Source organism: Chelmon rostratus, chromosome 10 (genome assembly GCF_017976325.1).
Source record: "Chelmon rostratus isolate fCheRos1 chromosome 10, fCheRos1.pri, whole genome shotgun sequence".
Taxonomy (NCBI): Eukaryota; Metazoa; Chordata; class Actinopteri; order Chaetodontiformes; family Chaetodontidae; genus Chelmon; species Chelmon rostratus.
This window is the reverse complement of record NC_055667.1, coordinates 27,412,430-27,555,510: the sequence shown is the minus strand read 5'-3', so window position 1 is coordinate 27,555,510 and position 143,081 is coordinate 27,412,430. Positions and strand designations below refer to the sequence as shown.

The following is a 143,081-nucleotide window of genomic DNA, read 5'->3' as shown; positions in this document are numbered from 1 at the left end:
GAGAGCCGATGACAGAGACAACACATGGTTTGTCTGTCTTCTTGTCTTTTAACAGCAAGAGTCAATGAGCTTCATGCTAACATTTAGCGTTGTGGCTCAGTCCTTCCTGTCTGCCTTTACCTTTAGATAAATGCCATCGTCAGGTGTGTCTGAAGCCTCGTTCACCAGGTAGATGCACACATGCTGTATGAACATTAAGATGCAGCTGTTTTGGTGTCATTCAGCTGTTTAACTGAATGACACCAAATAACTTGCTGTAGGACTCCAACTAAAAAAAAAATCCAGCCAATTACTTTTTTAATTGACATTATTATTATTATTATTATTATTATTATTATTATTATTATTATTGTCTATCAGATGTCAAAAGGTGGCCATTTGAATTTCCTAAGCCACATGTTGACAACTACAAATTGCTTGTTTTATCCAACAGTTGAAAATTAATACTTTGTGTCATTTTCTCTAAATAATCTCTCGACCTCTCTGTTTCATCTCGTGACCTCTTGGAGGGTCTTGAACCCAGATTAAGAACCACTGAGCTAAAACCTGCTGGGAGACAATAATCAGTCACAACAGAAAAATAATGTGTTCATAGTTCCACCTCATATGAAAGAAAAAGGAGCGGCTGCAGCTGCAGACTGAACATTAGGAGGCTGAGAGCAGATTTTAGGATCATTATCTCAACACGAAGACTTAATTATGTCATTACCTGAAGATATTTTCTGAAGGTGGTTTATCTCCTTTAGTGTAACTGTGATTACAGTTAATCTGTTCGAGCAGGGAGGAGATTTCTACTTTTCTCTACATACTCTATAACCAACGTTAGTCTGTGGTGAGTTAAAGGGATTTGAATATGTCTCGATACTGAAACATTAATTAAAACACCTCTAAGTTTGAAGTGTTTGTCTGTAACTTTAAATAATGAAACAAATAAGCAGCAATCAGAGGGAAGAAAACTGAATTTCTTATTTCCACTCATCTGTGTGGGTGTAGTTTAATTAAATTCACGTGTTTGCTCATGTTCATTATTGGTTAATCTTCCGATTATTTTCTTGTTTAAGTTGTAAAATGTCTGCGAAGGTATAATTTCCCAGAGCTCATGTCAAGCAGATTTCTTCAACCTGCTTGTTTTGTCCAACCAACAGTAAAAAAAACCCCCCAAATTTCATTTTACAGTGATGTGAAAGAGAGAAGAGCAGCCGGTCCTCTCATCTGAGCAGCTGCAGCCGAGAAATTTAGCTTGAAACCATCAATCAAACATCAAAATACATGCAAATTTAGTTTTAGTTTTATATTGGCAGTTTAACTGATTAATTGTTGTTTTAGCTTTAAAGTAAAATTTAAATTCGCAGGAAATTGAATGTTTCTTGTAGGACCGATCACTCCCAGGAAAAATCTGATTGATCCATCTAAAGCAGTTTTATTCATCAGAAAAGAAAAGCTACAGACTTTATGAAAACTTCGCCACATGTGATGACTTTACAGAATTACATCTTGACTTTAGTTCTTGAGTCGACCCTCTGACTGTTTCCCGCCTTCGTCAGAGTCTCGCTGGCTCCTGGCTCACAGGGTCGTTTACATGAATAGACTGAGGTGACGCCGTCTGACTTCCTGACAGAAACAGAGACAGCCCGCCTCCTGCGCCTCCACGTTTTTGGTAGATCAACATTGATTTTTTTTTCCCTCCTCAAGGACGCGGAGCAGGGAGACAAAACGCTGTGCACTTCCAATCATCGCCTCCAGGGAAACCATGGAAACGAATGGGTTTAAAGAGGAAGAGCCCATCACTTCTGTACCATCTCACCCACACTGCGTACTGGTCGCAGCCACCTGAAATGTTTTGGAAATAACTGAGAAGTGCATCTTAAAAACAGTCTGTGTCCAGTATGTCGGAGGGGAGCAGTCTCTGAGGTGCAGTGGACTTAAATCACCTTCAGTCCTGAAGGTGAAGCGGCATCACTAGATTTTTAGTTTAGTTTTTTAATTATACATTAAAATCCCTCCACAGTCACCTCACGACACTATATAAGTCATTTTTTTCACTCCAGCCGTGCATTTGTCTCACAGAAACAGCTTTTTTCTGTCACGCGTTCGTTCTTCTCCTGCCAGCGACTCTTTAAGGGAAGCTGATGTTAATTGTTGATGGCTGACAGCTGTGATGAGACATCGTACAACCTGACAAAGTGAAACTGGCTCAGTTCATTTGACAGGAAGTCTTTGAACTCAGAGTGTGTGGCGAGAGGCAGGTGTGTGCGTGTGTCACTAATTGCTGATGAAGAGACGACAGGGCAGTGATGTCATCGAACTGCGACCCTGCGGCTTCAGGGAAACAGGAAGAAGGTGAACCTGAGGATCGCCGGGATGTTCGGCTTGCCGGGCGTCTGTGATCTTTGCCCTGTGTTTTGTCTGCGCTCCTCTGGGACCTGGTCGCCTCTCCGCAGGTAGGCAGAGCACCTGGCTGAACTCTGAGGACTTTAACTTTGACCTGAGCCCCTGCTGTTCCTCCTGTGGTCCTCCCCTCTGTCTCCCTTTTCTTCAGTATTTCTTCCTTTCCTCCTCCACCTGGAGTGATGAATGTAGGAAAGGAGGGAGTGAGGGACGGTATATTTGTAACTCCAAAGGGTAGGAAAGAAGGAATCAAAGGAGGTGGAGGAGGAGAAGAGGTAGGAAAATAGAGTCAGAAATAAATGGCTGCAGAAAGTTGGAGGATGCACAGGAAAAGAGGAGATGATATCGAAATTAGGAGGTAAAAAAGGCACAGAAAGAAAGATCAAACAGAAATAAAACAACTATAATAACTTAACAACTATAAGGATTTGTGAAGGGAGAGAGGCTGGGGGAGAACAAGACAGGAGACAAGGAAATGGGCCTATAACAGGAAAGCAGGAGGGAATGAACTTACAGGAGTAAAAAGATGAGACTGGATGAAGCAGAGGATGAGGAGTAAAGGACACAAGGTAATGCTGGAGGAAATAGGTGGTAGAGGGGAAAATGGAGGCAGATCAATGAAGAGAAGGAAATGAGGTGGCAGGAAATAAGCAGATATATGAAGGAAAAGAGGACGATTGGAAGAAACAGGTGAGAACAGCAGGTAGAAAGGAATAAAAATACATGACAGAGAAGGGAAGGAAGTAGGTAAGGCACTGGTACTCAACAAGAGGGGGAAGCAGAGAAGTAAAGGAGGAGGTAGAGGAAAATGAGAGGAGATGAGGATAGGAAGTACAGAAGGAAATTATTCAGTAGAAAAAGGAAAATGGGAGGCACAAAACATCCAGGAAGGAAAAGATGAGACGGAATGAGGAAGCAGAGGGAAGGAGGAAGAAGAGGCACAAAGATAGACAAGAATGAGTGCAGGAAAAAAGAAAACAGGACAAACAGGTATAGGAGGAGGGAAGGAAGCAGAAAAGGACTGGAAGAAATAGAGAGAGCAGATAGAGAAGAGAAAAGGAAATGAGGGGGTGTGCAGAAACATACAGGAGAGAAAAGGTGAGGTAGCGACGAGAAAAAAAGACACCAGGTTATATCGGAGGAGGAAATAGGTGGAAGAGAAGATGGAGGTAGATTAAATGGGTAAGGCAGGAAGGAGAGAAGGAAAGGAGGTGGTAGACTAGAAAATGGGCAAATATATGAAAGAAAAGAGGAGGACAGCGAGAGATTCTGAAGAAACGGGAGAAAGAGCAGCCAAAAAGGAGATGGAGAAGAGGAAGAAGCAGAAAATTAAAGGAGGAGGTATGGGAAAGGGAGAGGAAGAAGATAGGAAGTACAGAATGAAAGGCACTCGAAGAAGAATAAGGAAAATGTGAAGTACATGAAGGAAAAGATGGAACAGAAACGAGGAAGTAGAAGAGGAAGCAATGAAATGAGCAAATGGAAAAACAGACAAAAAGGAAAAGAAAAGACAGAATGGTTAAGGAAGAAATAGAGAGAGCAGATCAGGAAGAAAAAGGAGACGGAGGAGTGATTTATTTCTTTATCTGTGTCTGCAGCAAACCGAGTTCTCCTGTGAGCAGGCCACAGCATTTCCAGTCTGCAGTCACATTACAGAGGCTTACAGTCCAAAACTCACAGCCACACCTGTCACCGTGTGTGTGTGTGTCACTGTGTGTGTGTGTGTAAGCATGCATGCTAATTCGCCTGCTGCGCTCATCTTCAGTGAGCATGTGACGACGATGCACGCATACATTACATTACGTACCCACCCATGCTGCTGAGTGTACGTGCAGCTGTACGTTCAGGGGTGTGTCGCTGCTACATATGAGGAATTGCGAAGCTGCTCCGCCGTGAGCTGCATGTGGAGGAAAAAAGAGAGTAAATAGAGATGGAGGTGTGTACAGAGAGGGAGGACGAGTTAATGAGAGGAAGATGTGAATGTGTGTGTGTGTGTGTGCAGGAAAGAGAGAAGATTGGACTAGTGCTGTCAGATGTGTGTCAAAGAAGATGAGTGCATGTACACCAGGAGCAGATGAATATTGCTTTGTGTGTGTGTGTGTGTGTGTGTGTGTGTGTGTGTGTGTGAATAGCTGAGTGCACATGAATGTGACTGACAGGCTGTGTGTGTGCACTGGAGAGTGAAAACACACACACATTCGCACACAAGTAGACACGTGGAGGAGAGGTTGTCAAGAAAGCAACCATGCATCTCCACAGAGAATACACCCAGAGAGAAGAGAGGGGGGGCGAGAGAGGCAGGAGTGAATGGAGCAAAGAAAGAGAGAGGGAGAGGGAGTCGTGAGGGAGGGGGGGGTTGGAGGATGGAAACGAAGAAAGAGAGGAAGGAAAGGAGGACAGAGGTTAAATTGAAAGAAAAGGCAGGGAGGGAGAGGAAGGGAGGGTGAGGGAGGAGGAGGAGGAGGAGTTGGGGGAGTGGCTGGGCGAGAGAGGTAGACAAAGCAAGGGAGGAGGTGAGAGAGAGAGAAGAGGGCGAAGGAGGAAAGGAGTAGGGAGGGCAGGCTCAGAGAGAGAAGCAGAAGAAGAAGGAGGAGGCGAAGGAGACAGGGCAAGTGACAGAGATAGTGAGAGAGGTGTGTGAAGGTGTGTGTGTGTGTGTGTGTGTGTTTTATTCTCTCCAGTGTAAATGAATGGAAGGCGTCTCCATTGTCTTCAGAACGGTAAGAAGCTCTGCTGCTGCACAGCATCTGGCTGCTAATAATAGGAGGCTGTACGTGTGTGTGTGTGTGTGTGTGTGTGTGTGTGTGTGTGTGTGTGTGTGTTAACTACAAGTTCATCATGTCTGTGATAACTGTACACTCAGTGTGTTTGGTGTGTGTGTGTGTGACGATACACACATTTTAAATCCAGGATGTAAACGTATAGAAGGTGTAATTATATGCAGTGTGTGTGCGGCATGGAGCTTAACTGTAGTAGTACGGGAGTGTGTGTGTCTTTGTGTGTGTGTGAGTTTCGCAGCAGACTGGAAGTGAGGGCATGTTTGCAAAGGGACGCGTCACTTTGGATTTTTGGACGGAGGTTTTTAGGCTCACGGTTGGAGTCAGGCTGAGTTTGTGGTTAATGACTGGGTGTTGTTCTCATCACTGTCGCTAACGGTGGCTCATGCTAACTTTGCACTCGCGGCCTCTGTAATAGAGATTTGGGATCTGTGATCAGCATCTATCAGGGGAAGCTGAGCCTGACCCCGAAAGCTTTCCACGCCAAGGAATAATGTATCTGGTAGAAACAGTTTTAGGATGAAGTTGGGATTAGTCAGACGATAGAACTGGGTTTATGTAATAGCTAAGATCAAAATTAATATGAGATTAAGGTTAGAATCAGGTTTATGTTTGAGGTTATACTGTACATTGTTTGACTCAGGTTTGAGTCGAGGCTACAGTCAGATTATGTTTAGGCTAGCTAAGGTTAGACTTTGATTTAGATTAAAGTTAAGGAAATGGGGTTAGGCAATGTTGGGATAGGTTAAAAATTAAGATTTAAATTTGGGTTAAGGTTAGGATAAGGTTTAAGATGAGGTTGGGCTCAGGTAAGGTTGTGGTTATAGTCAGGTTTAGGTTGTGCTTTAGGGTTAAATGGAGGCTATAATAAGGTTGAGGCTGATTTTAGAACTACATCAAAGTTACACTAAGAATATTGCTTGAGATTTGGTGTTCGTCTGAGATAAAACCAGAGTTTAGACTTGGATTTGGATAAGGTTTTATGGTTAAGGTCAATAAAGCGGAGTTTAGGGGTTAGGTTATGTTACAATCAGGTTTAGGCTGAGGAGAGGCTTTGTTTAAGGTTGATTTAAATTAGATTGAGGTTAGAAATACGTTTAGGTTGAGGTTTGGATTAAATTTAGATTTAGAATAGAATTAGGTTTAGGTCTATATAATGATAAAGTTTAAGGCTTATTTTGTGATTGTCTTTGGTTTAAATCATGATAGAACAAGGTTTAGGCTGAGGTTGGGATGAGATTTATTCCTGGAATAGAATTAGGTTTAGGTCAGTGTTAGATAGCTAGAATCATGTTTCAGTTGATTTTATAATTAATTTGAGGTTAGAATTAGGTTAATCTTGAGATTATCGTAGGTTTAAGTGACAGTCGAATAAGGTTTAAAATAAGGTTGGAGGTTAAGTACGTCCTGTGATGTTCAGAAGCTGAGGAGTTATTATTTTCTCAGAAATGGAGCAGTCCAGACCTGCGTGCTCCTCCTCTCTCCTCATCGAGCAGCCTCGTGTGAAGAAGCAGCTGAATAAATTTGCAAGTCGTTTTAAATCAAACATGAATTCATGTTAAATGCTGCAAACATACAACAGAGCAGCTCCGCTTCTTCTTCTTCGACTGAGGAAGGCTGGGCTGAGCTGCAGCTACTGGGAGCAGACCAGTAACACCAGTGCACTGGAGCAACTGGGGCATGAAAGAGCCTTTTTTCTGTTCCAGCATCTTGCATCATTTATGTTGTCTGAGGGTCTGTTGAGAGGGACTTCCTCAGACAAAGAGGTTCATGTGACAAAGGTCCTGGATTGGGATCATCTTTGGTGGTTTTGGGTCATTTGGCTTCTTTTTTGCAGAAAACTGCAAACAGAACTGTTCTGTTGATGATTCAGTGTTTCACACATGCAGCCACAGCAGATCCACAGAGGACACTTATCAGACCAAATACTGTGCAAAATATGAACCATCAGACCTGTTTCAACTGCTCCACGAATGGTTCTGGTCTTGTTAGAACAAGAAATGTTTTTCATAATAACAGCAAACGATTCTCATTATGAAATGATAACTTCATCGTTTAAACAGGAAGAAGGTCCAGTCAGTGTCGACGAGACGCTGCAGCAGCAAAGTTTCTTCCATCACAGCAAACATTAGGTCTTCACTTCACCTGGAGGCTCGATCCGAAACGTTTACCTTGTGATGCATTCACTTGCCTGTGGGAAATTTTGGACTTTTGAGACAGCTGTTGTTGAGTGTGCTCTGTGGCACAGTCTGATAACGCCATGTTGGTTTTGTCACTACAACATTATTTTGCTCCAGGACCATCGCTTTAACTGAGGAAACTGATCATTAAAAATAAGTAACTGAAAATAATAAATGAGCAATATAACAATGAGGTCATCACAGGACACAAAGCTTTGTCTCTGGGATGAAAGTCCTGTGACCTTCTCCCACGTGGACTTCGTCACTTTTTGGACAGTTGCAATGAAAGTCCTGCAGCAATAATAATTCTGATGTTGTAGGAACAACACCAACACTGTGATCTGCGTGTAATTAATTCATCCTTAGGTCTGCAGGCAGAGCTGGTTCAGGGTGTGAACTTGAGTTTGGGTTCTTACAGACAAAGTTCTGTTATTTTCTGCTGCAGAAAGTTGCTTTTTTTTAATTTCTTTACAAGTCCAAAGGCTCTTATTCTTAAAATCAATCACAATATTCTGCAGAAAGCAGAACTGGAGTTATCAGATCTTCCTTCTTTGTCATCAGTGTCGGGAAACCTAATCAGAAAATGTATTGAGCTCAGCGACCAGTGACTCCACGTTAGCTTAGCAACAGTTAAGGTCAAACAGTTTACTCCATGGAAGCTCTGGTGATGGCGTCACTTACTGATCCTTAGTAGCTTCATTGCAGCAGTCTGCAGCAGAAAATGTTGCGTGGACGCTGCCGTAAAAGAGCCGAGCTACTGAAGAGCTGTTTGATTCAGAAAACAGTGACGCTGCCACCACGAAAGAGTTCATGAACAGACAGTTAGCTAGCAGTTCACACAATCAAACACCAACAGAATGAAATGTCACACCTGGTTGACGCTCTACACTGTGACCCACGCAGAGAGAAACCCTGCAGACAGAAAGAGGTCTGCTTTGCTCTGGTTGTTCGAGCTGTGGGATAATGTGAATCAAGCGAACCTGAACTGGGTCAGATGAACTTCATCTGTATCCTGCAAATGAAGGAAGCTTTGGGGAATCCTCAGAACTCAGTTTCTGTTTGTTGAGGACATTTTTACTATGTTAAGCCAACAAGTGCAGCAGTGCTTTTCAAAGGCAACTGGACTTGCTTGAGGTTCAAGAAGACGTTTCTCCTCTCATCCAAGAGGCTTCTTTATTTGTAACTGACTGGTGGGAAGTCCAAGGCGTTGGTGTGAATGAGTGCTAAGCCGCCTGGGGAGGCCTAACACCCATTCACACCATGACCTATTTGACCCTATCAACTCACATGATGGCAGAGTGCGTCAATGACTGACATGTGGCTTCAGCGACACCCAGAGTGTGAACAATCCTGCAAGAAGATCAATAACTTGTTAAAAAACGAACAAGGACATTTGACACATGACTAAGATTAACACTAAATAAAAAAAAATAGCTGCCTTAATTAAAACTACATTAAATCTGGAAAAAAAACAACATCAAGTGGCTGTACAGTAACAAAACCATGATTGCTTCCTCCAGAGAAAGTCAATACAAAGCCAAAAAAATCAAACACCGACTGCTTCCTTAGACACAAACTGGAGGAAAACACTCGGAGCTGCCACTGATGACCAGACGACAAAGAAGGATATTTAATCACTAGTGCTGCTGTAGTAAAAAAATCCTGCTAATTGCTGAATTTGTATTTTCAACATACTGACAAACCTCTGACTGAACAACCACGCAGGACTGTGATTGGTAGGCTATAAAGTCCTAAATCAGTGCTGAGGACACTGCATACCCGGGTATATATATATTATAGTTCCCAAAGTTCAAATACAGTGGAAGCTGTACAAGTACAATCACAAAGACTGAGGAGAACGTGATACAGAAAGCAGTGGAAATGAGTGAAACCTTAATTTTCCATATTTAATATTTTTTTTAATGATGGTTTGTGTGATGATTCAACTCATCTCCCTGCTCAACCTTTCTTCACGCGTCTCCATCATCCCCCTGTGCTTATTCATCAGAGTAATTAGGTAAAGTTTCTACTGTGAGATGAATTTAAAGGTTTGAGAATAATACAACATTTGATCCATTTCATCAGCACTTCCTCTCCATTCATTTAGCAGCTGTCTATCCCAGCAGGTCTGGAGAAAAATGCAATCGCAATGAAAAATTCACAACTTGACCTATTTGTTCAGTAACTCACCTAGAAAAAACATAACAAGAAAGTTTTTCCAGCATAAATGACCACATATCCCACTTAAACCCCCCAATGAGAGCTAATTCACATCATTTCTCATCTGCTGTGTCTGACTCCATTTCCATTTGTTTCTTCAGTCCAGTTTCTGTCACGCTCATCATAATGTGATTTTTCTGCTCAGAGGCTAAATTAAAATCATTACATCTAAAATGCTGTTGATTCTCTCATCTTAGCGTAAAGCATAGCGAGTGTATTGTTTAGCATTTCATTACAGTGAATTTTGAGGGCAGAGCTTTGTGGAGAAGAGGCAGCAGCCCAAAATAAGCCGGTCCCGCTGGGGCCGCGGTGAAGTGAAGTGTTAAGACACTCAAGTGCACCAGCGCTCAATTATTTAGCGAGCAAGCCGAAGGGATGTTTGCTAGCCACTGCTAGCTAACAGGACAGACGGGAGGGGGTTTGGTGGTGACAGCAGAAAATGAAAAGAGCTTAAATTCTGGAAGAGCTGCACTGATGTTTGTCATTTCTCCCTCTTCTGTTCAGCCGTTTATTAGCTAACGCTATTTGCTTTGTAGCTACAGTAGCTCTGAGACTGCTTCCTACTGCAAACTTGTACTGCAGCCAAACTGCTGTTAACACTGTTAACTTCTGGTTTCCTGCTAAAACCCACTGATATTGCTAACCTCTTTTGGTACTGCTAACTACGACAGATGTCGCTAGCTTCTAATACAGCTGGCAACTGCTGTTATAGTGGTAGCTACTGCTAACTGCTTCGTACTGCTTGCTGTTGTTGTAATTGCTAACTACTGTTAATGCTAACTCATATTGGTCATGCCTAATACTGTTGATACGGCTAACTGCTGTTAATACTGCTAACTAGTGTTGATACTGCTAACTGCTGGTACTGTCCACTACTGCTGACACTTCTAACTGCTACTGCTACTTATGCTGCTGCTAACGGCTGTAGATACTGCTATAATTGCTGGTTATACTACTAAAACCTATTGATATTGCTAACTGTTTCTGATACTGCTAACTAGCGTTGATACTTCTAACTGCCACTGCTACTGCTACTTATGCTGCTGCTAACGGTTGTGATACTGCTATAATTGCTGGTTATACTACTAAAACCTATTGATACTGCTAACTGTGGTTGATACTGCTAACTGTGGTTGATACTGCTAACTGTGGTTGATACTGCTAGCTTCGACTACCGCTGGCTGCTTAATAGTGCTGTGATTGATACTGCTAAACACTGCTGACACTAACTTATACTGCTGCTCGCTACCTAAAGAACTGCGACTGAGATGTGCTGCTAACTGCTGCTTATGAGTGAAAACTGTTGCTAACCGCTAACTTAAAGACAGAGGGACCGAGCAGGTCATTTTACAGCTGAGAAAGAAACTTGTTAGTACTCTTTGTTACGACCCAGCCTCGGGGAGCAGGGATGCAACATAAAAGAGAACGAAAAAAAGACCAAACCTTGTCTCCAAATCAAAATCACTCTCAACGAGGTACCAAAAATCAACCACAAATTTATTATCTACTGAACAAAAAGAGGCCTGATGTACAGGTGAACAGCTACAATAAAGAAAAGAAAAAGAACCACAATAGTGCAAATATATATACAGTGCAACGAAGTTAATAAAGTAAAGTTCAAGTTAGTCTTTGCGAATAACACAACACCACAGAGCTATTTAACACACAAAGCTACAAAACGAGATGTGGGGACAAGGCTTGTAGTATTCAATGCCAGAATCAAACGCCACTGCTGCCAACTCGAGGTTCCAACCGCAACTGGGGAAGACTGGTTTAAAAGCTGGAGGCAGCTGCAGGGACCAATCAGATTACGCCATCAATCAGTGTTCGGAGGAGGCAGGACCAGCACAGCTGCTACAAAAAGAAAGAACACTCACTCTGACACAAAAACAGGGACCAAACAAAAAGGACAACACAGGGACAGCAACAAAGAACAGAACAATACGGCCAAGGCCGTAACACTCTTTGAAAAAACATGTAATGGTGATAAATGACCTCATGCACATATTTCTACGACACACCAAACTTTCAAAGTGCAGAAAATGTTTTCATTTTTAAGGTTTTATATACGATATTTATAGATAACACTGAACAACGTGCTGTCCACTCACCCTCATACGACCACAGGGGATGGATATATGAAAGCTTTTAAACTTCCCAGTATGAGGTAGCTTTTTCAGATTGGGTAGGACTGCCACTTTGAGCTGAGCCGTCATCAGTTTTCGTTTCCCTTAAAGATTAACTGTGACTTGAATGTTTCTTAATGAACTTATATTGTCAAACTCAGGCCTCGACACAGCCGGACGAAAGGCTGCTGTAACAGTATTAGTGAAGGCAGCTGAGGTTTGTAGTCCTGCATCTGTGTCCTCCGCTCAGCTGGCTGTACACAACACACACACACACACACACAAACACACACACACACACCGTCAAACTTTAACTATAAATGTAAAGCCTGACGCTGCACTACTGTCTGCTGTCTGGGCAATCATGGCAGAAAGAAAGACTGAGTGTCAGGAAGCAAGTGAGAGAGAAAAACAGTGACAGGAAGGAAGCGACAGAGACAGACTGATGAAGGGAGAACTCAAGAATCCACTTCAGTACATGAAAGTGCTGTGTTTTACATTTTAAACTCCACTATATCATTGACAAATAAAACGCTACCTTGGCATAATGAGTGAAGAAATGGGAGCATGATGGGAAAACGGTGTTGGTGCTTGTATTTCTCCAGACTCGTCAGCAGATCACATTTCCCGTCAACCCACTTAGCTTCTTTTGAAAGTGATTTTTGGTTTCTCATCTATTTTATGTCCTATTATTTTTACACAATAAACTTAATCCTCAGCAACGTTGGCCACTTTTTTAAAAAAAAAAAAAAACTTCACATGATGAAGGTGTAAAGCCCAAAACATCCTTAAGTGAGAACAAGTTATCGTCAGTGTGCAGTGTGCAGGAGTCTTCGGTTCCCCGGCAGTTAATTATCTAAATTACCCAGAAACACCAATCCCAGACATTCCCAAAGTAAGCTGTTCTTGAGGCATTTGCAGTACGTTCAGGGTTTTGGTCTCTTTTCGCTCTCATAATCACGGTAAGTGCTGCTGGCATTGAGTAATAGAAGTTTGAACACACTGAAGTAGAAAGGTTTTTTTTTTCTGCCTGAATATTGTTTCACAAATAGATGCTTGCAGATGATTTTATCTGGGCCTAATTATCTGGAAAACACAATGGAGCGCAGCATGAAGCCTTACTCTAGCTGTCGAATGTTTTCTCTAATGGTATCTCCAAGCATTCTCAAAAAAAAGGCAATTTACTATATATTTATCCACAAATATATCTACATTTATTTCATGAAATCTAAATTTTGGCCATCTATATTCATATTTAAGTAATCTATAGCTATATTTTGGCTATATATCTTTATATTTAGGCCAGTTACTATGTTTATCACCTCAAATTGTCTGTAATATCGCTATTATCACTGAACTGTTAGTGGCTTATCAGCCTGTTGAGAATTTCATTGGCTATTCAAAGGATCACTCACCTGCAAACTCGGCTGTGATTGGCTTGGTCTATAGTATGAGTATATACATGAAAGTAGCGTTTGTGTCTAATAGATGGGAAGACAAATAATAAGAAATGCTCCTACAGCCAGCAGATATCTATATTTAGTTAGTCTATATTTAATTTAGTTGTGTCCCTCATTGTTTATATTTCTAATCTCTTATTACTTTTACATGCTCGTCACCTGGGAAGACCTCTGAACTGCACTAACCTGTGAAAGGTTTTTGCTTGAAATATTGAGTAACGTTAAACTGCTCTGTGCAAATGTTTGCAAATGTAAATGAAAAATACTTAATTTAAACAGTTTGCATTTTGGGAAATGTGTTTACAGTATATACTTTCTGTCTGTGTGCAGAGCTGCCTAGCATAAAGACAGTAAACAAGGCCAAACAGCTAGCCTCGCAGCATCTAACATTCAAAACAAAGAGCAGCAGTTCATCCGTCCACCCTGTAGATACTCACAGTGTCTCTGGCTGCAGCACCAGTTCACAAACACTGTGGACACATGTATTGATTTTGGTCTCTGTACAGGCAACCTGGCAAACTCCCTGTGACGATGACGGGAAGCTGATAAGATAAGATAAAATGATAAAATAATCAACTATGTACATTATATCCAGAAGATATAATGAAAGGTGCAATTCAAACATAAAGATTTGAATGTAAAGTGTTTTTGCACTATTGCACAGTCGAAAATATACAACACAGTAAAAAATATATAAGCACACTTATGACAGTTAATAGAACTCTAATATTGCACAAGATAGTTGCACAAATGTAATGTAATGGATAAGAGCAAATCTTAATATGAATAATGCAATAGTGCTCTCAGAGCCTCCACAGCCCCAGCAGACCACTGCGTAAAAGATGCTACACACTGTCAAAAATGTCCTTTACAGTGTCCTGCACGCTCCAAAGGACCTCAGTCTTCAGCAGACGGAGACATCTTTGGCCCTTCTTGTACAGATCCTCAGTCTGTGGTTGAGGTGAACACCCGGGTATTTTTAGTCCTCTACGATCTCAATGTCCAAACCCTGCATGTTCACTGCTGTAGTCTGTGGCACCTCCCTGCAGAAGTCTGTCACCATCTCCTTTGTCTTGCTGGTGTTTGGACACAGTCTCTTGACCCTGTAAAAACCCACAAATTGTGTTTTTTACATTTACATTTGTCTGAAACACAGACAGGTAGCTGATCCACCTGAACAGATCAACGAGCGTATTACTTAACATTTAGAAATTTGAATATACCGGTAGCTTTTAAGCTCTCAGCTAAGTGCCATATTTGTTGCTGTCTTCTTTTTTACCTTTTAGGCTTTGTCACACTGTGGGACTGTGAGAAACGACATTTCGATCTTGTAAACGGGACTTTGACTTTGACATATTACAGAAGTTTGACGACTGACAGATTCCCACCAGTGTTTGGAACTCTGGTCCCAAGTCTGCTATTTCCAGCAAGACCTGAACATAACACAGAGCATTTCATTACAGTGACACTGTAACACAAACTTTCCTGAGTAAACTGTCTGTGATAGCAGTGATTCAGCTGATCTGATTATTGTACATACCTTTGTAACATGTTCCCTCCAACAAGCCACGTTTTCATTTTTCTTTATTTAAAAGAGGATACTTTGGAAAAAAAAGATGGAGAAGCAGGAAACAAGATCGCGAACAACAGCAGCCACGAGTGAGACGTAAACAAGGTTTCATGTGTATAAAGTTGTAACTCAGGCAGAGTTTGTTCTGGGAGGAACAGGGAAACGAAGAGGAGGAGAAGGAAAGGAAACGAGTTGGAAAAAAGAGGAGAACAGGAAGATAAAAGAGCAGCAAACGGGGGCGAGACGAGTCTCCCGTCGCTTCGAATCCTCTCAGGTTTTATACGAAGGAGGTAATTACAGAGGAAGGTTGGGGGAGAGAGGAAGACAGGGAGATGGATGAAGAGAGAGAGACAGGTGGTGAGGAGGGAGAAAGGAGAGAGTGGGAGGAAAGGAAAGAGAAAGATAAATAGGCTATATATATGTAATTGGTTGGGTGGGAAGTGAAGAGAGGGAGAAAAGATGGAGAGAGAACTGGAAAAGTGGTGAGAAGAGAGGTGGAGGATAAAAGAGATGGACTGAGAGACAGTGAGAGAGATGAGGTAAACAGAAGTAGTGGGAGGTGAAGAGTGATAGAGAGACATAGAGAGTGAATGGGGTGAAAGAGAAAGGAAGAGATGGATGAGGGAGGAGAAAAGCTGGATGGAAACATTTGACTGTTGGGAAAATGGAAAAGAAAGGAAGGAGAAAAGAATGGACAACAGAAGGAAGGAAGGGAGAGAGACAGGAGGGATGGGACAAGGAAAGGCAGGACGGAAGGAGGATATAAAGAGGGAAGGAAGGAGGACAGGAAAGGATGATAGAAAGAAGGGATGAGAAGAAGGAAGGGAGGAGGAAATACAGGAAGGTGTTCATCAGATGAACATTGCCTGGTTTAACATGACACAAAGCTGGAAGAACAACATGTCTGACCTGTCTCTGGACTAAAAGATCAGATCTGCCCCCAGTCAGCAGCAGGAGAGGAGCTGTCCACTTACTTTTGGCCTTGTAGCGTAGAAAGCAAGAGATGAGGACAACTTATGAACTTAGCAACAGGGAGCGAGAGATAGAAGATAATAAGCTAGAGTAAGAGAAACAGAGAAAAGAGGAGACAGACATAAAGAAAGAAAGGAGGACAGAAGAGGAGGAAAAGACAGAAAGACTCACGAGAGACGGAGAGATGAAGGAGAGGTGTGGATTCAGTGAAATACAATCTGACCGCCCTTCAACACCGACGGATGTCATGACAACAGATTCAGCACTGTGTGTGTGTGTGTGTGTGTGTGCTGGAAGCTGAGTCATGTTGCTGCCTCAGTCTGGCAGGAGGGGGCGCTGTTTCACACTCAGTTCATGCGACTGATCTCAGTTCAGCTGCTTTTCGTCTTTCTGTTCTGATGATGTTTCTTCAGATGTTTGCTGGAGGTTTCAGTAAATGAGTCCGTTTATCTCTGCGACCGACACTCGGTGGATCTTTTCACTGCTCGCTGCTCGACACAGCCGGCAGAGAGATGTGACGCCCCGCAGCCACGGCGACCTCCACCTCCATGTACAACTGTAAAAAAAACAACAAGCCTCTAAATTTCAGATTCTTTCATTGAATAAAAAGTGGATGAGTTGGTTCTTCATTAGTATTATTAACAGCTCTTATCATTTAAAGTATAAAAATAGTTTTATTGAAGTATTTTCCCTCACATCTGAGCAGAGGCTGATGGATGGAGCTATAAGTGAACAGAACAAAGTGAACGATCTAAAACTAAAACACTTTGCTCTTTGATCGACGGAGAAACAGAAATAAAGGCCGACTTCATTATGAGCCTAAAACTTTCTCCATCTGGACTAAAAGCTGGGACTCCTGCTGACCGGCGGCACCAAATGAGCCAAATATGGATCATAATCTGTGGTTTGTTAACAGTGTTGTGGAGCGAGTAATGAGAAGGGAGGGGTTTACCTGATGTGTGCTGCAGCAAGGACGACGGTCGGAAACTGTCCTGAGTCTGACTGATGAAGCCACGACCTCTCAGCTCTGCTTTATGAGTGATTTATCCTTGACTGAGTCCAAAATCATTCCCTATTTACTATATACAGTTAATTTAAACACAAGATCCTTGTGCTCAAAAAGAGGATTCATTCTCAGTGAAGAACCTTGGAGCTCTAATCTGCCTCTATACCTGCCAAAGAGCAGTGATTCCTAACACGTCTCTGGGAGTCATCAGGTGGATACCTCCCTTCAACGGTGTTTCGCCTACTTAGTCCCACGACACCTCCAGGAGGCTAGGCGGTGAACTCCGGCGTCCCAGAGTCACCCCCCCTAGTGCCAGTTCACACTGCTCCTACACAATCCAAACAGCACCGCCACGTTCAACTGACCCAGGCCTGTTTAGGAGATGCTCCAGGTAGTGGCCAGTGCCGATGCTACCATTTAGCTAATGCTAATGTTAATGCTAATGCTAAGAAGAACAGAAGAAGACAATACAGTTCCGATGCTACCATTCAGCTAATGCTAATGCTAACCGCTACCTGCTAAGAGGAACAGAAGAAGACAATAAAGCTAGATTCACCTATACTGTTAATGTTAACTGCTAGCTGCCAATGCTAACTGCTAAGATACTATCATACTACCACCGCTTTAGCTATTGTTAGCTGCTACCATGGTACCACAGGACTAGATGCCACATGCAACTGCCGATTGCCACACTACCGTCATCTACCCCTGCCTCTCATCAACTGCACCAATAAAAGCGGGGTGGGAATACAAACCCTGGTTCGGGTAGGGGGTAAGGAAAGTTTAGAGGGTGCTGAAGGTGGAGGCCTAAACCACAGGCTAGATTTAACAGCCTAAACTGTGTGTATATCACACTTTTCTAAGCAATTTTACAACGTGCTTTACAAATTAAAAATAAAAATAAAACCAGATGAGATGACAAAAGGCCCTGGACATGAGTAAATAAAGACATAAAATGAAGAGAATAAGATCAGATATATAGGGCAGTGCATGTAAAATGTAGTGACATGCATACTGCTCTCTGATAACAATCCCATAATGCAACGCTCTGCATCTTATAGATGTGTACAGCTGCATGACTCTAAAGCTGATACAACGATGCACAGTGATGATTGAAGGAATCTGAATGTGCTGCTGTCTGTTAGAGAAGTGAATGAGTGCATGTCGGCTGCTCGGTCAGCCATGTTTTTTTAGTTAGAAAAAGTCTTAAATTACCCAGAATTCATGGTTAACAGCTTCCAGAGCTGCACCGCTCTGTGTAATGAATGTATGAAGTCTGACATATTCAGTCTGTCTCAGTGTGGGCTGATTCATATGTAGATACCAGACTGTCCATCTTGAGACACGCTGACCACGACTGTCCTGCACATGCACACACACACACACACACACACAGCTCTGAAGCAGTGACCTTGAAGAACAGGACGGAGCTTTGTTTTTTTTTGCCTTTTTAAATCCGACCAAACGCAGCAGGACTTGTTCTGCGTCTGCGTTCCTGCTGCGTTCGAAGCCTCTCGGATCAGTCGGTCTTTTCAGACACGAGTTCATCCTCTGCCGTCCTGCAGGAGGTCGAACAGACCCCGGTCTCAGGCCGTGAATCTCGGCTGCTCTTCAGGCTTAAATGAGCTGAAAGCGATAGCTGACGTGCGTCGTTGGACGTTTCCACAGAGACGCTGCAGGAAACAAACCCGACCAGGCTGAGTGTTCAGGGGGGTCACATCACTAAATCACATCCTCTGCTCTACAGGACGTGTTACCGCCGAACGCGCTGTGGGCTCTGTGTTTGTTGTGCTGGTGGAGATGCCGGAGGCCACAGTGTAGACACATAGTTCTCATGTTGTGTTCAAATACAGCAGAAGCCTCTGTTTGTTTCATGTTAGTCCTGAAAATTTGACCGCTCGAGTGCTTCTCTAGTTCATGTTTAATTAGTTAGTTAATGAATTAGTTAAACAGTCAGTTTTCAGACAGATGGTTGTGACATTTCACTTCTGTCTCTGTTTTTTACATAAAAATCACATAAAATCACGCAACATTTGCTGGGAACTTTAATATTTCTGCATCACTTCACATCTTCCCTTAGACTTTGTCCGCGTTTGTCTCCAAAGCTCTGTTCACATTTGTGTTTGTGAATGCAGCGTTTGGATAACAGGTTGAATGGATATAGCGTGCAGTTCAGGGGAACTCAGAATTGTCTGAAGCCTGATCATCACACAGCTGTGAATGTATTGATTCCTCGTATTGATTCCTCATTACTGCAAACAGTATCTCTGTTTCCATGTGGAAACTTGAGCTGAGAGGAAGAAAGGATCAGATACTGAAACATAGAGGCCGGCGATATGCCTAAAATCATCTATCAGTGTAAATCTAATTAAACATAATGCTGCTAATACTTTTGTACCTGTACTTCGCCACTGGGAATACTGGTTATACTGCAGTATATAGTGATCTAGTACATTGGCTATAACACTGGAGAATGTCTCTCTGGCCAATCCAGTGAAGTAAATACCTGAGTGAAGGCGTTCTTACAGTAATGGGCTTTGTTTGTTCAGTGTGTTTCTGACTTCCTGTCTGTGGCTCTCAGCTCCAAGCCCATTGGTTCCTACTGATGACATAATTCTTTAAACTCACAAGTTTATAGTTTCATTTTTTAAAAAAGGTTCTGCAGTTTCCTAAAACAGCTGCTCGCTGCAGGAGGAAAGAGGAAGTAGATCATTTGTTGTGGACTATTTTCAGCGGCGGATGAATCCACATTTGGTGCTGCAGTGCAGTGGCCTGCACAGGGGGGGCTAGGGGGGCCCTGTGCCCCCCCGTGGCCCAGTTTTTGAAAAACGCCTGCTAAAGTGCCCCCTTGGACGCCAAAACGCGTGCTAAAGTGCCCTCTTGGACGCCAAAACGCGCACTAAAGTGCCCTCTTGGAGGCCAAAACGCACGCTAAAGTGCCCTCTTAGGAGCCAAAATGCGCGCTAAAGTGCCCTCTTGGATGCCAAAACGCGCACTAAAGTGCCCTCTTGGAGGCCAAAACGCACGCTAAAGTGCCCTCTTAGGAGCCAAAATGCGCGCTAAAGTGCCCTCTTAGGAGCCAAAACGCGTGCTAAAGTGCCCTCTTAGGAGCCAAAATGCACGCTAAAGTGCCCCCTGGGAGCCAAAACACGTGCTAAAGTGCCCTCTTCAGTGGCGAGGACACGCTATATGTGCCCTTTTTTTCCTTTTCGCCCCTGCCCTTCAAAAATTCTGTGCACACCAGTGCTGCAGTGAGTGCTTGTGGCACCAGGACGGTGTGTGTGTGTGTGTGTGTGTGTTATGTGTGTATATCTGATCAGTCAGGCTGTGATACACACACGATTCGTTCACTGCTGGTTTGAAAGTGTCGTGTTGAACAACGTGGAGTCAAACTGATACAGGTAATGTTCCCCGGGCCGTCCATACTTGTCATAATTCACCTTAAAATGTCGAGACATTGATCTGCAGAGTTAATTTGAACGTTTGATGGATTGTGTGTGTGTTTTACCTGAGGGGTCAAAGGTCAGAGGTCATCTGAGAGCAGGCTGGAGGCTCCCCTGAGAGAACAGACTCTGTTTGTTCAGCACATCCACTGATTTCACTCTGCTGCTTTCTTTTAGTTTGGGTTCCTAAAAGGCGGATTTTCTTTCTAACATTCTGTCCCTTTAATGAAAACAACTATTTCCACAGCTGAATGAAGATCCGTTTTCCCGGCTGAACGTGCTGCTCCCCGCGGGCGCTGCTGCTTTCTATTTTTAAAATCCACATCGTCTCCTGTTGTTTGAATTAACACAATAAAGACGCCCTAAACACGGAGGCGGCACCTCACCGAGCGCAAAGACTTCTGGGAAACAGATGATATCCTTGGCTTTGAGAAGTCAGAGGTTTAAATCCCTGTCCGTGCTCTCGACGTGCCCTTGAGCAACACGCCGAGTTCATCGGGGAACACTTAGCTGAGATAATTGGGTGCAGAACTGAGCGCCATCCTCAGTGTAAGCTGGGACAGTTTAAATGGTTTTTAATGAGTTTGGCTTCAGGACAAAACAACTAACTGGCAAATGGGACCAAATTAAAGGAAAAATCCAGCCCAGCACAGAATTCACATGTTTAATTTGTGTTAACTGGAACAAGAGAATCTAAACGAATCTAAACGAATCGCTCGTTAAACAGAGAGCCGCTCAGCTCAGAGTTTCAGCCACGTCCACTGACACAGACCACACTCAGAGAGTAGATCTACAGCCTTCAGGCATCAACATGCATGCTGGGTAAAGAGGGTAATGATATTCTGATAAACCTGATTAAACCTGCAGGTCTCTCCTCACTCAGCGTTCGTTTCGGCTCCTGAGCTTCAAGATTTCATCCCATAAAATATGTTAGAGACGAAACCTTCCAGTAACTGAGAGGAATTTTCTTTATTTACCAGCAACCACACCACGTTCACAGCGATAATAACACAGGAACACAATGGTCAAACTGCAGCTTATTGGCCAGTTTTTACTTATAAACACACAAGTGAGGTTCAAAGTAATTTCACCTCAAAGCAGTGTGAAAGTGTGTTTTCCAAAATATTGCTCTCGACGCTGTTAACAAACCATGTGATGCACGTCTATGTGCACACCTGCTCCGTATGAGTTCTCATGCCAGTCGTTGGATTCTTGGGATTGGATTGGTGCAAACCTTTTCAGGAAAGAAACACAACAGCGAGTACAATCAACGCCAACAACAAACCATCTCAAAGAGAGGCAGCTCACCTCTGAAGTCTCCAACGATCAATAACACTCCGACCAAAATGATCTGGGTAACTTACAGCCACATCAAGGAATCAGTGCGCAAAGCATGATTAATATAGTAAATGGTCTCAATATAGAGATTTCAAGCCTAAATATATCTAAAGGTTTAATGAAAGAAGCCTAAACAAACCAAACATGAACTGTCTGTGCTTTTCAGTTTTTATTGAACTTGGTCTTTGGCGAAGGTCTCTTTGTGTTCTCCAGATTTTCTTCTTTCTGCTTCAATGTGTTCAAACTTGTGATGTTCAATGCCAGCAGCAGTGATTCTGACTGAAGGGGATAAAAAGTTCGGAGTGCTACATTTCAAAAGAGACCAGAACCGAGCAGGTACTGCGACTGGTTCAGGAACACAGGAGGTCAAACAGCTGTTTGGAGGCTGGACTGAGACAACGCTGGGTTATCTTTGTCATCCTTTAAAGGAACTTTATGAGCTAATTACTGCAGTATACCCACTGAACTTTTGCAGCATGCGTCATAAGTTTAAAAGAACAACTTAATTTGGGGGGAAATATGAAACTGATTTGTGTGCACCAGTTTTCCAAAGTTTTCCTCCTGATACCTGCCAGGCAGTAAGTGACAGGCACTTTTTATCTGAATGGGTGTTGCTTTCTGTGTCAGTGTCAAATTAGTTCCTGATTCTGTTTCTGGTCGCGTCTCCTCCAGTCGTGTCTCCTCTAATCTCCTCCTGCAGGGAAACACTGATCCGACTCTGCACAGGAGCTCAGCGGTTTGAATTTTAAGTCTGAGATCAACTGAGAAAATGTACAAATTTAATCAACTTGCAAAGGTGAACGCTGCAGAGACGACTGACTGTCGTGAGGTGACCCTGGCTGCTGCACACGCACACATGCACACACGCACACACACACGCACAAACACCTGAGGTGTCAGGTGTGCTGACAACATATGCACCAGTCACATACACACACCTGCAGATTCACAAAACAGTCTTATCTATACACACATTTACTCTCTGGCTGCAGCAACTCAGGCTGTGTGTGTGTGTGTGTGTGTGTGTGTGTGTGTGTGTGTGTGCAGTACAGTGCTGCAGTGCATCTCCAGCAGATTGCATTTTGTTCTGTTGTCCTCAGCAGAAAAACGATAGCATCTGTTGTTTGTTCAGACACTTAAAATGTCTGACAGCATTTTTATGTTTCCTGTCAGGCGCCCTCTTGTGGTCATATGAGTAATGGAATCAAACCTCTTGTGCTCAGTTCAGACCTGATGACGGTCCACCCCAACAGATGTGGGCCTCTTGTTGAATCATAGCTGAGTAACTGTAACTAGGTTTTTCTGTACATGTTGATGTTGTGTGCATGAGGCACAAAGAAAAACCAATATTCAGTATCTCAGGAGTTTGTAGGGTGGCTCTTTTATGTGAGGAATGGATTAAAGCAAAGTTTTATCTGCTGTAACATAAGATGCAAATGTTAGCATGTCTGGCCAAGTAGCTCAATACCCACAGTAGTTACATCCAAAGACAGTGTGCATGTTATTAGCATTCAGTGGACCCAGTGGACTCACACAGTTTAAGTGTTAGCATTAGCTTACATTAGCTGGCTACACTTATATAATCTGTTCTTTCACTTCACCTGTAAACAAGGTGAAGTGAAAGAAGAACAGTGTTACTGGTGCTGTGAGGTGGAGCTGTGAAACAGAAGATAGGTCACAGTCTTCCTCCTCCTCCTCCTCCTCCTCCTCCTTCTTCTTCTTCTTCTTCTTCTTGCTTAAGCTTTTCCAAACACAACACAGCCAACATCACACACACGACGTCAGACGACGCTGTTTGTTTACCTTCATGTTCCTGGAAGACGGTCTCCTTCATGAGCACCTCCATGAGACTCGAGCCGTGCAGCTGGTGTAGACGTTAAAACGAAAGTTATTATCTAATTAAGGTCCCATGAATTCTGCATGACTGCAAGATCTGCATGCATGTATTGTCTAGAAATCAATGGCCGACAGCAGCTGAAACACAATGGTGTAGAAAGTCAAGATGTGACGGTGCTGTGAGGAGAGGGACGCTCAGCGGTCGTGGGGTAACTGTGGGGGCAGCGCTGCCTGGATTTTAATGCTCTTTTAGAATTTGTGGAGGAGGTGTGTGTGGAAGCTAAAATGGGTGTTAGGTTCTGTAGTGGGGCACTGCACTAAATTCACACATTCTTTTAACTCGAGCGCTGTGTCGTCAAAGACATCTTCCTGTTCCTTTTCCTGTCTCAGCCACGCCAGTCGGTCGGTCAGTTAAGCACTTTGTTCCAGACCAAAATATCCCAACAACTATTGGACAGATGAAATGAAATGTTTGTACAGACGTTCTTGTTTTGAGAGGACAAATCTTAATGATTTGAACGTCCTCTAACACGTGAGGTTTGTGGTTTCCAGTGAAATGCTGATGGATGCTGGCATGCTAATATGGCTAACATTATACCTGCTAAATATCAACATGTTAGCTTTTTCGCTGTGTGCATGTTAGCAGGTTTCCATTAGCATTTAGCTCAAAGCGTTGTGTCGAAGTACCGACTCACAGAGCTGCTAACATGTTCTCCTGTAAGTGATCCTTTAACCACAGACGTGACAGTTCAGGACTGTAATTTGTTGCCAGTGCTGTGTGTGTGTGTGTGTGTGCGTGTGCGTGTATTTGTGTGCTGCATTTAATTTACCTTCTTTGCTCTGCACTGCCAGAATTATTTTACTTAACGTTGCATTTTTTCCCTGTGTGTATATGTGTGTGTTTGTGTGTGTGTGTGTGTGTGTGTGTTGCATTCCTCTCCATATGCTTCTGATCCCAGCCCCTCCCACTCTGTGCTGAAATCACTGACAGCGTGAAACCTGCGTCGTCATAGCAACGCCTCACTTGACTCCAGCTATCACTGCTCCTCCTCCCTCCCGCCCCTCCCCTCCTGTTACACGGCAACCGTCTCCAAGCAACATCCTGTTCCCGCCCCTCGCTCTCTCTCTCGCCTCTCTCTCTAACTCAGAGCAAAAGTTGATTATGAGAACCATGAACGAGGCAACGAAACAGAAGATGAATGGAGGGAAGGAAGAAGAGGGGAGGAGAGGAGCAGGGGGAGATTAAGCAGAAAAGACGGAGGATATTACAAAAAGATAACAAGGAAGATGGAGAGAAGAAAAGAAAGGAACAAGACAAGAAGGAGAGAAGAGAAGGAAAAGAGTAAAGGAAACAATGAGGAAAGGAGAGAAATTAGACAGGTTGGAGGAAAGAAGGGAAAGAGAGAAAGGAAGTGAGAGAAAGTTAAAAGGTAGGAAAGAAGGAGGGAAGGAGTACAAGGAAGACAAAACACGAGAGAAAGGAGAAAAATGAAGGAGGTGCAAACTGAAAATGAAGCAATGGAAAAGGGGGAGGAGGAGGAGGAGGAGGAGAGGAACAGACAGAGAGAAAGGAATGAGAGGAATAAAAAGAGGGAAAATGAATGTAAATAATGAATGTGTAGAAAGTGAGGGATAAATAAAAGCTGCTTCCTTTCATTATCTCATTTTTCATTGTTTTCCCTCCTCATCTCTTCTGCTTTCTTTCTCTCATCCTTCTCTTTCTTTTCCCATCTTAACTTTCACCCATTGTCCCTTTGACCCCTCTTTCACCTCATACTTTCTTCCTCTTTTCCTTCCCTTTATCCTCCTTTTCCTTCTGATTTTACAGAATTTCCTTCTTTTCTTCCTTATTCCCCTCATCATTCCTTCTTATTTGTATCCTCCCATTCCTTTCATCTTCTTTCATCTTTCTCTTCTCCTCCTTCCTTAGTCTTCTCATCTTTCCTTTTTCTCTCTTCCTATTCCTCCTTCTTTTGACTTTGCCTCCTTTTCCCTCCATACTTTCCTTCTCATTTTCCTTTCCATCCTTTATGTCTATGTTTTCATCTCTCCTGTCTTCTTTTTCCCTCTTAAGTTTTCTCTTCGTCCCTCCCGACTCTTTAATGGGACAGGAACTCCCATTAAAAAACAGCAGGTTTCAGAGTAGATTTATTACTGTTATAAGATATAAAGATAGAAATGAACTGCTGATCAGAAGGGAAAATATTTAAAACATCTTTGTAGTAACGTCTCAAGCTCAATACTGTATTTTAAGATTCTTTCTGAATACTAAAATACTTGGTGGAAGGATAAGACTGGAGTTATTCAATGTTTTTCTTACAGTCAACAAATAATTACATTTTTCCAATTTGGTTTGTTTATTGAATTCAATTTATTTATTGACTTGGGAAGCGTGTCTCAGGACTTTCTGACTTCCTGTCTGTGGCTCTCATCGGTCTTCAGTGTGTCATTTCTTAAAAAGGCTGTTATTTCCTAAAACAGTTGTTCAAACAGGAGGATTTGTTGGGTCTAATTCCAGCGACAGATTAATCCACATTTGTTGCTGTAGTGAGTTTTTGAGGCGGCAGGACGGTGTGTGTGTGTGTGTGTGCGTGAGTGTGTGTGTGTGTGTGTGTGTGTGTGTGTGTGTGTGTGTGTGTGATGTAAATTGTGAGGCGTAGAAACATCCTTTATGCTTATGTATTAACATGCTTTAATACAGAGACAACATGTTGATTAGCATATAAACTAATCTTTTCCGAACTTTTACCAAAGTACTTGTATATAAACTCAGCGTCAGACGGCACTGATGAGTCCTGCACCCGACCACCTCTGTGCAATAAATGCAGCTTCAGTCACTGGAAAACTGAACACTGATAACATTTGCTCTGTCTAACGTGATCAGGATGAGAAATTAATATGTAAATATCATTTTAAGGGATTATTATGAGGGATACCTGACTGGTCTGAATGAGGCTGCAGCCTGAGACTGACATGTGCTTTATTAATAAATGAGTGTTCACAGTGTTTCTCATTCATATTACATTTGTTTTTACATGTAAAGTTTTTCTACTTTCCTTCATTCATAAAATAAAATAAAAGTAGCCAGCCATGACCTTAGCATGTGCAAAAACTGGCAGTAACCAGGTAACGTCACGGTAGATCGCGTCACAGCCCCACGACGGAATGGAGCCATATTTCTATTTAACCTCGAATTATTATTATTATTGCAAAATCTAGAAAAGAGAGTCGGATGGTTTGATAGAGAGAGATGACAGACTGAAAGACAGGAAGAGAAACGAGTTCAGGATGGAGAGCTGGAAGGAATGAATGGAGGGACTCGAAGAGTGAGATAAAAAGAGAGGGAGGAGAAGGAGGAGGGCAGCTTATGAGAAGTAATGATGAATTATAGAAGCTTGTCCTCAGGCTGAAGAGTCACCATGGAGGGAGGAGGGGGGGGGGGGGTGGATGGATGGATGGATGGATGGATGATGGAGAGAAAGTAGAGAGACAAAGAAGGGATGGAAAGTGATAAAAAGAGGAAGTAGGCCGAAGCTAAATGAAAGAGGGAGAAACGAGAGCGAGAGGAAGAAAAAGGGAAAGAGAGAGTGATGAAGAACAGGTACAGAAGGATGACGGGGAGAGAAAGAGAAGGATGTGTGGGTCAATGCATTTTGTCACAGAGCAGAGCAGAAAATTATGGAATACCCTGGTTCCTGTTGCCGTGGAAACCGAGGGGAAGCTCTTTCATGTTTCACGCTTTGTTGCCCACGGTAACTGTCCTGAGATTGAAGGATGGATAAAGAGAAAAAGAGAGATAGAGATCAGTTCCAGAGAGAGAGCAGGATATCGAAAGAATGAGTGAGGATCAATAATCAATAACAGTGATACAGTTCATTCATATGTGCACGGTAATATTATATCGGACTGTTTCTGCCCCCCCGTCGGCGTCACTGGGGGAATATGAACAGAATCCAACAGAACAAATAATGTTGTTTTGGTGTTATTAGCCACATTAGCTAGCAGCGTTGCTCCAGCGACAGCAGCTTGGTCTACAGTTCATACTGAGGTCATGAATCCCCCCCACCAAACACCCCAAGACCCTCAGAAACCACAAAACGATGTCTCAGATTTGATTATATTGAGTCTAAAAACACTTGAACCTGAAGTTTTTCAACTCTAAACCTTCAGAAGTCACAGAAGAGATAAAACATCGAGGACGTGACCTCATCACCCTCGCTGGTAGTCATGGCGCTTGTTTCCTTTTATCCAGATTGAAATATCTCAACAGCTTCTGGACGGATTGCCAAAAAATGTTTAGCTGACACACAGCTGTGGTTTTTTTTTTTGCTCAGGTTGGGGCACCTGGGCCCCCCAGACAGCTGTCAGGTTATACGAAACCAAATGTTGTTACGAAACAGGACACCAACCACAGTCACGGGTGTCCATGGGCAGATTATGAGACAATGGGCCCCTTAGCACATGAGACATGCAAAAGACCCCCCCCCCCCCCCCCATGCACTGTAGGAACACCTCCAGACTACTCATAGTCATGTTGTGTCTCTTTGTACTCGTTTTGTGGCTGTTCCGCGTCTCTTTGTAGGTTTTTTGCATCTCTTTGCAACCACTTTGTGCGACCTTTTGTGATATTTTTTCAGGTTAGGTTCAAGGGCCCCCCTGACTTATTGGGCCCCCGAAGCTCATTCAGTCAAATTCAAGGACTAGATACATGAAACTGATTGATGACTAACAATCTGCATGCACAAACACAGAAATGTGTGCGTGCGTTCTTTGTATTAGATTCATAAAGCCGTGCACATGCATAGCTCTGATTAATAAATCGGACTCACTGTGGAGCTGGATGCACATGCACGAGCCTCGTTTCACCTGCCACAGGTCCACATACAGGAAGTGGATGCAGAATCACCTTCAGTGAGCTGTCTGGACAGTCACTCCGGTCTTTTCTCTGCAGTCTGCTGCTCGTCAGAATTGTTGCTGGTTGCATATTTCTGCTCTGCTGACAGTTATATGTATGAGTTTAAGTATAACTTCATGAGTAATGATAACATCCACTCCTTCATGTCAAAACCCCTCCATGCGCAGTCTGAACATGCTAACACACTTTGCTAAAATATATGTGTGTTTCATTCATTCAGCACATTCAGCCTGATCGTTCACTCAGAGGAGAATTTGCTTGAACATTTGGATCATGTGACGCTGGCGCTTCGCCCACTTTGCCCGCTGCCCCGAGGCTGCAGCCCGTCTGCACATCATCAACATGCTCAAACCAGTCAGCTGTGGCCCTCAGTGAAGCCGGGAAGCCCCTCTCTGCAGCCAATCAGCACCTCATCAGGGACATAAGAAGCACAACACTCTGGTTTCCGTTCTCATAGTGTGACAGTCTGTGAGATTCTCATTTCATGGTCATTAGATGCCAGCAAACACAACAAACTCTCAGAAGAAGTTTTCATGCTGTTTCCTTTGACTACCTGAAACAAATCAGTTTGAGCTGAACCTGAACGCTGCAGATCGTTTCACAAACGCAGCTTCTCTGCTGACAATCAGCAGCTCAGACACGTGTACTGCAGTTAATAAATGAGCAAAAATGTCCGCTCTCACCTTACAAAGCTTTGTGAGATATTAACTGTAAAGTGGAAGCTGCAGCTCTCGCCTCAGAAACACATGCTGAGTAAATCTGCCAGCTGAAGACGAAGAGCCGGTTTAGCTTCGACTGCTTCTCTCTGAAACAACAACGATGACCTGCTCGCACAGACGACCCGTGTGGTTGTTTTTCTGGTGAAGACGGCCTGAGAGCGTCGACATGTTTCTGAAACCAGAACATGTTCAGAGTGTTGTGAAGTGGGCCTGCGATGCTGGACTGCAGGCCTGGATGGATGAGGTGGAGGCCTGATGAAGAGTTAGTTGTGATATTTTATGAAGCTGATTGCTGGTTTATGATCACAGCCAATGGGAAGCTCAGATTTATATGAGGTCACAGAGAGAAAGAGATGGATCGACAAAGATTTATCTTTTCAAGTGTGGAACAATTAGCAGATCAATACTCTCTCTTCTGCTGAGAATTTTATGGCTTTCAGCTGATCTGAGAAAGAGACAGAGAGAGGTAGAGAGAGGTAGAGAGAGAGATAGAGAGAGAGAGGTAGAGAGACAGAGAGAGAGGGGGGGTGTTCAGAGAAGTGAAGGGGTCGAGCGACTATTAAAAAGAATGTAAATATCTGGACAAAGAGAGCGATAATGGAGGCAGGCAGAGCTCATTAGTGCTGTTCTTATCAGTATTGATTACTCCTGAAGATTTGGCAATACACAATGAAGCTGAGCTTTATCAATATATGCAGGGACACAGCGAGAGAGAGAGAGAGCAGCAGAGCTGGGGGAGGGGGGGGGGCAAACACTCTTCAATCTACACCAACATCCCTGAAAAATAATTGATATTTAAAGCTTTAATTGCTGAGGGAGCTTCTGCTCTGACTCTCAGAAGAATCAATACTGAGCTCTATCAGAGGGACTCGCTGCACAGGAAGGTCAGTTTATGTCACTGTTCTATTCCAGCTGTGAGAACAGCTGTACGAGGGAGGGGCTGAGTGTCATCAGCGCGCCCTCGTCGGCCTCAGAGACCACAAATGTCGAGCAGAAGATGGAGCCTGAAAGATGTTGACGGGCAGCACAACCACTAAAGTACACTGTGTCATGTCCTTGTACTTTACTTCAGTATTACACAACTACATTTATTTGGAAGCTTTAGTTACTTTGTAGATTCAGATTGAATGAGCTCGATGAGCTCCACATGTTCCAGCTGCAGCATTAAAGTGATGAACACATGAATGCATCAGTAATTGTAATCCAATGATATCATGTTTTAGTGTTTATTCTCCTGAAATGAGACATTCTGCGCAATGAGTACTTTCACTTTGTACTTTGGTACTTTTCCCAATACTTTGAATGCAGGACCGTTGAGAGTATTTGTGCACTGTGGTATCGTTACTTTTACTCGAGTAAAGGATCTGAGTACTTCTTCCACCGCTGGTGGTGTGTGAGATGCAGCTGATGAAGTCGGCTCTGAGTTTCTGTCAGATGGAGATGCAGACAGCCTCATCATCTGTCTGCATCTCCACAGATACTCTACAGAAACACCAGTCGCCGTGTACTCGTTTCTGATTGGTTGCTTTTTGGTTATGTGTCATCACAATGTGAGAATTTGCTCCTAAATCTGTGTTTCCGTCAGGATTTCATGTCATCCCGCTGTAGCTGACGCCCTCGTCATGTTTGATGATCTGTGTGTCAGCCAAACTAACCCTAACCCTCTGCCGACCAATCAGACAGGTGCAAGTTCACCTTCCTGGCAGGTTGCTATGATGTGAGCAGAGTGTTTCTACTGTTTACCTGGTGAGAGAGTCACATGCTCACTGTGATGTCACCTGGTTTCCTGCATCGTCTGGTCAGCGTCGGTCAGCTCGTTGGCTTTTTACATGACGTAGCGCCATTTTTGCTCTGGCTGTCTGCTAAATGTCAAACCATCACCGCCTCTGCTGCTCAGATTTGACCTTTTTTTAAAAAAAAAACAGAAGTGCAGCACTAAACTGCTGGAGTTACCTTTGAAAGGTAAAAAAACACCTTTTCTGATCACCTGGAAGCACGTTTTGTTGTATATATTTTCAGTATCATTACTCCTCATCTCAGGGTACAACTCAGCCTCCATCTTTAGACTCAGATCAGGACAAACTCCCTCAAACAAACCGCTCAGGAGGAGCAGCAGAGGAGGAGGAGGAGGAGGAGGTATCCCTCCCCTGGAGGCACAGACAGGAAACACAACAGACCAACAGTCAAATTACAGTTTGGACACCGAGTCTGAAAGTTTGACGGAGTTCAGGTGAAAAACCAGAGGAGAGAAGAGGAGAAGACAAACATAAATACAGTGGCTGTAAAGAGGGAGAGGAGGGGAGGAAGCGATGAAGGAGGGAAGATGATGCGCTTCTGACGAAGAGCGAGGGAAAGAGAGAGGGTGGAGAGAGCTGGACACAGAGCGGGAGAGAGAGGATGAGGCAGCTCTGGACGGTCGCTCGGTATCTCCCTCTCTCTCACCTGTCTCTCTCTCTCTCACCTGTCTCTCTCTGTCTCTCTCTCCGGCCGCTCTCCTCCCGCTTGTTGTTGCAGCGGCAGCAGCGTTGATCGGCAGCAGCAGCAACAATGTGGTGCATCAACTGCGCGTCGGACAAAACCCCCGCAATCCTGCACAACAAGCTGCTCTACTGGTAAGAAAACAAGAGGAAGAATCCGGAGCAAAGCCGCTGCTGAGCGGCGCGTCGCGGCGCGTCGCGTCGCGGTTCTCCTGCCGCCTCCGCGCTCACTGCGTGTTTTCCGCCGCTGATGCCGCACTGCTGCGCGGCTTTCTGTCCGCGTCGTGTTTTCCGAGCAGCTGATGGTTGTAAATCTTAATGAAATGCGACACGACAGCGCGGCGGCTGCCAGCTGTTTGTTGCAGTATGAGAAGTACTGATGTTGCTCTTATTAGTAGTATTATTGGCAATATTGGCAGAGTTGTTTGTAGTATTATTGGCAGTATTCTCAGAGTAATGAGTAGTATTATTGCTGTTGTGAGGGTCGGATCAGTTGGTTGGTGAGCTGTTGGTGTGCGCAGAGGAGGCGGTTTTGGCACTATTTACCTGTCGTTCGTGCGCGTGCAAGTGTGTGTTTGTGCGCGTGCCTGTCTCTCTACCTGTCTCTCCTCCTCCTCCTCCTCCTCTTCTTCTCTCTCCTGTCTCCTGTAACAGTACGTCTCTCTGCCTTTTTCTCTGTGATGCAACCACCTTAAACTTTTTAAATGATCTGCTTTTCAGTTCCACCTTAAAGATGAGCTGCTCCACCTGAAGCTTTGAGGATACTGTGGTCTTTAGTCTAAGTGAGCTTCAGTCATTAAACTAGCTATTTAAGGCCTCTTTATTGATATCGATGTGTGTATTGATGAAGCAGTGAGGAGATCTCGGTCGGTCTGCAGGACGATCTGCTGTCATATTGAACCGTAAGATAATACAGCTAACAGAGCAGCTTCACGCTGTCCGTGTGTCCTCATTTCAAGCTCAAATATGCTTTACTGGCATAGCAGTGATAAAAAGAAAATGCTGCCAGAGCCACGCAGCCTGTGGTGAAAGTGAAAGAGGACGGAGGTTTCTGTCAGGTTCAGGTGAGACACCTGCAGCGTTCACGAGTCCTCAAGTGTCTGCTGGTGTGTTTCTGTCTCCAGGAGCTGCAGCAGCATCCAACATTTGATTTTCATAAATAACAATAAGTAGGATAACTCTCCGGCGTTACACTCCCACTCTGTTGCTGGGAAGAGGTGCAATTAATGAGGCTATTAAAGAGGAAGAAGAATCATAAAAGAGACATAATCTGATGCGTTTTCAAAGGTTTCATGAGTGGATGGATGATTTTAATGTTAATGTTGACAGAAGGAGAGGTTTTGAACTGAGAACCATCTGTTCTCCGGGTTCTGGTTCTGTCATCATCACATGGTGTTTGGACGTTAGTGAATAATAAAGTCAGGTCAGTTTATTTACAGAGCACCTTTAACAACTGGGGAGTCAACAGAAGAACAATCCAATTAAAACACAATGGCATCAATGAGTGAATTAATAAAAGCATAGAGTAAATAATTTGGGATAAAATGCTAATCGCTCAGAGTAGAATGCATCAGAGTGTTCCTGTGTATTTATAATGACATGATGATGAATGAATACGATGTGTGAGAGTGAAACCTCAGCACTTTCATTTTTATTGATTATTGTTGCTCCTAAAATCAGCTTTAGGCAATTTGCCAACAGCTGCGCTGATGTTAGTGTGAACACTGATGGATTGTGGGATACATTTAGCTCTGCTGTGGTTTAAGTGAACTGCTTGTGTTCAGATGTTCCAACCCACAACGTTAGGAGTTGTGACTGTCTTTATCTAATTAGCAGACGTGCTCTCATCCAAAATATTAATATCACACTGTAGAAAAACTCCAAGTACAAGTGCTGTCTTTAGGTAAAAATATGTTAGTATAATTAGTTACAAGTAAAAGTACTCATTCTGCAGTAAAATGGTCCCTGTGACAGTTATATTATTACATAATTAAATCCATCAGCAATCCAAAAATCAAAATCATTGAAAAGTAGATGAAAATAATGAAGATGTTTTATGAAGGAAAGGCATCAAATCCTCACATTTGAGAAGCTGGAGCTGTGGAATATTTGTCATATTTACATGAAAAATGACTTCAGTGGTGATCAAAATAGCTGGCGATTCATTCATGTCGATTCAGCTCTGATTGTCTTTGTGGTTTGGTTTTAATCTCTAACTAAGATCTTAGTATGTTTTATAACAAAGATCTTAATCTGCAGATGAACTCCAGCTGTCAGATAAATGATGTGGAGGAAAAAGTATGAAATCTTTCCCTCTGTGGTATGAAGTAGCATAAAGTACTGCACTTAGTCTGCAGTTAGTCAGCCAGTCACATGAGCCGGATGTTTGGAAAAAGGTTCAACAAAATGAGACACGTTCTTACACCTCCATCTTCGCAGAGAGGAAGACGTCAGTGAGTGAAACCTTCAGGAGCCAGTTGACTCATTTTGGATGCAACTTGTTTGCACTTTGATTTTCTCTCTGTTACTTTAGACTCAGCAGAATTAACCGACCGTCAGAGACAGACTGAGTTTTCCAAACTGGCCAATGAGTTTGTGTTTCTGTCTCCTGGCGGCTGGACATATCTCCCTCTCTGTCTCTGTCTGTCTCTCTGTCTCTCTCTCTGTCTCACTGTCTCTCTCTCTCTCTCTGTCTCTCTCTCTCTCTCTGTCTCTCTCACTGTCTCTCTCTGTCTCTCTCTCTGTCTGTCTCTCTGTCTCTGTCTCTCTCTCTGTCTGTGAGGGGTGACGGGTTAATCTGCTTCAGTAATGAATCTGCCGTCACTGTGGACAGAATCAGACGGCAGAGAAGCTGATCGCTGTTTAACATTTTGCTCTGTGACCCGTGAGACCTGCTAACAGACAGACAGGCAGGCAGGCAGGCAGGCAGGCAGGCAGACAGACAGACAGGCAGACAGACAGACAGGCAGACAGGCAGACAGACAGGCAGGCAGGCAGACAGACAGACAGACAGACAGGCAGGCAGACAGACAGGCAGACAGGCAGACAGGCAGACAGACAGACAGGCAGACAGGCAGACAGACAGGCAGACAGGCAGGCAGACAGGCAGACAGACAGACAGGCAGGCAGGCAGACAGGCAGGCAGACAGGCAGACAGGCAGACAGGCAGGCAGGCAGGCAGACAGACAGACAGACAGGCAGACAGGCAGGCAGACAGGCAGACAGACAGACAGACAGACAGACAGGCAGGCAGGCAGGCAGGCAGGCAGACAGACAGACAGGCAGGCAGACAGGCAGACAGACAGACAGGCAGGCAGACAGGCAGACAGACAGACAGACAGACAGACAGGCAGGCAGGCAGACAGACAGGCAGGCAGACAGGCAGACAGGCAGACAGGCAGACAGGCAGGCAGGCAGACAGGCAGGCAGGCAGGCAGACAGGCAGGCAGACAGGCAGACAGGCAGACAGACAGACAGACAGGCAGGCAGGCAGACAGGCAGGCAGACAGGCAGAGAGGCAGACAGGCAGTGTGTCGGACACTTTCATCCAAAAACAGACAGTAAGATCACAGTTTGAATCATGTGACAGTCAGAGTGTAATCACAGATATCAGCTGTTTATAGCCTCACTGTCAGAGTGCAGCGTTTCATTTTTCAGTTTTGTATAAAAACAAACAGACGTTGTATGAAATAAATCAGGTGATGGAATAAGATGAAATAAGATAAACAAACCAGGAACATGGTCGGGTTCACAGCTGGTTTCATTTCGGTTTGAGTTTGATTGTAAAGCAGACTGAACTCCATCAGATGTTTTCAGCAGAAAAGAGCAGCGAACACATGAAGGCAGCAGGTTTGTTGCTTTCAGCCGACAGACTGTCACATTCAGTGATTAAAACGACAAACATCACCAGCGTCGTGTTGTATCGTCGTAGCTAATTAACATTATTGTTGTAGTAACTCGTCTTCGGGCCAAAATGAATCATCGTCTTTCCATCAGACGTCTCGTTTTCTCCCAGTGAAGCTTTCTTATCGTATCAACCTGTGAGGAACTTTGTAGTTCTGAACCAGGACCGCCAGTATTTGGAGCAAGTAGGCGACTTGTGCGTTAATCAGCATTTTATATCGTGCACTGCTCATCATAGTTACAGGCCGTTTCTGCCTCCTCAGACAAACAAATGTGATGAGCAGGAACTTCTCAACAAAGAAAAGGTTTGAACAGATTGTTACCACTTTTTACCTTTAAAAGCACCTGAAAAGCTTCTATAATCCATATTTTCATGTGTCAAATGACGACGTGAAAACAAGCTGAAAGGAGTCTGTGGTAGTGATGAACCTGTGACGATCACCGGCTGAACCTGCAGCTCCTCTCGGCTTCACGCAGCTTTAAAGTGACTTTCAGCTCGCTGTTTGTCCGTCAGACACGACTTCACTGTTCTGCTTCGCTCTGGTGGCGTCGTTTTCAGAGGAGAAGCTTAAAAAGCCTCTGAACAGCAGACAGACTCAGTCAGAGAGCCGGAGGAGACCAAACACAGAGCGAAAAGAGACAGAACACTGGGCCGACGTTCGTCAGGTGACACGATCTCGACGCCACGTGAACGATCGCATTATTCTGGAGCTGCCGGTTGCGAAAATAAAAAAATAAGCACATCAACGGAGAAGGTGATGATGTGTTGTGATGCAGAAAAATCTGTGACTGCAGGACTGAGTGAAACTGCACCCTGAAGATGTTGCCTGTGGAAAATAAACATATTATAGAAAACATTATTGATTATCTCCTCACAGTATTGAGAGAAACTGATGCTTCACTCCTACAGAAGGAAGGACGAAGTCAAACCGGATCGTCTGTGAACTTTCCAGCTGTTTCAGAGCAGAGCTGAGTTCAGTCACGGCTTTATTCTGCACTTTCATTCCTTCCAGGACTCTTTAGTATTTTTAGAATGAGTCTCTGTTCAGATACGCACCCATCACGTTGCTTCATGCTTTAGAGAAGTCGTCATCTCTACAGGTGCCCCCCAGCCCAGCAGTGTGGTGCTTCATTAGCTCTCTGCTCTGCCGGTGGGACTGCTGAGGAAGAGGAGACATAAACTGAGTCATGCAGGCTGTTCGGGAAGCGTCGCTGAAGGAGTTGACTCAGCAGCATTGTTGCGTTAATCCCAGAGGAGTGAGGCTGTTGCCTGGAAACCTCCGAGCTCGTTCTGACCCGTCTCGGCTTTCAGGCTTTCTGGGACGGATTCAGGCTGTGAGGTCTGTTAGTGATGCTGAGCAGGGCCGACGCTGCAGGCTGAAGGACGCTGATCGTTCCAGACCATTATTGTGACATAATGATGATTCAGCTATTCTTAGAGTCTTACGAGCGGAGGAGCTAAAGATGTGAAGTTATCCTGAGGATGGCGCTAGAGGACAGGTCACGGGGTCATTATAATGTGAAGGCTTCGTCCTCTGGGGAGCAGGAATGTGATCTGTGGATTTCATGACAGTCTTTCTTTCAGATTTGATCGTTTAAGTGTGACGTTTGTCTCGATGGAGTTTAATCTGCAGTGGACAGACAGACGTGTGCTTTGGTCATTTGTGTCTCTGAAACAGCGAGCTGGTGGAAACTGGAGATGTTTAAGTCCAGACTTGAAGGAAATTGTGTTCATTAACACTCACCAAGCAACAAAAAAAAGATTTCCTCCTCTGTCAAAAGATCTCATGAAAAGAGCAAAACCAACACGGTGTTATTCTGTCTCGCAGCACATTCTGACTTCCTGTCTGTGACCTTCAGCTCAGAGCTGATTGGTTCTCACAAATATAACCCTGATTCCAGAACAGCTAGGACGCTGCGTCAAACAAATAAAACAGGATGAGATCACCTGCTGATCCTTTCTGACAGAAACTGACCTGAAAACAGCACAAAGTCAATATATTTAATGTTTGAGCTCATCAGCTTCATTGATTTTTGTAAATATCTGCTGATTCTGGATCTGATGCAGCAACACGTTTCAACTAAAGACTGGGAAAGATGTGGAACGCTCCAAAAACACCTGTTTGGATCATTCCACAGGTGAACAGGCTGATTGGTAACAGGTGATAGCATCATGATTGAAAGGCTCAGTGGTTCACAGCGAGGATGGAGCGAGGTTCAACACTTTGTCAACACGTGATTGGATAAAGAGATTAATACCTGGACTCAGGAACACTGTTTTAAACAGGGTTCCATCTTTTTTGGACTCAGTGTTTTATATAATTTCATCTTTAAAAGGGGTTCAGTGATTTGCTGAAGCAGCTGCTCACTGTAGTTTTTATCAGCTGTCTTCAAACAGGAGGAAGGTCCAGAGCCATTAAAGGTCACGATGAGAGTGGGTTTTTTACTGACTGCTGCTCCTGGTCTCTGCTCTCTGGTCGGTAGGAACAGCGTGTTGGTTCAGTCCAGTCGCGATACAGTCTTCTGATTGGACGGACAGATGATGTGTGCAGCTGCTGGCTGTGAGCGCAGCTGCTCCGTCGGGCGGTGCTGGGTGAAGCTGTGGGTCTGGATCTGGATGTCGCTCGTGCAGTCCTGGCTGTATGGTTGATGAGATGAATAAGGCTGCAGTAGCTGCACTGTGACAACTCGTTTCTTACGTCGTTAAGCCGCAGAGGATTTGAGATGCTGATATCAGCTGTGGCAGACGTGGCTCTGATACACCTGCAGGACTCCAGAACGTCGCAGCTCCAGCCTGACTCAGGATAACATGCTGATGTTTCACATGTGGGAGGTCTGTGGCGTCATTTGTTTACTGAGATTTTAGTGAAGTTTCTTATTTTCTGATCACTTTTAACTGACTTTAGTTGTGTTCAGCTTGATGTCACTCTGCTGACACTCTTCATCACCTTCATAAGATCCAGCGCAACAGTGAGGCTGAGGATGTGTGTTAGATGGTTTTATTTTAACACACACAGACACTTCAGAGCAGAGATGATGGGATGACTTACATTTATCTCCACAATATGTAGTTCAATAACAACAAACTCCCAGTCTGGCTACGCCCCCCCCCAACCTCAACCTGAGCCTTTGAAAGCCAGTTTGTGCAGAAACTGTTTCTGCTGAAGATGAAGGGACGAGTTAAAGTATAACTTTCGTTTTTTACAACCTGGACCTTATTTGTAGTGAGGTATATAAACTTCAGTAGCATTAAGTACGACCATTTACTCACCCAGACAACTTTGGTGGCATTTGGTGGCATGTTATCAACATCCGGCGTCTCTAGGCAACTACCTCTGACGTGGATGATGTCATTACCGAACGCCGCGCGCTGCGAGCAGCCAGCCACAACACGGCTGACTCTGTGGCGGTCGGCTACGAATACGCAATAACGAACCACAGCTGTGCCAAACTACAGCTAAACTAGCCGACCGCCGGCTCAGAGGGGAATAGCACCAGCATATCAGAACTAAATATTGGAATATGAACGAGTTTCTGCAGATTATGTGTTATATAGAGGCTGCGCATGGATGCCCCGAGTACTCGCATTATACGGATATACGCGCCGCTCCTCTGGGGCTAATTTCTTCAAAACGACTCCAAATGCCACCAAAGTTGTCTGGGTGAGTAAATGGGCGTATTTAATGCTACAAATAAGGTCCAGGTTGTAAAAAACCAAAGTTATCCTTTAAGGTCCAGGTTTAGTTTCAGTAGAAAAGTATTTGCCATGATTCAGAGTTTAAGCAAACATTTCCTGTTTGAATATCAGACTGCTTCCTGTTTCTTCCTCCCTGCTGATGAAATCTTCATTCAAACAAGCAAACAATCTAATTATCTGCTTATTAATCGCCTCGATGGTCTGTAATGGAAAAAGCCACTGAGTCAGTTTGTCACTCACAGTGAAATTTAGTTTCCCATTCACGATACACCGTTTTCTTTTTTTTTTACCTTTCCGAAAACGAAGGCAGAGAACAAAAGATCGATTTAATGGTTTTTCATTTCACACCTCAAGGCGAAAGTCAGGAGGGTCTGTGAGGAGCTGTTTGGTAGTGATTCACACGGTGACGTCACATCCAGGAGAGCAGGTGACAGCAGAGCAAGCAGCAGCTTCAGAGCTCTGCTTTCTCAAGTCGCTGTGAAACAACCACCGTGCTGATAAAGCGACAGCAGCTCTTACAAAACGGCTTCGAGTTAAAACAGAAACCAAATGAACGAAGTCAGGATACGTTTTCTGGCCAGAAGTGAGCAGCTTTATTCTGGCTTTCATACTTGAGGAGTGTAATCCCATGTCAGACCAGTGTGAAGCAGAAAATAATTCATCCACGTGCCCGTCAAATCCCCAAAAGGCCCGTCAGGATCCATCAGGACTCACAAGACTCCCAGCTTTCTAGTTTCCGGCTGAAAAAGTCTGGCCAGCGTTCAGAAAAAGCCTCTCCGTCACCTTAACCTCAGACTCTGCTGACTGAGCACTGAAGTTATGATTTCTCTCCCTGAAGTTATTATTTTTCTCCCTGAACTCCTCCAGCAGTTCCTCTCTTATTATTTAATGGTCTTCCTCCTCAGATCAGACAGTTTCAGGTTTTTAGCCAGACCCTGAAACTTTTCCCACAGCTGGACTTTAGTTCACCAGCAGCTGTCGTACAAACACGTTATCTTGCTTCATCACGGAGCATTAATCTGGTTTCTCTTGGTGTTTTGAAGCTGGACCAGATGATCAGTAACAGTGAGGCGTCTTCCTGTGGTGGTGAGGAACATTGTTTGAGCGTCTCAGCTGGCACTTTTTGAGAAAGCCCATTAAAACTTTACTCAGGTCAGTTCAGACCAGTCAACAGCAAACTGATGCTTTAATACAGCCAGTCGACGCCTGCAGTCAGGTGAAGCTGTGCAGCTCTTTAATATTTAATAGAAGCGCATTTAATTTGTGTTGCTTTACGTGGCGATAAAACATAAAGTGCTAGTTTATGTGAACTGCACGCTGCTGCAGCCGCACATCCAGCTGCTGCACGCACAACTTTAACTGCACTGCATGCAACCTGCAACTTTACGTGCAGCTTTAAACGGCACCTGACAGCAGCAGTTACTGTACTCACCTTTCATCACTCTCACTTTCGATAGCAGCACTTTGAGAAATCCTGTCATGTTGCGTAGACAGACGAGGCGGACTCACTAAAGGCTAAATGCATCGAATGAATTATAGTCATTTTCTTGCTTTGGCAGCAAATTCAGCTGAAATATCAGTGTAATTCATCCTGGATGCAGTATTCTTTGTAGTGTGTAGAACAGCGAGTCCACACAGTCGGTCCTGAGAGCTCTTGTTTCTTTGTAACCTTGAAAAGCTGCTGAATCCTGAGCAAATAAAACAGGAGGTTTGAAGTGCTGTAGATGTTTTTGAGTATCTTTGTGTGTGGTTTTCGCTCGCTGTGATGTTCAATATGCAGCTTATCTTTATCCGGTTGTCACCAGAATCACTAGAAATCATGAATATCAGAGGCTATTTGAAGGAAACCCGATGCTGGCGTATCTGACTGTGGACCAAAGTGTTGGACAGTCACAGCATCACTGCTGGCAGAGCTAAAACTGGTGAGGACTGAGACATTTCCTATTAATAACCTTAGTGAAAGCAGTCCCTACAAACACAATAGAGACCGTAGAAGTGAGGACTCGTTATTGTCTGCTTGTGTTGGACAGGAGGTGTCCTTGGCAGAGTCGCTGTTCAGTCCTTCACTCTGCTTCTCCTGTTTCCTCAGACCGGCTGAGGCATGATGCAGCAAAATGCTAACTACCCTGCGCTATACAGTATCTGTGTGTGTGTGTGTGTGTGTGTGTGTGTGTGTGTGTGTGTGTGTGTGTGTGTGTGTGTACAGCGCTGTGGGTGGATGATCGGGGCTTATTATGTCTGCTCAGCTCAGATCCTATATACACAGCGACCAGCTTTACTGCAGCAGGGGAAGAAACAGGCTCATATAAACAGCCTGCACTGCTCCAACTGTGGCTTGTAATGTGTGTGTGTGTGTGTGTGTTTGTACGTGTGTGTGTGTGAGAGAGATTAATCAGAGTTTTGTGTTCTGCAGTATTTTGTGGGCTTCAAACACCCCCAGAAGAACAGAACTACCAGAAGGTGCTCAGATGTGTGTGTACTTGTGCGAGTAGGTTGGTGTGTGTGTGTGTGTGTGTGCGTGTGTTTGTGTGTGTGTATTTAAATGCGTTGAGAAAATAATTGGCTGAGCAGGACGGCAGCAGTCAGGCTTCCAGGGCTTGAAATTAACACCCGCCAACCCTCCAACTGCAGGTAAAAGTGAAGCGAGGAGTTTAACGTTGCTGCAGGACGACGAGGCTGAATCAGAGTCTAAATATTCCTCCAGTCTGTTCCTCCAGTCGCCATGAACACTGAGCTGTGACATGTTCAGCAGCCACGAGCTGCCGCTCCTCTGCAGCGCCTCCACTCAGTGTCAGTTCGAACCTGTGGGCGTCTGTCGATGCTGATTATTGATCTTAAATCGGCTGAATTGAAAAGGGACACTTGATCGAGGGACAAGGCTGAAGGACGGACAGAAGAGGAAGGACGCAGTTATCTGAGATGAAGCTGCAGCTGTCGAGTGTTCCGACAGTATTTGATTATTTTTATGGACGCGTGAAATGTGGAGTCTGTAGCTGTGCAGCAGAGCGATGCTCTCTGCAGTCTCTGGATTTACTGGTTCGCTTAAGGCCAGTTTGTTTGTGACTGCCCCCCCCCCCATTCTCTGCCTGAATCTTCTCACAGAATAAAGTTAATAATTAAAGAGTTTGTTATTATTTAACTTAATATTGATCTAAAATAATGTTATAGAGAATGATTAAGACAAACACCATTTTTAATCAAAGCACCAGTTTCATACCAGTGCATCATGAGAACAATAAATAAAAATGGTGATTTAGTTTTTGCAAAGTGGTCTAAAAATGTTAAGGTTTAGAGGCCGAGATACAGGTCGCACAGCCACTAATACACTAACAGTTTCAAGCACTTCAACATAACATTAAATCAGCAAAATCAGCCAAGCAGGTGCTCGGTCAGATGGATCGGTTATGAAATCGTCAGTCAGCAGTCAGAAATGAACCAGATCTGTACACAGCCACTGTTCATCGAGGGTGCAGGGCTTCCAGCATGGCCGCCCGGGGCTGTTACATCAGCTGGAAGCCCTTTAAAGAAATGACAAAGCATGATCGGCTGCAGATGGCCGCTGCTGCCCAAATGTTTTCACTCCTCCTCACTTTCTATTACCAGCAAACTGGTGTGAGTGCTGAGCAGCAAAGTGCTGCTTCTCTGTTTGCTGCTGACACTCAGTCAAATATTTAGCAGCATTTAGTCAGCTGAACTTATATATATGCTATATACATATGTGTGTGTGTGTGTGTGTGTGTGTGTGTGTCTCATAGTCCACATTATAACTCAAAGTGACAACAAAGAAATAACTCTCTTCATCTTTACTTCTCTCAGTGTTTTTGACATTTGCGATGAAATTAAAAGCACTTTAGCATCATTAAGCTGAACCAGTCCAGCACAAGTGATCATTATGTGACCCACCTTTCAGTTTGGTGTTGCTGTTCAGGATCTGCACCAGGATCAGTTGGCTGAACACTGACAGAAAAAAAAAAGATCAGAAACATCCGATCGAGTTCAGTTTGTCTTAGTGTGGATGTTGAACTTCAGACCCATAGATACACCGAGTCCTCTGGCTGTTTGGGGTCTTTAACGATCAGGATTCAAGGCGAGCAGCGATTCTTCGGATCGTTCGTATTTCGCACCAGAAACTTTATCTTTGTTTACACATCCATCAGATCTTTGTTCGACGCACTGACTCAGTGATTGTGTGTGTGTGATATCCTCATTTAAATCTGTGTGTCGTCTGCATACGTATGAATTATTTAGTTGTTTTCTAATTGGGAGACGGTAGACGAGGAACAGAAAAGACCCGAGAACGGAGCCTTGAGGAACTCCACGTCGTGTGTTCACGACTCAGTGTCGTCCGACTGATCTCTGCACATCATGCAGTGTCGACACATCACAGAAGAAGCAGCCATTTAATTCCAGTGTGTGGAATCAGAGTGAGGAGAGAGGACAGTGTGATTTCCTACATCAGTTCTGTTGTTGTTGACTGAAAAGACAAAAGCAGCAAGCAGAATGGATGCGTGGTGTTCAGAGAGAGGTAGGCGATGATGGTGGGGTGAGACAGAGCAGGGAGACCCGTCCTCTAACAGATGACTGTCCACAGCTGGTACAGCCACAGAGCTGCAGTGTGTGTTGGTTGACCGGCTTGTTTGCTCATGCTGAAGTTTGATGCTCCTCCTTGCTAACGTCGGTCTTATAGAATATGTCACATTTCTCTTGCAAAGCTGTCAAGTTAAAGCCAAAACTCACCAAAAAGCTGCCCTCAGCTCAAGTGCTTGGCCAGCGTCTGGTCCTGCTCTATGGCCTCATAATGCACGTTTTCCATCCCACCAATAGAATATCATTAACGACACACAAGAGTCCTGTGATAGATGGTGTGGTGAAGACATCAGTGACTCTGCAAAACGTCTAATTAAAGGGAGTGAAAGCTGAGAAAAAAGGCTGGAGTTGAAAGGGTTAATTGGTGTATTAGTGTAAGAGCACCAATTGAACATTGTCCCTATTTTTCCCTATAATTAGTGGCAGTTTCCTGTGGAAGCCGCTCTGGAAATTATAGTCAGTCCCTTTGTGGGGAAAATGACCCATAAAATGACGCATTAATAAAAAATCTAAAAGGTTGAATGTGATGTTACAGTTCTGTGATTCTTTTGTGAAAACAAGAATAAAATAATAATTGGAGATCAGAACATTTACGTTCCACAGTCTGGTCTGATGAGAGGAGCATTTCACTGAACGCCGGCTCTCGCTCACAGCGACCGGAGCGCTTACGAAGATAATTACTCGAGAGATCTGCGGTGATCAATCTGAATCTATTCTTTGTGACTCGTCGCTGTTAAAAACAGCCTCGCTTTCTCACCTGAGCTGTAACTGACTCCTCAGCTCCGAAATAAACCTGCGAGTCGCACACGTTCATCGTACGGTGTGACGCTTCCATTTAATGCACGAGTGTGTGTGTGTGTGTGTGTGTGTGTGTGTGTGTGTGTGTGTGTAGTTTAATTGAACTCGTAATTCCTGGTAGAGTTTTTATAGAAAAGTTCTCCTGCTGTTTTCTTAATAGCCACAATCTATTTTACACAGAACCAAATGGGAGCTGCTCACAAAAACAAGCTTTTTTAAGTAGAATCCAAAAGTTAAAAGAGGTTCGTCTTCCCGTGTGTTTCTTTTTTTCATGAATCAAACGCCGTCAGTTTTCACATCTGCTGCTGGACAGTTTTTACTTCCTTCATGTTGAAGACACGACCAACCAATCAGAGCGTCGCAGGTGGGACTGAAGGTGCTTTCAGGCTGTGAGCAGCTGGGGGTTCTGGATTCTCAGTGAGCACCAGTGAAACCTGCTGCTGTTGTTACTGGTTCCATTAGATCCAACCAGTGACCTCCAGTTTGGACACATACTGTGCTTAAATTGCTGATATATGGATCAATAAGTCCGTCAAATATTCTGATTCAGTGTCAGAGAGGAAGGTGGAGCGCCCCAACTGCTCGTGCTCCAAAAGAACCTTCGCAAAGGGGGCGCCATTTTCGTCCGTAGTTTGCTACGTCAGTAAAAATTAGCAGCAGAATAAAGGCCACAAAAACAGCCGGAGGCGACCGTGCACGCCGTCGGATCAGCATGAAAACCTGCTCTTAGCGACTGCCAGCGTCCGTCCTGCAGGTCAGATCGTTCAGTCGGCGGAGCGGAGGGGGTCGTGGCTAGGTGGGGTTGGACGTGTGACGCAGCCTGATGGAGGCTTTGACGGCATGAACCGACACGCTTGAAGCATCCCGAGGACTTTCATTCCAACATCTCTTCCTTTTCTAAATGATTCCTCCCCATCTGCCTCCTCATCACCACCAGCTACGTCCCCGCCCTCCTCCTCCTCCCCCTCCTCCTCCTGTGCTCTTCATCACCTGCTGTCCTTCAACCACATTCCTCTGCATTACCTTCGTCCACCTTCTCTTTCTTTTTGTCCTGCAGCCACGTCCCTCCACGCATTTCTTCTCCTTCTCCGCCTCCTTGTTTAACTTCCTGCCATCCTCCATCTTTTTTATTCTTGCCCTTGTGCCGTCTAGTTTGAGCGCTTTAGGGAACATCCTCATCCCTGCCGTACCTCTGTCCTTCTCCTTTTTCTCTGCTCCTCCACCCCCTCATCATCCCTGATTAACCTCCTGCCATACTCACTCCCCTTCTCCTCCTCTTCTCCTTTCATGTTGTCCTTGTAATCCCACCGTCCTCTCACCACATCCCTCCACTCCTCTTTTCTGTTTATCCTCCTGTCGTACCCTTGCTCTTCCTCCCCTCCCTTCTCTCTCCTCATTAAACCCGCTCTCTTGGTTTTCTCCCGTCCTCCCCCCTCTCCTCCGTGTTTTTCCTCATTAGTTCTTTTGCATGTTTATCCACCTCCCCCTACTCGACCTTTTCCCGGTTCTGGCCGACGCCCCTTCATCAGCACAAACAGAGACGTGTTTTGAGTCTCGTTCGCGGCCGTCTCTTGCGTTTCCTGCGGCGGGCGGCAGCAGTGCGTGCAGCCGGTGACCTGCAGCGACTCTGCTGGTAGCTTTTGGCGAGCCCGCAGCCTGCGACAGAAGACGGGGAGCGGATTTATTTATAGCAGCACCAGGATCAGTCGACGAAGCGGCCAATACTACATCAACAACACGGAGGGATGGGAAGCAAAAACAAGTCCCCACGAGAGAACAGAGACATGACAACCTGCCATCCTGCAGTGCTTTTGTTTTGAAGTAGCCTTTACTATCGCACAGTAGCCCGAATACCACTGAGGGAAACATTACAAACATTATACAGACGAATTACAGGAAAAAAGCTGAATTAATGAGTGTATAAACAGCAAATCCATACAGAGCTGCAGGCTCCGCTGGATGGTTTGATGAGTTTGGAAGTGATATGAATCATATGGCTTTTACATAACATTTCAGTTATCACAGCGTCAGCGTCTCACTGCAGCAGGAAGCTCTGAGCAGGAATGAGGACGCCGTCATGACTGAGCATTCAAACAGGAACTGTCCGTCACAGTCCTGGTGAACCTGAAGATGGCTGTGGGGGACTGGCTGCGCCTGTGGGCCCTTAGTCCCATAGCTGTACACTGTCCACCTACATTCACCTGATGCTGTTTGGCTGCTAGCTGGGTGTGATGCGGCACGAGCAGGTGAACCAGGTTTGTGTGTTGAGACGCTCTCTGTGTCAGATTATTGATTACAGCGTCAGTCCTCGACCAATCAGAACTTGTCATCTTTCATGGCCTGCATGATGTCATCAGGAAGGAGGTGTTGTGGTCCGACTCCCTGGGACAAGAATGTTTAAACAAACATGGCGTCTGAAGCAGCGTGTGTGATGTTAAAATTATCTCGATACGGAACATTTCTGTCGATACTATTCGACGAGCTTCAGGCACTTCTTACACAACATGGACAAATCTAACAGCCAATCACACGGCAGAAATAAACATCAAACATCAACAACAGCCAGTCTGCAGTTTGACTCGCACATCAACGTACACGCCCATTTCTTACCTCGCAGCACGGTTTGAGCCGGCGGCGAGGAGAGAGGATGTGACTGTGGATGTCGTCTGGAAACGATGAGAGAGATGAAAGAGACGAACTCGTGTCCAAAAAGATTTTATAGAAGCGGTTCGGATATTTTCAAAAGAGATTTTGGCGACCAAGACAAGAAGTTAAATGTTAATCAATATATTCTTTTACCATAAGATGTATTGAAATGTTTGCAGAATTAAATGTTTGCGTGATATTTTTCTGTTTTTATTAATAATCTATAATCTGAAGTTTAACGAATGAACCTTCTGCTTTCTTCAGTCATTATCAGGATCCTCCTGAAACTGCCAGAGATGATATATCCTGATAAATATCGATCATATGATACGATCAGAATTTTTCCTGTCTGACGTGAACAACTACTCTTTTTCTTCACCATGGTTACGGCCGCAGAGCGCTCTGTGCTCCTATTGGTCAACGTCACTAGCACGTTGATTATCGTGTAGTGTGAACCAGTCATAATGTTCTCTGTTGTGATTGGCTGGAACCGAATTAATTGTTCTAATAGCAGCAGTTCATCCGTGCAGCAGAGTTCCACACAGACAGAGGGCCAATGACAGGAAGCGCTGAAGGTTCCCAGCGGAACATCTAACTGAGACTAACTGAGACACTTCATTTCCTTCATTTGTCACTCAGATTTGTTCTTTAGCTGCTAGATGTTTGATTTCCTTCACCAGCTGCCCTCTAACTTCGTCCGTCTGTCCTTTCGTGCCGTCCAGGTAGCGCACGCTCACCTTCGCTGAGCTTGTTTGGCACACGGGAAGTGCTGTGGTTGCCATGGTCACACTGAGCGGTGAGCTGGAGAGTCTACCCAGATGGCGGCGGAGGACATCCCGCCACTCTCGCTTTTTACTTTGGCTTTTTTGTATGTTTTGTCAGGCATCCGTGACCTCTGACCTTTACCCTCGTCGCTGTTTGTTGCTCGCGATGGTTGTAATGAAAGAAGCGAGGCGTGCAGGACCCTCCGCGTTGACCTCAGCTCCCCCAGCTCTCCGCCTGCGTTCACGCTGCAGTTCTTTCCCTGTGGAGCAGCAGTGCGGCGGGACGCCGTTCTCACGTGATTACGTCCCGTCACGTATTTAATAAAACATGAAAGAGCCTAACAGGGGTTTGAAAATGGTGTCTGTTCTGGTTTGAGGGGTTGGCACGCTGCAGCAGGTCGAGAGTGGTGAATAATTACCAGAATCAAAGATGGTGAATGTTCAGCTGCCGTGAATTTCCAAAGAATCTGCTCGGAGGCTCATTTCACAGAAAACACCAACTGTTACTTTACTTTACTCGAGTATTTTCATTTATTTAGTTTTTTACTTTATTTCAACTCTAATCACTGATTACAGATTCAGATCATTAATACAAAATCTTATCAATAAATAAAATATGTTTATAAAATCGTATAGACTAAGCTACACAACAGTAACATCAAATAATTACATTGACCAGCTGCAGCATTAAAGTGATACGATCAATAATTAGAATTATTCTGCACAATGAGGACTTTTACTGTTTGTTTTAAATACACTTTGGTGAAGTTAAATGTTGAATGCAGGACTTTCACTGTGTTGTTGATACTTAAGGAGAAGATTTAAGATTTCTTCCACCTTGTTTTCACGTTCACACTCTTCAGCTGGAAATGACACCCCAGAATTTACTTTAACAGACCGACAATGCAGATAACGCAGAAGGGAGATGATTTGCACTTAAATATTGATGTTAACACTTAATGCAGTGACGTCAGCAGTTCCATGTTTCCCTCTGTAGGAGAAGTATAGAGTGGCATGAGAAGAACTTACTCAGGTAAAGGCGTAGTACCTTAAACGTGTACTTCAGAGGTGATGAATCATTTGTTTCCACTCCTGAATGATGTCTGAACACCTGAAGAACACCTGAACAGCTCTTTCATTGGAGCTCAGCTCACAGTTCTTCTTCTTCAGTGAACTCTGTGGTTTAATTCTGTGGACATGTGGCAGATATCACATTTCCAGTTTTGTCATTTGGACTGTTCCTCCTGCACACACACACACACACACACACACGCGCTCATTCACCTTCACAGCCATGATTCATCCTGTTTGAGGGGGAGCAGAGGGCATCGATGCTGGACCAAAGTGAGCCGGCCAAGTGATTTGAGCTGCCACACAACCTCCTGAAATAGACTTCAAGCTGCCTCTCTGCACAGATCCTCACGGCTGCCCTGAAGATTAATGATGGCGGACATAACAGTGTTATGATATTGATTTTTTTCTTTTACTATCTCCTAATGAATGAACGGACATAAATGAGATCAGTGTCATGTGATAAGACGAGATGAACTCCTGAGAGGAAATTTAATAACGGCAGCAGCAAAGAATAGAGAGCAGGTAGAGGATCAAAGACTGATGAGACCACGAGACAGAAAATATGATGATAAACACAGTCGAGGGTTTGATGGCGATGATGATACATGAGCGACCATCAGTGTCGCCATCATTTCTGCTGAGGTCTTCAGAGTAATCCGTCCCTCCTCTGTCCAGCTACGTTTTTATTATTCACCGTCAGTTTGGACAAAATGTGCTAGTAGCGTGTTAATGGTGTGTTAGTGGTGTGCTAGTAGCGTGTTAATGGTGTGTTAGTGGCGTGTTAGTGGTGTGTTAGTGGTGTGTTAGTGGTGTGTTAGTGGCGTGTTAGTGGTGTGTTAGTGGCGTGTTAGTGGTGTGTTAGTGGTGTGCTAGTGGTGTGTTAGTGGTGTGTTAGTGGCGTGTTAGTGGTGTGTTAGTGGCGTGTTAGTGGTGTGTTAGTGGCGTGTTAGTGGTGTGTTAGTGGTGTGCTAGTGGTGTGTTAGTGGTGTGCTAGTGGCGTGTTAGTGGTGTGTTAGTGGTGTGCTAGTGGCGTGTTAGTGGTGTGTTAGTGGTGTGTTAGTGGCGTGTTAGTGACATGTTAGTGACATGTTAGTGACGTGTTTTGCCGTGTTAGTGGCTTGTTAGTGGTGTGTTAGTGGCGTATTAGTGGTGTGTTAGTGGGGTGCTAGTAGCGTGTTAATGGTGTGTTAGTGGTGTGCTAGTGGCGTGTTAGTGGTGTGCTAGTGGCGTGTTAGTGGTGTGCTAGTGGTGTGCTAGTGGCGTATTAGTGGTGTGTTAGTGGGGTGCTAGTAGCGTGTTAGTGGTGTGTTAGTGGGGTGCTAGTAGCGTGTTTTGCCATGGCAGTGCTCCACCGCCTAGTCCAAACTGAAACATCTCAACAAGTATTGGACTGCCATGAATTTAAGATAAGATAAGATAAGATGTGATAAAACTTTATTTATCCCCAGCCGGGGAAATTTGGGTATTTCTGAAATTCTAAACAACCAACGATTATTTTTATGATGATTTACTCCAGCGATTTTGCTGTCAATTATAAAACATGCCCATAAAGCCAAAGGTGATGTCCTTAAATTAATAAAGAGAACGAGTTGCTGGAACTGGAGGATATTTGATGGTTTTGCTTCAAAAGTGGCCGTTGGCCTTGTTTACATGTAGTTCTGTGATATATAAAGTGTTGTCATTTGAAACGATGTTCTCATTAATACCGTGATGCTGATTTTAGCCACATTGCCAGTTACTCCATATTTTACTGTGGTAGATTTTGTGTTTGTGTTGTGATGTCAGTGAAATCCTCCATCCATTCACCCTCCAGCGCTCCTGCACATGCAGCAGGAAGCTGTTATGGAGAAGCTTCACCCTGCATCAGTCAGACGGTGCAGGAATCCATCATCGTGTCATGTTTCTGCTGGTAATCACTTCCACGGAGATGCTTTCTGACGCGTTTTCAGGCCGTAGCAGAAATCGCCCCCCTGCCTGCTGAGGAGAAGCATTAAGACTTTGGTTTCATCTGCTCTGTAAACAGAGCTGCAGATCTCGGAGAGCTTCATTAAACCAACAGGCAGTAATGGCGAACAGAATCTGGTGTGTTTGTTTTCTGAGCAGCTCTGCGACTGAATGTTAATGCTTTGAGATATAGATAAGAGCTTATTACATGAAGCTAAATATGATGTGTGAGTGTGTTGCACCAGGTTTCAATCACGTTGTTCAAACAAAGCAACGTCCACTTTCTCACTTGCTCTGGAGATTTCCACCTCATCTCACTATATGAGATTGCTGTGTCAGCGGTCTTATTTGTGTTTCAGGCAGCGGCCTGACGTCCAGTTAAAGTGTGTTTGAGACGCAGGTTCTCATCAACCTGAAGGCATCAGTACTTCGTATCCATGCTGCTGTTGTGGCTTTAAGTCTCTCAGTGTCAGCCATCATCAGGAGCAGCGTTTTGTTTGTCCAGTGCCGTGTTTTAGATCGAATAAACGCCTTCAGATGACCTTGAACATTTGATATGTTGTCATTGTGCGCTCGTTAGCATTTAGCTCATAGCAGGAATGGAGCCTATCAGAGGCGCTTGGCTTGTTTTATTGTGGGATTTCTGCAAGGCTAGCAGGTTCCTGTTTCCAGACCTGATGCTGTTTGGACTGAACACATCCTGGACTGGGCACTCTGAGATGAAAGTGATCCACCGTCTCATCTGACTCAGGGGGATTCTGGGAAACTCCAACGTTTTGTCAGCATTTTATTAAGAAGTGCACTGATCCCTCACAGGTCCGTGTATCTGAACTGAGGCTCGAGGACACCGTCTCAGCACATTCACTGCATCTCAGCAGATTTCCCAGTTTTGTTTTGAATGTTACAGAACTGGAATCACAGTTTTTGTGGCTCTTTTCTTTCTTTCTTTTGCTTAACGTTCACTTTTGACCTAGAAAAGCAGCCAACCAAACAACAGTTTGAACGTTTCCATGTCTGCATCTCAAGCTCCATCTGCTGAGGAAGATCACGCGATACAAACGAAAGCTCCAGAGCAGCTGCTAAATGCACCGTTTCAACCAGTTAAAGTCTGAGTCAGAACATCAAACCGTTCATTTTTTCTCTAGCAGCCTTACATTCATTCAGATGCTTAAATTCTGTGAAGTATCTTTTTATGGTTTTTAAATGACTCTTCTGAATTCATGGGAAAACGCTGAAGGTGCATCAACTCCGCGCTCTCCCTCAGGCTTCCTCTCGCTGTCTACGTTCACTCAGGTGGTTGTAGAAATAAATCTATAAACCCAGCCCCACGAAGCAGCGACATGCTGAAAGGCATTCCTTCATTTTTATCGTCTGCAGCGACTTCTAGTAAAACAGATCTCCGATCTCCGATCTCCGTCTCTCTGCTGCGTTGACTTTGATTCGCGGCGTGTCAGCTGACTCCCGGGGGAGCGGCAGAGCAGCGACTTTCAGCGCTGAGATATACAGTCCTCTGTGATCCGAGGGATTACAGCAGCGCTGCGAGGGAAATGTAGGATGTATGTAAAGCACAGACGCCTCTGAGGTGAGGGAATGTAAAAGATATCACCGCTGAAAAAGCACAAGTTATGTGCGATTACTTTGAGATACAAATACACCAGCGGTGGAAGGAGGAAGAGGAGCAATGCTGCTGTGTAAAAATACCCTACAGTCAAGATTTCATTTGAAGCAATAAGAGCAACATGTACTTTAAGTATTAAAGTAAAAGTAGCTGTTGGACTATGACCTTACTGTAATATTACTGATGTGACTGCTGGTGGAGGTGGAGCTCATTTCAACTCCTGTCTTTGCTGTTGGAGAGTAAATCTAGAGCACAGTACTGGATTACTCACAGTAACTGAGCTGTCAGATATTTCACTCTGAAATGTAGTGTAGTGAGTAAATTACTCCAGTAAAGTAAAAGTTGTACATAGGTACGTGAGTTCCTGATAGTATTTAATCCCTCTCATCGTTGCCTTCTTCAGTTTCCTCCAGGTAAGCGATGCAGAAGGCCGCGTGAGGTCAGGCTGAATTAGAGCCGACTGTCCATCCATCATGGCGAGGCTGAAAGAGACAACAGCTCGGAGAAGTGCTTGTTTTTAACACTTGATTGAGCGAGCGTTCGGCAGCCGTTACTCATAATGACGCGGCGGAGAGGTGGAGGCTCTGACAGGCTGATGGATGGACGGTTAAAGGTCAGCTGAAGAGCAAAGACTCGAGTTAAACTGCACGAAAAACATTTACAGCGCCGGATCCAGCGAGCTCAGTCTGATTGACTTTGTGTCGGGATAAACCGGAAAGCTAATCAGGTGAGCACAGACTGATGATGACTTCAATTACGTAACGTAGCAGTTTCATTTCTTTCCTTATGTTTAACTGAATTATAGCGTCTTTTTACCACCAATCAGATGTTGAGTAGAGGACAGGCCAGAGCAAGAACGGTTACAGTTTAACAGCTAAAGGTGATCTAAAGGAGCTTATCAGCATTTTCACTAAAGTTTTATGAACTCTGTAGCAGCTGGACGGCGACTCGTGACAAGTGGGAGCATTCAGAATATTTCATTCAGGACTTTAGGACATTTGGGCTAACGTTAGCAACGTCCTGCTCTTTATTGGCTTTCAGGAGTTTCACACGCTCAGCAACCCGAGCCAGTCTAACACTGCACACAGCGTTACGACTGTCAAAGTGATGTCCAAGTCCTCTTCACAGACGCCTTTCCCCTCGAACTGTGTGCAGTAAGGCTGCAAATCGACTCATTTGATTATCTGAGCTCTTCCTCACCAGAAAGTCGAGTGGGTCGACTTTGCAGGCAGGTTAGGGTTAGGGTTACGACTCATATTTCTGTTTATTGTGAAGTTAAAGGATAACTTTGGTTTTTTACAACCTGGACCTTATTTGTAGCTTTAAATACGACCATTTACTCCCCCAGACAACTTTGGTGGCATTTGGAGTCGTTTTGAAGAAATTAGCCCCAGAGGAGCGGCGCGTATATCCGTATAATGCGAGTACTCGGGGCATCCATGCGCAGCCTCTATATAACGCATAATCTGCAGAAACTCGTTCATATTCCAATATTTTGTTATGATATGCTGGTGCTATTCCCCTCTGAGCCGGTGGTCGGCTAGTTTAGCTGTAGTTTGGCACAGCTATGATTCGTTATTGCGTATTCGTAGCCGACCGCCGCAGAGTCAGCCGTGTTGTGGCCGGCTGCTCGCAGCGCGCGGCGTTCGGTAGTGACATCATCCACGTCAGAGGTAGTTGTCTAGAGACGCCGGATGTTGATAACATGCCACCACGGGCTCAGAGGGGAATAGCAGCAGCATATCAGAACAAAATATTGGAATATGAACGAGTTTCTGCAGATTATGCGTTATATAGAGGCTGCGCATGGATGCCCCGAGTACTCGCATTATACGGATATACGCGCCGCTCCTCTGGGGCTAATTTCTTCAGAACGACTCCAAATGCCACCAAAGTTGTCTGGGTGATTAAATGGGCGTATTTAATGCTAGAAATAAGGTCCAGGTTGTAAAACACGAAAGTTATCCTTTAAGTTACATCACACCTATCAGTAACGTACTGATTTTAACTAACCCTGATCTCTTCCTAAAGCTAACCAGCTAGTTTTGTTGATGATATTCACAATGTGACACCATGATGCCTGAAATCTGTGATATTTTCTCCGATAGTTTCATGAAATTCTCCTGCTGTTTGTAGGTCTTCACAGGTGTTCACAGGTGTAGCAACAGCAACTAACGATTTACAGTTTAATGAATCATACCTGTGATGGACAGTCAATCATACATCCTGGTCATACATTTTATTTATTCTGAGCTAAGCTTAAAGCTGATTCACCCATTGGTCGTCATCTCTCGTCCAATCTCCGCCACATCTCATCTGACCAATCACGGCCATCTGTCCCGTCTGATTAACTCCACCGCCTGACGGCGCAGGCGGGGATAAGAGCAGGTCTGACATGCGGCCAATCACATTCTTCGTCTAATCTCGTTTCATCGTGGACAGATTATTTTTTAGACGTGAGCGTTATGCTCCGTGATGAGATGCTGCCAAGCTTCATCACAGCTGATGAGGAGAAGGAAGCATGAGATGATGGGCTGGAACGGGGGGGGGGGCACATCTATCTGGCACAGATAGATAAACAGAGGCAGGAGGAGTTTCTGTTGGGAGGTGTTCTGGTGTCCAGAGGTGTTTGTTGCAGCTGCAGCTCAGGTGGAAACAAGACCAGAACAGGAAGCAGAAGGAATCCAGGATCAGCTGGCGTGTTTGGGGCCAAAATCAGTCAGGACCAATCAAATCACATCCTCCCATTTCAAAACAGAGCGCTGTGCCTCCGGCGCTCTGGCGGTTTACTGACGAGGCCGGAACAGGCGGGGGGGGGAGAGCAGGAGAACCACCGGGGAATAAAGCACACCTCCGATGAGATGAGCTGTTTGGTTAACCCGTGTTCTCGGCTCCGTGGACATCCATCAGCCTGCGCTGTGGCGGCAGCATCGACGTCTGGCTCGGCTCCCAAACTCACCCCCTCCGTTTCAGCTCAACATCATGACAAATCTATTGAAGCTGAAGCTGATAGCAGCTTTTATGCTATTTAAAATCTCTCTAATAAATCGGTTCTGTGATGTTGTTCCTTCGCATCATTTCTACATTTGAACTGGACAGTGATCGACTGAATGTCTTCCATAGTTAGACTCGTACGTGACTTTAACGTCCACCGCATTGATTGATATCGAGCAGATTTGCGTCACATTAAGGTTCTTCTTTTCATTGAAATATGACAGCGGAGCGTTGTTTCATCAGGTGTTTTCACAGGTTAGAGAGGACAGACCGTCTCTGAGACTCAGTCAGCTGCGTCCTTCGTCCACGCTGTCGTAACAGGAATCACTCAAAGAGGACAGTCTGGAGACCAGAGTCCTTCTGTCCAAGTGTTTGAATGTGAAAGGGGGTGCAGGTAATGAGAAACACGGTGCATCATGTGCTTCATCACTACACTGACATGTTCTACTTGTGTCACATGACTCGGAACCTAAGCTCAACTCTGACGTCCCGTCTGACTCATGCGTCACGTTGCACGCTGGCAGTGAAAATGTTGCGTGTGTTTCTGCTGGAGGGGGTCATGTCAGCGTCCATCTCGCCCGCACGCCATCCACCGAAACACTAAGCTCACAGGCTGCATCGGGTTCTGCAGCTCTGGAGAAGGCACAGAACAAGACGTGGTCTGAGGAGGAACCCAGATGAGCTCCCATCCCAAAACTGCACCTCTGAGGATGACGATGCAGGAAAAATGTAGCATGTCCTCTACGTCTGTCTCTACCCAGGGAACACTGATTTGGTCATTTCAGGTCAGAAGACGTCTGGGTGTTGAAATTTAGCTGAAAAGTAAAAGTTTTGAGGTTGTGTGGACAATATTCCAGAACCTCGTATTAGCCAGTTTCTGTTTTGGCAGCGGAGGCGTGGTTTTGTTTAGTTTTGCTCGAACCAATCAGCAGCGAGAGCATCAGTCCCACCTGGTCATTCTCAGCGGACACTGACGCTGTGGTGGCGGTCGCTAGGACTTAGCTTAATGTTTGTTATATCAATTCAAGAGTTATTTCTGTAACTTGATTTACAACAACCAGCAGATTATCATGGTAGAAATAATTTCATATACTAATCTTGAGGTGCTTTGCTGTGTCAGTTAATATTACCAAGAGGTTTATGTTAAAGGGATACTTTGACATTTTGGAAAAGGGCATTTATTTGGTCTCTTGCTGAGATTTAGACGATCAGCACCACTCTCATATCTGTTGTTGATACCCTACAGAGTTAAAATCACTCACTGAAGACAACACGGACGTTCAGCAAGTGGTTTGAGGTAAGAGACAGAGGACAAAATGTTGGGAGGGGGACATTAAAAAGGAGGGAAATACAGAGAAAGAGAGAGACAACAGAGAGAGAGAGGTAGGGTGACACACATGTATGAGCTGTGAGTAGCAGTCGAGGCCTCGGGGTTTGGTGCCATTTGGTGCCTGTTTGGACTCTCAGCAACAGAAAACACACACACATCAATACAGAAACACAAACCATTCACACACACACACACACTCTCTCTCTCTGGTAAAACGAGGCCTGGATAAGCTGTGCCTCACTAACACACATTTCCCAGAGTCCCTGTTGTGTCTTAATGTAGAGCGCTGCGAGCCTACGGGGCAGAGGAGCAGGGTGGTTGCTGGTTCCAGTCCCTGGGACGATCTGGCCTCAGAGACACGAACGGAAATATTCTGTCAGCATGAATCAGATTTTTAATCCCAGCATACTCCTGATGACTTAATGCTGTTCTGCAGGTCAGGGCGGAGGCAGCGGGCTCAGAGAGAAGAAACGTCTCCTCGTCGCTCCACACAGATGAGATGTTACCTTCTTCACATTAATACATGAGACAAACTCAAACGTCGTGTTTCTGTCATTTTCTGTACATTTTTTTACCATTTGAGGTTCGACTGGCGCTCTTTTAATGACATCATCTTGTTGCGCCTCACTGACGCCACCCGGCGCCGCCGACTGCTCATCACAATGAATCAACAATAATAATCGTATAACAGAACTGGACGAAAACAAGCATTCATTTCTGTTTTCTTTTGCTGATTTTCTCGAAAGTTTAACAACGATAATCATTTAAAAGAATATTAAAATTAAAAATAGTAACTTTAAATTTTAACAAAATTATATATTTCTTTTTTTAAATTGAACAAAATGCTAATATTCTCATTTTGTTTAAATTTGCATTTCATTTGGATGGAAACTCAATGAGTTTGAAATAAAGCTGTGAAACTGTGCAGACTGAGGTCAGAATGAACTATATGACCAGACCCAGACCGCTTCCTCCAAAGGGTCTGTGTGTGGTGGTTTTGGTCTGCACACCAATACAATGTCCAGACCTGCCTGAAGAATCACATGAAGGGAGGAATCGACAGTCTGATTCAGCTGTTAAAGTCCTGAACACCCTCATAGTTCTCGAGTCCCTGAGATCAGTTTTTATTCTGATCCTCCTCGATGTGTCCTGCCCCCCCCTGGAGCAGGAACATTTGTAGGCCTGTCAGTTAAACAGTGAGTCTGTGAGACGGTCATGTCAGTGAATCATCCGGTCATCCTCCCGCGCCCCCCCCCCCTCCTTCATGGACTGGTGTCAGACCGTGAGACCGGCCTCGTCTCGCTGGGAGTCGCTGCCCGTTCTGTCACGTTGCTGCGCCCTCACTTCCTGTTTGTCATGGCTGTTGTTTACGTGCAGCGCTGTCAGGTTCACGCAGCGCAGCACACATGCTCACAGCCGAGCGGGGAGCGTTCCAGAAACTTCATGTGACGAGAATATTTTGAGACTCCTCTTGTTGTGGGCAGCTGACTGACTAAGTGCCCGACTCCCTTTCTGCTCTGGGTCTGTTTGGCCCGTCGGTGGAGTCGACCAGCTGAAGTGGGAGGATTCAGGCAGTCTGAGTCCGTGTGGGTGCATCCGTGCTGCATCACTGTGTGTTCGCATTGTTTGTGCACAAACTGGCACCATTGCTTTGACACTGTAACCCATATAAATCAGATAGATTTCTAATCAGGGTCTGTGCCTCTGTGTGTGTGTGTGTGTGTGTGTGTGTGTGTGTGTGTGTGTTGCTCAGCAGTAGCCAGAGTAACTCAGCGGTTCATTTCCAATCAGCTTGCTGTGTGTGTGTGTGTGTGTGTGTGTGTTTGTGTTGCAGGATGTGTGTTGCTCAGCAGTGTGTGTGTGTTGTTAGTTACCGCCCCTGGCTATGGATGCAGAATGACAAACAGAAACAGGTGTGTGTTTTTCAGTGTGTGTGTGTGTGTGTGTGTCCTCCCTCTCGGACTCATGTGGTTTCACAGGAACAACAAGCCGCTGCAGAGCTGAGGTTTACATGTGAGTGTTGTCATGTGTGCATGCTGCTGTGTGTTTCTGTGTGCTGATGGCGTGACCGCGTGTTGCGCTGTGGTTGTGTTTTCGTGGTTGTGTGCACGTCTGCATCCAGTGTTTGGAGTAACGTGTTTAAATGGGCTCGTTCTGGTTACCTTTGTTACGCTGCCTATTCCCCTGATTTCCAGTGTGCCATCACTCGACCTCATGGTGGCGTTAGAGACTTCGGGTAATGCTAGCCTGCTTTTCATCGTCGTTGTTTGTTTTTTAATATGAACTGAAGAAACTGGTGTTCATCAAATATAATTTTGTTAACTGCGGTACAAAGCTTGGTTAACATGTACATCCAGCATCATGTGGTCTACTTCTACCAAATCCTATTGGCGAACCAAAACAACACAGGTGTTGCTTACAGGTAGGAATGTTAGTTGTTGCTGCCCTCTGGTGGTTGGGAGTATCATCGTCACTACAGGGCAGATGGCTGCACTGATGGATAAAATGACACTGAACCAATATAGCGTTGTGTGCATTCATAAGAGAATTGAAGCAGACATTTCTAAGTAGAGCAATAGCTATTTTCCACAGTAACTAATTACTTTTGTGCACTGATTGGTTAAGTTATTTGTTACTTTTAAGAGTAACTGGTAACTAATTACTATTTTTCACTTGCACAACACTGTCTGTATAACAGTGAGACAGATTGAATTCTTTGCACAATTTCATGAACTTATTTTTCTGTTTATTTTATATTTTGTGCACTACTTAACGTATTGTTCAGCCTTTTGTTTTCGGTCTATTCGTCCTCATTGAGCTGTATGTTTGTTTTCTTTTTCTATGCGAGTACATCGAGTGCAGTGTTTAAACTGGAGTCAAATTCCTTGTATGTGCTCACATCTGATTCTGAACCAGATTACCAGATTATGTTCAGATGAGGATGACATGACAGAAATCTATGTGTTGAGGTCTTTGCCCATTCAGCCTCCATGATTCCTCCATTTTGTCCGGATTGTTATGTTTCAATATTTGTATGCAGCTGTCAGTTCCTTGGTTTTCTTTCTGGCTGTTTTATCCAAATAATGAAAGTTTTTCCATCTGCTGCTCTAAACACTCGCTGCTCTGGAGGACTTTTATGTTGAAAAGTGAGTCTGAACATATTGAGGGAATGGGTTAGGGTTGCAATATTTTTGGCTTATTATTAAATGGAAGTCAAACAATTTCACCAGATATCGTATAAGCTGCTTCTAGCGTGTGCTGCACCATCTGGACAGAAAGACAGCGTTTCTTTAAAAACAAACCAGAAACAGTGATTTTTAAAGAACTTCTGCACTCGTGAAGTTAAAGCAAATACAATCTCTGGTTCTCTCTCCAATGTGAGGATTTGCTGCTGTACTATCTTCGATATTTGGACGGTTTGTCGGGCAGAATTTTAAGACATTACTTTGGGCTGTATCATGATGCTCTAATAGACTCATTAATCGATACAGACCTCAATCATTACTCGCAGCCCTAAGGCACAGCATGTGTGTGAATCCAAAGTTAACTAGATCTAACTGATGGAACTGATTTGTCCCTGAGATTATTTCAGCTCAGATGGAATAAATTATTCTGTGAATGTAGAATATGCATGGCAGAAACGGCAGCAGCGCTGACAGCGAAGCTTTCAGGTGAGTCATGTGGCAGCAGGCAGGAAAAGTGAGCAGATCACTGATGGCTTGAGTGCACAGCCAGAATTAAAAGGGTGCATTTGATTGATGTTTCAGTGAGATGAGTCTGCAGGGTGAGTGTAGCGGCAGCTGCCAATGCTCGATGCTGAGACAGTTGTTAATGAGTGTCAACAGTAAGTGATGTGTGCAGAATTTGGGCATCAAATATCAAGTCAAGTATGTAGATTTTGTTAGAGATGGATGGATGGGTGCCCTGTGCATTGTTATCTGTTTTTATATCTGATTTATGCAACCTGGAAAAACATAGAGTTTCCATTTCCATCCAGCCCTCAGTAGTGACTGCAGGTTTGCCAGCCTGTAGACAAAACCCAGGGCTTAAATGAAACTACAGATCACTTGTGGCATCGCTCTTGCTCTGAGCACAGAGTGATAAATGAATAGATCTTCTCTCATCTGGACTCTGTAGTGGCTGGAGAGTCAGAGAGCAACGTTCAGAGAGACTTCAGGAAGTAAATCCACCTGAAATTATATACAAATGACCGCTAGGAAGCGGGGAGCGCTGTGGGCTAACAACACCGGCGGAGACTTTCAGGAAGCAGAATCTGACCAATGTGATGGTTTTCTAACGTCAAGGTCACCTTAAGTTTGCTGTGTGACCTCAGTGTGCTGCACCATGGTGCTCAGTGCACAGCTGGGGTATAAATCAAACACACCTCACCTCAGTTCAACCCTGCAGAGGGCTCAGCCTCAGCTGGCCAGTGGAGGAGAGGAGAGGAGAGGAGAGGAGAGGAGAGGAGAGGAGAAAATGACAGCAAAGGAAATTGGAGAAGAGGAAGGAAAAAGGGAGGAAAAGATAGAAGAGAAGAGGAAAAGAAGGAAGGACAGAGTAGAGGAAAGACAGGGAGAGTAAGCAAAAAAAGTACATGAAAAAGGGGAGTGAGGAGGAGAGAAGAGGAGAGAAGATGAGGGGGAAGGATAAAAGAGTAGCTGGTAGGAAAGGATAGAAGGAATGAGAGGAGGAAGTTAGAGGAGGGAAAGAGGAGCGTATGCAAAAAAGAGAAGTGAAAGTTCAGGGTGTTAAGGAGAAGAGGAGAGCAGAGGAGATAATGATAGGAAATGAAGAGGAGAGGGTGGGAAGGAAAGGACAGGAGAGAGGACCAAACTAGAGGATGAAAACAAAGAAAAGGTAAGAGAGGAGGAAAGGCAAGAGGAGAGGTGAACAAATGATGAGGAGAGCAGAAAAGAGAAAGGAGATTAATTAAATGAACAAGGGAGAGGAAATAGGAGGGCAGACGCAAGGAGAGAAAAATGAGACGGGAGTGATGGATAGAAGGAGGGGAGAAAGTTAGGGGATGGGAGGAGATGAATGTAAAAGAGAGGAGAGAAAGGAGGGATGGAAAGAGAGGTGGAGAAGGAGGAGAGACAAAATGATGGAGTGATGGAGGAGGAGAGATGGGAAGAAAGAGAGGGAAGCAAAGGAAGACAGAGGAGAGAAGAGAGATGATGAGGAGGATGAGGAGAGAAGAGAGAGAGTTAGCAATTATCAAGAGTACCTTCCTCTCAGTTTTTACTGCAGAGCCTCGCTGGGATTTATGAGTGCAGTCTGTGTGTGTGTGTGTGTGTGTGTGTGTGTTTGTGTGTGTGTGTGTGTGTGTGTGTGAGAGAGAGAGAGAGAGAGAGAGAATTTAATACATCCACGTTTAGGGATGTAAACGCCACATCATTCCAGAATTAGCTTCTTCTTCTTCATCTGTCTCTCTCTCTCACACACACACACGCACACAAAAACACACATCCATTGTCTCCCACACACTCATGCTGGGTCTCTCACAAACGCAGCACTGTACACCCACACATACACTGTATTCACCCCCACACAGAAACACACACACTCCTGTTAGCCATGAGTCACCGTCATGTGACTGTGTGTGTGTGTGTGTGTGTGTGTTAGCTTGGCAGTGCCCACGTTAGCTTCAGTGCCAGCTTCACGGGTGTCTTAGATTAACACTGAAAAGGCCCTTTGATGACACACACACACACACACACACACACACACAAACTGATGTCCATCACACAGATTCCTTTTCTTTTCGTCTCATCCTTGATTGATTCATCAAATCTTTTTTTTTTTGATCGTCCATCAGTCGTTTTGTTTTTTCTGTTAGCAGTAATCTGAGTAATCACGAGTAATCGCTGACTGTAAAGTTCCTCTGGAAGATATTGAACCAGTGATCAGTGAGCTTATCGGTTGTCAAACTGTCACCTGACCAGAGTGAAGCAGACCTGGTCTGGTTTACTTTGATCCAGTTTAGTTTGGTTTGGTCCATTTGGTCGTCTGGTTCTTTGCAGATTATTTGTTTCAGTTCAATCTGGATTGCTCTGATTTATCTTAGTTTGGTTCAATTTAATCTGTTTTTTGTTTTTTTTACTCTTGTTTGGTCTGGTTGACTTTGGTTTGGTCTAGTTTAATCTGGTTTTATTTGAGTCTTGTTTGGTCTGGTTTACTTTGGTTTGGTCCAGTTGGTCTTTTATGGACCAAATGAATCTGTTTTTGGTGTTTCTGCTTGTGTTTATTCTGGTTTATTCCACTTTCGTTTGGTTTGTCCAAGGTTAGACTTGTCTGGTGGTCTGCCTCATCTGGTTTGGTCCAGTCCAGTCTGGTTTGTACGTATTTGTTCTGCTTTGGTTGAGCCTGTTTTGGTCCAGTTTGTCTGGTTTGATTTGACCTGATATGATGAACATCAGCAGATGGATGACCTCTCTCTCTCTCTCTCTCTTACAGTGTGGAGGGCGACCCTCAGTGTCCGGAGGCGCTCACTTTTTCTGACTCGTCCTTCGGCCATCCGCCTCCCTTCCATCGCTATAGCAACAGCCCCCTCTCCAGCCCCTGTGATCCCTACAGCTCCGCCTCCACCAGTGGCCCCCTTGGAGCCTCCCACACACACACACAGGTACTGACCCTGAAACACAGACACAATAAAACACAAACACACAAAAACCTTTAAAGTCACATGTGTGGAGCAGCATCATGTGACAGGAAGTACCACCATGTTGAATATTAGTGAAGCTTGAATCACGTTTCAGCTGCATTACTTTTATTTTAGCTGCTTACTGGATCTGCTTTGTTTGGTTTTATCATCGAGGACATTTGTGCTCTCAGCAAAACAACTCTGAACCCTGAATGAACACAACTAGTGACTCCCTGCCTCTCCTCTCCTCTCCTCTCCTCTCCTCTCCTCTCCTCTCCTCTCCTTTTCTCTCCTCTCTTCTCTTCTCTTCTCTCTTGTCTTCTCTCCTCTCCTCTTCTCCTCTCCTCTCCTCTCCTCCTCTTCTCTCCTCTCCTCTCCTCTCCTCCTCTCCTCTCTCCTCCTCTTCTCTTCTCTTCTCTTCTCTCTCCTCCTCTTGTCTCCTCTCCTTTCCTCTCTTCTCTCCTCTCTTCTTCTCTCCTCTCCTCTCTTCTCCTCTCCTCTCCTCTCCTCTCCTCTCCTCTTCTCTCTTCTCCTGTCGTCTCTTCTCCTCTCCTCTCCTCTCCTCTCCTCTCCTCTCTTCTCCTCCTCTATCCTCTCTTCTCTTCTCCTCTCCCCCCTCTCCTCTCCTCCCTCAGGGTAGCTCTCCCATCTCTCCACCCAGCCCGGCGAGCCTCGCCTGGGCTCAGCGCAGCCGCCACCAGCCGGCCAGCCTGGCGCTCCGCAAGCAAGAGGAGGAGGAGAGCAAACGCTGCAAGGCTCTATCTGACAGCTATGAGCTCTCTACAGACCTCCAGGACAAGAAGGTACGGCGACACAGCGAGTCAGCCTCCACAAACATCTCTGACCCTCCTGGAAGCAGGACGAGCTTTCACACAATCGTTTCTGTTACATTCAGAGTCGAATGCAGCTTTTTCAAACAAAGCGACACACACCGGCAGCGTACAATGCACGTCAAAACACCCACAGCTAATGTTTCACACACACATCACCGTGGGCTGATTCTCAGTGACGTGTCAGGATGCGGCTGTCCTATTTACCAGCATCGCCGCACTTCAACACAGTTTTATCACATTTGATTCCCTCATCAGTGCATCTCAGTTTCTGTAGTTTCATACTCCCTCTGTCTGTGTGTTGTGTCTTTTGTCTGCAGATTACGTGTCTCATAAGAAGCGATGCAGCTCATTGTGGTGTGTTTCTGTTTGCAAACAGTTACATAATTTGCCTCTCTGGTCTCTCTGGGCTGCACATGTGGTTTAGTAACTTTCCTCCACAGTTGTCATCTAATTTTGAACATTTGGCCATCATCTTGAACTTCTTTAGTGTGACATAATGTCAGTGTTATTTTTTTTTAATTGATTAGCGTGACTTACAAAGAGAAAGACGTAACAATGCAACTCCATTACTTCAATTTAATGCAGCTGAAAACAAAAACAAGCTGTATGATCAATCATTTAGCAAAGTTTTGTTTATGCTGGGATGCTGCCGGCAATGAGCAATGCAACACTGATTTCGGCCTGTAGGTGTGAAGCTTGTTGACTGTTAAACTGCTGCTGCAGCTCGATAAGCGTTATAGAATCAGTGCATTCAGGTTTACAGAAATGGATCCGCAAACATCACAGATAGAAATTATTAAGTTACAAATGTCCGAGTTTTACAAAGAAGGGCCCAAATAAAATCGATGTCTGTAAATGTGAAATGCACACATGATTAAATGACCACAAGATATGTAAAGAAATGACAAATTGGCTCAAACATATGAACTGTATTACATATAATGTGGTACATACGGTATTATTAGTTCTGGGCAACAGTATGAACTTTGCACAAGCTTTTAGGATTCAGAATTATTATTATTATTGTTATTTCTGGTTTTATGGTTTAATTTAGGTTACAAAGCCTGTTTTCTGTTCCATTATCAAACGTCTCTCTGCCCTCTGTTCCCTGATTGGTTGCCTGTGTGTGATGCTTTGCTGCCTGATAGGTGGAGATGCTGGAGAGGAAGTACGGGGGCCAGTTTGTGTCCCGAAGGGCAGCGAGAACCATCCAGACGGCGTTCAGGCAGTATCGCATGAACAAGAACTTCGAGAGGCTTCGCAGCTCCGCCTCCGAGAGCAGGATGACCCGTCGCATCATCCTGTCCAACATGAGGCTGCAGGTACACACACACCCACACACACACACACATATACACTCCGTATATACAACACATATGAACACACAACGGAAAGCACAAATGTGCATGTGTGTCTGTTCCTCTTTGGTCCAGTACTCGTTCGATGAGCGCCAGCCGCAGGGTCAGGGGTCAGCAGGTCAGCAGGGCTCAGACGACACAGGAGACGACTCCTTCTCGAAGCAGGTAAACACACGGTTGTCGCCTCGGGATTCAACGCCGACATGACGTATATGTGCATGTGTGGACATTTCAGCAGTAATAGTGTTTTACTGTCAACTGCATCTCACAGTCTTCCTCAGTGGGTGAAGATAGTTCAGTTGTTATGATGTTCCATACTGAGGCCATGTAGTTAGCAACTCCAGAACAAAGCTAGTAAGGGGACCCTGACCTTTCTTGTCAATCTTTGTGCAGACGGTTCCCATCAAAAGCCCACAAGGAACAAAGAGAGGGATTAAACCATTTGAGCCGCTGAAATCTTTTAATGTGAAACATCTGTGCAGCCAGAGTTGAGTTTCAGTGATGGACAAAAGAACAGCGAATAGAAGTGACAGGAATTAATTCCTGAATGGGAACAACATTCCTTTAGAGAAGCAGCAGAGTGCTGAGTGTGACATGACAGTGCTTTGGACTGATGGAATTCATGCTGTCAACATTTACATTTATCCTGCATAATCAAGATAACAGTTGAACATGGAGGAAGTGTTGAGTTTACAAATTAACAGCAGAGCAGATCAGAAAAGTGGGAAACTCCTAAATTAAAAAAGTATAAAAGCTATAAATAAGGCCTGTTTCAAATAAAGGCCTGGTTCTCTCTGCTGTGGAGGGAAACACAGCTGAGAATGATCACATGTCCACGTGTTTGTGTCTGTGATGGACTGCAGGTTAAATCTTTGGCCGACTCCATGGACGACTCCCTCACCTGCCAGTCTGGTCGTGAAGACTCACAGGAAGCGGGAGGAGAGGGAGAGGAGGACGACGAGGAGGATGAGGAGGGAGATGAAGAGGAAGAAGAGGAGGAGGAGGAAGGGGAGGAGGATGAGGAGGAAGACGAGGAGGATGATTACAGAGAGTGTGCGTGGCGCAATGCCAACCCAACCTCCCGGCGCTTGGCAGGCCGCGTGGGAGTTGGGGGGAGAGAAGGCGTGGGAGGAGGTGCCGCCATGCACGAGGACAGCACCGCCACCTCCTTCAGCGATGTCACCCTCTACATGGACGAAGGCTGCCTCCCCTCCTCGCCACTCTCCCGCCCGCCGTCCTCTCCGCTCTCCCGCCCCGCCTCCAGCTCTGACACAGAGTACTGGGGAGGAGGGGGAGGAGTTGGTCCAGGAGGGAGGGAGGACAGCAGAGAGACAGAGGGAGGCAGCATTGCCAGCCGAAGGAGCAGCACCCCCTGCACAGAGTGTCGAGGGGAGTACAGAGGGAGGGCAGGAGGAGGAGGAGGAGGACACCTCCCTGTCCTGACCATCGAACCACCCAGTGACAGCTCAGTGGACATGAGTGACAGGTTAGCACAGCCAATCACAGAGCTTCTATAGAGATCACAAACTTGCAATTCATAGATTACAGGATTTCCAGCGATGGAAGAGGTTCAGATCCTTCACTGAAGGAGGAGTAACAATAAAACGCAGTAGAAATATTCTGGTCCGAGTAAAATATCAACAGTATCAAAAGCAAAAGTACTCAATACGCAAAATGCCCCACCCCCCCAAGCCTAACCCCCCGTGTTAAATATGGAGCCATTATCTTATGAGTCCAAGATAATAATTGGTGCATTATTATTATTGTTTTGTGCAACTAGATATGATTTAATATTATTTCATGACTTTCGGGGCTGTCTTCTTCGTTTTGTTGTGAGAGAAGTTACCTCGTTATCAACCTTGTGCGTAAACAGTGACCTCATTTAAATCCCATCAGATTGTAGCTCTGCACAACTCTTTGATCAGCCACATTAACTCAAAACACCTGTGTGGGTGTGAACAGCCTTCAGTCTATGATAATGCATCAAGTTTATCTAATCATGTGAAAATCAAAGAAACTGTAGTTGTAAATGTCGTGCAGTTAAGAGTATAATGTTCCCCTAAAATTAGAAATACTAAAGCACAAGTACCTCAAAACTGTACTTAAGTTCAGTGCTTGAGTAATGTATTTCCACCGCGGCATTTTCGTAAGCATTTCATACATTTTTAGATTTATTTCCTTCCTTCCAGGCAGCCGTCTGTATCATTTCCTTTATGATAATCAGCTTGCAGACACCTGAAACCTGCTCGTTCCTCCACAGTGAGCAGTTCCATCATCTTATTTCATAGACGTGCTTCAGTGCTTTTTCCCCTCATTAAGTCAACTCAAAAAATATTACTCAGCATTCCACTATCATGCTGATACTCCTCTATTCTATATTTCCATCAAAACAAGCAAAGTCAAGGCATGTCAAACGAAAGACTTTGAGTACAAGGCCTGATTCGAATAAAGGCCTGGTTCTGGCTCCTGGTGTCTGTATTGGTCTCCACCTGTAAAACCGCACGAGTCCACGCTGTTTTACACACTTCACACCAGGAAGTGGCCCAGAGAAAATAATCTGCACGTTCTCACAAAGGAGCTTCTGCTGCAAGCTTGATGATGTAGCGACTATTCACACGGCTAGTTGCATGCTAGCCACATCGGGCACGTAGTCAGTCACAGTCACTCCCAGAGCTAGCTAGCTTGCTAGCTGTCGGCTTGCTAACAGGAACATTTTTGAAAAGTTCACACATTTTATTAATTGAAAAGACAAATTAGTGCCATCGACTCTTGTCTCTTTGTGACTATGGTAACAGGAAATGGTGGCGTCCTCTGTTCTCTAGCTTTACATCCCCTCAACGGTCAAGATGGTTCAGTATTAGTCAACAGCATGAATTAGCGTCAAAGTTGAGGAATGAACATGATTTACTTTAAACGTTTAAGTACCAAGTGCCATGGCTACTTCCTGGTTAACCTGTTAAGTGGATTTCCTTCACAAACTAGTTCCTGTGAGATTTTAAGTATATAAAGAGTGGAATTTTTCATTTTTGAACATGTAGGAGTCATCACGCTGTTAATTTTCACCTTTTGTGGAACCTTTAACTTAAACGTTGTTCTTTAAATCTTCAGATCAGAGCGAGGCTCCATCGGACGGCTGGTGTATGAACAGGAGCCGTCAGGAGTCGAGCGGGGGGGGGGAGAGAGGAGAGGAGGAGGGGAAGGAGAGAGTGGAGAGGATGAGCGAGGAGGAGGAGGCGGAGGAGGAAGCAGCGAAGTCGAATCTCCGCAGGGAACCATCAAACACAAACCAAACGGCCGCTCGGTCGCCACGGCGCAGGGACAGACTCGCAGTCCCGCCAACGTCCCCTTACCGATGCCCTCGGCCCGGACCCTGCCCTCACACCCGCTCCCTCACCCGCTCCAACACCCCCACTCACACCCCCACCCTCACCCATCAGCCATCCCCCACCTGCCCACCATCCTCCACCACCACCCGCAGTACAGCCAGCCGCACGTCATGCACATGCACCACGTGCACGGCGGCAGCCCCTACATCCAGCACTTCGCCCAACATCACTACCACCACCTGCACCACCAACACCACCTCCCCCACGCTTACCCAGAACCCCCCTCTTCCCCGCTGCCCTCGCCCGTCCCGCCACTCACACCTCTCTCACCCTTGCCGCCACCGCTCACGCCCTCACCGCTGTCCTCCTCCTCCTCCTCTGCGCTCCAAAACATGGAAGCCCAGCAGCAGCACCACGCCCACCACCCCCATCTCCACCACCACCATCTGCTCTGTTCAGACGGAGACAACGAGAGCGTCAACTCCACCACCACCAACTCCAACGATGACACAACAGTGAACAACTGCAGCTCCGGCTCCTCGTCGCGAGACAGCCTGCGGGAGCCAATCGGAGGAGCCACGCTGGGGAAACAGACCTATCAGAGAGAGAGCCGCCACAGCTGGGACTCACCCGCCTTTAACAATGATGTGGTGCAGCGGCGGCAGTACCGCATCGGACTCAACCTGTTCAACAAGTACGTGCTTATACACCTGAGCAATAATCAATAATTAAGAATCCACTGGAAGCAGGATGTTCAGAATCAAGCAACGTATATATGAATATTCTACATTTAGACTATAATGTGATTATTATCAATACTTTAAGATGTGTAACGATGTAATGCATCAGCCCGATAAAGGCCCAACCAGGCAGAGGCGGTTCGACCCGTTTTATCCCGTGTGTCGTGTTAAAGAGGAACAACCGTCGCCGCATCGCTTGTGCTGAGGTGTTTTTTTTTTTTACCAAGCCCACACTGTGCCCCCCCCAATGGGCGCAGTCTGAGATTAGTCTTTTTTTTTTCTCTCTCCTCTCCCTCCCCTCCTGTTTTCATTTGTTTTTCATCTAGTAAGCGAGGCGCCGCCCTGCTGGTTGCATCGTGGTTCTCCTGTCCCTGTCTTCCCATGTCAATTATTTGTACTGTCTTTTGTGCCATTGTGTCCTCTGGGACGGTGTAACTGAACAGAATTTCGTTGCACTTGGAAACTTGTGTGATGACAATAAATGATTCCTGATTCACAACCTCCTGACAAAAAGTTGAGAACGTCAAAATCTTTTTATCTTCTCTCACCGAGTTTTACGGCTTTGATGGCTGTGTGGTGACGATGACCAATGGAGACCAGGAAGAGGAGAGAGGAACAGATCCAGCTTTGCTTTCATTCACAAAACCCAGATCACACCAGGAAAACATGTCTTCCTGCCAGGTGGAGCCTTACCGGTCTGTTCTGATTGGTTGAAGTCCATCACGGCAAGAACTTGACTCCACGATCAATTAATCTGACACGGCGACCATCTCGAAAGACAAAAATATCACGCAGTCCGATGTCAGTGTTAGTGTCTGTTGTCCGTCACAGCTAAAATTAAAGCTAAAATATTTTCATGGTGCATTTCACTATGAAGCTTTGGTGCTTGTAATAATCTGATCACCAAACATTTTCGTTCATCAAGAAGCACAATTGAAAAGCACTTTGTACTCAACACATGAATTTAAACCGTCTTTTACCTCTTTCGTAATCATCACAGTCAACGTGATGCCCTATCTTATGTTTTCATATGTAGACGATGACAAAACCCCCCAAAAAAGTTTGAAATGACTCGACCGACTTTAACAGAGCCGAAGTCAAATCAAATGAATGAAACAAGCGAGGAAACAAACTGAAAAAACAAACAAGCTTTAAATAAACGGCGCGTGTCGTGTCATCCGCAGGAAGCCGGAGAAGGGGATCCAGTACCTGATCGAGAGAGGCTTTGTCTCGGACACGCCGGTGGGCATCGCCAGGTTCATCCTGGAGAGGAAAGGTCTGAGCAGGCAGATGATCGGGGAGTTCCTGGGCAGCCGGCAGCAGTTCAACAAGGACGTCCTCGAGTGAGTACAAGAGTCACATGACTTCAGCCGTTTGACAGCAGCTTTGTTCGCTTTTTGTCCTGATTGATGGTGCAAATACTTAAAACTGTTCAGTGCTGAGGCAGCATCTGTCTGTCCGCAGCTGTGTCCTGGACGAGATGGATTTCTCAGGGATGGACCTAGACGATGCCCTGAGGAAGTTCCAGGCTCAGATTAAAGTTCAGGGCGAAGCTCAGCGGGTGGAGCGACTGGTGGAGGCCTTCAGGTACAGGCATGGCAGGTTTGGATCCCGGAGAGGACCCGGTGACAGACCCGATGTGTCGGTGGAGCTCGTGATGGTTTGTGTCATGCCTTCTCTCTCTCTCCAGTCAGCGGTACTGTGTTTGTAACCCGGTGCTGATCCGGCAGTTCCAGAACCCAGACACCATCTTCATCCTGGCCTTCGCCATCATCCTCCTCAACACAGACATGTACAGCCCCAACGTCAAGCCGGAGAGGAAGATGAAGCTGGAGGACTTCATCAAGAACCTGCGGGGTCAGTCAGCCGACTGTCATCGTGTAAACCAGCAGTTAAAGGATAACTTTCATTTTTTTTACAACCTGGACCTTATTTGTAGCATTAAATACGACCATTTACTCACCCAGACAACTTTGGTGGCATTTGGAGTCGTTTTGAAGAAATTAGCCCCAGAGGAGCGGCGCGTATATCCGTATAATGCGAGTACTCGGGGCATCCATGCGCAGCCTCTATATAAAGCATAATCTGCAGAAACTCGTTCATATTCCAATATTTAGTTCTGATATGCTGGTGCTATTCCCCTCTGAGCCCGTGGTGGCATGTTATCAACATCCGGCGTCTCTAGACAACTACCTCTGACGTGGATGATGTCATTACCGAACGCCGGGCGCTGCGAGCAGCCGGCCACAACACGGCTGACTCTGCGGCGGTCGGCTACGAATACGCAATGACGAACCATAGCTGTGCCAAACTACAGCTAAACTAGCCGACCGCCGGCTCAGAGGGGAATAGCACCAGCATATCAGAACAAAATATTGGAATATGAACGAGTTTCTGCAGATTATGCGTTATATAGAGGCTGCATGGATGCCCCGAGTACTCGCATTATACGGATATACGCGCCGCTCCTCTGGGGCTAATTTCTTCAAAACGACTCCAAATGCCACCAAAGTTGTCTGGGGGAGTAAATGGTCGTATTTAATGCTACAAATAAGGTCCAGGTTGTAAAAAACCAAAGTTATCCTTTAAGGTCAGAGCACAGCAGAGCAGAAACGTTCAGGTCGTCTTCAGCTTATTTCATTTAACAAATCATCTGGAGCGACTCTGTTGAGTAATCAGCGCTGAAGTGAAGCTGTCAGTGAAAACTGTAGTGGAGGAAAATAAATCAGTGAATTTACTTTTACTTCACTCGAGTATTTTCATTTTACGTTACTTCTACTTTGCTACAGTTTAAAGGCAATTATTGTACTTCTTACTGCACTACATCTATTTGATAAGTTTAGTTACTTTAGTTGAAGATTCACATTAATAATGAAATCGATAAAAAATAAAATGTAATAAAAAAATAAATTATAATGTGTTATTATGGATAAAGGTTTCATTGATCTGAGCGGTATGCATCGTAAAAAATATTTCATCAGCTGCAACAACTGTTAATGCATCAAATAATTATAATCCAATCATATAAAATAATTATTCTGAAATTACTGAAAGTACTTTTACTTTTTGAGTTTAAGTGTCTTTTGATGCTAATATTTATATTATTGTAATTTTACTTCAGTTTTGAATGCAGGACTTTTCTTTCTTCTGCCATCAGCTGATTCTTGTTTGATTGGCAGATAACTAACTTTGAAACATAAAGAGAAATGATTCTGATTTCAGATCTAAAGGGAAAAGAAACCAGTTTAACCTGAAATGTTACCGACAGGAAGGACGTGTTTGTGGCGTTTACATCATCAAGTAACGCGACGCGGACGACATTGTATTAATAACGATGGTGTTTATTGAACACACTTAACATGACATCGTTGACTCGCACAGACTGCTAGGCTGACTGACATGAGTGTCTCGCGCGTAGTGCATCATGAGACTCAGGGCTGCGTCACACATGCGCAGTTGGCAATATTATGCACTTGAACTTTAACCATACATGACATCCCCCCCCCTTTTCAAGTATAGTAAACATACACTATACAAACATTCGCTGTTGGCATTAAACTTTAAACTATACGTTCTCTTGTATACTCACTTAACTCAGTCATTACTTAATAAACAAAATTCTTTTCTTTCTTCATTCTTTTTTTTTTCTTTTTTACAATCCTTTATCTTTTTTTTTTTTTTTTTTTTTTTTTTGCAATGTCCTGTTTTTTTTCTAAGGGTGTGGGTAGACTACCACGGACCCTTGAGATGAGAAGGGATTTATTCTGCCCTTTTGTTCATCATCTCAACTAAGTAGCATACCTTGGGTTTGGCTTAACAGTCCGACCAAACCTGGTGACGACCGGAGTTGGGTGTTCAGGAGAATCAGGGACGTCAGCAGGAGCGCTGGCGGCGGGTACGTCCAGCTCTGCTGGCTCATGCTGTCCATCTTGCTCCGTCGGCTGAGGAACATCCATCTTTCGAGGTGATGACAGCTCCTGGTTGACCAGCCGGATGTGGCGCCGGTTCCGTCGCGGTGTGTCTCCTCGCTCCGTCTCCAGTGTAAAGGAACGCGGCGCAGCCTCCTGGCGCTGCACAGTTGCTGGTGTTGTCCAAGCCTTTTCTCCGTCGATCTTCACTCTGACTTTGTCACCGATGGAGAGTGGTGGTAGGGGCTTGGCGGAGTACCTGCGGTTGTAGTACTTCTCGTAGGACTGCTTTGCTTTTGCGTCGTTTTTCTTTACAGTCTCTAGATTTGGCCACATTGGCCGCAGGCTCTCTTTGAGTACGGGAAGTGTTGTACGGATTTCTCGACCCATTAGCAACTTGGCGGGACTCTGCCTAGTTGGCTCTGTTGGTGTGGAGCGGTAGCTCAGGAGAGCAAGGTGAGGGTTGTCTTGCTTGAGAATCCACTTTGCCGTCTTCACAGCTCGTTCGGCCATTCCGTTGGATTGTGGGAAATGAGGGCTTGAAGTAACATGCTGGAAGTCATACTCAGCAGTAAAGTTTCTGAACTGTTCGGCTGAGAACTGAGGACCGTTATCTGTCATGAGCTCCTCTGGAATACCATAGCGTGTGAAGATGCTTTTCAGTTTCTGTATGACTGTTTCTGAGTTTGTCTTCGGTAGATCTAGGATCTCGAGCCATCTGGAGAAATAGTCTATCACGATTAAGTAGTGACGACCTTTGAACTCGCACAGGTCAGCTGCAAGCTTTTGCCATGGTAGATCAGGCAATGGTGTGGAGATCAACGGTTCTCTGTTCTGGCTCGGTCTATGAATGTTGCAATGCTTACATGACATCACAAGCTTCTTTACATCACTGGCGATGCCTGGCCACCACACAGCGCCATTGTACCGTTCACGGCACTTGGTAAGGCCTTGGTGACCCTCGTGAATCTTCTGCAACATGTAGTTTCTCATACTGCTGGGAATCAAGATCTGCTTGCCACGTCGCAGCAATCCATTGGCCTCACTGAGTGAGCCACGGTCTTTGAAGTAGGTGGTTGCTCTGACAGCTACACCCTTCATGTGTTCAGGCCACCCCTTATGGACATACTTGAGGACACTCTGGAGCTCGGCGTCTGTTCTTGTTTGGTCTTTTATTTGCTCGATAACCGGCTTCCTCACTCTCAGGTCTTCCTCCACCGAGTCCACGTATGCTTTCACCTCCGCTTCTAGGTCACCTGGATTGGTATCTGCCATGGGTTGCCTAGACAACGTGTCCGCGACAACTAGGTGTTTGCCTGGAACATATTCTGCGACTGGGTTAAACTTCATTAGCCTAATGAGCAGGCGTTGGCAACGAAGTGGTGCTGTATCAAGGTCTTTTGAGTTGATTAGAGTTACCAGTGGTTTGTGGTCTGTAAGTAATTTGTACCTCTCTAGGCCGCAGAGATACTGGTAGAAACGCTCAGAGGCCCACACTCCCGCAAGGCACTCCTTTTCGATCTGAGCGTATCTCTTCTCAGCATCACTCAGCGTACGCGAACAGAACGCAACAGGCTTCAGGGCCCCATCATGGCTCTGCAGGAGGACTCCCCCGAGCCCGTAACTGCTTGCGTCTGCACTGACGACGGTTGGCTTTGCCGGATCGAAGAACTCCAAGACTGGTGCTGATGAGATTAGCTGTTTCACTTCTGTGAACGCTCTGTCTTGCTGTGGACCCCAGCACCAATCTCTGTCGCTCTTGAGAAGCTCGTTGAGTGGCTGTAGCACGGTGGATAGATTTGGCAGGTAACGACCTAAGTAGTTCACCATGCCAAGAAGCCGTCTCAGCTCACTCACGTTCTGAGGTGGTTCCATTGCTGTTATGGCTTTGACCCTCTCTGGGTTAGGGGCTATGCCGTCCTTGGTCACGACCTGTCCCAGGAAGTCCAGCGCTGGTTGGCTAAGCTTGCATTTCTCCTTGTTGAGTCGTAGACCTGCGGCGGCGATGGTCTCCATGACTTGCTTTAGCCTCTGATCGTGTATTTCTTGTGTTTCTCCAAACACCAATATGTCGTCCATATACACGACTGTCCCCTCGTGCCCTTGCAGTAGGTCAAACATCTTTCGCTGAAATATTTCAGGCGCCGATGTGATCCCAAACGGTAGCCGCTTATAACAGTATCTGCCCCAGGGCGATATGAAGGTGGTCAGACGTGCACTGTTCTCTTCTAGGGGAATTTGCCAAAAACCGCTCTCAGCGTCTAAGCTGGAGAACACAGTACTGTTTGCTAACTTGGGCAGTATGTCATCCAAGGTAGGTAAGATGAACTTCTCACGTTTCACATTTTCGTTAAGCTTTTTCAGGTCGGCACAAATCCTTATTTTGCCACTCTTTTTCATGACCGGTACCATTGGAGCGCACCATTCAGTCGGGTCGGTTACTTTTTCTATTACGCCCATTGACTCCATTCTCTTTAACTCCTTTTCGACCCTAGGGAGTAGTGGAATCGGTACTCGCCGTGGCGCAGCGACGCTGTATGGCTCTGCGCCTTCTTTCAGTGTGATTTTCACTGGTTCACCTTTCAGGATGCCTGGGCCGCTGAATATGTTAATCTCTTCAATGCGCTTTATTAGGCCCAGCCTGGTTGCCACTGTCCTGCTTAGGAGATTTTCCCCATTAGTTTTGACAACTACTACACGAAAGCAGCAATTTTTCAGTTGCCCACTGACATTGGCTTTTAGTTTAGCCATAAACTGCCCCCTTGTGGCCACTGTGCCACCTGGGCTCTGCAGGGTGTTCTTTACTTCACTAAGTAGAGGCTTGCTTCGTAGTGTTTCGTATGTGGCTTCAGACATAATTGAAGTGTCTGCACCGGAATCTATTTTAAATGAGACTGGCGTATCTGCTACAGTTAGAGTGGTTCGCCATGGTGGCTCATCCTCTGCAATTGGTGCATCTTTTTGTTTTAGCTCTACTGAGCCCAAGAACACTAATTCCTCATCATCAGCTTCTGTTATTTCCTGCACAGCCTTTGAATAGCATACTGCTGCAAAGTGCCCAATTTTATTGCACTTCATGCATTTTTTTCCTTTTGCATGGCACTGCTCGGCCTCCATGTGATTACGCCCACATCTTGTGCACGCTCCTTTTTTCGACTTTTTATTTACCTTTGTCATGTGCCCATATTTCTTTTGTTCAGTTTTCCTCACCGACTTCACATTGTCCACGTGCTCAGCGCCGTGCCCCCTCTCAGTATTCTGAGACTTGATCAACTCACAGTGCCTTGCTGTTTCAATGGCAGTTTTCAGTGTTAAATCACTTTTCATTTGCAGTCTTTGTGACACTTGTTTATCACGAATTCCAATCACTATGCGATCTCGCATTTGCTCTTCCTTTAATGCTCCAAAATCACAGTTTTCAGCTAGCTCATACAGTTGCCTGACGAAGGCTTCCACACTTTCGCCTGGCTGTTGAACTCTTGAGTGAAACTTAGCACGCTCATAGATCACATTTCGTTTCGGAATGAAGTGTTCGTCGAATTTAGCCATTACCACGGCGTACACATCTGCATCTGCTGCATTAGTAAACGTGAAAGCCTTGAATATGTGCTCAGCCTCCGCTCCCATGGAATAAATCAATGCATTTACCTGCACATTTTCCTCTTCCTCCGTAAGCCGTGAAGCTATGCGATACCTGCCGAATCTTAGCTTCCAGTCAGGCCATGCTTCGGGCTTTGAGAAATCAAACTGCTCCGGTGGAGTAAACTTTGCCATGGCGATGCACAATTCGGCTTCTTTTTTTTCTCACGTCCGACGTGTCGCTTCCATCCAGTTTTCTTCTGACACCATGTGGCGTTTACATCATCAAGTAACGCGACGCGGACGACATTGTATTAATAACGATGGTGTTTATTGAACACACTTAACATGACATCGTTGACTCGCACAGACTGCTAGGCTGACTGACATGAGTGTCTCGCGCGTAGTGCATCATGAGACTCAGGGCTGCGTCACACATGCGCAGTTGGCAATATTATGCACTTGAACTTTAACCATACATGACAGTGTTATTATAATTTCACATCTGAAACCTGAGTGTGTCCTTCAGGTGTCGATAACGGTCAGGACATCCCCCGGGACCTGCTGGTGGCGATCTATGGAAGGATCCAGAAATGGGAGCTGAGGACCAACGATGACCACGTGTCTCAGGTCCAGGCAGTGGAGAGGATGGTGGTCGGCAAGAAGCCTGTAAGATCCTCCGACAGATAAAAGTTGTAAAAATCTTAAAATTTATGTTCAAAATCTAAATTTCCAAACACCTTTGCACACGAGGAATCTGAACCCCCACAGAAGAGCCAATCAGGTTTTCCCCCAGCATCCAAACCTTCGTCAAGGCGCCGTTTTCAGAGTGTAGTCGACCAATGGCAGGCTTATGCCAACAGCCAGCTTCCTGTGAGTCAAACTGCAGAATCATACGTACTGAATTATCACAAGAGAGAAAACAAGAGGCCAGACATTCTGCTGATGTCCATCAGGATGACCCCCCCTCGCTGGACTCGGCTGCTGTAAAAGGACTTCATTTACATATGTGGTCTTACTGACCGCTCAGAGTGCTTCACAACACAAGCCAGCGTTCATCTGTTCACACACACATTCATACACCGGTGGCAAAGGCTGCCACGCAGTGTGCCACCTGCTCATCAGCAGTGATAACCGTTCACACACACACACACACACACACACACTGATGACACAGCTGTCAGGAGCAATTTGAGGTTCAGAATCTTCTCCAAGGACACTTCAACATGTAGGCTGCAGGGGCCGGGGATCGAGCCCCCGACCCCCCTGCCTCCTGAACCCACTGTGACAGTGCTACACATCTTCTTCACTTTTTAGCTTGTAATTCCAGCCATGATCCATCGAAGGGCTTGTTGATGTGGTCCAGGTTAATGTCGCGATATCACAATATCAGACTTTCCTGTACTGAAAACTGTGTGAAAGGTTAGAAAAACTTTGTTTTTGAATTAAAGGAACAAAACTCAACAGAATAACACTGTGCGTGTGTGTGTGTGTGTGTGTTGCAGGTGCTGTCCCTGCCTCATCGCAGGTTGGTGTGCTGCTGTCAGCTGTTTGAGGTTCCAGACCCGAACAGAGCTCAGAGGAGCGGCGTCCACCAGAGAGAAGTCTTCCTGTTCAACGACCTGCTGATGGTAATCGATGCACTCGATGTGTGTGTGTGCGTGTTCGTGTGAAAGTGTAAGTGTGTGAGCATGTGCACGCTGCAGGTGGATGTAACTGGCATCAGTTTTGGGTTTGGAGTCTTTTAGCTTCGTTTTATGTGTGTGGGTGTTTGTGTTTCAGTGTTTAGGTTCCAGTTCTCAGAGGATTTTCTCTCATGGGAGATAAAGTGATTGTGCGTCACCAGAGAACCGGTTTATCCCATAATGCTCCGGACCTGCTTAGCGCGGCGCTCCAGAAATGTCTCAAAGTCTGACGTCGTATTAGAGGAGATGCAAATACACGGAGACTTAAGTAGGAAACCCAGGCAGGATTTGTCAGCAGGGTTTACCCGTCACGTCTCGTGTTTACCCGCAAAGAAGAACACGAAGTGGCGTCATGTGAAACACGAAGCGGCTTCACGTGACACACGAAGCAGCTTCACGTGACACAGGAATCGGCTTCACGTAATACACGAAGCGGCTTCACGTGAAACATGAAGCGGCGTCACGTGAAACATGAGGCGGCTTCACGTGAAACACGAAGCAGCTTCACGTGACACAGGAATCGGCTTCACGTAATACACGAAGCGGCGTCACGTAATACACGAAGTGGCATCACATGAAACACGAAGCGGCGTAACGTGACACAAGAAGCGGCGTCACGTGAAACACAAAGCGGCGTCACGTGAAACACGAAGCGGCGTCACATGAAACACGAAGTGGCATCACATGAAACACGAAGCGGCGTAACGTGACACAAGAAGCGGCGTCACGTGAAACACAAAGCGGCGTCACGTGAAACACGAAGCGGCGTTACGTAATACACGAAGCGGCGTCAGGTGAAACACGAAGCGGCTTCACGTGAAACACGAAGCAGCTTCACGTGACACAGGAATCGGCTTCACGTAATACACGAAGCGGCGTCACGTAATACACGAAGTGGCATCACATGAAACACGAAGCGGCGTAACGTGACACAAGAAGCGGCGTCACGTGAAACACAAAGCGGCGTCACGTGAAACACGAAGCGGCGTCACGTGAAACACGAAGCGGCGTCACATGAAACACGAAGTGGCATCACATGAAACACGAAGCGGCGTAACGTGACACAAGAAGCGGCGTCACGTGAAACACAAAGCGGCGTCACGTGAAACACGAAGCGGCGTTACGTAATACACGAAGCGGCGTCAGGTGAAACACGAAGCGGCGTCACGTGACACACGAAGCGGCTTCATGTGAAACAGGAAGCGGCGTCACGTGACACAGGAAGCAGCACAGTCGGCATCAGTATGTGACGTGACTCTAACTGTGATTCATCATTTTCATTTATTTACACGGTGTCAAAAAAAAGCGGTTTGACGATGAAGATTAGCGCAATCGAACGCTCCCTCCTCCTTCGTCTCCTCTGTTGTTTCTCCTCTTCTCCTCCCTTTTCTTTGTCTTTCTGTTCTGCCTCCTGCCATGACTTTTCTCTCTCCTCCTCTTCCTCCTCCTCAGGTGACAAAGATCTTCCAGAAGAAGAAGACCTCAGTGACGTACAACTTCAGACAATCATTTCCTCTGTTGGACATGCAGGTCCACACCTTCCAGAACACCTGTAAGTACCGCTCGCTCTCTCTCCACCCCCTCCCTCTCTCTCTCTCTCTCTCTCTCTCTCTCTCCACCTCTCTCGTTCTCTCTCGTCTCCTCTCGTCCATCTGCTCCCTCCATCTGTCTCAGCCTCCCTCCATTTTATTTTTTATATCTCTATTTCTTTCTTGCACTTGTTCAACTCTCTATTTTTACCCCACAGTCAGCAGGCCTGCTAAACAGGCACACATGCAGATATAACACACACACTCACACACACACACACACACAGCAACACACACACACAGAGAAACACACACACACACAGAAACACACACGCACAGAGAAACACACACGCACAGAAACACACACACGCACACGCACACAGCAACACACACACACAGAGAAACACACACACACACAGAAACACACACGCACAGAAACACACAAACACACACACACACACACACAGCAACACACACACACAGAGAAACACACACACACAGAAACACACACGCACAGAAACACACACACGCACACACACACACACACACACAGAAAAACACACACACACACACACAGAAACACACACACGCACACACACAGAAACACAGAAACACAGAAACACACACGAACACACACACAGAAACACACACGCACACACACGCACACAGAAACACACACGCACACACACACACACAGAAACACACACAGAAACACGCACACACACACGCACAGAAACACACACACACACACACACACAGAAACACACATGCACACGCACACACACACACACACACACAGAAGCACACAGAAGCACACACACGCGCGCACACAGAAACACACGCGTGCACACACACACACAGAGACACGCACAGAAACACACACACACAAACACGCACAGAAACACACACACACAAACACGCACAGAAACACACACACACTCTGACATAGATGCTAGGAGCATCTTACAGTGTGCGTCCGTCTCTGCTGGCGAGGACCCGACACGCCCTGTACGATCAGGTGTTTCCTCACTTTCTGCACGCCGTGTTAAACAACCCATGTGACCTGGGCGTTAAACCAGCTGCAGCAGCAGCCGTTTAGAGTAAACTCACTTCTGCACCAGCACGACCAACGTGAGGGACAGCACCTGCAGAGGGCGCTCATGTGGAGAACCTTTAGATCGAGGCGTTTCAGCAGCAGTCGGGTTCGTGTGCATCTGGGTCGCAGCAGGTTATTTTTTAATCCAGAAGCTGTGAATTTCTAACTAGTTCGCCGCAGCTCGTTCAAAGCGCCGCACGCGATCTTACTCTCGAAATATGCACCAAAAACTGGAGACTCTGTCCCACTTGGAAATGCTCTCAACAATCTGTTAATAATCACTTGGCAAAACATGACGTTACTTCCCTCTCCAATTACTGAAATTACAGTCTGTCTGCCAGCCTTTTCTTTAATGTAAGGCACCGTCAGTGTGCACAAGTGTAGTCGCTACTCCGCTGAAAACACCAACAGCACATTTCAAAGAGGCACAGTGGAAGCATATCACAGGATTTCCTAAATATATGACTGTCAATCTGAAAACAAGGCTGCTGCCGAGCTGAATTCCTCAAAACATGACTCATTTTTCGGTAATGATGTGAACACAATCGTACACAGAGTCGTGTGCGTGTCTAAGCGTGTGGGCGTGTGTGGTTTCCAAGCCTCTATTTCAGCGGAGAGGAGCTGGCTCTCGGTTCTGTGCGGCAGATTGGAGTTGGTGGCGTTTCAAATCTGCCTCAGCACCTGTTAACAGGACGCCTCACTCTGAAGAGTTCAGCTGCAAAATCACGTCTCCACCATTTCCAAAGAGGCCGTAGAAACAAACAAAACGATGGCTGGCCTGAGACTCAGGCGCTGTGGTTTAGCGTGTCGCCTGGCTGCACTGATCCAACCACAGCTGCCAGGATGCTGCTTCGCCTATTCAAAGACGGCTGGTTGGAGGAACGACTGGCAGAGTTTGTGGGTGGAAGATTGGTCTCAAATAAGCGCAGATGAGATTGATGTACAGGTTGATGCAAGTCGACTCTTAGACTCAGATCCCAAAGTTTCCATGGATACCAAGTCTATCAGACTGAATTGTGGTGGAAAAGTATTAAATGATGCAAAAGACATCCAGATTTTTTTACATCTGATGCATTGATGCAGCCAAAATAACTCTTTTAAGGTAATTAAATGTAAAGGCCTGTGATGACGTTAGAAAGTTTGGAATAAGATGAATTTAGCATCTTTATGTCAGGCCGGGACTCAGATCAGGACTCAGACGCAGAGATTTACTCACACAGATCTTTATTGAACAAAACCCAAGAACCACTTCACTGAGTGTTAAATAGGCTATGAAATTATTCTAGGCAAAAGGCTGTCACAATATATTTCTATAATATAGGAAAATAACAAAGAAACAGAAAACGCTCATTAAGAGAAAAACAATGAATCTCTATGACTATGAAAACTAAGAAACAAAAGACTCTCCCGAAGGAGGAAAACACAAAGGGCTATGAAATGAAAATGGTTTAGCGAAACTAGATAAGAAAAACTACAAACTCAAAATACACTCCTAAAAAACGGAGGAACTAGACTCTAAGTAACAAAATAAATCCAACAGAAAATCTCTCAATAAAGAGGAAAACAAATCGGCTAAGATATATTCTAGGAAAATAAACCAGAAACTAAATTATCAAAACTACAAATCAAAACACTCACGAAGAGGAAACAAGAGCTTACGGACAATGACTGTGGCTGTGGCTGTGGCAAGGACAAGGGGGTAGACGAGCTCGGGTTAATTGCTGACGGACAAAGACACTCTGGCACAAGACAAAAGAGAAGCAGACTATTTAATACGTGGAGGGTAAGCAGGAACAGGTGGAGACAACAGGTGATTGGGGCAGACACACGGGACACAGGAGGAAGGGCAAGTGCTCTGAAACGAGAGGAGAGTTAGACCTTCAAAATAAAACAGGAAATGACAAGACAAAAACCCCATGACGAGACAGACCTCACCGCGGTGTGACACTTTAGAGTTACTCCTTACCATTCCTGTAAAGCTAGCCGGAAACACCTGTCCCAGCCCCCCCACCCACAGCAAACTGAAAGCTGTTCCTGAACCATCTGGACTAGCTGCAGGGTTCTGGTCTGTTTTGAAAGGCGACGCTCTGAACTTTTACCCCCAGCAGTCAGAATCACTGTAAGCGCTGCTGGCATCGAGTGATAGACGTAGAAGGTTTTTATTCCGCCCTGAAAATATTTTTATGCAAATAGAAGCTTGCAGATGACTCACAGCATGAAGCCTCACCACCTCCAAGTTCAAGAAAAACTGAAAACAATACCACAGAAACTGAATATTTCACATGTGTTTCTAATGGTGTGTCTCCAGATAAATATCTATATTTATATTTATATTCTGGGTATCTATATGTCCTTATATTTAGACAATTTACTATATTTATCACTTCAAACCCTGTGCAATATCCATATATTCACTAAATTCCTTTATTTAGCTGTAAGTTACCCACTGAAGCAGCTTATCCTCATTTTTGGACTTTGATGGCGTTAACTGTTGATGTTGTTGTGATTATCAGTCCAATAGCAGCATCTTATCTTTCCAACGATGTAAAGCAGGCGTATAACAAAGCAGGTGATTACACAGACGTCATCGTAGGGTTTAGACTGAAGAGGGAAACTAGTAAAAACAATTAGAATAATTTAATAATAATAAAGAATAACTTGATGGGATCAGACACTTTATGAGCCCCCGCACAGATTCATGTGTTTCCGCTCCGATCTGTTGCATCACATCACAAGGTCGACAGTGTTCAGCTGCTGGTGAATATTTGCGGCGTCCTCGGTGTCGGAGCTGATGTGCGGTCGGCCTGTTTGCTGTTTAGTTTGTTAGTTGTTTTTGTTTAGTTGTTGTTGTCGACAGTTCTGCTTCTCCAGTTGGAGCTAAATGGGACTTGGCAGACTGCGGTGATGACTGTGACCGCGACAGATTGTCCCGTATGATTCATCAGCACAATCTTACATGGGCTGCTGGTGTGTGTGTATGTGTGTGTGTGTGTGTGTGTGTGTGTGTTTGCGCGTGTGTGTGTGGGGGTGGATGGGTGAGTACTGTGTGTGTGTTGTCTGTGGGTGGGTGGGCACATTTATCTATCTGTGTGTATTATGTGGGAGGAAGGTAAGAAGGTGTGTGTGTGTGGTGTGTGTGTGTGTGTGTGTGTGTGTGTGTGTGATCCTGGAATCAGGAAGTGCTGTTTGGATCAGACTCTGATGACATTTGTCCCGATGAAGCCGATCATGTGAGATGTCATGGAGCGTGGCAGTGTTTCTGGTCCCCAGAGGATGAATCTCGCTCACTTTGGTGACCTTTGACCTTCCCTCCAGCATCACTGTGAGGTTGGCGTGTGGTTTTGAGTGAAAAGACATTCGTGTGTCTCTCGTGATGAATTCCGCCATCAGGTCAAACTTTGTCCAACACTTTGATCTGTGACTAATTACCTGAAAGTGAATTGTATTCCCATGAGCCTCAGCGGCTAATTATTATTAAATGTTCGCACGAAAACACGCTAAACGAAGATGAGGACAATGTTAACGTTACCTAATGAATGTCAGCTTACACTTTCACTGGAAGGATGTTAGCATTAGCATTTAGCTCAGCAGCTAAGTCTCACGTTCTCTGATGAGCCACATTGTTTAAGATCACTGCAACTGCTGGATCAGAGGCCACAGTGTGTAACGTGTGTGTGTGTGTGTGTGTGTGTGTGTGTGTGTGTGTGTGTGTCTCACCCAGACTACCCTCATGGTATCAGACTGACGTCGGCGAATCCCGGGGGAGAGAGGAAGGTGCTGATCGTCTTCACGGCTCCGAGCCAGCAGGACCGAGCTCGCTTCACCTCCGACCTCCGAGAGAGCGTTGCAGAGGTCCAGGACATGGAGAAGTACCGGGTGGAGTGTAAGTGTTCCTGCCACGGTGGTGCTAGTGATGTGGTAGTAGTCACAACAGTTAAGTACCTGTAGTAGTATTAGCAGTTTGCAGCAGTGGGTAGTAGTAGTTCCAGTAGTTATAGGGGCAGAAACAGCTGTGCTAGTGTAGCAGTAACATTAATTAATTAGTAACTTTAGCAGTAACAGGAAACTTAACACAGAAGTATTTAATTAGTGGTATTCTAACACTAGCACAGTTGTAGAAGAAGTAGTCCTCGCAGTACTGTCAGTAATAGTAATGGCAGATGTAGCAGCACCGTTATTATTACGTTATTGCAGTAATAGTGTGACTGGTAGCAGCATTAGTATTACCAGTAGTAATAATAATAACATTCAGTAGTATTTAAGTGTAGTAGCAGTACTTGTACTGCACCAGAAATGCTTCTGTCATTCAGTAATTATTTTTAGTAACTTCTCTGTGGCAGTCGCTGTTAAGGTACTGTTAATGATACTGACCACTTCCTGCATGTGTTTCAAATTAAAAGCTTAGGAAGTGTTGGATTTCATTGATGGTGGCTGTTGATGGTAGATGGAAATACTCAAGTACAAGTACCTGAAGTTTGTACTGAAGTGCAGTACTTGAGAACATGTACTTAGTTACATTCCTCCACTGTGCCCTCGTAGCAGCAGCAGTGATATAAGCAGCAGTACGAGCATCAATAGTAGTTCTAGCAGTAGTATATTAGCAGTGGTAGTAGTAGCATTGCAGTATTAGTAGCAGTAACCACAGCAGACATACAAGTAGTATTTGTTGTTCATGGAAATTCAGGAGCAGTAACAGTAGAAGTAGTAGTAGTACTTGTAGGATATTAGTTGTAATGATATGCAGCAGTACAAGCGGCTGCTGTAGTATTAGTAGTAGTAGTAGTAGTCATAGTACTGATAGAGCTGCTGACGTTCACGTTACAGACGACAGTATTTCACTTCACCTTCTCTTCTCTTTGTTCTTTCCAGCTGAGCTCGAGAAGCAGAAAGGTGTGATGCGTCCTGGCGTGTTGACGGGGGGCGGACCGGGTGGAGGGGGCACACCGGGGTCCAACACCGGCGGTGGCCCCATAAAGAGCGAGGTGGTGAACGGCACTCTGGGTAGACCGAGCCTCGATGACACGTACGCCTCGGTGGATGGACTCAAACGCACGGCGCTCAGCTCCTCACTGAGAGACCTCTCTGAAACAGGTGAGGATGCTGAACACGCTGATCTCCACGACACAGGTGGTAGTACAAGTACACGTTCACACCCAGAGCCCTGTACTGAATGTTTTCCCTCTGTAAAAACGTGTTTTTTGGGAGCTTCTGAGACGTGAGTGAAAATCTGTAAATGGGATATTTTACTGTTTCTGTTGCAACGCTGCAGATTTTTATGACTCTGACTCAGAGCAAACCTACATCTGTGCTCTTATGCAACCGATGAAATAGTGATGAAATCAAAATGGTAATAGAATACGATAAGGTGGAAGTCTAATGTGGTGCTGTGATGCTCTGTCGCCACCTACTGGACAGCTTTAGGAAATACAACATGAAATATAAACGTGATTTTATGGATTACTGGCATTAAGTGGTGTACCTCTGATTTTTGATATTGATCACTAATATCCCATCAGTATTGATGGACATCATGTTTATGAATCAACATCAGTGTCAGTCTCATATTGTGTTACTGACATTTGGCCAATTTTAAATCTTAAACCAAGTAAATCACAAATAAAAGTCCTAAATTCAAGTAAAATTCAAGTAAAAGTGCAGACGTAATGTTGGTAAAATGCACTTAGATTATAAAAAGTATTAATAATGTCTCCTGTCAGTTATAATATTACATCGAATATTACTCTAATATTATATTATTACTACTGATGCACAATGTTGTAGCAAAATTTTGTCAAATCTAAAACTGTAAAGTAACTAAAGCAGTTGCAGTATAAGGAGCAGAAAAAAATGTATTTGAGTACAATATTTGAGTAAATGTACTTAGTTACATTCTACTACTGAAACTGCCCATCATTCAAGTTTCATCGTTTCAGGATCTCAGGAAGTATCTCACGTCTGTGACTGTGGAGCGACACCTCTAAAGCCACCAATTAACATGTTGAATCTTGTTTGTCACATGATACAACATGTTTGGTTTACGTGTCAGAACAAACTTTAACTCTGCCTCATTCTGATTGGGTGACAGGGAAGCGAGGTCGTAGGAACAGTGTGGGGTCATTGGACAGTACCATTGAAGTAAGTTTGGTGGGGCGGGGAGAAAGCATGCGTGATGTGACGTCCCGGCATGCCGCCGCATGAGTGTGTTGATCTCAGTGTGCTGTGACGTGTCTTCAGTGTGAAGGATGAAACACAGAGATTATTCCAAACAGAAACAGTTTGACAGCAGATACATACAGACATGCAGCAGCAGCAGTCGCACCTGAAGTAAACCAGCGATGTGTCAACCAGGGCGCCCCATGTTCTTCTAAATGCTGTCATTTGTGTCTGTCTGCTTCACTCTTATCATTTCCTGCATGTCTGTCCTGTCCTCGTCTAACTCACTGACAACAAACAAATCGACTTCAATGAAAACATGTTGAACTGATTTGGTCTGTTGATACGAGTATTCTGCAGCCATGATGGCAGCTCCGTGATGATCCAATGATGTTTGTAAGCTAACTGCTAAAATGCTCATAGCAACAAAGCTAACGAGCAGATGGTTCACCATTGTGTTTGCTAATTAGCTGAAAACTACAGCTGAGGCTGACAGGAATTAAAAAGCTGACCTGATGGTGGCGCTAGATGAAAATTTAAGGGGACACCAAAGTTACTTCTGACAAGGACATGAATGTCTGAACCAAATTTCATAGAAATCCGCCCAGTCAATGTAAAGACGTCTGAATCTGGACCTTGAAATCCCAAATTTCCCCAAGACTTCATAGCGTTAAATACCTAAATATGATACTGGAGACAGGTAGTTTGAACTCAAAGTAGAATCAAACAATCTCATTGGATCTTGCCGCAGGTGACACATGACCATAATGTATTGACAACATTGCTTTGACCACAAAAGACACTGAAATGAAGTAAAATCAGTGGCTGCTGGGAGGAAACCACTGATTTATTTCTAAATATTGTGAATTAAACAGTGGTCTGCTTCTGTTTTTCGTTCTCTTTCCATCCTCTGGTGTCAAACTCCTCTTCCTCCTCTCAGGGTTCCATTATTAGCAGCCCTCGGCCTCATCAGCAGCGCCCCCTGCCTGCTGGAGGTCTATCCTACAGCCCCATGATGGTCCCTTCGTCTCCAGCAGCCTACCGGCCACACCGCCCTACTCAGAGCCCCGGTACAGGGGTGGGGGGTGGGCCGGGGCTCTGTCACAACCAGGGGGGGCCCACCACCTCCCCACTCGCGAGCGGGGGAGGGGTTGGGGGCGGAGGAGGGATGGCGGGTGGGGGAGGCCCGACTGGCGGCGGCCTGCTGGGGAATTTCTTCGGCAGTCGCCGAGGCAAGGTTCCTGGTCCCCTGACGATGACCTCGCCGACTCCGCAGGGTCCACCGAGTCCCCTGATGATATCATCACCCCCCCACTACCCCGCCCCCGCGCCTCCCATCCCCCACCCATCCTCCCCTTCCCCATGCCCCTCCCCATCGCCCAACCTCGGCCAGGCGGACTCGGGAGGGGTTGGAGGGGCAGGAGGTACGGGAGGGGGGCCGTCCAAGCTGCAGGTTTTGCACGCCCAGTACTGCCACGGCAACAGTGGAGGAGGAGGAGTCAGTGTCACTGGGCACCAGCAGCAACAGACGCCACCCCCACCCTACCACCACCACCACCGCTACCACATGCAGAACGTCCCGCAGCACCACGCCCTCTCGCACAGGTTCTCTGCGCCACGGCGGCAGGGTCCGCCCGGCTGCGCTCCCTCTCATACCCAGCAGCATCAGAGGGTGCAGCAGGGCACCACCCAGCACCCGCGCTACAACATGGGCTTCATCACGCCCCCGCCGCTGTCCCCTCACTCCCCCGTCACCCCCACTACCCCGCACGGACTCTACCATTCGCACCCTGCGGTGGCACGGCCAGGTGGAGGCGGCAAGCTCCCGCTGACCATCTCGCACTCGCAGCCCCACCCCCACGCTCACACACACTCTCACAACCACGCCGCGCACACACACTCCCCGCTCAGCCCCTCCCCCTCCGCCTCCCCCTCCACCCACTTCATCTTCGCCACCCCGCCGCCCCAGACGCCTTCGGCACGCCTCGTCTCCCAGACGCCTCCGCAGCCCTACGGACCCCAGTACCCACCCCTCAGCTCCATCCCGCCTCCGCCTCCACACTCCCCCTTACCTCCCCCTTCGACCGGCCCGCTCTCCCTCCACCCAGGGGCGGGAGGAGGCCAAGGGGGAGGCCCCAAATCGAAACCTGTCAGCCGGATCAGCACGGTCGTGTGAGGAGGCAGAAGCCGAGGACGGTGGTCCGCCACCCCGCAGTGAGCCACCGGGGGGCGGTAGTGAGAGGGAGCAGGAAGGGGAGGAGGAGAGGAGGAGGACAAATGCAGGTGTATCGAAACGGTCGCCTCGTGAGGAGGAGAGCACTGAGAGCAGGGAAGAGGAAATTACTCAGTCTGTGTTACTTTCACATCCACTTCCCCCGCAAGTAGAGCCGAGAAACCTGCACCTGCACATGGAGGACATAAACCACTACTGATGAAAAGCTCCCATCGTGTCCTCCCGCCTTGACGAAAATCTCCTCCTCTTCCCTCCTCAGTGCCCTTCAGAGGTGGCCTGGGACTCGAGGACATGTGTGTAGGTCTTCATCGACAGAGGATGTCTTTGTGTCGTATTGTGAGTTGCTGTAGTGGACAAACGGTTCGGGGACCAGACGTGAAGGGAACAGTGCCTGAGAATCTAACACAAGAGTTAGCATTGTGCTAACGCTCTGTATGGTGACGGTTGATGGGACAGTTCAGGCTTCGGGAAGCCTAAGAACGCGACGAGTCCTTTGACTGTATTCCAAAAATCACACTAGTCTTGCACCACTTTGTTTTTCGCACAAAAACTTGTACCATTGTTTTGGTTGTTGACATGTTACAAGCCATGAGGTGTTAGTGAGAAGCAGAAGTGGTTAGCATTAATATGGTGCAGTTTGTGTCTTAGACAGGCGTGCATGACCTGTGCAATAGCTAATGAGTGTCAGTGTCTCTATGGTTAAAATCCTATATGCAGGGGAGGGATTTGTTGTAATTTAAAGCCCCAATCCAGCATTTATGACCATAAAAAGTGCATTAGTGAAGGTTACTGAAGACTTTACTTTCTACGTGGACAATAAACTTTCAATAAGCCATCATAATAACAAAAACTACAGGTGTCTTTTTACCTTTCGTGTTTTGCAAAAATGACTTAAAGCCTTTAGTGTTTGTGGATTACAGGGTTTCAGCAGGAGGCGCTGCGTTGTTGTTTTGGATTGGGACTTTAAAATGGGGGTGGCCTACATTCAACATGGTAATTTTCCCAAAAAATTCCCCAAATGATGATAAGTGTCAAATGTATTTCATGCTCTATCGTGTATGTGACCCTCTATGTTGCCAGGGAGGGAGATTATGCTGAACGGTGCCAAACAGGGTGCAGTCTGGGAAACAGAGTCTCGTGTTTCACCGGCTTGTCTGCCTTTGATGAAGCTGGGGAGCAGCAGTACCTGAATACACTCATCAAAGAGTTACGTCAGGTTACGTTAAACGAGATCTTCTTAAAATGTAACTCTGCACATTTCTAAACAGGTGTATAACTGGAAATGTTAGCTGAACTGGGTGGGAAATTAAAGAAAAAAAGGTTATATTCACGTCCAAACGAAGATTTCATAACCAGCGTGTGAGGGCGGTCAGCTGACGGATGTCTGCAGCGCTCCCTGTCCTCAGACCTCCATTCAGAGAGCGTTAAACTAACAATAAAACCACAAACCATCAGGAAAAAGGCAGGTGTGAAAGAGACACTTCACACTGCAGCGCTGGAGTCAGCTAATGTACATGAACAGGATTTATTGATTTGACGAAACGTCACATCTCCGAAACCAAAATGTAAAGAAAACAAAGAGCGCGTTTTCTATTGACGTCAAGACTGATTGTTGCTGTTATCATTTTTTTTATCAGTTATTTCAAATTCAATCGGTTAAAATAATAAATGATGTTTTTGTGGTACTTGGATTAATTATTTGAGGACTGTCAGTCAAAGAAAACGGTTAAATATCTTCCACCTCACGGTGTCATTACCTTTAGATAAGACATGTTGGTTATAACGGTCCACTAACATCATGTTTAGAACTACTTATTTTCCTCTGAGGTCACTTTGTTTGACTCCGTGCTGAAACTATGTGGATGTAGAACTTTTGAGAAAAGACGTGGGATTAATAGAGATAACGAGAAATGTTCGTCATTGTCAGGCCAGTGATCTTATAGAACTTCATAAAACTGCTGTAAACAGTTTTAGCAGTAATCACGCTACTCTTGGCTTCCGTGCTAAAATGTATTAGCGATGTTAGAGAAAGCATATTTCTTATTTCACAGCAGCAGCTGCAGACTGACCTCAACAAGCGTTTGGCTGATGAAACAAAACGGTTAAATTCCCACCCAGTCCAAACTGTGTTATTTTCTCTCAGCAGGATGTGAGATCTTCTGGTGACCTTAAAGGTGAACAAAGTTTGATCCCACTTTCACTACTTGTTTTGCAAAATGGAGACTAAGGTGCCTTCAGACGGAGGGGCGATCCCGTATGAAATGATCGTAACATAATGTTCATGAATGACCAGCTTGGAACATGAAAACAATTCAGCATCTACGCCAGTAAGATATTGATTGATTGTATCCATTCACCATAACAGATAAAGCCATTTACTGCATTTTTAAAGTCTGGCTCACGGACTGAGCCCTTCGTCTCCCTCGTCATCCGCAAAGGAACCTGAAAACTGGACCTAATGTCATCCTGAAGGACTTGCTAACATCTCACCGGACCGGAGTTCATCACACAGCGAAATATTCTTGGACAAACTAATTTTTACACATTATTTTTGCACTTTGAGTTAAACCTACCATACGTGTGTTTTCTCTTTCTCTCCATTCGATCGAGATCGGCAGATGTCAGGGCAGGAAGCCCATGATGGCTGGTCGAAAGCTCCTCCGCCGTTCGACTATTCTACCAGTCACAAGTACTTTTTGACTTGAAATAAAGCTCTCAGTGCTGGTTGCTTTCCTGTCAAAGCCGCTGGTTTAGTCAGCCTCATAGAGATATTTACCAGCGTTTAACTGGTGGATGATGGGAAATTCTGCTGATGTTCTGAATGCAAACATTAATGACAGATTTTCAGTTTCCTTGTGATTACGTGAATGCGCCGACTGTAGATATTAACTGTACAGTGTGTTCTGTTTTCAATGGGGCCAACAGCATTGATCTGTAACTAAGGTTCAGAATTGCTTGAATTAACAAAATGTATGTTCTAAAAACCAAAAGTTCTTCAGGCTATTTGAGCAACTTCGGGTTCCTCACTTGGAAAACAAAACAATAAAAATCCCATTAATGTTTTTTGTAAAAGCCTTTTGCGTTGGATGTTTGTGGAAACTCCGTCATGGATTATAATCAATTGATGGAGTTCCTCAGGGAACCATCTTGGGTCCCCTGTTGTTTTCAATCTGAAGAACCCCTTTGACTTTTTAGAGTGTGCTACTGATATTATTATCAATATTGTTGTGTGACAAGCTTCTACTAACCTAACGTACTCCTTGGGCTGTTTTGTATTTTTAGCATTTTTAATTTTGTTATGTGCTTACGAGTGTGAGATGATTTTTTTTTTCTTTTTTGATTTGAGCATTTTATGGAGATACTAAAACCTTTTTCATTTTTAATGTTTACAACAAACCAAGATTTTTCTGTGACTAACATGCAACTAATATGTTCTAATATTTTTAATACAGACTGTGATAATTACTTTGATTCATCCCTGCATGCTTGTGCAAACACACACCTCTGAATCATCAAACAGCCTCTCGCCAACCTTTTAATGGAATCACTTGTGCTACTAAACAACCTTTTAAAATCATACAAACAAACAACACATGCTGAGCTGCTAGGAATTCTGGACCGATGGGTCCCCATCATGTATCTGCAGTCCCCTACAGAAACACTTTGCCCCTTTGCAGGAGCCATACATTGAGACCAGGTCTAATCCAGACTACAACACTTAACAAAATAACAAAGTTCCCGAGGCGCACTGGATCAAACCTACCTCGTAAGGGATTACAAGAACATTTCACGCTGTTCTGCTGCGTGACCGAGTTCATTCAAGCGCATCCTCTCTGAAGTTCCCATTTTAAAGCTCCATGACCAAGCTTCTGCATGTTGTCAAGCACAAATTGTATCTACTTTACATTAGTGTCAAACCTTTTGTCAAATCATGCCTCGGTTTTTAAATTGGTTTCCTTCTTTAAGGCAGGCTTCGGTTTCAGTGTCATTCTCTGCAGAGATTTGACACTTGCTGCAGACAGATAATCCAACACAGCATTTGTTCGGGGTCCAAGCATCAACAGTGTTGGAAGGTAGGAAATCAATCTAAATGCATGGCATGGTTTGCAGACGTAATGTACTGTAAATGCACTTTAATAACATGCTAAAACCCAGGTATGGTCCTTTAAATGCTCTATTTAAGTTTTTTTTCTGCCCGGGTCTGCTCTCCACTATCGGTTTGCATGTGGTATTTATTACAGTATCTGCACTGAATGAAACTGTATTATAAACATGAATGTACATAACCATCGTTATATGAAAAATAATGCGAGTACTCACTTTGCTCCGCAGTGGGCAGTTTGTCTCTGGCTGAGTTTACACCAGGAACAGAAGATCTGCTTTTTGACGCCAGTAGAAACAGATCTGGTCTGACTGCTGCTGGCAAAACAGGGAACATTTTAAAAAATTAAAGCACATCAGATCTGGTTCAGATAAAGTTAAAAGTGGATTCTTCTGTTCCTGTGTGAAGACAGTCTGTATTGTGTGTATCTATACAAGGGCGATGGACCGGGGGTCTGAGTTGTACGTAACAACACAATGGACCGCTTTATGGAAAAAAAAAATCTTGTTTATAATGTAGAGCAAAGAGAGACTGCAATAGTCCTTGTAAAATTGTATGAGTACAGTGTCAAATATGTGTCAACAGAGACGACATTATTTTAAAAATTATGTATGGAAATTTTAGCTGTGTATATAAATATATATTACTTGTACTTTGTTTTTGAAATTGCAGAGATATGGAAAAGTGGAAATATTTATTGCTCTAAAGATATAAAAAAATCTGTTCATGTTGATGGAAAGATGTGTCCTGTTTTGTTTGAGTGATGCACACACACACAACTAGATTACAGAGGATGTAATTTAACTCCTATTACCAAGCACTCTCCTCTGCAGCCATTAGAGCTTGTTCATCAGGAGACCAGCAGATGTCACTCTATCACACCTGAAGCCATCTAAACTCCAACTAAGTACCTTTAATTTGAAAGGTGAGATTTGATAACAGCTGATTGGTTTTTATTCTAACGTTTACTTTTTATTCCACCACTTGCTGCATTTCTGTATAGTCTGTCCTTTTTTGCTTATTAGTTGACGATAACGTGTTAGGGCTGCTTTTATTAACGCGCTACAAAATACATTTTATTTTGTAGCATGTTATGTTACTTCTGTCACGTGTTTCCGCTTAGACAGGAAGTGTTTCGTCTTTTTTTAACTGCCGAACGTGTTCGTCTTGTAGCTAAGGCTCAAAGTTTATAAATGTGGTAAGATACGTGACTTATTTAAACACATATAATCGAATAGTCTCAGAAACTTGCAGCTTATTAACGTCTATAAAACAAACTGGGCTGTCACTGAAACAGACGGTTCGTAGAAACAGTAATTTAAAGGTGCAAGAGGAACTAGGTTAGCTAGCCCAGTTAGCCGGCTAGCGTCTTTAGCTAAGTTTCTATTCAGGGAAACGGGCTAATGCTAACGCTAGCCGGTTGATGTTAACTAATGCTTGGTCAGATAGTAGCGGGTTAGCTTTGCTACAGTTAAAAGTAGAGACCGCAGCTTCAGTTGTGTCCGGTTGTTGTGTTTTGGTTAGCTGCTCTTCAGGCCCGCTGCTGTCGTTAACAGGTCAGTCCATTATCAGAAGTTAATGTGTCACTGAGTCAAAGCTGGACCGAGTGAACAGCATCTATATAAATATGGAACCGCGTGTTGTTATCAAATGTCGTCCGTCTTTTAGGTTAGCAAAGTTTATTTGTGGAGCTTTGTGGAAACAGGTGTCCAAAACAGCTCATTAGACCTGAGCAGAGCCGTCTGCAGTGCTCAACATGCTCAGCGTCTTGTCTATTCTTAAATGTATTTTGGTTCTTCCTCATTTGTCTGTATGTGACCTGGCTGCTGTGACACTGCACTTTAATGTCTTTCATCCGAGTCGCAGAGCTGCATAAACACCAGGTGACCTTTGAAAAACCCAGAAGGTCCTTGAACAGCGCTCACTCCTGTTCTGAAGGTGTTTCCAGAATCCCTGAAGACTCTTTTGTCCATCTGGATATAAAAAATATTCTGTTGACTGTTTGATCAGAAGAAGATATGTTTTAACATATGTTTAAAATACTTGAATAATAATTTGTGTCTAAAAAGGTTTTTCCACAAAACAAAAGTTTAGTTGTCTTGTTAAAAAATTTAAAATGACATCTACTTCCTCTTCCTCATTTAAAATTCTAGAATCTAAGAGTATGTCGATATTTTCAGTTCGACACACGATGTCTCCCCCCGCACTGAAAAGACCGCTCTGAGTGTACATGAGCTGGAGGCTTCAGTTGTAAAAAGTTAATCTTGAACCAGGATCGGTTTCCAAACTAGCTCTGATGTCAAATCCTGCTCGTACGCCTGCCTCTGCCTTCAGTGAGTGAAGAGAAACCTTCAGCAGACGAGTGTGAAAACAGCCAACAGCCATTCAACTGTATGAACAAGAAGAAAAACACCTTTTTTTTTGCTGGAGGGAGAGATTCAATTTGTTTTTTCAACATGTTGCTCTAAAAATAATTGAAGGACATGTGTCATTGTAAGTTTCCTGCAGAGGAAAAGCCTTTTTTTAATGTGCAGTGGACAAATATTTCTTCATTTGGAAAATATCCGTTGAAGCAGCAGAAGGTGTTGTGAAACGACCAGCAGGGTTAATGGCTGCCAGTAGTGATTGTGGAAATAAAGCTTTTTGAAGTAAACATTAAGATGATGTTAATCACTGAGTCCTCGTGTCAGAATGATGGCAGTTTGTATATTTGTTGGGCTGAAGAGATGTTTCCTCTTTCAGATCGTCGCCCCGGCGCTTCTGTCTGTGTTGGCTGGTTGAACAGAGAGCAATGGCCGGTCCAGAGCTCCTGCTGGACTCCAGTATTCGGATGTGGGTGGTCCTGCCCATCGTCTTCATCACCTTCTTCGTCGGGATCATCCGTCATTATGTAACCCAGCTGCTCCACAGTGACAAGAAGGTGGACCTGGAGCAGGTTTCTGACAGGTGAGGTGGATTTTGACTTTTTGTGGTCCTCTGCATCGTTAAGTCCAGTTTGACCTGTAACGTTCAGTTTTTTTATGTCAGCTGCTTGTGGTGACGGTGCAGAATGTGCTCGCTCTCCTCTGTGTCTGTTGTGCTTCCTGTCTGAACGCAGTCTGTGTTTCTGATTGGCCGGCTGGTAGACCGGCCTGCGGTGTCACTAATCTGACGTTATGTTGGTGTCTCTGTTTAGCCAGGTGCTCCTGCGCAGCCGCATCCTCAGAGAGAATGGAAAGTACATTCCCCGACAGGTAAGATCGCGCTGTCGCTGACAGTCACAGTGTTGCTGCAGGTATTATTGAAGAAGGGCTGTGAGATATGACCAAAAACTCATATCCTGATGTAGATCATTTCATATCCGTTACAATACAAATCACGATGTAGCACGTTTTCTGTTTCTGTGAATAAATAGTTAAAATAAAATGACCACATACCCAAACCACCGCCCCCACTTTTAGGTACGAGCTCCTCGTTTTATCTCAGTTTCATTTATTATCCTTTGGAAATTCTCTTTGTCTTGGTCTCTAGTCCTAGTCCTTACTTACATCATTACTTACTTATGACAAACTTCCTGCCTGCATCTGTGCTGCATGGAGGAACACAGACGCTGCCCATGATTAATGTTTTAATCTCCACACGATATCAAATCACACAATGAAGCATGAAACAGGATCCAAGAAGTCCAGCTTGAGTAACAGACCCAAGAGTCTGAAGGTTTATCAGGCATCAGAATGGTGCACAGGAGTTTCTAGTGTTCTTACACTGGATTTTCCAACTCTGGGATAATCCCAGACTGTCAGAGTGAACAGTGGAAGTCTGCTGTTACAAAGCAGTGATCACCAATGGATAAATAAATGAAGCCTCGTTCTCTTTGTACCTTCACTGCGTCTAATTTAAACTGAGATTTCTGGTAGCTTAAAGAATGTAAAACATAAAAATGATCTTCATGTTATGACTTTGAAGGACTTTGTGACTGTGTGTGTTTGTGTGTGAGCTGCTGTGTGTCAACATGTTTCACTGTTTCAGTCTTTTGCTATGAGAAAACATTACTTCAATAACTCGGAGACCGGCTTCTTCAAGAAGGTCAAGAGGAAGGTCGTCCCCAAGAACCCCATGACAGGTGTGTGTGTGTGTGTGTGTGTGTGTGTGTGTGTGTGTGTGTGTTACCTACATTGAAATTCATTACTTTTTGATTTATTTTAATAAAATAATCATAAACAAGCTCAGCATAGCCAGGATTTCTTTCTGCTGCTGCTTCACTGAGCGGTGACACGATGGCAGTCATCAGCTCAGTGAGACGGTCCAGGTTTCCTCAGTTGAGCCATGATGGTGTTTAATCAAAAGAGACCATGTTTGCAGCATACGACCAGTCATAAAACTATAATATTAAACAAATATGAAGAAGTGAAACACAGACTCCTGGGTAAAAGCAGCACCGTCGCAGCCGTCAAATGCAGTAAAATGATGATGGCTGATGATGTCACAGCTCCATTATTAGGACCTGAGTGGATCTGACTAATTACGTTTGAGTGTTACATCAAGTTCATGTGTTGCTTTGATGTATTCTTACTTCAGCCTTATTCTTTCAGCTGTTCATTAACGTAAATATTGTGTGTGTGTGTGTGTGTGTGTGTGTGTGTGTGTGTGTGTGTGTGTGTGTGTGTGTGTGTGTGTGTGTGTGTGTGTGTGTGTGTGTGTGTGTGTGTGTGTGTGTGTGTGTGTGTTGCAGACACCAGCATGTTGACAGACATGATGAAGGGAAACCTGACTAACGTCCTGCCCATGATTATGATTGGTGGATGGATCAACTGGGCTTTCTCTGGATTCGTCATCAGTGAGTTCTTCATCATCGCACATCGTTTTGTTCTTCACCAGTAGAGTCACGCTGAGTCCTGCCCTGAACTCTACGTAACGAAAAGGCTCAGCGTGTGTTTGCATTAAAGTTTTGGACCTTTGAAGGAAACACTGCAGTGTAGTGACGAGGGAAACGACCTCCTGAAGCTCGTCATAGAGTCCAAAGTGGAAACATCTGGGGGCCAAATTCAGGGTGTGAGATCATAGAGAAACAGTCAGAAAAGATGTGTTTTTTCTAGATTCTCAGGAGTAAAAAGAATCTCCTGATCACATTCTGCTCAGCTCATATGAAGACAGTTCTGAACTGTCGCCTGTTGTTTATTACTGATTGTTTATCATGTCTTTGTTGTCGTCATGCAGCCAAGGTGCCGTTCCCTCTGACCCTGAGGTTCAAGCCGATGCTACAGAGAGGGATAGATCTGCTGTCACTGGACGCTTCCTGGTACAAATCAGCACTGAAACACCACAGTACTCACCAGACAGCGAATGCAACGCTCACCGGACAGCAAACGCAACACTCACCAGAGAGCGAACGCAACACACACCAGACAGTGAACGCAACACTCACCAGACAGTGAACGCAACACTCACCAGACAGTGAACACAACACTCACCAGACCACGAATGCAACACTCACCAGACAGGGTATTTTCCTTTCAACTGAAGCTCTGCTGTCTGAGACTCCTCTGGCCTGACAGCCCCGGGGGGGATTAGTTTAGCATTGAGAATTACACATGGCTGTTGAGTCAACACACTATCAACAACAGGTTACTTCACCATCGTGTTAAATGCTTCAGTGATGCTGAAGTGGAAGCTGTCACCAGCCTGGTCCTAATGGAGCGTCTCAGCATGTAAACCATACAAACTGCTGCAACTGAATGAAATTAAACTAATTTAATCAAGAATTATTTCACCCTTTGAGACTTCATCATTCATCTGCATTCATACGTAACGTCCTGTTTATTTCACGCTGTTCGATGCAGGGTGAGTTCAGCGTCCTGGTACTTCCTGAATGTGTTTGGACTGAGGAGCATGTACAGCCTCATTCTGGGCCAGGACAACGGTGAGTCAGCTTCTGGTCTGATTCCTGTTTGATTTCCTGTGTTTTGTTTGATGTTTTTGGATAATTAGAAGATCCAGAACTGCTTTGCATCATTTGTGATGTGGAAGAGTTGAGCCTCATTTCAGCTGTTTATTCATTTGATCTTGTGCACGAACAAAAAGTTGTGATTCATCAAATGTTTTATTTCCAAAATGTTTGAAGGTAAGAACATTTCTTAGTGATCCTCATCGCTACTAAACTGACATCCAATGAACAAACGGTGATGAAGATGAGCAGATTAATGTGAGGTGACTGACAGGCAGGGAGTTCCTGGTCTGACTGAATTGATTCAATTGATTCTGATTTAAACTGTGTTAACTAACAGCTGCGGACCAGTCGCGGATCATGCAGGACCAGATGACGGGTGCTGCCATGGCAATGCCCCCCGACCCCAACAAGGCCTTTAAGGTGAGACTGTCAGGTCGTCCTCCGGGACGTCTGAACTGGACTGCAGAGACGTGTGTGGAACGGGACTCACTCTTCGTTTGTCTCTGCAGAGTGAGTGGGAGGCGCTGGAGATCGTTGAACACAAGTGGGCGCTGGAGAACGTGGAGGAGGAGCTGATGTCCAAAGACCTGAACTTTGGAAACTTGTTCAGCCAGGACCTGAAGTCCACCATGTTCTAGAACAAGGAGGAGCCGCGAGCTCTGGAACGTCCGGGAAAGGTTGTAGAACTCTGAACGTCTGTGGGCGGAGCTGAGGAGTCGAGAACGTGCGGGTTCTACGTCGATTCTGATGCTTCTGGAACACAAACCCTCTAATTACATGACGCTGTCTGAAATCAGCCTGTTTCCTCAGACGCTTCTTTCACTTCCTGTCTTTTCATGAGACCCCAAATTCTAACGTGCTGCCTTCAGAAACGCTCACAGTGAAGTGTTTCAGCTTTACTCCGAGATGTGTTCATGACATTAATGCTTCAGTACAACTGAGTCGTTGTCTGAAACTTTAGTTTATTGCTCACCATTTACACAAAAGTAACTACATCTATAAATAGGACTTTCTCCAGAGCTTTCCAACCAGTCTCATGGTCTTCATCAGCAGATGGAAGCTGACGGCTCAGTCGTCATTGAAGGTCAGCGATCATTCAGATATTTGCAGTTTTTGTGGGTTCAGTGTTCCAGAAGACAGAAGACAGACTGAAAGCTGTGCAGTTGAAATCCTCTTGGCTCTGAAGCCCAAAGCAGACGAGTTCTAGAAAAGTTCTCGGACGTTCCAGAACACCGGCGTGTTTCAGAAACCAGCAGATTCTGCACCAGACGAATCCTCTCAGGAAGACGCTTCCCTCGGCGCGATGCAGGAATCAGACGTAGCGTTTAAAGACGACTGGGATGTTTCGGGAGGACAGAACGGTCGGAGGAGCTTTTTAAACGACGGCAGGCGGGACGGACACTTTCCTGCCCCGAGGCCGTCCAGCCGAGGCTGCTGGAAGTGAGAGCAACAGTTCAATAAAGGTGCCATCACAGCTAACTGAATTTCTCTCGTCTGTGTCGTGCAGCATTTCACACTCAGGTTTACGGTCCCCTCGTTAGCAACCGCTTTTCCACGAAACCCAGTAAGATGTTTTATTGGTGTTGGGAATTATTACCTGTACAGGCTCAGAGAACGGGGGGGTGTTTACGGTCCGTCATGTTTGTGGTTTTGGCCAGCGGTTCTGTCACTAAAAACATTTTAATAACTGGACTCACAGGAAACAGGAACATGACCAGCAGGTCAGAGACCAACCGATCCAGAGCGCTCACTGTAAGATCCAGATCCTCCTGCAGTCATGACTGTTTCCTGTTCGCTCAGGGGTTATTTCACACCCCAACGATGTTCTTTGGATAATCTGGTGTTTGTTTTCAACCCGCCTGACTGCTCGTGTTTGTTGACCTGTTTATTTTCGGTGTCGTCCATCATTCCCAGATGTTCTCAGTAACACTCGTGAGCACAGCGTCGATAGAACCGATGGCCGGACTCTGAGGGTAATTAGACGCCTGCCGCTGTAAAATCCTCACGCAGTTTTCTTTCCCTCAGTTCAGAGTTTACAGCAGATCTGTTCAGCCACAGTACTGAGACCTGATGCATGACGAGTGCAGTAAATGTACTGAAGACTGAAAACAGACTAAATACGTCTGTTTACAGGACATGACAGAAAAATTCAAAGCAACGAAATAGTAAAAACTCGCTCATCGTCGTGATAATAATCATCTTTTATTCATATCAAAAGCTTGAAAGTACAATAAAATATTTTCATCTGATATTTGACAGGGAAGATCAAAGAAAGAAATCACCTCAAGCTTCCCTCCTGCTCCCCCCAGGAATGATAATAATACAATTCTTACAATACAAAAATACTGTACACAGAGCCGCTTTAAAACCCAGCAGAGTCCGTCTCTGCACAAAGATCCAACAGTTAACCTGCCGCGCCATCCCATAGATTTATGCCTGAATACAAATGTAATCTATAAATATGAAAAATAAGCATTTCAACGTCCTGTCGATCATCAAAATCATTCAAGGAAACAACAAAAACAACCTGCGACATCTGAAATTAATCCATTAAAAAAATAAATACCAGCAAAAAAATAACCAAAATATACAAAGAGGTTCGTTCTCATCCCTGGCAGCTTTGTTCAGAATTAAATTACCTGCTTCTCTGCTACGAACACGACCGATTACCCACAATCCCCTTCACGCTGCACCTGGGCCCACTTTAATGTGTTTCTGCTGAATCCTGTTGAACACAAAAACCATGACAACTAACCTGCTTTCAAGCTTGTGTGCAGCATAACCTGTTTAACGTGGTCAGGATTTATTTTACGTGTTAAACTGTGTGTCAGTGTTTTAAAAAAGCTGGATTTTTAATTTCAGAATCAAACCAGCGCTGAAGTTTCGGGCTCACTTCCAGATGAATGTAGAAGCTGAATGTGGCCGCAGACCATCCGAGCTGGATTTCTATGTTCAACATCTGGTTCAGGCTCAACTCGGCGCTCTTAACCGAGCTGCTGCCGCGTCAAGCTACCTGAGTATCAAGCGTCCACGTTATCTACCGATTCTGACCAGGAGGAAATGAGCCGAGAGCTGAGCTGCAACATGCAGATGTGCTTCTGTTTTCAGTGAGTGGGGGACGAGAAGAAATCAGAATGTTCAAGTGCTGTTGGAAAACAAGAAAAATCCAAAACGTGAAAACAGAAAGACGTAAAAGAGGAGAAAAGGCCGCTTCCTCTGACGAAGAACCACAACACAAATAAATTACCGTCAAGTAGAATTAAAACCAAGTCTTGAGGGTTCATTTAGTCCGTTTCCATGGTGACATAAGAGGCGGTGCCCAGCTCTGCGTCGTCGTCTTTGCAGGAAGTGATGTCGCTGGCGGGGCTCGCGTTGGGGGCGGGCAGGGTGGGTTTTCGGATCTTGTCTTGTCGATGGTAGAACAAGACGTAGGCAGCGTTGGTCTGAACGACAGAAGACAAAGAATCAGTGAAGCAACGTCAGAACAGCGAGACTCCTGTGAGGACACTTTGATGTAGACCATCAGAGACCACATCAGGCCAGGCCAGGCCAGGCCAGACCAGACCAGCCTCTTCACCAGGCATCAGTAAGTTTTAGTTTACTGACCACCTTCAGACAGGCTCCTGAGTCCTGGATCAGGTCTAAAGGTGACCCAGCTTTGACAGTCAGAGGCCCTGAGACCAGGAACTCCCTGCCTGAAGATCTGAGGCTGCAGAATCAGTGACATCTTTAAAAACCACTTCTAACAACCCACAGATGTTCTTAAAAAGCTTTTCATCAAAGCTGCCACTCTGCTTTATTTCCAACACGTCGTCTACTTTGTTATTGCTGGTCTTTATTTGGAGTGTCTGGTTTTACCACCTCAGTCCTGAAATGTTCCAGTTCTGGTTCAACTGTGTAGAACACTCAGTTGGAAAAAGTGCTGTACAAATAATATGACTTATGTTATTATTTAACAAGTAGTAATGATTCTTGGCAAGTCATTTTGAGTTCAGCAGCTGACATCTTCATCAGTGTTAAACTGATGATGACTGAGAGGAGACGTTAACTACAGTGAAGGTGGAACTTCTCTCTGCAGGTTAAACTGCTGCTGTCGTCCAGTTCGGACGTGTTGAAAGTGATACAGAAACGCCATCAGGACGTTAGCGTGCACGTGACTCCGTGTTTGTTCACACATGAGACCAACATGTCATATGTCATGTCATACTGACCACGATCTGGTCCTCCCTGGCGTAGGTCACCTTGCTGTCATCGAAGTAATACCACTGACCGTTATCCTTGTTGCACGCATAGCTGGTGTCTGCAGGAACGAACGAACGAACGAACACACACACACACACACACACACAGACAGACTAATGAAACCCTGAACATTTCTGATTCAACATTAATTACTCAGCTGACAAAAAGCTGAAAAAATATGAAACACAGGGACCTACAGTGTCCGTCTCTGAGTCCTCCATAGTGATTGGACACTGCGATGAGGTCATAACGGCTCGGAGGCTCCCCATTGGACAGACTTTTCCTCAGGAGGCAGCCAGAGAAGTCCAGATCTCTGCAACCACCACACAAACGGTTCAGTGTTCACTGTGTGTGTTCATTTATCTTTGTGAGATCCAGTTTCAGACCTTGGGAGTGAGGACATTTTGGGTGTGTGGGTGTGTGTGTGTGTGTGTACCTGAGGGGAAAGTCCACGATGCTGTCCAGTTTCTCTCTGGTGAACTTGGTGTAGGAGAACCTCTTGAGGTGGATGATGAGAACCTCCGGCAGAGACCAGAGGTCCAGCTTCTTCGTGGCCAGCTGGTGTTTCTTACAGACTGGACAGTACCTGCAAACACACACACACACACACACACACACACATCATGTACTTTTCTCATGTCCACAGCTCACAGTCCATGACCAGGAGGCTGTGTGTGTGCGTGTGTGCGTGTGCGTGTGTTACCATGGGTTCTCCTCCTCCAGTGTTTCCACCGTGGTGAACAGCTCGATACACTCCTGCAGCTGAACGGTGGTCTGCTGCTGAGGAACATCCATGCTGGCATGTTTCACGTACTTCTACAGGCGAGGAGGAAGACGAGGCAGAGGGAGAAGGAACGTGAAGAATGCGTGTTTCACAGAAGTGTAGACAAACGTGAAACTCTGCCCGACGCCCAAAAGCTCAGATAGTGTCGGATCAATAAAAGCTCATCACAGAAATCAGTTTCAAGCACCAGAGAACGTCAGATGTTCCACTTCCTGCGATTCCTGATCAGTTCTTTAATAAAGATTCAAAAACATCAACATCTGCTGACTTTCTGTTTGTACCAGTTTGTTTGAATATTGATATCGTATCAGCAGGTCTGGTTATCAATCAGACGAGCCGGATGATGTGTGAACGGTCCCTGAAGCACCATCACTGTGAACACCTTCACACACGGCAGATAACGAGAACACACACGCCGACACTGACCTCGGCCTCGTTTTCATTGTAGAATCTCTTCTTCATGTCCGGGTCCCAGTCGATGGCCACGTACGGCTGAGCTGCAGACACAGAAGTCCTGAAGTCAGCAGAACGGCTCAGGTGTCATGTGACCTGCGGACTCGGCTACCTGCCGGTAACTGAATGACTGAACAAACTGTTCTCACGTGTAGACGATGAGGTCACACACGAGGTGACGTGTCATCACACCTTCAGCAGGTTTAATCTGTTTAATGGTGAAGTCTGTTTCAGCTCAGCAACAATAAAGTGAAAGCTGAAGAAATGATAACGAGACAGATACAAAATGTAGGTGTGTGTATGTGTGTGTGTGTGTGTATGTGTGTGTGTGTGTGTGTGCGTGTTCAGGCTCACAGGTGAAGGACACGGCGCTCCCTCCCTCTCCCGTCCCTCTCTCAGTCGTCCCGTTGGAGTTGACCGCCTGGATGGTGAACAGACTCTTCCTCCTCTTACGACACGCCCTCGTCTTAGCTGGCTGCTCATTGGCTGGCAGGCTGGGAGAACACGCCTCCTCCTGCTTGTCCTCTTCTTTTTCTTCTTCTGCGGTCTGGCGGGGCTGCTGCGGCGGCTCTGCTGCTGGTTCTGAGGTGAGGTCGCTGGGATCGTCGCTGCTGTCGGCGGTGCCGGCGCAGCAGGGGCTCTCAGTCTGGTCCTGGGACCCGTTGTTGGTCTCCTTGTCGTCATGGTCCAGTGAGGACTGCGTGTGGTTGAGATCGGGGTGGGGCTCTGCGGCGGCGGTGTCGTCTGATTGGCTGTTTGCAGATGCATCGCTGCAGGAGGGCTCTGTCTGAGAGGGACCGGCTTTCTCCCCGTCTTCCTGCTCCTCGTCTGAGGAAACAACAGAGGACCAATCAGAGAGGAGCTAGAGAACAGCCTGCAGGTACTGAACTGTCTGGGCTACAAAACAGCAGCCGTGGCCTAGAGGTTGGAGAAGCGGCTTGTGACTGGAGGGTCGCCGGTTTGATTCCCCCCCCACCCCCACTGGCAGAGAAAATTTGTGAGTAGTTTGCTGTCACACACTCAGCGCTGATGTGGTTAATGATGTCACGCCCGTGATGTTACCGTCACTGACGCCGTTGGTCTGAGTCTTGTACAGCTCCTCTTCATCATCATCATCTTCCTCCTCTTCCTCCAACTCTTCAGAGGGGTCGGGAGGTCGCACGTAGCGCCTACACGCATGCACACAATCAGTAAAAAAAAGTTTTATATAAAAAATACCTTCACTATAATTACTAAGAAACAGAAGTAAAAGTGCTGAAGTTGAAGTGTGTGACAGACTTTCTCTGTGTGTGTGTGTGTGTGTGTGTGTGTGTGTGTGTGTGTGTGTGTGTGCGTGTGCTCACGCCAGCCTCTGCAGGAACAGGTTGTAGAGCGCCTCGCGGCTGCAGCTGCTGCGCGGCACGCTGAGCAGCAGCGGGTGTCCGAACAGCGTGGTGCCGTACGAGCTGCTGCCCGAGCCGTAGTCTCTGTAGTGAGAGCGCTCCCTCAGGTAGAGCGCCAGCAGCACCCGCTCCTCCTGCTGCTCCTCCGGCACGCTCAGCTCGTACCTGCGCACGGGGAAAACGAAGCTCGTGACTCGTCACGCCGCGGGCAGCCCGGCGCTCTAACCCGCTCAGAACGAACGGCTGACAAAGACTCAACGTTTTCTTACACAAAGATGTCGTCTCGGTCCAGAATGCAGCTCAGAGATTCGTCGGTGTTGTAGATCTTATAGAAGCGATGGTTGAACACGTCAGCTACCACCATCTGAAACACACACACACACACACACGCACGCACACACACACGCACACGCACACACGCACGCACACGCACACACATCTTAGTGACCTTTGAGACCTTAACCAACAGTTTGAAGGTCTTCAACTATCTATCACACACACACACACACACACACACACACAAACCAACACACACACACACAAACCAACACACACACACAGACACACACACAAACCAACACAGACAGACAGACAGACAGACAGACAGACAGGCACACACACACACACACACACACACACACACACACAGAGACAGACAGACAGACAGACACACAGACACAGAGACACAGAGACACACACACACACACACCTGTGTGGCAGGTACGCCGGTCATCTCCGACAGGGCCGAGCAGAGCTCAGACACTTTTCCTGCTTTAGGAACCACGACGCGATGCTGCAGACACACACAGGAAGAGGTTTGACATCGTGGTCACATGACTGCACACTGACATCCTCATTCTGCTGCATATTTAACGGCAGGTAGAGACATCACCTGGGCAGGTTTGGCGTAGGGGTCCAGAGACACAAAGAAGACCTCCATGACGCGCTCCTTGCTGACGGGAAGTGGGACGCTCAGGTAGCAGAAGGGGTCGAAGGTCACGGAGACCTTGTGGCACTCGGGACAGACGAGCGTGGACTTGAAGAGGCCGTGAAACGTGTCGACGATCACCGAGTCATTCCGCCGGCGGTGGTTTCGCCACGCCTCCTCGGCCACTTCCTGCGGGACAGGAAGGAGAAACGTAAGACTGGAAGCCGAGCAGAACGGACGGAGCCCGGTGTGCCTCTCAGGTGTGGTCGGAGCAGCTCACCTGGTCCGGTCGTCCGTCGGCGTCCCGCAGCTCGATGTACTCTTTGTTTTTCACTCTGTTCAGGTCTTCATGCAGTCCGTCCAGCAGGAAGGACAGCAGCTCCTGACTGTCGTGCTGCTGGTAACCCAGAAACTGAGACGCAAAGTGACCCACCTTCGTCTGCGCGCACACACCCAGAGACACACAGACACACACAGGTGGGTCACACACACACACACACACACAAATGTTGATGTTGCCAGGCAACACACACCTGGTTTACAGGTATCATTTATACGTCACCATGAATTAAAATGTGTTTAACAGAGAGTGAGCAGAGTGACGCAGACTGTCACTGTGCGGTCAGCAGCTCATCCGTTCGTACCTTGAAGACGCGCGGCACCACAGAGTAATGCCTCCCAGACCACATCTGTTTGATGACGTCGGCGTAGGCCTCGGCGATCTCGCCCTTCATGCCCAGCGGGTTGGTGAAGTTCAGCTCCTCCAGGTAGGAGCTCAGCAGGAAGTACTCGGTCAGAGGAGGAGTGTTGCTCAGACACTGCGGAGACGGACGAGGAGACGGGAGGAGTTAGGATGGACGACGGGAGACAAAGCAGAGCGAGCTGCACATTAACGTGTGACATCACTCTGATTTTCACAGGTCTCAAACTGAACCAAAAAGAAGTGCAGGACATCCAACTGAAGAAATTCTCCTTATTTCACCATTTGACCAAAACGAATGTAAAAATATTTTGTTGTTTACGTCTGAGTTTGGTTTGATACGACGAATCAGCACCAGAAGAAAAAAGTTAAGCAATACACAGAACGCCTGCTCTTCAGCAGTCATGTTTTACTTCGGTTTTCCTCTGTGTGTGTGTCTGTGTGTGTGTGTGTGTGTGTGTGCGTGCGTATGCGTGTGTCTGTGTGTGCGTGCGTGTGTGCATGTGTGTATGTGTGTGTGTGCATGTGTGTGCACGTGTGTGTGTGCGTGAGTGTGTGTGTGCATATGCGTGTGTGTGCGTGACAGACCTGCAGGGCAGAGTTCATGAAGCAGGTGTTGCCCAGGTTGGTGAGGCCGCAGACTCCCGGCTGTCCTCGGTACGAGTCCTGCTCCTCCACAGAGTTCCTCCTGGCGGAGGGGGGGGACACAGAGTCAGATCAGACTGAATGTGACTGATGTCAGATCAGTTCAGGTTTACAGGATCACAAGACAGTTTCACAAAACCTCCAACATCCTCGGGATTCACTGATAAATCTGACCTGTACTTTATATTATATCTAACATTTTGTCTTTCTTTTGGGAGTAATCATTAGATTTCATCACAAATGCTGTAAAACTGAAGCACAAAGCTTTTTATTTTACATTTAGCAAAGCATGTTAAACACCAACACTAGACTGGACTGGATCTCTGAGGCTGATCCACAGTTCCAGGGGGGAGGATATCTGACAGCTAAACATGTGTTAGGAGGTGATTTCTGTCAGTGCGATGCTGTACGAGAAGAGCAGAGGGAGAGGTGGAGAGAGGGAGGGAAGGGGTGGAGAGAGGGAGGGAAGGGGTGGAGAGAGGGAGGGAAGGGGTGGAGAGAGGGAGGGAAGAGGTGGAGAGAGGGAGGGAAGAGGGAGGGAAGAGGTGGAGAGAGGGAGGGAAGAGGTGGAGAGAGGGAGGGAAGAGGTGGAGAGAGGTGGAGAGAGGGAGGGAAGAGGGGTTTCCGAAAAAATAAAACTGAAACTGAAGACAATAAAGGGCAGTGAGACAGGTAGAACAACAGACGTCCCCAAACAGGAAGAAATAAGGAAGGATGTGATGGAGTGAGAAAGAAAGAAAAGAAAGACGGACAGACAGACAGAGAGAGAGACAGAGAGAGAGAGACAGAAGAACAGAAAGAGAAAAGGAAAGCACTAAAGACCAATGAGAGAGCGGCAGAGGTGTGTTCTTACATGATCTGAGGTCTGGAGCTCGGCCAGGTGCCGTCAGCATTCCTCGTCTCCATGATCACCGTCTGACACACACACACACACACACACACACACACACACACACACGTTTCATCTTATCAGTGAGGTGGACACTATGAGGAAGTTCATGATTTTAAAGAGACGGGTGCTGAGTCACAGACACGTTCACGTGGAAAACATCAACCCGGCTCTAAACGTTACTGAGTGACGTCAAAGTGTCGGTGAGGGCGAGACGAGTCCGTCCTCACCATCCCGGAGCTCAAGCAGGCGTCCAACACGCTCACGTGGACGTTCCTGAGGCGCTCGCAGCTGTTGTCCGAACTCTTCATCCACAGACGACACTCTGAGCCCGCAGGCACCGAGAAGGCCTCGCACATGGCCCTCTGGATCGACTCTGCACACACAAGATGACAATCAACGAAGACTCACACAGAACAAAGGACGGACTCACAGATATAACACTCAACAATTCTGTCCATCATGAATGATGTCGGTCTGATCGTCTTTGAAGGGATTTCCTGCTTCAGTCTCCTGCTGCTGAGTTAATATTTTCTGATGGCAGGTCTCTGATCTAAAAAGCATTTCTACCTGACGCTCACCTGTGTGCCTCAGACGGCTCACACTGTCTCCAACAGCCGGAGGATTTGATCTGGAGCTGGACTTTTCTCACAGACTCTGATGAGATGTGCACTCACATTACACCAAATGTTTCGACCAGTGTTCAAACCCTGAGAAATCCGTATTTATACGCATGGTAACAGGTCTTTACGCCCCCTATCTGCAGACGCTCAGTACTACAGGACACGTCTGCTACATGAGACGCCCTCACCCTCACCCTCCATGCAGTCTGGTTAGGTTTAGGAAAAGTGTGTGTGTCATGTAGTCTGCCAGCCCGCACACCCTCTAGTTTTCACTCTAGTTGCGATAACTTCCAGGTGATTGTGTTCGATGATAAGGTCTTCAAAGTAGATCTTTAGAACCAGAGACTCCTGCAGCTGAAATGACACACTGAGTGTTTAATATCTGCTTGGTCTGTTTTTCCTGCTCTGGGCCTCTACGCTCCAGTGAAGGGAAATCTTCATGCTCCAGCCTACAGTGATATTCAACACACAGCACCTTTCCAACTCTGTGTCAACAGTTTGTGTTTGTTTCCTTCCTGTTTCAACACGACAATGCTCCTGTGCACAGAGCAGCACCAGAAAGAACCCGCTTTCCCAGTTTGGTGTGGAAGAACTAGACTGGAGCTCCAACAGAGCCAGAGTGAGCTGTGAGGCAGTTTAACACGTGCATGCGCATGCGCACGCACACACACACACATGCGCACACATGCGCACACACGCACACACACACACGCACACACACACACACACTCACGGATGTTGTCGGCGCGGCTGAACTGTGAGGTGATGATGCTCTCCATGTTGCTATGGAGACAGAGGAAGATCTCAACAGGGTAAACCTCCACCTTCAGAGTGCTGGGCAGGTCCACCACCTGAGACAGACAGACAGACAGACAGACAGACAGACAGACAGACAGACACACACACACAAACTTATTTTGGACTCCAAAAAGTAGCAGCAGTACACCAGTAGCTGATTGGTGTGTATCTGGCGAGTATCTGGGTTGTGATGATGTTACCTTGCGTTCTAGCGGCGGCTGGCCATCCACCATGCCGTACCAGGCCAGCAGCTTGTGCCAGGCCTCAGCCGGCACCAACATAAAGTCCTCGTTCTCCACCAGACGCTCCTTCAGGTGGTACGAGTCCAGATCTGAAAACAAGGGACAGAATGATGTCCTCATTTTATACGTCAAGCTGCAGAGCTGTCAGTACCTTTACACCTGTTCCAGGTGAAGCTTTGTTTTCATCATGGTGGAAAAAATATATGTACATATAAAAAGAACACAGGAGAATAAAACTTTGACAGGTCAAATCACTTGTGTTAGATTATGAGAACAAAGAAGAAGGTTTGTGTGATCCAGATTATCATCAAAGCAAAGCACACACACAACAGCCTGTTCAATAAACTTCCAATCAGAATCACAGGTAATGAAAGATTTCATGTGGTCTGGGGAGTCCCACATCATAAACCAGCAATTCAAGATTCAACCAACTTTCTGTCACAGAAACGCGATCGTTTCCTCAAAATTTTCTTTAAGGCAATTCTCAGGTTTTCATATTTATGGAAAATAATATTAAAAAACTAAAAACGTTTGTTTTAAGTGCTGTTTTCAGGTGTTTCTTGTTGCAGCAGAGGCTCAGAGATCACAGTAGACACAAAGTGCTGTCTGTGGAAAAGGTTTGGTTTTCAGGTGAGGTGGAGCGAGGCGTTCACTGACCCTCAAACAGCTCAGTGTTGTCAATCTGACCGGGGAAGGATGACGAGTTCTGGTCTCCGGTCTCCACAAACTCCTTCCACTGTTCATACCAGCGGCGCTCCACCACGTACCTGCAAGATGCACACGCACGCACACACGCACCACGCACGCGCGCGCACACACACGCACACACACACACACAGATGCGCGCACGCACACGCACACACACACACACACACACAGAATTCATATTGTGAGGAAATCGGCGTACAGCTCAACATCAACAGAACCATGTGGAATTTTAAACAGGGGTCTACATCAGTGGCGCTGAGGTGGAGCAGGTGAACAGCTTTCTGGGAATCAGCATCACAGAAAACCTGTCATGGTGATCTCACACCTCCACTCTGGTCAAGAAAGCTCAGAAACGACCGCATTTCATCAGGGAACTCCAGAAGGTAAAATCCCGGTGCCAAGTTCTGCTTAACCTCTACAGAGGACTGACAGGAAGTATCCTGACTGAAAACATGACAAACTGATGCGTGATGTTCACGGCCCGGGACAGGCCCAGGCCACGGAGCCGCCGGACCAGAAGGCCACGGAGCCGCTGGACCAGAAGGCCACGGAGCCGCCGGACCAGAAGGCCACGGAGCTCCTTCTGTCCTCAAGCTTCTCAAAACGTGAGGATGTGACCGTGTCCTTGTTGTACATTGTTTCATCAGTGTTTGGAAAACAGACAGAGGTTTTCTCCAGTTCATATATAATAATGACAGAAATTTAAAGTTGTTGCAGCACGACACAAAATGATGATGTTGACATCATTATAACTCAGCTTGAAATTAAACAAGAGTTTTACTGACATTACCTGCACTAACTCGGACAGACACAATCACAGATGTGGAACTAAAACTGAAACCACAACACAAAGACAGGAAATCTTCCAGGCAGTGAAAGCTCAGCAGCCTCTGTCTGTCTGTCTGTCTGTCTGTCTGTCTGCCTGTCTGCCTGTAAGAAAATAGTGCAACAACTTGTGGAGAAACTTGTCATGTGTGGAATAATTCAGTCTCACGCAGAAAGAAGTCTTAAAAGAATGTGTCAATGTCTTTGATACAGAAGGAAGTGTTAGTGAATGATATTAAAGCCAGACGGTTAAATCATCAGCGAGTATCAGCCAACGAGTAAAAACAAACTGCTGCACAAAAATTCTGAGCTCAGTTTGAAGTCATTTATTATCAATGGCTCCACTGTTTGTCCACCAGAGAGCACCAGCAAATTTACCTTTACATATTAAACGTTTGAAAGTAATTGGATTTATTAAACGCAGTTATCTTTGCCCTCAGAATATCAGTATCAGCCGGGCCATGACCAATATGGGTGTATCCCTTCTCGTTTATCTGGGAGGAAACACAGACTGCAACAACAGAATTATTCTATCATTAATCGATCGAACAACCATGTTGATAATAGCTAAATAGTCTTAGTTTTAAATTAACAAGCAGAAACTCCTACATTTCTTTGGCGTAAAGTTAATTTCTTTGGTTTTAGACTGTTGGTCGGAGAAAACAAGCAACCTGAAGACATCACATTGAGCTCTGGGACACTGTGACAGGAATTTTTCATTAAGTTTAAGTTTAACTTTATTTACTTTATTGATCCTAAACTGGGAAATTACTTCTCTGCATTTAACCCACCATCTGATTGAAACACACACATGCAACATTATTTTCTGTGGATGACCAAATTAAAATGGAAATATTCATTGTTTGCTTTCCTCTTCCTCAGTAGTCATTATTCTGAAAGCCTCAGGTGTGAAATGACTATTACGTGAGCGGAATGAACTGGGAGGTACATTTCTGGTAAAATTGAGGTAGAATTACGAGGCGACCCTGAACACATCCTTCCAGCTGGTTGACATGCTAGCGTTAAACGTTAGCAGCGTCGGCTAACGGTCATGCCTGGTTAGCATGAGCTAACCCAGCAACAACGGCTAACATCCAACACCGAGCCGTTAAAGTGTCCCAACAAACTCACACCGATACCAAAACGGTTTGACTCTGTCGTTAAACCCGTTAATAACCGACAGGCAACGTTAGCCGTGTGATGCTAACAGCTAGCCCTGTCACTGTGTGTTTATGTGTGTAGCCGAGCGGCAGGCGGGCGGACTCTCACCAACTGTCCCCAGCGCGGAGCTCACATTCCCGCAGCAGAGACTCGATCTCCCGTCGCTGGGTCTCCAGGCCCGGAGGCTCCGCGGCAGAACAGCGGCTGTTGGCCGTCATGATGTTTATTAATCACTCATAAATGTCGGAACTTTTGAAAAATATTTAACAGAGCCAGGAAACGAAAGTCAGAAGTCAACCGCCGCATTGATCAACCGATAAACGGGGAAGCTACACAGAACTGTGTTTGCGGAAGTAGGAAGTGGTTCAGACTTGACGATGACGACTTCCTGACCAAAGCCTCTGCACTTCATATCCACGCTAAATAATAATAAAATAATATTTAACCGTTACAAATACAAAGCAAAATAACAAACAATCATTACAGAACCACACAGGTAGCACTACCTGCTCAGCAGCAGACAGCAGACAAACACAATTAGAGACCAGCTGGTGAACATAGTGGAGTTTTTAGCAGCTAAAGAGTCAGAGATTTCCCTCATGAGCTGGTGGAGACCAAAAAAAGGGCGAGAGAGAGTGCTGGAATTACATTCATCAGGTGACACAAACACGACTCCAGTGCGACGATGTTGCTCTGTGTCTGCTGTATATGGAAGGAGACAAGTTTGTTAAAATGCTCATCATACAGTTATCAACTTCATAATGTGATAATATGTCAGTGACAGCTTGTTGCACAGCTTCTAAAAAAGCAGGTTTAAATCCTTACACAAATATAATGTAAAGTGGGTCACCTTAATCATTGAAAAAAGAGGGTATTTAAATACAAACACACATATACTTTATTGATAAATGGATGGTATTTACACTTCATACTACTACTAACTGGAACTGATTGCATATTCCACTGCACTGGTTCCACCTGCTTACTCTCTTGTTTACAACCTGTTGATTTCTCAGTATGTATATGCGTGTATATACATTTTCTACATTACTGCACAACCACCACTACCACAGTTGTCACCTGTCTAGCACAGCATAATATGTTATTTGATTTTTTGGTTTTACATTTTGTATTATATACCTCTATTTAGCTACTGCACTATTTTATGTCAGTTTCTAATTAGATTTTGCTCCAAGTACGTGACTTTTCTTTATACATTTTTTTATAAATATCTAACGCAGTTGGAGGGAGCCTTCTTCTTCAATTCCGAAAAACTGAACGATTTGTAATTCACAATATGTTCTCACTGTGTGTTTTTGATGGGTGCATTTGTTTTGTTTGTTTACAGCGTCTTTAATTTCAAGTCCTGTGGACGTAAATATCGCGATTTTTTAGCGCTAAACTCTCGGCCAATCAGCGTCATCACCAGTGAATGCTCGGCCAATCAGGCGTCAGTTTGTTATCGTGTGGTTGTCAGGGAGGGAAAAGTTCCGCCTGTGGTTCGCGGGCTGACAGGCAGCAGTGACAGAAACAGTGCTCACCATGGACGTGGAGATGGCGGACGCTGAATGTGAGAAGAAACCGACTGAAAGCGGACATAAGGCGGACACTGAAGCCGCAGAGACTTCGACCAAAAGCTCCGGTAGCACATACGAGCTGCCCTGGGTGGAAAAATACCGTCCGTTGAAGCTGAACGAGATCGTGGGGAACGAGGAGACCGTGAGCCGGCTGGAGGTGTTCGCCAGAGAGGGAAACGTCCCCAACATCATAATCGCAGGTCAGTGTGGACAAACACGGGGGGACAAAGGACCTTAAAGTCAGTCCGCTTTGACACTTATACATCTACTGCGTGGTGCTCAGGGAGGTCCATTAACAGGATGAATGAAAACTGCTTTGTAGCTCTGAGATTTGCAGTTTTCCATTGCTGAAGCAGTTTTGAGATTGAAAAGTCCTGAAAAATGTCAGAAGTAGCTCAAAAACACTCGAAAATGAAGAACTCGATCAGCCATCACTGTCCAGTATTTGCTTCATCATTGCTTTAGACCAGACAGTCAAATGTCAACATGCCTGTTGTTGTGTTTCTGTGTCTCATTAGTCTTTGAGACCGGTTCACAGGCCCCTGATAATAAAGTCTGCATGCATGGAGGGCTTCATCCAGAGGTGTGGGAACACCAACCATGTTATCAGTGCTGCTCCACCTCCTCCCATACAAATACAAACTATTGCTGTTTCCCTGAAAAATGACTGAAACGATGAACGACTGAAACATGAGCGCTTCACTGTCTGTCGATGGACGAATCAGTGAATCATTTCAGCTCTGCAGTTCTTACGTGTACACCAAAACTAGCTTTTTTTATAACAGGAAGCGAGGAAAAGAATCACACCTGTCTCTTGTGATCCAGGTCCTCCAGGCACAGGAAAGACCACCAGCATCTTGTGCCTGGCCCGAGCTCTGCTGGGAGCCTCCCTGAAGGACGCCGTGCTGGAACTCAACGCTTCAAACGAAAGGTGAGGTTCCTACCGGAAATCACTGCGAAGAATCTCAGCCCTGCCAGCCTGACAGAAGGTAGTAAGTGGACCGTGAGCGAAGGTTATTTTGTTAAACTACTTTTTCCAGCGTGGAGAATGAACGTTGACGCTCAAAGATCAACGCGGCGGCTTTGAGTCGTGTCGTGTGTACACGTGCGGGTACGTCGACAGTGACTGTGGCCGTTGTGTCCGCAGGGGAATCGATGTGGTGAGAAACAAGATCAAGATGTTTGCTCAGCAGAAAGTCACGCTGCCCAAAGGACGACACAAGATCATCATCCTGGACGAGGCCGACAGGTGAGACGACAGGTGTATCATCACAGGGACAAACTGTACGATCAAACCGTGCGACACTTCCTGACTTCGCCTGGAACACTTATAACAACATGAAATGATAAAGAAACATCGAGAGAAAAGCTCACAAGTCCTTAACGAACACGTAGACTTTGATTCATTTTAAGGGGCCAGAAATCAGTTTGAGCTTTAAGAAGCTACATCGAGTTTTGAGTTGTGGTCAAATTCAAGTTTTTTTTGTTTCTTTGTATTCTTCTACCTTTATTGAACCAGGAACACCCATCCATATATAGTGATGATTAGGATGTCAGGGGCTTAAAGAAGTTAAATTCTACATAAAACATGTTTTGAATGTGCTGTTTGAATGCCTGATATGATGTTATATCAGCGTTTTTATCAAGTGAAATTTGTCTTTTAATGATTGAAAGTCCAGACTGAGTGGTAGGAAAATTCTCTGAGGACACATGAAGATCTGATCTTGAAGCTGTCTGAAACAGGAAGTTACACCTGTGTCTCCTAATGTCTCCCCGCAGCATGACGGATGGAGCTCAGCAGGCGTTGAGGAGGATCATGGAGATCTACTCGAAGACGACGCGTTTCGCTCTCGCCTGTAACGCCTCGGATAAGATCATCGAGCCGATCCAGTCTCGCTGCGCGGTGCTGCGATACTCCAAACTGACGGACGGGCAGATCCTGGCCCGGCTGCAGGAGGTGGTGGAGATGGAACGTCTGTCGGTATCTGACGACGGGCTGGAGGCCGTCATCTTCACCGCCCAGGGAGACATGAGACAGGTGAGGGGACGGGCGAGACGAGAGCCTGGTGCTCGGCTCGAAGACGCGCGGTTGTCGTGCTGACTTCTGTCTCTGTGTTTCCAGGCGTTGAACAACCTGCAGTCCACCAACTCCGGCTTCGGCTACATCAACAGCGAGAACGTCTTCAAAGTGTGCGACGAGCCCCACCCTCTGCTGGTGAAAAGCATGCTGGGACACTGCGTGGACGGGAACATTGACGAGGCCTATAAGGTGGTGGAGCAGCTGTGGGCGCTGGGCTACTCTCCAGAGGACATCATCGGAAACATCTTCAGGGTCTGCAAGGCTTACCAGATGGCCGAGTACCTGAAACTGGAGTTCATCAAGGTGAGGTAGAGCTCCGCCCCCTGACGCACGCACGCACGCACGCACACACACACACACACACACAGAGGATTTGCTCTTTTTCTGTTTTATAATTATAAACTGATTATTTTGGGGTTTTGGACCATCGGGAACAAAAGCCTTTCCTTGAACTAAATTATTTTAAATTGTAAATTCAAAGATTATTTTGAATGACCTACATTTAGTTTTATTCGTTGTACTATTAACTTACATTTAAGTACTTAACAGGGTCCAACTTCATATAAAATGCAGTGAGACAAAGGATTGGCTGTTAAAGTGCAGAAATGAAAAAGCCTCAACAACAGAGCCGGGCTAGCTATTTCACCCTGGATCCAGTCTTTATGCTAAGCTAGGCTAACAATGTTCAACCCCAGGTCCATCCCCACCACAGACAGTAGACTGGAAACAATCTTATTTCACTCTGAAAGAAAGAGAATTAGGCCCAACGTGTTGAACTTCCTTGAGCCTGTTTTGGGATCATCAGACGACGGTGAAATCCAACAAACCGAACGTCTCACCTGATGTCTTTCTCTGCTTCTGTCCTCCAGGAGATCGGTTACACTCACATGCGGGTGGCCGAAGGCGTCAACTCTCTGCTGCAGATGGCCGGTTTGCTGGGCCGACTGTGCGACAAGACAGCGCCCCCTGCTGCCAGCTGAAGCCACTGTTTAACGCTGAGGTGTCGCACGTCGGCGAACAGCAGCTCTGAACTGATGAGGCTTTTTGATCCAAACACGTGATCAGTGGCCTGTTTTCAACCCGACATCACAGCAGACGCTTTGTGTCTGTCTGTGGAAATGAAATAATGTAAAAAAAAAAAAAAAAAAAACGGACAAAAAAAAGCTTTTCGACAATAAATCACCTTTTCATTGATTAATGTGAACATGTCTTATTTTCTATTCACTGATCATCCAGAAGTGGCACATTTTTAAGTTTCTGAAAGCAAACGTCCCAACTCTTATATTATTGTTGGGTATTTTATTCCATTTTACATTTTATTTGCCTCAATACCTCCTAAAATATTTTAATCCTGGTTGCACCATGTGAAGCACCTTCTAGCTTTGTTTTGTAAATTAAGTTTTTTATTATTTAAGTGAAATTCATCAGGTTTTATTTAGCCGTAGAATGAAAGAACCATTGAGTGCACAGACCGTAAGCCTTTAACAATTGTTTACTTACTGCAGGATATGTGTAACAGAGTATTTTTACACGGTAGTGGTACTTCTTCCACCTCTGCAGAATATTCAGGCCAAAGCAGCTTTTTTTTTTGATAATGAACTTTATTTCATTACAAACCTTGTTTACATTAAAAGTCAGGGAACAACAATCGTCAGAAAACAGAAGCGATGCTTCAGTACAAATGTCAAAGTAATAGTTGTAATAAATATTCAAAACAATAACACGCAGCAGGATTACAGTTAGTATATAGAGAATAACTAAATATTTGAGTTTGTGTGAACCAGAGTTAGTTCAGAAAACTACGGTTTTAGTACAGACCCTCTTTTTTTGTTTTCCAGAGAGGTTTTCAGGACAGCTTTGACTGCCTCTGGCGGCTGCTAACAGATACCAGAAGTCATTTCCTGCTCTGGCAGCTGTTCCTCAGTCCTCCAGCAGGGGCCAGAACCTTTGAACAAACATTATCATTCCAAACAAGCTCAGCATCACCGCCTGAAACTACAGAAACCATCAGCAGGGCGAGCAAGATCACATCGTCACTGTCCAGTGAAAACAACTTACATCCAAATTTAGTGATTTTTTTAACATTTCAGATTAACTGTTGGTTGAGAAAATGATCCCATTCTTCATCCAAATAAACCAATTAAAAAACAATCTGATAATCTGAAAAATGTTTACTCGTTTGGGAGGTACGTGGTTTTCACAGGACAGTGATGATGAATAGACCTCAGAGCAGAAAATGAAGTCAGCTGACGACCCTGCTGGCAGCCTTCAGTCCGGGGACGCCACGTGGAGGAGACTCGGTGTGGCTGTGGGGGTTTCTCTGTTTCTGAGGCAGGTTTACAGCTGAACGACATGTCAGTTATCACAGGACGGATACCACTGTACAGTTCGCATGCCAAGACTCCACATCGAGCATGCTGCGGACGGGCTTCATGAACACAGAGCAGCGCGCCTCCAGTAACTACAGCGCAGTAACAGGAAAGGAGCACCTGAGGTGACGGGTCACTTTCAGGATCTCCAACAAAGGAAGAGGGGGGAGGAGAAATTCACAATCAATTATATTTTCAATCAATGACTGACCGTCCACCGCCTGGAATACCAGAGAAAAATCAGCCAATTAAACACGAGCAGAACCATTTATCATGTTCTCAAAGGCTCACACTCTATCCTCAGTAATGTGTGTGTGCTGGGTGTGATAGACGAAAAGGAAAAGGAGCTGAAAGGAGCCGCAGAACGAAGCCTGTAGTTCTTCTGAGGAACACCAAGAAGGTAGTTTATCAGCTTCAAACAAATGTCTGTAATGTTACGACACCAGGAGCAGCAGGCGGGGCTGATACCCGTTACCTGAGGGCCAGTTTTTAGCTACAGTCTCTGCGTGTGAAGCCACAGGCTGACAGCTGAAGAGATGTTTGAGCTGTTTAAAGGCCAAAATCAGTAGAAGGTTTGTCATCTGAAGCAGAGTGACGGACTGTATTATTCTACACTTTGTTCCACTGTTTTGAACCCTGAGGTTTGGTTTCACTGAGCAGAAGTCAGATTGTTCAGGCTGTACAGTTTCATATTTAACTATTTAATATTTTAATGACTATTTTTAAAACTAACTTAAATTCCTCTGGTTACTCATAAATAGATGTTTTGTCAGGCATTCCAGGGTGGGAGCAGCAGGAAGTGCACCTACACCCTCAGTGAAATATGTCATCTTATGAGCAGGAAGAGAGTTCATCATGTCAGAAACGAGCTTCATAGCAACCAACACCAACACCAACGAGTCAAAACAAAATAATAAGCGTTATAATAAGAAGGGACCAAACTGAGGAGGAGAAACGATGATCTGCTCTGACCTGAACAGCAGAACAGTCCACGGTAGAAATACAACACAACTGTATAGAAATATGAACCAGCTGAACTCTGTGTACAGTTACATCACAGAACCACCTCCAGGGAGGGGGGAGTGAGAGTATGGACCATCATCAGCATCCTACAGAGTACAGGACAGCAAGAGCCAACATGGCTGCTTTCTGACAGCAGTAAAATGTGAAGATATTTAAGTTCTGACAGTCAACTCTACTGTACTCGATGTTAGATGTGACCTTTTTCAGTTTCCATGGTTTGCGCCGCTGTGTGTTCGGGGCTCGTGGAGTTGGCGCCCTCTGGCGGCGGGTTGGTGGTACTGCGGCTCCGGACGCCGTCCGCGGAGCCGACGCTGGAGGCCGAGTGAGTCCTGGAGCGAACCAGCCGGGTCATGCCAGCTGTGGGCACTGGGGGCGACAGAGACATGAACGTGTGGTTAGTCACAGAATCCGTCGCCGTGGAGCTGCCTCGCGTGTCCCGGCTGTCGGACAGCAGGTCACTCACAGATCTCGCTGCCCGACCAGCGCGTGCCGATTTGAATCGTCCACACTGTGACCGAGCGGCTGGATTCAAATCTGATGACGGTGAGTCTGAGGCTCCGTTCACACTGAAGCTCCAGATATTTCCTGTTCAGTGTGAACAGCAGAAAAGCTGCACTGAGTCACATTTTTTATTTTAGCAGGATCAGAAGAACAGAATGCTGCAAGCTGTCGATCTGAAGTGTCAAATGTGAATTGTGAGGAAACGAAGAATAATGAGGAAGCAGCAAACGGAGGTTTGACACTTCAGGATGATCAAAACTGATTTATTTTTTTCACTACAGGAATTCGACCCCCTGTAGCTCAAAATGTAGCCGCTGTTTCCACTCCTCTACTCTCACTGTGTCATCAAAGGAGATGATAGTAAAGTAAGCAAGTTCCAGTACTGTCATACGTTTAAATAAACTCTGCAAGGAGTTAAAAAATGTATGTTTTTGGATATTATATGACCAGATATTTGGTCATATCTGGATTGAGGTTGATCCTGCAGTCTGTTCACCGTCACCTGCTCGTCCTCTGGGGGAGGAAACGGAGCAGCAGGCTAGCTGACGGTCCGCAGCAGAGAGAGAGCGAGACCAGCAGCCGACCTGCCCTGGAGGTCAGCTGGGTCCGGCCTACGGGTTCTTATGACTTCATGCTGCGGGGGGGCTCCAGGTCATGGCGGGGAGGGCTAAAAACAGATCAGATGTGTCCTGTTCATATTACTGAGTTTGATCCGACGGCAGCAGCTGAGTGTGTGTCTGCAGTGTGAACGGAGCTGAGGTGTGGTGGCATGCAGCGCAGCCTGCTGGTCACTGTCACTGCAGGGGGGGAAAAAACACTGATCAGCTGATCGACAGCATGCAGGCACACACACACACACACACACACACACACACACACACACACACACACACACACACACACACACACACACACACACAAAGACAGACAGGCAAGGGGAAGGAGTAACAAAAACATAAAGATGGAAATGGACGTGAAGAGGTGGGTTTAATATTCTGGTTGAGATCCTGATACCTGATTGGCTGCTCAGGTGGTTTAATACAACATGAGGGACTGGAGGAACGAAGACGAAGAGAGAAAGAACGAGAGCAGAAAGGAAGAAGGACAGGTTGAGAAATAACTGTAGTTGTAATAAGACACAGTCTGTGCAAAACACACACACACACACGCACACACACACACACACACACACACACACACACACACACCTGTGTGTGTTGATGAAATCCAGCTGTTTCATACACTCCTATGAATTGTACAACACTGCAAACTGCTACTTACAGTTAGTGAGGCAGGCTGTAGACACACACGCAGACCCAGAACACACACACACACACACACACACACACACACTTTTTGAATGAGCAGCTGCTATAAAAAGGTTCACTTCATGTTTAAGAGTCATAAAAACAAGCAGCACTGTTGTATGTTGTTACTACACTAATTCTTTCTTCTTTCATTTAAATCACTTTTCATGAACACACACACACACACACACACACACACACACACACACACAAACACAAACACAAACACACACACACAAACACACACAAACACACAAAGACCAACAGGAAGTTTGAGACGCACTGGATCAAAATAACAGAACTCAAACTCAGTCTGAGTCACATGTTAGTTAAATAGTTGATAAAAAGGGATTTTAAGAAAGTCCAGCATCTCTTGTCTTGGATTTACATGTGTAAGAAATGTGTATAGAGGCTACAGAGGTGTGTGATCTTACAGTTCAGTTCCCATCGCATGTACAGAAACATTACAACATACTCTGATTACAGGGGTTTGTATGTGTGTGTTTTTTCATTCAAGAAATTATTAAAAAAACAAAAAGATACTCACTGTAACCCATCCCCTGGACAAAATACTTGAAGGCCTCTGCTAGTTTTCCAGGCTGAGGAAAGAACACACACACACACACACACACACACACACACACACTTCAGTTAGACTGATGAAGACTTCTTTGCTTCCCTGCGTTTCACTTTCACAGTGTGGACGTACAGAACACACAGGACAGATTCACCGTCCAAAAATACTCAATGACTGTTGTTCAGTATGCTGACGTGTGATTGGTCGCTGTAGTACGGACAAGTGGAGCAATTACAGCGACTCAAACTCAAAGCAAGTTTGGGCTTGTCACCGAGTTCAAACCTAACCTTTAAGGCCACAGTGTCTGGCTCAAACTCACCTGCACCACCTGAGGAAGTCCTCCACAGTCTGCCATCTAGTGTAGAGACGAAGAATAACAAAACATTTAAAACACAGCACACAACACGAGCCAAACACACATCGCTCCCAAACTCACTGACAAATGAGTCAGATAATCTAAGTCAGGAAGAGACATTCAGTTATTTCTCTCCATCTTCAGGTGTGAGTGATACTGCTGAACTTGGCCAGACTGCCAAACCTTCAGGTCAAGGTAGGACTGTACCATTTTGAAAGGCTCTGCTCAGTTGCTCCCCCCACCGAGGACCTAGTCTGACGTTTACGCATGAGTGTGTTTGTATGAGAAGACAGAAGAGGAGCAGCTGTGCAGAGTGTGGAGAGCCTCGTGGGAATCACAGAGAAATGTTCATTTTAAAATGAAGACTTGAAAAACAAAAAGAAAAGAAAAGGAAGGAGAGCAGCTGGAGTGATCCGTCAGTCAGTGAGGACAGAGGACGTTTGTCTGGTGTTGATGTTCGCAGCGACACAAACTGAAAGGAGCACTAAACTTTATCAGTTCAGTCCAATACGTCAACCCACAGCGTCCTCCAGATTACCACCAACCCACTGACTACACTGAAACACCGAAACAGGACACAAACCGATTTCACCTGAGAGTGAGGTTAAGAGCCAGACAGGTGAGAAGAAAGACGCAGACAGAAAGACAGACAGGTACCTTGAGCAAGGTGGTCTTTGTAGGGTTCAGCCTGGAGTTACACTCCACCTGCAGGGCAGAGGGGAGGGCAGACCACACACACACACTATGTCACTATGTAGTTAAAACAATGTGACTGTTGTCATGGAAACAGGGCAGACACTCACCACGACATCAACAGCAGGTGATGTGTCTCCAACCACCAGCAGAGCAGGACACCTGACACACACACACACGCACGCACGCACGCGTACACGCACACGCACACACGCACACAGAGTCAGAGTCAGACAAGATGCAACAGGATGTGTCGGTAGAAATTTTTACTAGTTAAATCAATGAAAGATCAAGAACAAATGATACCTGAGTGTGGTGACTGTGTTTTCATTCAGACCGGGGACGGGCCGCTCCATCTGCAACTCAGTACGACTAACACACACACACACACACACACACACACATACACACACACCACAGTTCTACTTAGGTTGAAAAATGTTGTTTCCTGTCTCTGCCTTTGTCCAATCCTACGTAACTCTTAATAACATGAGTGTTACATGTGGAGAACAGCCACATGAACCCAGTGAAGACACCTGTGTCCTACCTGTCGTAGCTGCTGTAGAACATGGCCAAGTTATCCTGTGGAATATCCTGAGAGATGTGGAGTCGGTACGTCTGGATGATCTCCGTATTCTCTGTTAGCTCATCCTGACACACACACACACACACACACACACAGTCAGCGGTTCAGTGGAGACTCACTGCTGGTTGCTATAAAGCTCTGCTTCCTGTTTGTGCTCACAGTGCTGAAGTGGTGTCCCATGATCATGTCGACCAGGTTGCTCGTCCAGCCGCTCAGCTGCAGGAAACAAAAACATCTCATTTTAATGTCATATCTCTGTACGTGTTTGACAACACACAACTTCAGCTACTTTCAGTTTCCACATGGCAACAGACACTTGAACTAAACCTGACTCCAGCCGACAGATCGACTATTTCAACTGACATTTCATCTGCTCTCACTACCTACATACTGACTACTACTCAACTTTTTACAGCGTGCAGCTTTGAAGTGTCAACATTCACTTCAACCTCTTCAAATGAAGTTCAACTACTTTCGTCTGTTACACTTAAACTGGAAGTTGAACTGCTATCAGCATTTAAAAGTCAACTGACATGTCAGCTGAATTCACGACTGAGGGTCTGTGCAAGCTCCAAACACTGATCACAGCTACAGTCACGGTTAGAAGCCCTGGAAAAACCTGGAAACCTGGTAAGTGGACCTTGAGTTTATTAAGTTCAAGGTCAATAATGAACCTGGATCTTCAAAGGAAACAAAACAATTGTTTTTTTCCAAAATCCCTTCAATACATTTGAATGTAGCAATGTTTCCATTGTGTTAAGCTGTGTAAGTGTGTGTGTGTGTGTGTGTGTGTGTGTGTGTGTGTGTGTGTGTGTGAGGGACAGAGAGAGTGAGACCTTAGAGGCAGCCCAGTCCATCCAGCCCTTGGCACAGGGATCAATGTTGATGAGAACTAAGCCCTCCACCAGACTGGGCTCATTCAGCTGAAACACAACAGCAAGCATCATCATCATCATCATCATCATCATCATCATCGCAATCGTCATCATCATCATCGACATTCAGCCAGCAGCAGGATGAAGTGATGTGACAGAGAGTAGAGGTTGAGGTATAGTTCTCTGTCTTATGTCAGATGGAGATCGAGGATTCGAGCGAGCAACCGCAGTCGACCATGTGACCTCTGACTGAGTTTCTACACTTTAACTGATCTGTTGGTAAATCAGTGAAGAGGAGGCACTCACAGCCAGTTTGGTAAGGATGTAGGCTCCAGCTCCAACGCCGATACCGATCACACTCTTCACCCTGATGGCAGCAAATACACACACACACACACACACACACACACACAGACACACACACAGACACACAAACATCGGGGTGGATTAGATCCCCTGTGTGTGTGGAAGTTCTACTAATACCAGGTTCAGACTACATGATCTTTCTGTCCTTGACGATGGTCGCCATGTCAGATCTAACGATCACAGTGTCTGAAACTCTCGCCGTGTCTTAGTCTGGTGACTGGCAAGACCACACGTATGACCCCGACCAATCACAGCACGTCTTATTCCACGATAAGAGTTCAGAGGTCACTGGGGAGGTGGGTGAAGCAGCTGTCAATCAAACTGACAGAACTGTTGTGTGTGATGGCAGTCTTGTGTAACGAAAGAAAAAAAAACAGAAGTCGATGTAAACTTCTGTCGTTACTTATACATCCACTGAGAAGCATCTGGAGAACATTCAGACAGATACGAGTTCAGATACAGTTATCATCATCGTCATCAAAGAGGCTACTTTAACGTTAGCAGCTAGCTAACCATCTGCTGCTGGAGTAATGATGAGCACGTTCCTGCAGGGAGGACCGGGGATAATGTTCTGACGGCACAGCGACTCGCCGAGCTTCAGCTGTCCCACCTGACAGCAGCAACCTCAGCATCCCTCCTCCTCCTCCTCCTCCTCCTCCTTGCTCTTTGCCATGGTTACCTGACTGCGCTTTGGAGAGAGCACCTGATTGGTCAACGGTCAGGAACATGTTGTGGCGTGTGAAGACGAAAAAAAAAAACCTGACATGCTAGACTTTTCATGGGGGTGTCGCGGGGCGTCCTGATTGTAATCGACGCTGGTAATTCGTCAGCCACAACAAAATCCTCTGAAAATCATGTCGTCTGATCCTGGAATAAAACAGCATCAAGTGCAAAGAAGACGGCAGACTTACTGAAGCTGTGTCAGGACAGACGGCAGCATCTCAGCCAGCTCATCCATGGTGGGGTACTGGTACCTACACACGCACACGCACACGCACACGCACGCACGCACGCACGCACGCACACGCACACACACACACACACACACACACACACACACACACACACACATACATTATTATTGTTTTAGTCCAGCATCACTGTTTTCTAAAACATTTTAATATTAACTATAATACATTTAATATAAAAGGCAAAGCTTCACCACAGTGAGTTCTCTGTTCTACTCACTGACCCACAGACCTGAAAGTCACTGATTGTTTGTTTCATTCACACAGGAGAGTCAGTCACCCCCTGAGGTTTTCATTTTCCATCCTCTCATCAGGTCGTTGTGCCAGCAGTTGTTTTGTTGGTCAGATGGGACTTAAGGGAAGATTTTATTTTCAAGTCTGTTTTCTGTCTGAAATACGAGCTGCTCTGTTGCAGATACACAGCAGGTATTTAACGGTGAGCTCTGCTTTTGAATTAACGTATACATACAGCTCATTTAAAGCGTGTGTGTGTGTGCGTGTGTGTGTGTGTGTGTTACCCAGTGGGGAATACTGGAGCATTCTCCTGCTGTCCTGGAGCATCAACATGCAGGACTGAGAAATGCTGCGTCACTTCCTGCATGTCCTCATAGTTAAACAGGCTGTTAAAACAAGACTTATCTACACACACACACACAGGCACGCACGCACACACACACACACGCACGCACGCACACACACGCACACACACAAAGAATTGATGTGTTAAATCCTTGTATGCTTTTGTACTGCACGATGACTGTAAACATGTGTGCGCACAATTACTCACGGTTGAGTCCGATGTCATGGTAGGTGAGGATTGTGGGTCGGTTGCCCTTAGCAACCCCCCTCATAGTAACGTGCAGCACGCCATGGGCTGTCTCCACATCATGTTCCTGAGCAACACAACAAACAACAGACAGACGTCATCCTGTGAGCACAGGAGCCTCAGTTAGCGTTCTGGAGGAGCGGGGGGCGGGCACCAGCGAGGTCTCTCCAATCCCAACTTCCATTTTAACTCGAGTAAAGACAACAGAAACACGTCATCCTGGTATCACAAAGACGGTCTTTGAAACACAACAAAAACACCTGCCAGGTCGAAGCTGTTCACTGAAAAACTGCTTAATGTATTTATAATTTTTTTTTTTATAGTTCTTTTGTGGCAATATATTTTTTATAGTTGTTTTGTATAAAATGTACATATATATAGCCAACTTTTATTTTATATTCTTTATTCTGTTGTTATTCCAACTCCTATTGCCTGCTGCCTATAACACCCGAATTTCCCCAGCAGGGTATTAATAAAGTTTTATCTTATCAAACATGAAGAGATGGTTCAGCTGTGCAGAGATGTGGAGAAGACATGACTTCATGTCAAACAGCAGAGTGTTCTGGTACTGTCACAAACATGGATAAACGGCTGCAAAGGGCTCACGTGTTGTCCACTAATCTCATTAATGAACTCACCATGGAAACAGACAGATTCTATTAATGGAGCACGCGCACACACACACACACAGTATTGGTTTTTAATGAAGTGCACAAGTTTTGCAGAACTGCAGAATGTCAGATCATTTATGAGTGATGTTCAAAGCAAAGGACCTCATATTTACATGAGGTTGCTTTTTGAAGGAGAGTCCCAGATGAGCTGCACAGATCTGAGGATGCTGACACATTTTCATCCCTGTCTCTGTAAAATGTTCCTGGCGGTCTGCAACAAGGCAAAAACTAAAAACTGGACCCTCACAGACTCAAACAATCGATGACATCATTTCATTACTGATTAAGACAGTAGGAAGTTCACATCCACTTCGTTTCTGTGCTGTTGAACATGTCTTTAAATTGCTAAAAATGGAAAACGACAATAATCCTTTTCACCATTTTAATCTAAACTAAATGCATCTCATCTGTCGTGTTGTGATCTACTTCTGTCTTTCCTGTTTTGGGGTTAGGATGCTGATTATCCCACTCTGCTCTTTATGTCTTTCTCTGAACAACTAAATGCATGTGTGTTAATGGAAGGTGTGACTGATGGTTGTCACTCCATCATGCAGCTGAAACAGAACGCATACAGGCGGGCGAGTAAAACAGTTCACCGCCTGCCAGCTAACAGCAAGACGAGCAGGCTGGCTAGCTAACTGGCTAAAAGGCTGACTCCTGTAAGCTAGTAGCTGGCAAAGCACGACTGAGGAGTGCTGGCTAATAATGGCTAACTAGCTAACTCACCACCCCGTCTCCTAAAGAACAGGAGATCTGGTGCAAATCCAGAGAGTCAGACATCCTGACAGAGGAGGAGGAGGACGAGGGAAGGTTTTAGAGAGGGAAGGAAAAGACAGAAGGATTCATAAACAGAGAGCAGGAAAGAGATAAAAAGAAGAGAGAGGTCAGTAGAGACAGAGACAGCAGTGCTGTTGTCCGTTAGCCTTCTGCCAAGTAAAGGAAACAAGGCCTGGTGTGATCAGATCAAGGGGACTAATCTCTGCAGTGATTGGCTGAGAGCAGTAAGATCTTAAGGTCTGAACAGCTAACCACTTGCTGCTCTTCATCCATCCTTCACTGGTTGTTTCATGTCTTCTCTCCAACTCCCTTTTATTTGGCCCCCACTTCTTCCTCTCCTCTCCTGCTCTGTTCTCATCCTCCTGTCCTTCATCTTCCTCTCCTCAGCTCGTTCCACCCCGCAGGGAAATCACATGTCACGATCAATTACAGAAAATTATAAAAGACGAACTGCAGATTACAGCTGAGTCACTTGAGACTTGCGCGCGGCTTTTAATTAAATGTTTTTCTGCTGCACTGCTCAGACTGCGTGATGGAAATGTTCTAACAGAGTGGTGAAAGTTTACAGCACTGAGATCAGCCCCCACGTGTAGAGTAGCCACACAGAGAGGCAGAGCTGTAACTCTGTGCTCTAATTTAAAATCACTCTCTGATCAGAGGCATCGATGCAAACTGACCTGCTGCGCTGACGTCAGTCCGATGAGTCCTGCTGATCCATGTCTGTGTGTGGAGCTGACGTTATCCAGTTAAATTTTCCACATTACTCATCTCCTGCTAAATTTGATTGTTTGAGCCGTTTGTCTTTACATTTCCTAACTTGTAAAAAAAAAACTTTTTTCAGCCTTTGTGATGAGCTGCTCCACAGAGAATCAAACACGCAATGTGACAATCAATCAGTGATTATCACGTCTAACAGATTCTGATGCCACTCGTCTCATCGGTCAGTCAGCAGTAGAGGAAGTACTCAGATCTTCTGTCTTCAATGCTACAGCTGTGAAAAGGTGGAACTAACCAGAATTACTTTAGATACTGCAGGTAGACAGTGAATGTCCCACTGGTGATCAATAAAGGTTTATTGATAGAACATCACAATTTATTTGTGGCTCATGTTTTGTATTAATGAGCAGAATCTGCAGGAAAACTAGGAAGTCAGGTGATCAAATACATGTAGTGGAAATAAACGTACAGTACTTGCCTCTGAATTGTACTGGAGTAGGAGTATAATGTAGCAAAAAAATGGAATTACCTCAAAGTACCTCAGAATTTGACTTCAGTACAGTACTCGAGTAAATGTACTTAGTTACTTTCCACCACCTGTTTAACCACAGGATGACGGTGTATATGGCTTGTTAATGCTATCAGACACGACTGAAGCAGCTCCTGCACAGAGGAACCAGCAGCAGCGGTATTCTAGCTTTCAGCCCACTGTTTTGCTGTTACGAGATAAATAGGTCAACAGTTAACACTACTGTTAGCATCATGACATGAAAACATTTGTATCAGATTCACATTTATACTAATATTATCAAACTTACACGATATGGCGCACCTCTAGTGTCTGTATTTAAAGGATAACTTTCGTTTTTTTTTACAACCTGGACCTTATTTGTAGCATTAAATACGACCATTTACTCCCCCAGACAACTTTGGTGGCATTTGGAGTCGTTTTGAAGAAATTAGCCCCAGAGGAGCGGCGCGTATATCCGTATAATGCGAGTACTCGGGGCATCCATGTGCAGCCTCTATATAACGCATAATCTGCAGAAACTCGTTCATATTCAATATTTAGTTCTGATATGCTGGTGCTATTCCCCTCTGAGCCGGCGGCCGGCTAGTTTAGCTGTAGTTTGGCACAGCTATGGTTCATTATTGCGTATTCGTAGCCGACCGCCGCAGAGTCAGCCGTGTTGTGGCCGGCTGCTCGCAGCGCGCGGCGTTCGGTAATGACATCATCCACGTCAGAGGTAGTTGCCTAGAGACACTGGATGTTGATAACATGCCACCACGGGCTCAGAGGGGAATAGCACCAGCATATCAGAACAAAATATTGGAATATGAACGAGTTTCTGCAGATTATGTGTTATATAGAGGCTGCGCATGGATGCCCCGAGTACTCGCATTATACGGATATACGCGCCGCTCCTCTGGGGCTAATTTCTTCAAAACGACTCCAAATGCCACCAAAGTTGTCTGGGTGAGTAAATGGTCGTATTTAAGGCTACAAATAAGGTCCAGGTTGTAAAAAATGAAAGTTATCCTTTAACTTCCCTGCCCCTCTCTGAAACACAGACTCACTTAAATTATCACTAATGTATGTTTACTATTCCAATAAACACGATATTGAAATATGAAACTGATCTCATCAAAATACAGTCGACATCTCTAATGAAAAGTCTTTTTCCGATGTGGTCCGATGTGTTGGTTCTGAACTCACCTGACAGTCAAAGTCCTGGAGATTTCTCCCACTCTGAAGAGACAGAGACACATTCTGTTGTCATCATCGTTCTGAAACTAGTTTATCCACAAATCAAAGTGTCTGGATGTGAAAGTCATTTAATCAGAAGATATTTTTACGGAGTATTCCTTGATTAATGTGTCGTCATCAGATATATTGAAAAACAGCTGCTGTACTTTGACCACATCTGTAAAGATAAAGTTTGTGAAATCGGCCGTTCAGGCTGCAGGCGGCACGTGGTTGTAAATCCTGGACATCCAGCTTTCTCAGCAGCATGTGAGTGCAGGCCATGACCCCAGCTAACCCCCACAAGCTCACCTGTCCCGTCAGGAGTGGTTTAATCTCAGTCAGCTGGACGTCGTGAAGCTCCTCCATCGCTCAATCAACCTGACAGGACACGCCTTGCTGACAGCAGACAGATTAAAAAAGACACAAACACGGAGACAGACGCAGACTGAATTAGACAGAGCTATTGAGGTAACTGTCTACCTGTCTGGGATTTGGGTCTGCTAACGTGATGGTACATTTTACATGTTTTCTGTTCCTGGTCTGAAAGCCTTCATCACAATCAACGATACAGTTTTGTCAAGTTCAGAGACTGTTGAAGATGTAGATCAGAAATCAATTAAATATTTCTGACGTTATTGACAGTAGCTCCCTTTCAGACCCATGCTGATCTAAGTAATTACATTATTGGAAATTTAAACTTTAGATTACCCCCCTACCCGAACCAGGGTTTGTATTCCCACCCCGCTTTTATTGGTGCAGTTGATGAGAGGCAGGGGTAGATGACGGTAGTGTGGCAATCGGCAGTTACATGTGGCATCTAGTCCTGTGGTAGCATTGTAGCAGCTAACAATAGCTAAAGCGGTGGTAGTATGATAGTATCTTAGCAGTTAGTATTGGCATCTAGCAGTTAACATTAACAGTATAGGTGAATCTAGCTGTATTGTCTTCTTCTCTTCTTCTTAGCAGGTAGCGGTTAGCATTTAGCATTAGCATTAGCTAAATGGTAGCATCGGTACTGGCCACTACCTGGACAGGCCTGGGTCAGTTGAACGTGGCAGTGCTGTTTGGATTGTGTAGGAGCAGTGTGAACTGGCACTAGCGGGGGTGACTCTGGGACAGAGTTCACCACCTAGCCTCCTGGAGGTGTAGTGGGACTAAGTAGGCGAAACACTGTTGAAGGGAGGTTTCCACCTGATGACCCCCAGAGACGTGTTAGGAATCACTGCTCTTTGGCAGGTATAGAGGCAGATTAGAGCTCCAAGGTTCTTCACTGAGAATGAATCCTCTGTTTGAGCACAAGGATCTTGTGTTTAAATTAACTAGAGAAGCATTCAGGAACATCAATTGTTCTGTTTTTTTCGATTCGGCATTTAAAGACTTTGTGATACCTGACAACTTCCTGGTCACAACAACATGAGTGTTTTCACTCAAAAATAAAATATTTGCTTTTATTGCCACCTGTCTCTCTGTCTCTTTCTCTGTCTCTCTCTCTCTGTCTCTCTCTCTGGGTGTCTACCTGTGTGGTCTGTCAAACTGTGTTATCCAACATGTGAATCTAATGGAAACAGGCAGTGATCTCTCTGGCAGGAAGCCATCCAGCTACGTGTGTGTGTGTGTGTGTGTGTGTGTGTGGGCAGACAGGTTGGGTAACAGTGTTTCAGCAGAGTGGTTTGGATGGATGCTGAGCTTCCTGTGGGCTATCTGGCTCTGACCCAAACAGATAACTAACTAACTAACTGACTGCGAAGCTACAGCAGCCGGTCAGATCGGAGCACACACACTTGCATTTCATCATTCTGAAATTGAACTTTCGCTGTTGTCATCCGTTACTGGAGGTAACTGAAGAAGCTAAATCTATCAGAAAGTTAAATACATTGCACAGCCAGAAACCAAAGTAGTTTATCTGCAACTGTTGAGGCATAGAAATGAGCGTGTGAGCTGTGAAGTGAAAGACACAGCGTGCACACACAAACCTGGACGCTGCTACGATCATGAGTATAAAATCAGATCTCACAATGTTCCATGTAAACATCAAATCCTGGATGTATCAAGACTCAAAAGATCCCAGCGTGTTGCTAGAATATTTATCCGGGTTTCCAAAACAAGGGCGTCAGACGTGTAACACATAACCTGAACGCTCCAAAAACCTGATAATTGGGATGGAAGTGTTCATGTGAACATGCTCGACGACACACCTGCGTGCAGATGATTAGACACCTGGATAATGTTCCGTGTAAACCTCACGAGACGAATATGATCCAGATCAAAAAAAGACACCAACGCAGGCTCATGATACCATTTCAGTGGAGGAAAATGATAAACAGGCCGATTTCTGAAGACGTCACTTTGCTCTCTGCTGGCTCGTTGTTGAATGAGACGTTTGGGGGAATTTTCATAACCAGTAAATCTAACTGACAATAACTAATTGACAAAAATATCGACTAATTCATGGCCATGTTTCATGTTTCCATGTTGAACTGATTGTACCGATGCTCGTCTCTGCTGTCCGCCCACACACACACACACACACACACACACACACACACACACACACACACAGCCAGGACCCAGGAATCTCCGCAGATGAGCTAGCGGTTAGCTTACATTGACTTAAACGCTGCCTAATTAATGAGCCTGGATGCTAATGGGGGCTTCAGACGGACAGCTTGGGCTTAGCAACTGTTACTATGGGAGGCGTCTCACCTCGTTGGAGACACACACACACACACACACACCTGTAACCAAACACACCACCGCCATAGAAGTCAGTCTCACGAGGAGGCGACAATAACCTTGTTTTCTGGGCTAACGTGATTCACTCACTAGTTAGCTTTAACACGACAATAGCATAATAGCACACTTGGTCGTTAGCTGGCTAATTGGCTAACTAGCCGTTACTAGGTTAGTGGCCGTTACCACAGCTACTGAAGTGAACGTTACTCGCTGTTACCTAACGTTACTCACCGACAGCCGTTAGCTCCAGAAGCGATTCGAGCTGCCGGTTTGATCCCCCTGGTTAGCTGGTTCGCGCGGTAACGCGGACTGTTGGCGGTCGGAGTGGAGCTGGTCGCGAGGCTGCTGTCAGACTGAACTCACTGTCAGCCGCACGCGGACGGCCAGGGGCGGAGCTACGTCACGTAAACAAGGACTCGTTCATTCAGCGGACGGTCACGAGGTCAAACCACGACAGGTGACACGTCGAGTCACGGTGAGACTGCGGCGTGACTAACTGATAGCAACTGAAAACTAAAAAACTGAAGCTCCATCCTTCATTAAAGACGCCATTTTTCTGAAAAAGTCTGTGTGCACAGGTCAGCTAGTATATGGTTTTTCAGTTTGCATGCTAGTATTTTCTTATTTCATTAAAAAAATTGGATGTAATGACCTTCTTTACCTCTTTAAACTCATCACATAAAAACACAGACAGCGCAGTGTTTTGTCTTCATGCATTCATGCTTTGTGTGTTTCAATGTGTGCACTCCAGAGACGGGACCAGCTTGTCCCTGCAGACCTGAGGATGAAGACGTGTCTCCACAAACCTCAACTTTTCACCAACAGGTTGCTCAGATGTTGTTTGGTAAGATTTCTAGTAAACTTCGAAAATCTTGGAGCTCGGAGACAGAATCAGTGCACTGAGAAGAGATTTGTGTTTGTGGATCATACAGAAGTATAAACGGAAAGTTTTAGACCAATTTATTTTAAGTGGTTATGCAAACATGAATATGCAAAGTGCATTTGGAGCACTGAGAAAGTAATTACACCTTTTACTTGAAAAGAAGCAATAGCACAGTCCTGTAATTCCACAGTAAACATCCTGCGTTAAGACCTTATCCTAAGCCTAACCCTGGCCTAAAGCTAATTCTAACTTAACCCTTAAAACCAAGTCTGAACCTTCAGACAGCCCTTTAAAGCAGTGAAGACCGGCCAAAATGTCCTCACAGGGTCGGTTTAACATTTGTACATTATACATACATGGTATGCACGTGCACGTGCGCGCGCGCACACACACACACACAGCTCTGTCTCTTTCCCTCTGCCTCCTCTGAAGAAGTGTATTCCACATGGGGGAGGGCGTTCCAGCTGCTGGAGACGATGTGGGATGGACGACGCCAGTCATTATCATGTTTTCTGGAGCTGCCCAGTCATTGTTCCTTATTGGCAGGAAATCCACAAACACATTAATAATATATTTGGAGTCAATCTTCCTTTTGTTATGGATACAGTTTATATGGGAGATGTTCGATTTGACGGATGGAGAAATAACGATAAAAAGTTGGTTCATATTCTCCTGACTGGAAGCAAAAAAAGTTATTACAAGAAACTGGCTTAAACTTCATTTACCCACTATAGATGAATGGATTTACATTATTTATGAAATGTATATAATGGAGCACCTGTCATATTCCCTGAAACTCCAGAAAGATAGATTTTACAAAGTTTGGAGCGAATGGACTGAATGTGTTAAACCTGTAAGAGCAGACTTCTCTTAAATTATTGGAAACCTTTGTTACATGAATGTACTGATATTTTGTTTCTATACCTCTCCAATGTGAAGGCCTCCCATGTTCTAGTAAATAAAGGTTCAAAAATATCTGAAAGAGCTGTATGGAGATATTCTCAGACGATCTATGACTGCTTATTGGATAATGTCATTGTATACATGTGTTTTATGATGATTATTTTACGTGATTATGTCATTGCCATTTGAAAGTGCTCTTTCTAAATAAATAAAAGAAGTGTATTCCAGTTTTAGTTTGTATTTTCCTCATGAATGTAGGAGTGATGAAGAGGCCAGATGGGACGTTTTGGATTCTAGCTTTGTGGCAGGAAGAGAAAAGAAACAGCGGACAGTGCTGACGGCGTTAGTTTAAAAACTCACTGACGGTTCACACGACGGATCCAGCGAGATACAAACCGTCATTTCTAAAGAAGCTGAATACTCACCTGAGAACAGCAGCTGAATAACTTCCAGTCTGAGCAGGAATACAAGCACTCGCTCCACACAGGCTGGACCAGAAGCTGCTGGACTGCTCGTCCTCTCCATTTTTGACTTAAAATTAAAATACATGCAACACTAATAACGTTCATGTTTGCTTGTCAGTATTTGTTAACATTTAAGAAGTCATGAAGTGTTTAACAGGTAGATATTTTGATGTGTTGGTGGCACTAGATGTTTCACTCTGGACTAAAGTCAGACTGATGGACTGACCGACGCTTCCACCCCTGCAGGCACACTGCTCACACGCAGGAAGAACTGATCCATAACTACATCCATATTTAGGCTTTCATTCAATGGACTGTAACACACACACACACACACGCACACACACACACAGGGGAGTGTCCTGTGGGCTGTGAACAAGCAGCGAGACCATCTGTCTGACTGGACTGTGTTTAACACCACAACACAAACACTGCACACAGTGAAGAAACATGAACACATCCATCAAACAACGAGCTTAATAAAAAACTGATCCTGGAGGCTCCTGATCCGCTGGTTATTGATTAATCAGAACAGAACCTCCTCACATATTTACACTGTGGGCCTCACATCAGGTCTGTCTATGCAAGCTGATCTGGTCACAGATGGGCCGGGCTGCTCTGCCTGCTGTCAGACCGGCAGCGATCTGGTTTCTGGAGGAATTAATATTGTAAATGTATAAAGAAACAGACCAATGAAGCTCGAGTCTAACAGCTAATCTTTAACTTGCACATTAAAGCTTGATTTGAAGATGAAAACAAGAACTGAAGGTAATTTATAGCTAAAATGCCTCATGGGTATGGTCGTGATGTTTGATGTTTGTGGACCTTCATGGGCTGATTGTGGAGTTCACTGTCAGTTTTAAGGCGGCTTCTGTTATTTTGTAGACTAGAATATATTTGATTGTAATTAGGGATAAAACAAATATGTTTAATCAAAATGACTGATTGAGTAAACCAGAACTACAAACCTGGCACCTGAACATAATTTAGAAAAGATTCTCAGAAAATACAAAAATGATAATAAATAAAATGTGAGGTTGTTTTCATGTTTTAATACTCAGAAACTCTCAGTTTGGTCGCTCTTCAGAATGTTCTGGGGGGGGTTCGGTTCTGCATGTGGGAGTCTGGACTCAGAGACCTCAGTATTTTTAACACCGCAGCCACACCGACTGGAACTTTACAAGTTTAATCAAAGTCAGAAAACTTTTTTTTTGAAGTAAAAAAGACAAGTCTGACATTGCCATCGTGTGCATGAACTCGTGCTGCGTTCAGGCTGGTCCTTGTCAACTCAGAAAACTGGACAACGATCACGTGACCAAATCAGGTGTTTGCGTTCAGGTGCATATATCAGATGAACGAGACGCCTCCGTAGCCTCAGATTCGACCAGTTGGCGAGGAGCGCCTGAACGCACCATCTGCAGCTGAGTTCACTTCCACTGAACTGGAAATCAAACAGCATCAAAACTGAAAGAGACGATGTGTCACAACAAGTGAAGAGAAGCAACAGAAGCTCTCACACGCCGTGAGGATCAGCCGCCAACCAACCAATCAGAACCAAGCTTTCTATCAAAATAAATCTACAGCTTTATACAGTTAGCTTCTTATACAAGTGTAAAAAACATTCACTTTGACATATTTACATTTTAAAACTGTTTTCGTGCCACAAGAGAGGAAAGTTTTGAACAGTTTGTTAGACTGTTAGGAAATCTGCACGGCCTCGCTAAGAAATACTGACGATGCTTCTGAGCAGCGGCTGCAGCGGCTGCAGCGCTCTCCGTCTGTAATGAATCAGAACTATATACAGAAACGCTCATGATCAGTGTGTTGAGATTAACCTGAACAAAAAAAACTGAACTCACACATACAACAACTTATTAGAAGTCGGCTCTGTTTGGTGAAGGTGGCCAGTGAGATGAAGTGAGTTTCATAAACTGTTCCCAAAGGTCAACAGTGAGCTTCCATGACCGCTGAAATATTGTTTTTAAGAAGCTTCATTTACATTTTTCTTTTTAAAATCAGAAAGAAATGAAAAGCGCTGATATAAATCTAGAAAAGTAGAAGAGTTCGCCTAAAATGAGAAAGAAGAAATATCGAAAAAGAGAAAAGGCAGAGAAAACTGCGAGCTGAACTGAGCTCAGTCAGGGCGAAACCCAGGAAATCGTCTTCTGTAAGTCACGAATGATATTTCCTGCAGCGCGTTTGTGCCGACAGAAGTGTGAACAACTTCTGTTCACGCCTCATTCAGACGGCCTCTCGCGCTGCGGAGGGCTGCGCAAAGTTCAGGATTTCAGCATCAAAGCTTTCAGTCCGGCCTCGCCGCGTCCGATGACCTGCTGCAGACTCACATGAAGTTTAACTCTGGTGAGCACAGACGCAGGACTGACGTTTGAAAATGAAGGAGCTGTGTCAGCCAGTTTAATTAAAGCTTCTGTGTTAGTGTACAAACTGATCAGCTACAGAAGAATGGTTCACACGCTGAGGCAGGAGTCCACGGTACCAATACATAACCAGCTCGTTAACTGACAACTGATGCTAGTTAACTAACAGGTAGTAAGCTAGTTGGCTCTGTGTCGACTTTTTATCAAACAAAATGATGAAAAATCCTGAGAACCAAATGCCACAGGGGAGTAAACGGCCGGGAGAGCTGTGGTGGTAGCCCGGCTGGTGCTGGTGGTCACTTTTAGGCTTTTAGAACCACTTTTACTTCAATACTTTCTGCTCTGAGGCCTTTTTTCTCTATTTTTTAAAAATGGGATAATTACAGTTAGTACTAATTATAGTACAATTACAAAATCTCTGCATTGAGAAATATCTAACTTATAAAAGCATCATGTGGAAATCTTTTTCACTAAATCCTCATTTCCTCAAAAATCTGCTGAAATCCTGTAAGTGTGTGTTTGTCAGCTTGGATGGCTGCTAGAAAACGCAGTGAGTTAACATTCAGTCGAAAGCTTCCGGTCAGTTCAGTCACGAATGTTACCGAGACATTCAAACAGACAAACGCTGTGTCCTGACCACATGGATGACGGCAGCTTATCAAAAAAAACAAGCTCAAATCAATCAATCAATAATCAAACCTGTCGTCATCATGTGGTTGGACACCGTATGGAGTCCTGCTGGAGGCGGTTTGGGAAATGTTCAGGTGCTTTTAACGGTCAGTTTATAAAAAAATGTCGTCATCCTCTTCGTGTCGCAGCGCACCTTCTGTCCACCAGAGGGGGCGCTGTCCTGCGACTGTGTCCTCCAGACTCAAAGTGTCGTCCTCGTCTGCTAGCCTCATCTGTTAGTCTGCGTTTGCTAGCAGTGACTCGCAGGGCCAAAGGTCAAAGTTTCGGGAGTCAAAAGTGTCAGCGCCAGACCGACAGGCGCCTCACGGTGCAGAGGTCGCGCAGCAGCCGTCTGATTCGCTGTTTGAGCTGCGGGAGGCGGGACAAAGGGTCGGGAGGCTCGAGCTCACCCGAGTGGTCCAACCAGGACTCTAATACTGGAGAGAGAGAGAGAGAGATTTTTAATTTGCATGGCTGAGTGTAACTGACGGGATCATTCTTCTTCTGGGTTCCTCACATGTTAAACGCTGATAAATGTTTAGATTCATCTGTAATGTGAAACGTGTCGCTTGCAGTGATGAATCCTCAGAGGACGCCCAGTTCTCGTCTGATGAGATCTCTTTTTTTGACTGTTTTGATTCAGTGCTCTTGTTCCAGCAGCAGCAGGCAGCTACTTTCATCCGACAGGCTCTGATAAAGCCGCTGCATGCGACCTTACAGACAGGCGCAGGCTAGCTGGAGAAGCAAGTGAACAGCTAGCAGCTAAAGACGAGCTGCTGGAAACCACACCGGAGCCCAGAGGGGGGCAAATACTGGACTTGGATTCAAAGTGGCAGCTGTGGCTCAGGAGGTAGAGCGGTTGTTCACTCATCAGAGGGTCTGTGGTTTGATCCTCCAGTCTGCATGTTGTGTTGGTGTGTGGGTGCGAATGTGGAGTGTGATGTGAGTTGGTAGAAGTGCAATATAAATGAAGACCATCTCCCATTCAGGAGATGCTCCTGTTGATCCTGTTGATGTGCAACACGGTCATTGAAATGATGAAATGAATGACACCGACATGATTAAAATGTGCATACATCATCGTGTGGAACATTAAGTAAAAGAAGAATCCTGAATTTTATGATTGGTTGCGACAGCTCGTCACATCGGGCTGATTCAGTTGATCAGGCAGATTGAGGCCAGGAGTCCTCACGGTGAGTATTTCTTAAACATGTTGTCGACTGTAACTAAATGGCATGGCTGGCCGTGTTCGTGCGTGTGCTTGTTACCGTCCAGGTCTCGCTCTATCAGGTCCATCCTGGCGCTGATCTGGCGGTGCACGGACTCGACATGCTCCAGCAGGTTCAGCTGACACTCGGCCACAGACGCTGCACGGGGCTCGCGCGTGCGCGTTTGTTCGCGGCTCTCTGTGTGTGCGTGGTTCTCTCTTTTCACGCAGGGGTCTCTGTGTGTGTCTGAGTGGGTCACCACGTTTGCATCTGCGGTGGCAGCCGCTGGTTTCATGTCGACATCTTCAGGTTTTATTTCCTGCAAAGACAGAACGGTTAAGACGAAAAACTGGCGAGTTTTGTGTTTTTAAATGACGACACGGCGTTCTCTCTCCACAGCCCTCACAGAGCATCAGCATGTAAAAATAGTTCCACATTTACAAGAATGAGCCCAGCACCTCAAACTGGTTTTGGGTGGTCTCATAGCAACAGCAGGAGCTTAGTGCTGCGAAGCTGCTCGAGGTCTCTGTGTCTCTCTGAGCGAAGCTTTGTTTGCTTTTTAACACCGCACCGTCTAACTTCCTTTCCATCCCTAACATCACCTGCGGTCACCACAAACCGCCGAGTCACTCCTATGATTCGGAGATCATTAATGCACAGACATGAAGTGAAGAAGAATCACCACGGTGCATGTGAGGGGTAACTCACAACGTGCTGTGCAGTTATCAAACAGCGTCACGATTAGCTAACAGTTCTGTGAGGTTTTATACTTAAATGCTAACATCGACATGCTGATGTACAGCTGATTATTTTTCGGACACAGTGCAATAACAGCGCACTGCGCTCTGAAACATATTATTTCTCTTGTGTCGCACCATAACGGCTCATCAACCAAAGCGAGTGCAAGGCAACCAGCCAAGCGCAGAAGTCAAAACGGAGGAAAAGCTATCACTGCGTGTGTGCGGATTCCCTGAATCGCACAACACAAGTTTACACTTGTGACGAGACCCCGGGAGGAAACACATTTCCAACCAAGTAGGCATCCCAGGTTTGCTTGTAGGGAGGCAACATGTGTAAGATAAGATCAACTTTGTTAATCCCCAGCTGGGGAAATTTGGTATATGATAAATATCATTAGCATTGTGAAATGGCTTGGCAGTGCTGGTGCTAGCAAATGCTTCCTGGGATTGACACATGTTCACACCTGGCAACAACAAAGTGATGCACTAACTCTGCTAGACATTTATGAAAACTCAGAGGATCACTAAAGTTAGTACAATTCATCCCGAGCGGAACGTGGACGTGGGAATCCGATTTTCATGACAATGCATTCAACAGGAAGGTCTGCAGGATGACCACTAACACCAGGCTGTTAATGTCAGTCTTTACACCGTCTGTGCGACCAGCAGGTGGAACAGGAACACTGGCATCGACATTTCATTCCAACACATCTTCAGAGTGAAAAGATGAAGGATCATGATGACAGAAGTGTAACACCGTGAACTTAACGTTGATCTGCTTCCTGTTCGTGTCTGTTTTTACCGTCTGCTCAGAGTTC

General features: G+C 45.4%; 6 protein-coding genes across 10 annotated transcripts in view; 3 read left to right on the top strand and 3 right to left on the bottom strand.

Moving 5' to 3' along the window:
• Nucleotides 1–59,127: 59,127 nt before the first annotated feature.
• On the top strand, nt 59,128–90,061 carry LOC121612245 (IQ motif and SEC7 domain-containing protein 1-like). Its single transcript, XM_041944992.1, has 20 exons — nt 59,128–59,204; nt 63,236–63,404; nt 64,058–64,225; nt 65,404–65,616; nt 65,689–65,778; nt 66,477–66,528; nt 66,709–66,889; nt 68,722–68,773; nt 68,882–69,633; nt 70,864–71,022; nt 71,144–71,266; nt 71,370–71,536; nt 77,696–77,835; nt 78,672–78,797; nt 80,304–80,403; nt 85,198–85,359; nt 86,346–86,567; nt 87,562–87,611; nt 88,570–89,437; nt 89,541–90,061. The coding sequence occupies exons 1-20, from the start codon at nt 59,128–59,130 to the stop codon at nt 90,059–90,061; spliced, it is 4,392 nt and encodes a 1,463-aa protein (XP_041800926.1).
• Nucleotides 90,062–95,101: 5,040 nt separating this feature from the next.
• zgc:86609 (TMCO1/EMC3 family protein) lies at nt 95,102–101,374 on the top strand. The gene is made up of 9 exons (XM_041945952.1): nt 95,102–95,162; nt 96,707–96,910; nt 97,140–97,197; nt 97,973–98,066; nt 98,676–98,780; nt 99,161–99,242; nt 99,784–99,863; nt 100,228–100,310; nt 100,400–101,374. Exons 2-9 carry the CDS (start codon nt 96,756–96,758, stop codon nt 100,526–100,528), a joined length of 786 nt encoding a protein of 261 aa, XP_041801886.1. The 5' UTR covers nt 95,102–95,162; nt 96,707–96,755; the 3' UTR covers nt 100,529–101,374.
• Nucleotides 101,375–102,073: 699 nt separating this feature from the next.
• On the bottom strand, nt 102,074–114,606 carry usp11 (ubiquitin specific peptidase 11). 2 transcript variants are annotated; one of them, XM_041946043.1, is made up of 22 exons: nt 114,379–114,606; nt 112,234–112,343; nt 111,535–111,665; nt 111,270–111,387; nt 110,144–110,289; nt 109,878–109,939; nt 108,968–109,067; nt 108,324–108,497; nt 107,960–108,118; nt 107,644–107,868; nt 107,461–107,544; nt 107,021–107,115; nt 106,713–106,916; nt 106,432–106,538; nt 105,724–106,197; nt 105,343–105,413; nt 104,836–104,948; nt 104,569–104,718; nt 104,330–104,445; nt 104,102–104,190; nt 103,138–103,333; nt 102,074–103,035 (listed from the first exon to the last, which is right to left on the bottom strand). In XM_041946043.1, exons 1-21 carry the CDS (start codon nt 114,486–114,488, stop codon nt 103,175–103,177), a joined length of 2,997 nt encoding a protein of 998 aa, XP_041801977.1. In that variant the 5' UTR covers nt 114,489–114,606; the 3' UTR covers nt 102,074–103,035; nt 103,138–103,174. The 2 variants fall into 2 exon arrangements, with proteins under 2 accessions (XP_041801977.1, XP_041801976.1); XM_041946042.1 differs by having other exon boundaries at nt 102,074–103,333.
• Nucleotides 114,607–115,782: 1,176 nt separating this feature from the next.
• On the top strand, nt 115,783–119,084 carry rfc2 (replication factor C (activator 1) 2). The gene is made up of 6 exons (XM_041946207.1): nt 115,783–116,047; nt 116,673–116,778; nt 116,995–117,096; nt 117,627–117,885; nt 117,970–118,230; nt 118,797–119,084. Exons 1-6 carry the CDS (start codon nt 115,813–115,815, stop codon nt 118,905–118,907), a joined length of 1,074 nt encoding a protein of 357 aa, XP_041802141.1. The 5' UTR covers nt 115,783–115,812; the 3' UTR covers nt 118,908–119,084.
• A 445-nt stretch (nt 119,085–119,529) lies between these two features.
• LOC121612173 (protein NDRG3-like) lies at nt 119,530–135,380 on the bottom strand. 2 transcript variants are annotated; one of them, XM_041944877.1, is made up of 16 exons: nt 135,250–135,380; nt 132,595–132,681; nt 132,256–132,288; nt 128,335–128,440; nt 128,066–128,186; nt 127,491–127,553; nt 126,520–126,580; nt 126,175–126,261; nt 125,498–125,554; nt 125,300–125,403; nt 125,059–125,124; nt 124,863–124,914; nt 124,717–124,764; nt 124,024–124,059; nt 123,675–123,726; nt 119,530–121,685 (listed from the first exon to the last, which is right to left on the bottom strand). In XM_041944877.1, exons 2-16 carry the CDS (start codon nt 132,649–132,651, stop codon nt 121,507–121,509), a joined length of 1,122 nt encoding a protein of 373 aa, XP_041800811.1. In that variant the 5' UTR covers nt 132,652–132,681; nt 135,250–135,380; the 3' UTR covers nt 119,530–121,506. The 2 variants fall into 2 exon arrangements, with proteins under 2 accessions (XP_041800811.1, XP_041800812.1); XM_041944878.1 differs by having other exon boundaries at nt 132,595–132,677; nt 135,250–135,343.
• A 3,454-nt stretch (nt 135,381–138,834) lies between these two features.
• Nucleotides 138,835–143,081, bottom strand: part of LOC121613283 (PHD finger protein 20-like) — a 12,316-nt gene continuing 8,069 nt past the window's right edge. For all 3 annotated transcript variants that reach the window (XM_041946618.1, XM_041946615.1, XM_041946617.1), the window contains 3 exons: nt 143,066–143,081; nt 141,584–141,842; nt 138,835–140,752 (listed from right to left, as the gene is read on the bottom strand). The exon at nt 143,066–143,081 is cut by the window's right edge and continues 201 nt beyond it. In XM_041946618.1, coding sequence (XP_041802552.1) covers nt 140,616–140,752; nt 141,584–141,842; nt 143,066–143,081 — 412 coding nt within the window. In that variant the 3' untranslated portion in view covers nt 138,835–140,615. The remainder of the gene's footprint in view (nt 140,753–141,583; nt 141,843–143,065) is intronic.

Coding starts and splice junctions, on each gene's coding strand:
- LOC121612245 (XM_041944992.1), top strand. CDS start 59,128: ATGTACATCCAGCATCATGTGGTCTACTTCTACCAAATCCTATTGGCG. Junction 66,890..68,721: donor GCCTCCAGCTCTGACACAGA/GTACTGGGGAGG, acceptor TTAAATCTTCAG/ATCAGAGCGAGGCTCCATCG. Junction 77,836..78,671: donor TGGTGGTCGGCAAGAAGCCT/GTAAGATCCTCC, acceptor TGTGTGTTGCAG/GTGCTGTCCCTGCCTCATCG.
- zgc:86609 (XM_041945952.1), top strand. CDS start 96,756: ATGGCCGGTCCAGAGCTCCTGCTGGACTCCAGTATTCGGATGTGGGTG. Junction 96,911..97,139: donor CTGGAGCAGGTTTCTGACAG/GTGAGGTGGATT, acceptor GTCTCTGTTTAG/CCAGGTGCTCCTGCGCAGCC. Junction 98,067..98,675: donor CCCCAAGAACCCCATGACAG/GTGTGTGTGTGT, acceptor TGTGTGTTGCAG/ACACCAGCATGTTGACAGAC.
- usp11 (XM_041946042.1), bottom strand. CDS start 114,488: ATGACGGCCAACAGCCGCTGTTCTGCCGCGGAGCCTCCGGGCCTGGAG. Junction 110,290..111,269: donor CAGCCGCGCCGACAACATCC/GTGAGTGTGTGT, acceptor TTGTGTGTGCAG/AGTCGATCCAGAGGGCCATG. Junction 108,119..108,323: donor TGGTGCCGCGCGTCTTCAAG/GTACGAACGGAT, acceptor GTGTGCGCGCAG/ACGAAGGTGGGTCACTTTGC.
- rfc2 (XM_041946207.1), top strand. CDS start 115,813: ATGGACGTGGAGATGGCGGACGCTGAATGTGAGAAGAAACCGACTGAA. Junction 117,886..117,969: donor CCCAGGGAGACATGAGACAG/GTGAGGGGACGG, acceptor CTGTGTTTCCAG/GCGTTGAACAACCTGCAGTC. Junction 118,231..118,796: donor TGAAACTGGAGTTCATCAAG/GTGAGGTAGAGC, acceptor TCTGTCCTCCAG/GAGATCGGTTACACTCACAT.
- LOC121612173 (XM_041944877.1), bottom strand. CDS start 132,651: ATGGAGGAGCTTCACGACGTCCAGCTGACTGAGATTAAACCACTCCTG. Junction 132,289..132,594: donor AACCACTCCTGACGGGACAG/GTGAGCTTGTGG, acceptor CTGTCTCTTCAG/AGTGGGAGAAATCTCCAGGA. Junction 124,765..124,862: donor CACCTGCTGTTGATGTCGTG/GTGAGTGTCTGC, acceptor TCTGCCCTGCAG/GTGGAGTGTAACTCCAGGCT.